We start from the raw sequence: 141218 nt of genomic DNA, 5'->3' as shown, positions 1-141218 counted from the left end.
GAAGTAATTCTCCATGGCCTCTCTCTTGGGGCATTTTATACAGAGAAGCTAGCAATCATCATGCCAAAACTAACAACTTGCTAAACTGTCTACTACTTTGGTGATTAGCATGTTTAAGCTAATTGGATTTGCTTGTCATCTTTTGGATTTAGCAGCAGATTATGTGGCATGCTGTTGCCATACAATCTGCCTGTTGACTTAATTGCTACTGCAGTCTGTGGCTACCTTAAATTTGAAATTATTTACTACAAGGCATATGATTTATTACTGGTCAAAAAAACTGCTGGTATCTCTTGGGCCAGTGTGTGGTCAAAAAAGAAATTAATAAATGAAGAAGTAGATAAAAAAAAGGGCCTACACTTTGATCTAAGTAGTTATTTAAGAAGACTAATTAGTAGTGATATGTGGATCAACAGTGAAAAATCAATTCCTTTTACCAACATTTATATAACTAAACTTCCAGGATAGGTAGGAACTACTTCTTCCTGCTGCCGTAGGCGTATGTAAAACAAGGAGCAGTGTCGCATTGTTTACTCACTGCTTGGGGATCAATTTGTCACGCAGCGATGAGTGGAGATATTTCAGCTTCACAAAAGCAACGATGCACAGTTTGATGCGTGTGTGTGAAGACCACAGACCTACTTAAACGTCTGAAAATCAGTCATAACATATAAGCAGAAGTGATGAGGCTATGATGAAGCAAGCTATAGAGGAGAGGTGCTGCTACGATGGAGACAGACCAGGAATAAAACAGCCACTGTGAGCTTTTAAAGAATAAATGACTGAAAAATGTTTAAAAGATAAGATGGAGAATAACATCAATAAGTCTAATTTATTTTGACTAATGGTTAACTGAAAATTAAATTTTGTTTTATTTAATTTATTTATTCATTTTAAACTTGTCCTGTCCAGCATGGTGGCAGCAGAATGATGGTCTGGCTGCTGTGTTGTGCCAGACATATTTTCTTTGCCAAGAGGAGCTTTATGAGTATAATGCTCTAACTAACTAACTGAATTCTTGTTACTTCACATAGCTGAGGTTTATATCCCTGTGTTGTTTAAAACAAACTTAACTGATTGATCTCATTCCACCCGGTGTAGCTATTGACCACAGAGAGACGTTCAGTTATTGCAGAGGCATCTGTAGAAGCATTTTAATGCAAAAGAAAACAGCAGAATTACAGTCTCCATATAGTATATTTGTGTATTTCTGAATAAATCCCATTTTCTTTTTATTTGTGTACTTGAGGAAACCATTCCAGTGGATCAAATCTTAAAAGAACTCAGACATAACGAGAAACTAAGGAAGGTATAAATAACTTTACAATAAATATCTTTGATGCCCTTTGGCAGAAGAGATGGGTGTGGAGAGGGGAAGCACAGAAGAAAATAGCAAAAAGAAGTGGACAGAAGAAAGAAGAGTACATGGGTGAGAGGGAATGGTTTGTGTTTCTCCCATTTTAAGATAAATTTTGGTCTTTATTTTTGGCTCTTGAGATGTGTGAGTGATCGCTCTCTATTGTTCTGTTTGTTTAGCTGTTGCACCCGCTGCATGTCACCACCCTTTTATAAAAGAAGGTATGAAAGCATGGACACTAATTTCTTTAGTCAATGTTTTGTAATCTGGTGCATTTATACAGGAATTTAGGCTTTTAATCTCTTTATTTTGTCAATAAAAACTACAGGATTGTTAAGTAGTGAACAAATATTTGATTTCTCCACTTTACTCCACATCAGAAAGAGTTGAGCTGGTCTTAAATATAAAACTCCCGCTCCGTTCCGGCCCTGGGCCTGGCAATTCCTCTGCAGTAGCTCTGAATAAGATGTATGTTAAAAGTCTGTCAATGTAATGGCATCCATCATCCTTAACAATTAAAAGTCCGAGTGGAAGGTAAAAACCTATCTGTATATGACGCATCTGTATCAAAGATGATACACAATTCTATGTGTCACCAGACCACTGCAGCCCAATAGACTTACTGTGTAAGTGTCTCGAGCAAATAAACACCTGGATGAGGTGAATTTTCTTCAATTAAATGAAGACAAAACTGAGATTATTACTCAGAAAAATCAACAAATTTAAAAGTTTAGTCTCCCAAAAATACCAAAAGAAACTCATCCATGCATTCATCTCTAGTAGGCTGACTCATGGTTTAGGTGTTTGTCATGTTTAGTTTAGTTTCCTGTTGATAGCTTTCCCTCATGTGCTCTGTGTTCTGTTACTGCCTCATTAGTTCACCTGGTCTGATCACACATTGATTATTCCCACTCTGTATAAATACCCCATGGTTTTCAGTTGTGGCTGTCAGATCCTTTTGACTCCCTGTCATGTGTGGTTCCCTGTGCTGCTTTTTGGAAACTAAACCCTTTTACCTGCATTTTCTGCCTGCATTTGGGTCCTCACCTCTGCCGCCTTTTGTGGCATTTACTACTTCTGAATGCTTTCTTTGCTCCTTCTGTAATGCAATTAATGTTTTATGTAAAGTGCTTTGAGTTGTCCTGTACATGAAATGTGCTATACAAATAAACTTGCCTTGCCTAGATGTTTTGACATGTCGTGAAAGGACCCAGTATATCTCACCAATATGTTGAGGGACCAGCCCTTCCATCACATACTGACTCCAGTTGTGCAATTGTAGTAAGTGAAATCCAGAAGTGGTCTTGACACATATATAGTATCCACACACCTTGTGATTTTGGGAAATTGATGGCCTGGCCAATCTATCTTCTCCTGGCAGACATTCAACAAGGTTTCAAATGTATTCTGACTAAAATGTGTCTTGTACACCATTAAAGTAAACTATGTTACTGGAACTGTGTGGTTTTAAGCATTTGAACTCATGCTTGGATTTTTTTTTGCCTGTAGAAGAACTAAAAGCTGTAAATGGACCATTGTTCTCAAGCTCTCCTGAGTGTTGTCAAAGTTGACATTTCTCTTATAAAGCAACACATGAAACTCTGATTAATGTTGACATGTGTAACAACACTGCATATACACTGCTTTAAGGAAGCTGCTGCTAAGATCACTCAAACTTGTTAAAAAAATGAAAAACATCTTATCTATTTGGATATAATTAACTGGAATCATATAATCATTCCATTTAAAAAGCCACATAAGATAAAAGAGAGAACCAAACGTACCTAAAGCATTTACAGTTTAACATGGCACATTTCTTCCCTCCAATGCTGGAAAGAGCATCATTTAAAACAATTGTTCCACAGTTGATGCCACTGCAACAGGATGCATGCTATAGGCCATTTCTTTCCTTGCTTGCTTGTTCTGTCTACAGCCTTTTAATGTTAAGTGCTGTGAAAATTTCTAACAAGGTATAGTCCTGCTGTCCCAGCATGCAATATTGTTTATTGTTTCTTCACATGCTCTTCTCCAGTAAGCCTCCTTAGGATGTTATGTTTAAATTAAAAGGGTCTAATCGTGGAACTTATTTATTACTAAGTCACCAATAGTCCGTAATAGCATTTTTTAAAAACTGAAACATAGACTCACCTCAGAGTGGTCACGATTACTTCTTCTGTCCTTGTGCACTTTGAATACATTTGAATAAAATGTGCTTTCATCAGATGGATTTAAACTGAGACATCTTCTGCTCTGAAAAGCTTTATTCACAGTATTCAGGCTTGGTGAATAGGACAAAGCTGCTTCCTGCCTTTGTGAATTTCAACTCCTACAAATGAGAAATTTCTAATTATTTTAAGGGCACTGTAGAAAGTTTTCACTGATCCAAAGCACAATAACCTTTTTACAGAGCAGCTACTCAGGCTGAGATCAAGATGATGAGAAAATAAAACCTGGCAGCTCAACAGAATACAATGTGCTGTAATGGAGGGCCTGTTAAAGCAACAGTCAGGGAAATTAAGGATAGTTAATGAAGCAACAGTTGCACATGAATGCTAAATAATATGCAAAGTGTTTAAAAGGTTCAATAAACAGGAATATGGAGGAAAACATGATGAACAGTTGCAGCGAGAAAGCCCAACCAAAGTTTTTTTTTTTTTTTTTTGTCCTCCTAATATTTACTGATATTTGTCTGTTTCATGTAGTTATTCATTATTTGAGAGCTGTGGTGTTACACATTCAAATAAAAGATTATAGTTAATGTTCCCCCAAAGAAAATTACAATAAACAAGTGCATCTCTGCAAGTAAAATTTTCCTCCATAATGGTTATCTATAATAAGAAATTAAATATTCAGAAGAGCCAGTTATGTGCCTATAGCTAGTAAATGCTATTTAGAAGGCATTACCATTAATCGTAAGAGTTTATTTTCTATAATATGTGTTTGATCCCTCCTGTTCCTTGCAGGTGCCTCCAGTCGAGTGTGTCAGAGCAGAAGCATTGGTATCCTTTGATTAAATACGACTTTGGAAACTAAACATCAAACTGTTACTGAAGTTGCCACTTTTCTCTCTTTTTATAATTTTTATTTTTATTTTATTTTTTTTTTATTTATTTTTTTTTGCTATTTTAAGAAATTCGGTTTATAACTTGAAACATCAGCACCGGTATTGTCTACTAAAAGGAGTTGAACTATGTAGATATCAGAAGAATCTTTCTCTCCACTAAACATTTTGCTTTAGGTGATTTGTAAGGTTTTGTGAGTCACAGTTAAGCCACATTTTGGGAAATGCAGTACATTGCACATATTCTACAAAAAAAGTTATTTTTAGCTGCTGCGGTTGGTTAAGGAACCTAATCCTTTTTATGACTGCATGGCAGTGAAACCCATATCAAGTTCAGCTTGACATCAAAGAGAAATGTAAATGTTGACCACAGTTTCATTACCACCATGGACTGAAGCAGAGAGGTGGCCTAAGGGGTGACGGGCAAACTCTCAAATACTTTCCTTTCCTTTGAGGTGCCACTCCCTGCATAGTAAATCAAATTCTAACAAATATATTTACTATCAACTGACCTTTCATTGGGTAACTATCAGGTGCCTAACTGCAAGTGAATCACAAACTTAAAGTACTGTTACATTAAGTTCTTGATAACAATGTAGTGTTCATACAGCACCATCTTCCCAAATGACTATATGGGTGATAACTGTCTGTCTAAACTGTTTACGTTTAATGGAAAGGATGTAAAAGTAACAACCACCAGAACAGCCAATAATGCTAAAGAAATTAAATGCAGGGTTATCTTCAATAAACAATTGTTAATGAAAAAATATCATTGACTGCTTGATCATTTACATGTTCCACCCTTTTCCTGGTCTGTGCGCCTGGCCTGGTCCCCCACAGTTTTCTAGACCCACCCCTGGCTAACATTACATTACATGGTGGGGGCACACAATTGGTCAAATTACACCAATTCTTTTAACTCAAGAAATTGTGGTTAAATTATCCCTGATGGATGTTATGAATCCAAATTTAAGTCAGAATTTGAAGTTCTGGTAATAAAATGTCTTGTTTTATGGAGGAAAAAATGATAGTTATGCTTCAGTCTTTGTACTCTTTGGCCAAGTTTAGACTGAGTCTGCTGCTAATGCTCTAATTGGCAGCAGGTCCCGCTCACCAGCATCTCCCCTGCACACTCCAGTAGAATATCAAACATGTCGGATAATTGATGCTGTTGACTCATAGCGACTGATGATCGCCCAGTTCAGATATACTTCAGTAGAAGTACTTTCTCAGCGATTTGCTGAGATGAGTAAATTTACACCAACTGTAAACTCTGGTTAATATTTAACATTTTTCACATTTACTGTATGCCTTTTTTTTTTATCTAACCACTTCCAAGTTACAGCCTTTTGAATTCTTGATATCAAAATTTAACATTTTCTTTGAAAAAAAAAAAAAAATTGGATATGCAACTGTTTTCACAGCATGAAAAGCAAAACTTGTAGCTCAGCTGATGGCATACATGCCATATTCATTCCAAGCTGGAATATGAATGGCTTATAAGCCAACTTTAGTTATAAAACACTTTAAAAACAGTTGGTGTTGAACAAGGAGCTTAACAGTAAGAATACATAAAACATTTAAACGACATAAATGTAATTTAAGAACACAATAAAACAATATAAAATAGGAAAACTAAAATAATACAACAAGATAAAAAATATGTATTCATGGGCTGATAATCCTCACACTAGCAGAACAGGTCCGAGTCTCTAGACGGTTTCCATGCACTCTATGCTGACTACTTCAGTTTAAAACATTAGGCCACAAGTGTCCAAATTTTCTTTAAATAAAAAAAGTAAAAATATGTTTTTCTTTACCTTTTGAACAAACATCTTACATCCAAAAACACAGCAGATCCCTTGTATAGAAATACATTATCCCAGAAGGGAAAAACCAAACATGGGCTCTTCTGCAGGCCTACTAAATCTTTTAAAACCACCATACTGTATTCTGGGAATAGGTGTTTTCAGTTTGCAGCTTGTGGAATATGGGCCAGTAGATTTCGCATCTTGCACATTTGACTTTTAATATTTGGCCTAATCTATATGAATTTCTTAATTTGTAGTTTATATTTTCTTTTACACCTGAACTAGTTTAAAATGAGAAAAACAACTGCTAAAGAAATTAAATACCACAAAACAACAGAACTCATTTGTACAGTATTAGCAAATATTTTTAGTTACTGCAATTACGAGTTTTCAGTCAAATACTCTTACTTAAATCATATGTTGACTAAAATAGCTAAATTAAACCAAACAAATCTGTTTTGGTAAATCAGCCAAAAAAGGAAAGGAGCATTTTATTTCCGACTGTAGAGATGGAGCCTAAAGATGGGTTTCTTCCCAAACAGATGGTTGCTTTTTGTACCCTGCCAAAGAAGAGAAAAAAAAAAACAGAAAAAAAAATAGTCACACAAGGACAAAGTGGAAGGGCAGCCTGGCCAGGGGGTCCAGCCAAATAAATGCTTAGAATCTGAAAGTATGTGGTTCTGGTTTGCGGTTATTATGAAGAAGAAATATCATCTACTCAATCACTACAATGGGATATATGTAACCTCAATTACAGCCACTAACACTGCTAAACTGGGAGCAAACAGTGAATCCTGTGCACTTGACTGAGCATTATTGGGCCTTACAAGGAACTCAAGGTAGCACTCACAGCAGTGGCTCCCAGTGGGCAGTCCAAAGGTCCAATGGACTGTGAATACACATGATGCAAATTTAAGAACATTAATAAATTACCATCCTGACCCTTTTCTTGTCATCATCTTATTTTGCAGGTGTCATCGCTACATTTTCCCTTGCACAGTTTACTATTTATAGCCGTATCAATTTTTACTACGGATCTTTTTGTAGATATCTGTTCAGCTATTTCACAACATAAAACAATCCTCTACAACATTAAAAACGTCTATCTTACATGCTTCTGAAGCTCTGACCCATCAGTAGACTAGCATAGTAATTCTGGGGTTCACTGGGGGCGCCATGAAGCATGAAGCAGCAGATATTTTAAGCCCAAAGGTAGAATTTTTTTATTATCTGTTTTAAAGCTGCAAATCATCCATCACCCTTACTGTGTTGCTGTGCTGTTTATGCTTTTATATTCCTACTCACTGACACTTTTCTGATGCAGACCTGCTGCTTTTTAGCAAGACTAAACGGCCCACTTTTCTCCTTGCATCTTTTTTAGCTCTAAAAGTCTAACATTATCAAAGCCAAATAGTGTTTCTGCTTGTAATGTGTTTGAGTGAGAGATGGAGAAATAATTGGTCACTGTGATGCAGTGAATCAGTGAGACAGATGGAAAATAAAAAAAGCAGGACAGGGACAGAAAGGGTAAACACAGCAAGATGCAGAACATAAGGAGAAGCAGGTGGAAAAAGAAATCTGGCTAAGCTGTGCTCCCACTCCTCATGCCTGTACTGCTCTTTATGCATCAACAGTCGTCATATCATTAATTAAAATGCAACAGATTTCCAGTGCTCATGAAGTAAAAGGACACAGATATCAAACACAATCAGCCATCTGCTCTCAAAATACCTGAATAAAGAGAGAAAATGATGTGGTAGTCAAATCCATTCTCTAGTTGTGGTCCTGCAACTACAATGGCTTTTTTTGAGGAAACATGATTATAACTGGATTCAGTTTTATACCAAAGTGTCAGGTTTTGCTGCATGATATCCGCTTGTAGAGACCGCAGCTTCTTAAAAATGTCAAAGGGTTACATTACCGCTCTGAAAAACCTGCACCTTGTCCTTTGTTGTCAGTAGTGACGAATAATACAATAATAGGATAATTATTGTACCCAAACTTTGCAGTTAATGGAGCACAAAAACTGTTGTACTTCACAGTCTTCCCATCAATCTGAGACACTAGTCAGACAAAATTACTGTAGTAATGGGGAAAAAATTCAGAAATAGAAATTAGTTTTTTTTTTTGCCAGTAGTTGCAGCAATATCCCTGCCTGAATTTGCCACCCTTTAATAATTTAATTCATGCTGTTTTTCTATACATTCGCTTTTCCTGTAATTGAATTTGAAAAAGAGAGCCTGTTGTCAGTGATTTTCTCTCCATAATTAGGGAATGCACTGTTTCAATTTAAAAGCTACATTTTATTTTTACTGAAGATTTAAACATTGGTTTAAAAAAAAGATGAATAAGAAGGCTGAATTATCTGTATTAAAATTACTAAAATTTATATAGTATCTGTAAATTTATATAATAAAAGGTAAGTGTAATGGTTTTTGTGGTAATCTGAATAAGCTTCATAAGCCTTTCAATAATATCTCTCAAAATATAAATAAATGGGAAAGAGATTATTGTAACATGGAGCAAAATTTTTATAAAGGAGCCAAATGGTTGGCTGATTACAAAGCCAGATTAGTGGACTTAGTAGGGTAGTTTAAACCTTTTTTATCATCCAATGATATTTGAGACTTGAGATTCCTTTGCTCAGTAACTCAACAAACAATAACTTGATTTGGCGAACAAACTTGGTCTCATTATTGAAGCTATACAAGCTGGCAGAATGAATGAGTCATGCTGGTTAATGTCACTGTTGAAGGTTCATTATTGACAGTAAAAAATAGTGACATGATAAATGGCACACACCTGTGATGAATGATTCAAAAGTTAAATTGAAAATGTGTCTCTTAATTTAAATTATACGTATATTTTGATTTTGATTCAAGTTTCCATCCCTCATACAACCGTAAAAATCATAGGTCGGCCCCTTGCAGCAGATGCTTTACTACCTTTTATCACTAATCTACATGTGGAAGAGCTTTGAAGATCTGAAGGATGATGAAAGTTCTACAATATACACTGGGGAAAATCCAGTTATTAATTCAGCAGCAAGGAATCAAACGTCAAAGTCAATCGTAGTAAGGTTTCCTAAGCCCTTTTTTTTTAAGCACGTGCACACGCTGCTTTCTGAGCTACTCCCATCCTACATTTTACCTTGATATTTAAACTGCTGATGTCAGAAAGAAACTGTAAACATCCTAAATACAACACTGTGGTTGAAGCTTCATTTTGAAACTTGGAGGTGCTGAATGTGAGACTTGTGTGTGAATTATTCTTGACCTTCAGTAGATCACATCCCTCCTGTCAGTCAACTTAATGAGCTGACTGACGAAACAGCATCAGGCTTAAAGATGACATGACAAACGCCTCTAAATGCACTAAAGGAGCTGGAGAAAGCGACACACTATAATGTGTGATGGTCACTCTACATTTATACATCTCCTTCCACTAATGAGCATGTGTACATATGGACTTTACGGTGACACACTCATATGAAGTTTAGATGTGACTCAATTTCCACTAAGAGTTTATTTTATTTTTTCTGTCCCACATGGAAACAAACTCAACATGAGATCAGTGCAGATTATTGACAGAGCACCTGCAAAAAATCTTTACAATCCAAGACTGAGATTTGTTTCATGGTCAAAACATACTCCATACAGAGAAATAGCCTACAGGTACAAACATGACATAAAATATACATGCTGTGTGTTGCTACAGTATACATTTATTCGAAAGCTGTTTTGTACACTTTGCACAGTTCCACTTGACCACTTTGTTGGTCAATCACTGAACAAACTTAATTTCTTTTCAGCAAAAGGAAGAAGACGAATCAGGAGGCTGCAGATATGCTTTTCTGCAGACTTGCAAAAAAACAATAATTTTAATTTCAAAATTGCAAAGCTTATGAGATTGGCTTTGATTTTACAGAGCTGTAAAATGACACAGTATCCATTTTCACAAATAGTCACAAACAGAATACCAAAAGGCACGTAGGCGCTGATGCACGCTGAATGTTTAAACACTTGGAGAAGTGCTTGGATGCTTTAACATGTTGTGCTTATATACATTCTGTTGACATCTTTTTCTACAATTGTGCACTTGAACATAGCAGCAATTATTGAAGTCTCTACAAATGAAAAGCTGTTTGGAATAAAAATAAGATCAGAAAAAATACATTTATAACATTCAGATAAAAAAAAAGAGTTATAATTATGCAGTTAAAATGCATGTCAAAGCTTTATACATGTAACCTTTTCTGGATGCAAACATGGCATCATCTAGCTATAGCCGTTAGAAAACTGATTTTTGAGAGAAAATTTCTATCAGGGCAGTTTTCTGGTAGAAATAAGGAGAAATAGTGTTTAATATGGTGACAAACCTCTTTCAGAGACCAGACTATGTAGTAATGTAGTAGTAGTAAATTCTGCTTGCAGTACTTTTCTGCTAACCTTCTTTATAGGTCTTAATTTCTTCTTTTTTAGCCTGAATCTGCTCATGTTCAATAAGCTATAAAGAATGTTATTGAAAGTATATCAATGCAATACTTACCTTGCGTATAGTTAAACCCATAATCTGTTGCCTTCATTTTAATCAAGTAGATATGATACATCTTATGTTGTACTTAAAAGGATTCTTGTCCAGGTTAATTTACAGACTGAACACAGGAAAACAGAAGAAGGTAGATTGAATCATTTATTTATTGAATGCTGACTCAAAACTATAACCTGTGGTGAGTGACAAAACACAGGAGGTAGATGAAGATAATCTTTCCAGGTGGGAAACACAAGTCTCTGAGAGAACAGATAAATGGTTAAAATGCTAGTGGTAGGTTTTCCAGTAGAGATTATGTAATCAAAGAGTACCAACCTGTAAGCAGCCTTGCTAGTAAATTTTATGCTGGGGTACTCTTTGAGCACCTTAAAGCTTTATTTTCTTGAAAATAATCTAGTGATACCATATAACTAGATTAGCACTGCTTTATAGCTTCAGGCTAGCATCAGGTTTATAGCCTCAGATAATCTTTGTAGTTGCACAGGGACAAATCTCTTCCAAAAAATGTGCAGCCAAATGCCAATATTTTTAAAAGACTAATCAGGGAATTACTTTAAAATTATTTTCAGACTGGTGCATTAACACTGGTAAGCCATGCATGTCTGCAAAGACATTTCTGTCCTCCATCTACAATGACCTGACAATCACCTGAGGTGTCCATCCAAATTGCAGAAGTGCCCAAAGTCTCCCTGGCCACCCCTCTAGCTCCACCCCTGTGAATCTACCCATAACCTCATCAATACCTTTCATGAAACCAGTAACCACATATTGTTGTGGCTATGTCCTTGCTAGTTGAACATTCCATACAACTTAGGGTTTGCAAGATATTTACCGCTGGAGAAAAGAGCAATTACTGGCCTAATAACGGCACGACTGATGTGGATTATGAGAAAACGTTGAAGACATCCTGCTGCTTCTAACCTTCTGGGCTATCATCATAAATTTAAGAGTAGCTGAAATCGCTGCACAGACATTTTTTTTTTTTCCTTTTCCTATATGTGACCCAAATCTGAATAGTTATGACAATCTGAACCATGCAAACCTTTTTTTGTATTAGACCCCTATGTGGTCCTTAACTTGAAACATATTTAATGTTTTGGAACACATAAACACAACATGCTGCATTTGATGATACGTCTCTATCTACACCATGCGGTTCGCTTAATGGCCACAAAGTGTTCATACTGGAGTCTGATGGTGGTCATATTTACATTACAATGCAAACAACCATCAGTGCCAGCCAAAAATTATGAAATGAGCATTAAGACCACTGTGAATGCAATTGTGGAGCCAAATGAAAGTTTAAGCCATGTGTGAGAAGATTGCAGTTAGAAAAAATAATGCTGTGAGACCAGGTGACCTAAATCTCCCTGACGAATTAACTCATCATTAATGTGCTTTCTGTACACGAGGATCAGTGTATTAACAGTAATCAGTTGATGGCAGTTAAACCAGTGCTGTTACAGTAAATTAAACTATAATACAGTAAATGTTGGTGTAGTTTGGTGTTATATGTTTGTTAGAACTTTTAAATTCTGTTTTAGCTTTCTTCTTTGCTAAGCACTGTAGTACATCACTTGCAATTTTTTCAAGTGGTAAGTAATACCCCATTAGCCCTTGTGAACCTGAAGCCACTGGTGCACAAAGAGCTTCATTACCATTCTATACAGTTGTAAGGCTCTCCATTAATTCATCCTCTCTATACTCTGTTGGTTTACCACAATAGCCTGCCAGCAGTGAGCCTTTCACACAATCTAATGATTAAATGTGGAAATCTTCACTGATAGAGATGGATCTTATTGCAAAAGACAGATTTAGAGCCATTTAAAAAAACTGCGCAGAGAATCTAAATGCTGAAATCAATGTGGTATTTGCAAATAAATTAATCTCAAAACTGAATTTAATGTCTCGAAGTACCACAGAGCAGCACGCGTTTGAAAGTTAGGAGGTTATGGCTGTAACCAGAGCTTCATGCTAGTAACAGATTAACTTCAGCAGACATAACTGCAGACTAACAGGTTTCACACAGACCCGAGTTCTGCTCTTTAGAACTTTTGCAAAAATTATGCAAAATGTGGTTGGACTTGATTAATTATCCATTAACCAGTTCTTTAATGTCCACTCCTGCATAAGTGTGAGTGTGTGTGTGTGTGTGTGTGTGTGTGTGTGTGTGTGTGTGTGTGTGTGTGTGTGTGTGTGTGTGTGTGTGTGTTAACAGTTGCTACTTCATCCTTTGTTCTGTTTACCTTTGTGCCATTTTTAATTTGCTTCTTGATGTTGTTGATCTAAGTACTTATACCAAAGAAAAAGTGCCCCGAAGCAGCATAGTTTTCACCTCCTGTGTGTTATATTCAGACATCATGAATGATTTACTGAGACAGCATGACATGCTTTTAGTGGAGGGATTGTGTGAATGGGCAGCTGTTGCATTTAATGAACATCTGCATAAGTAAGGTTTTTATGAAATTTACAAAAAGCTAAAATGGTTAGCTGGATAGTGGAAATTAACACATAAAACTAACAGCAATCCAATTTTCACAAAAAAATAAAAAGCAATCAAACAGAAGCAGCTGTCACACAAATAAAATAAAATTGGGACTTTATCACATTAATTTATTGTAAAAATGCGAAACATAAGTTAAGATAGAAGTTCTGAGTTATGCTAGATGAGGAACCATAATGGAGCTTGGAGAGTCGTCTAAGAGAGCTGAATCTTTGAATAGAGTCAGACGTCCTATCATAAGGAATGAGGCTAATCACAACATTTTCCATGAACATTATTCCATGACAAATTATCTATGCAATGGCTGTGTGCTTACTTTAGAGTATCTGGTGTTGTTCATGAGCTCCTGCCTGAGCAAAATGCAGCTAAATGAGGAAAGACTTAAATGGAGATGTGTAGAACAAATATTTGGCACATGAAGTAACACTGGTTAGAAAAGCAATCTTCAGCATTTTCATGATTTTTTTTTAATTAAAGAAACATGTATATTTATATGGGTTCAGTTGCAAATACAATCTGGATTATTTTCCATAAAAAAAACTAAAAAAAAAAAAAAAAACTATTGGAAAATCTGCCAGCCACATTGGCTGGTGATCAAGAAAGGTAATTTAAAGCCTTGTCCACAACTACTGGCATCTTTATAATTTTTCCTCACCATTGCAGTGACAAACACTCGTGTTTGTTGGCAACAGATCTGAAGCATTTTGAAGGTTGATGTGGAGATTTGCCAAAAAATAGAATGTGACCAGCAGACTGGCCTTTTCACTATTTCAGGGTCCAAGTGTGAAGTACTGCCCCTAGCACTGACCTCCAGTATGGAGCATTGTGGCTGTGTCATGCTGCTGATGTGTTGCAGAACTGCCTCAATTCTTGGTGTCATAGATTCATCAAGGTGTTTGGAAACATTCCTCAGAGGTTTTGCTCCATATTGACATGACAGCATCACACAGTTGCTGCAAATTTGTTGGCTGCATCCATGATGAGAATCCCCTGTTCCACCACATCCCATAGCTGCTCTGTTGGATTGAAATCTGGTGACTGTGGAGGCCATTGGAGTCCAGTGAACTCAGTGTTATGCATCCTGCTGGAAGTAGCCATCAGAAGATGGTACACTCTGGTCATAACAGAATGGACATGGTCAGCAATATTTCTCAAGCAGGCTGTGTTGTTTAAACCGTGCTAAGTAGGTAGTAAGGGGCCAAAAGTGTGCCAAGAAAACACTCACCACATTCACACAAGACAGGATGGATCCATGCTTTCAAGTTATTTCTACCAAATTCTGACTCTACCTTTTAAATGTTGCAGCTGAAAAGGAGACTCAACTAGGATGTGTTTTTCCAATCTTCTGTTCTCCAGCTTTAATGTGCCTGTTTGAATTGTAGCCTCTGTTTCTTATATCAGAATTCAGATACACTGCGGAGGTCAGAGGTCACCACATTGACTGACTTACTGACCCAGTGCCATGCTGCTAACACATCTTTTGTGGACTTTAATCAAGACATTGCTGTACATATTTTGCCTTGCTGCATACTTTACTTCAGACACAGTAAAGATGAAACTGACAGTACAGTTATATGCTGTCAAATTAATCTTTCGTGTCTTTGGTTGAAGAAGATGCTAAAAGAAAGAAATTATTAACAAATCTTCTAAAATCTCAGCAAATAATGGAAAAGGAGCCTAAATCCAAGCATATTTTTTAATTTGTAACAGATATTTAAGCTATAAAGAGGTTGACACAAAAAAGTCATAAAAGCCAGAGATGCAATTTAATTCATGCAGAGTATCATGGTTTTTCAAAAAAAAAAAAACAAAAAAAAAAAAACAAATCCCATCTTGTTGAGTGATTGTTTTCTACTAAAAATTTCTTCTCTTTCCTGTTGTTTAACTAGTAAAAGTTTTATTCCCAAAGAATTTTTTTTGTTTTGTTTTGTTTTTCACATTTCCAGCTCGGTACCTCCCGTCATTCACTGCAGATGTGTAAGCAATGCTGCGGATCGTTAAGGCTCTGAAGCATCCTAGCATGAAGACCTGCAGCTAATATCACGCTTCACAACCCAGTCAATACCCAACAACATTGCACGGGGGACAAAAAAACAGCCCAGCTCAGCGTGAGTGCTGCCAGAACACCTGAGGACATAGTTTAGTTCATGCCGCTGCTCACTGAGGTCAAAGCAACAAAAGCAAATCAACTGTCGCCTTTCTGGGAAGTGTAGGAGCAGCTACTCAGTCAGCTAGATGGTCAAGCATTCGGTAAGTTTGAGACACCAGTAAAAGTGTTACAATGATGGAACTGAGTTGAGAATTTTTAGGTGTGATGTTTTATATGTCTTTAATCCACAATGGTTCACCAGTTTAAGTTCTGTCCTATAGTTTTTTTTTTTATTTTATTTTATTTGCTGAAAGTTATTTGACATTCTTATGGATTCTGTAGGAATACAATATAATATATTTAAACTTGCTTTTATTTAGTTTTATTTGTTTTTATTCTCTCTGTATTACTGTTATTTAGTGTTTTGTCTTATTGTTAAGCACTTTGTGATTTTTATCTCGAAAGGTGCTATATAAATAAACATTTACTTACTTACTTTCTTACAATATGGTTTCAAAAGCTTCAGCTTCATTACAATGCAACTAGGCTGCAGGCCACAGTTATTAATATCTTAAGATGAGATACATAGCAACTTAAATAAAACATAAAATCACATAAAATATTGTCTTCCAATGGCTCAAGTGGCATTTGGACAAATACAGCATTCATGCATTCAGTTTGATCACCTGCTTTGGAGTATATGATGAAATGTGAGGTATTTGTATTGAATGTGTGACAATGTCAAACCAGATGCTTTACTGATACAAAGATGCTATGAGTGAAATTCACCATGACTCCATCTGTTTTTCTATGTTTGTTTAGCCCAGGGGTAGGCAAGTTTGGTCTTCGAGAGCCACGATCTTGCAGGTTTTCCAAATTCCTCTGCTCCAGCACCTGACTCAAATTAAATGGATCCAACAGCCTATAACGATTTGAACAATGACTCATTCAGTCAGGTGTGCTGGAGCAGGGAAATTTGGAAAACCTGCAGGATTGTGGCTCTCTAGGACCGAACTTGCCTACCCCTGGTTTAGCCAATGTGACAATAATCTCATCACAGGTCATGAAAAACACACATTGGTCCACAGAAAATATAACCAGTTCAAAATTGAAGAATGAAGAAATATAATTTCTTTATCCAATTCTCTTACTGACAGTTGCATCTGATTAATGATGATGTTTCCACGCCAGTCATGACACGACACCACTGATGCTTGTAATCACCAGTTGCCACTCTTGACTTGAAGATAAAAGTGCTGTATAAGCCTGGACTGTGAAACTACATGTTATAAGTGAAGAAAAATGTTCACTTTTACATCTGGTGACAGCAGACTATCACAGCCTGTCTTCTCCAATCATCTCAGCCTGTCCACTTATACATCTAATTCATAAAACTATTTCAATAAGAAGTGATCAAAAGAAAAAGGCAAACTCTTTGCTGTACAAAGATTTACAGAAGAGTCTGGTGAACAGATTATATGAATGAAGTTTAGCAGTGTGAAACAACAAAAACCTGCAGGATAGTTTCCTCAATCACCGGAGTTTGACACCCTGATCTAAAAGGAGAGTGATTTGAGCAAAGTAGTAAGAAGGTCTGAGAGTCCAGCAAAGAGGAGAGCAGCAGAGTACCAGAAGTAAAGGCCAAAAAAATGAGTGAATGAGATGGTTCAGGTCTTTCTTACTGAGCTTTTGCCAACACGTCCTTTAGTACGTATGTAAAGCAGAAGGTGTTTCTTACAGGAAACTAAAAAGCTACACTTTCCATCTTCTACTAGAATGAAGTTGTACCTTTTCTTCTCTTCAATACATTTATACATGTTCAATATGGGCATGTTTTCATTAATGTTTTTTTTGTGTGGCATTGATGGAGAGCAGGAACATGAATCAGCTCATTTCATTTATGTTACTTTGGGTTATTTGTTGAGTACATGTTTGGAGGTCAGCTGAACAACAAAGAAAACATTTGTGGGTAATTATTAAAACGGAGGCACTTCTGTGCAATGAGCTGAAACAAACAGTAGCAGCATACGGACTCTATGAAGAAGAACTCTGCTGTTTATCATACTGTTTAGGAGAGGACTGTGCAATGAATTAACCAAAATAATACTACTCCAAAATTGCAAGTGGATGCTCTTTTCTGAAAGGGAAATGATTCAGGGTAGCCCAATAAACAATGCATGCCAGTGCTGTGCAGGGATGCCTCATAAATAAGTTTGTGTGCAGGCTGCAGGACAACATTTGAATTATATTTAATGTGGTAAAAGCATGAACATCAGCATCTCATGCTGTTAGTAGTTTTTAAGTGTTGCATAGAAATGTTATAAAATCTGAAAGTTAATAAAGAAAAAAGATGGAGGAAGCCACAACTCTGAGAACTAAAGCTCACCTGCCTCAGAATTTCCTTCTTTCTCTGAACTACCTGCCAGCTTTGATGCTTAGGAAACAAGTTTTTGGCTAAGTGACTGTTATCTCCATTATTAATGACCCAATGGCAGATGGAAAATAATTTTTTGGGTCTGAAACCTTTACGCTGACTCAGCCTAAAATAATTTCTTTTTGTTTCCCCCTGAAGTTCTGACCGAAGATACAACCACTGTTTGCACGGCTCTCTGGAACTTGCTAACGCTAGCTCTTTTTGAACAGAGTGAGTGACAACGGGGACAATCAATTACATAGCAAGAAATGTGAGACCAAAGTCGACCAGGGAACTTTAAATTGTTTGAAAGGTAAGACTTAAAGCAGCGACTTTGCCAACAGAAAGCAGGATCTCTCATCTGTGCAACAGAAAATGATTGGCACAACTAAGGAGTTGCTGGATATTGGTAGTGACACGTCCGAACAGTCCCTACCTAATTTTACGCCTATGCAGTGAAATGATTAACAGAAGAGGAAGGGAGGGTAATGGCAGATTGAGCTAATAATGGTGAAAAGCAGGGGAGGGCTTGACATTTTGGTCCAGACCAGCCCATAAACAGTTATGCACAACTGATATCTTTTGTTGTACTATTGTTGGTGCTATTGCAGTTGCTATTGTACCTAACCAGAGAAGAAGAAGATGATCAGAAAGGGAAGAAACAAGCAGAAGAAGAATGAAGATGACAACAACTGTAGACATTGCACAAGCTTTTGAAGAAAGGATATGCAAGTGTTTAGGGCATGTTGGGCTGTTGGAAACAACTTTATACCGGTGCATTACCGCCGCCAAATGGTGTCTGAAACTGACGTCGGCTCGCAGGAGTGAACTCTAAACTTAGCACTGAAATTGACTGAGGAATTGACTTAACAACCATGGCAATGCAAAAGACAGCAATGTATGACAACGTTTAAAATGGACAACGCTATTTACGTATGTAAGGGAGCATAATTGTTTCTCAAGATTATTCAAAATGGCTTCATATATCCTTAAAAAAATCTGTTACATCTATAGGAACCACCCTTCAAAGTATCTACACATGGTACATGCCATGCTACCTGCTCTATAAAAGCATTCTGACACTCACTATTCTGGTTTAAATACCTGGTGGGAAAACATTTAGAAAAAGGAAGACAAACTAAACTGTAAATGTAAATGCTTTGCATGTTACTGGATGTAGTACCACATGACTTAGCTGTAGCTCACTTTGGTTTCACATATTAACGACACACTTGTGCTAACAGTAGCATCTGAAATGGTGTACAGTACCAGAAACACAACACAACCTAAGTTACACAATTCCATAAGCCGGCCAGATGGAAAAATAAAATAAATGGTAAATGGTCTGTACTTATATAGAAATGTAGATTCTTTAGCTGTTCATGCAAACTGTGTGCAGCATAGTCATTACAAAGGCATGAGCTACACCATGACAATTACGCTTCATTTAGGAGCCCTTCTACAAGTCAGAGTAAAACATGACCATTTTTTTTCTGTGAAGTTTAAATGCGAGAAAAGCGTTTCCATTATACTTTTATGATATACTTCTATATGGACACGTCTGAAAAGCCACCTCATGAGCGTGTAAAAACTTTTTTAGCAATATTCAAGAGTTTTTCCAAAATGTAGGTGTTTCCATTACTATTTTTTTATTGCGATATTTAGCTTTTGCGCAATTCTATGGGTAATGGAAACACACCTTATGAGAGTCTTCCAACTTTTTCTAGAACCCACTACCTGCAGCTCAAATCTAAGATGAGAAGAAGAAGAGCAGCATGGAAACTTTTAAAGAGTGATTTTCAAGAGGAATCCCCTCCTATCCACATCTCTTACTCTTCACCGAAAGAGTACAAGGACTGTAGACCAATTAGATGCATGTGCATAGAAAGCTTTGCCACAATTATTCCAAGTTATAGTGTAAACAAAGCAGAACATAATGATGATTAAAAAAAACTCCAGCCATTTACTTTGTCACTATAATAATAGTACATCCCTTCTTGTTGTCAAACTAAAAGCATCTTTAAAAAGCAAGAACACACTCAACCTGCAGAATGAAACTGCTGAGTATGCTGCCACTGCTCAGAGAAAATTCCTGACACACTTTTGAAAGCAGTGCTTGACATAAAGAAATATTTTATAGTTTCAGTACAGTTTTTGGTACGCTGTGCTCACTCTCTCCCATTGTCCCTGTATTTGGATTACCATGGTACATATTCAAAAATGTCAACAACCATTAGAAAAACCAATGATTGTTATTCCCGTTGTTCTATCCAACCCATCTTTACTCTAAGTGGAAGATGTCATTTTAGTCCAGGTGCATTTTAGCACTTTAGCTCAATCACAATCTGTCAGAAATGTTAAAGAATTAATATTAAAAGCAAAACATCAGTCAGTGTAAAGAAAAAATGTGTCTGTAGTCTAGACTGAGATGTATAACATACTGTATAATCATTTTTTTTATGATAATGTATCACAATTTTTCAAGTTTTCAGGTTGTCTTTATAATAGTTGCTTTGAACTTTAATTAGAACAAAATCTTTCCACGTTAGACCTTAAAACATCCATCTCCATCTTTTCTGTGTTGACCAAGAGAATAAGCCCAACACGGGCTCTAGCTAGTGATGTGAATTTAAAGTAGAATTGGAATGCATCAGTCAGTGGCCGGCTTCATTTGGTATGCAAAACAAAAATGAGTTATGCGCAAGGCCTAGTGTGAGGCTGATGTGGGGCTCAAATACAGCTGCAAAGCAAAGTGACAAAATAAAGCAACCCTAGCTGTAATTTCACTATATATATATATATATATATATATATATATATATATATATATATATGTATGTATGTAATGTCTTTATGGGGACATATATTGCTCTTAAAGCTGTATACATTTTTTATGCATTCATGGTGCTTTCTTAGGTCCAGAAGATCAAGAGCATCTATACTGATCTTTGACCATGCCATTTGTACACAGATGTCTCAATTTTCTCTCAATATTTTTATAATATTCTAGTAAAGGATAAGAATAAGAATAAGAATAAGAAAACCTTTATTAGTCCCTGAGTGGGGAAATTGCTTTGTTGCAACAGTACAGGTGCAGTAATCCAGGCTGTATAAAATCACTGACCACCACATCAGACAGGACACTGCCCAGACGAACAAACTAAGGCCTGCCTGTCAGGTAGTAAGTAATCCAGGAGACCATGGAGTCATCGACATCCATCCCCCGCTGCTTCTCACCCAGCAGCAGTGGCTAAATGGTGTTAAAAGCACTGGAGAAATCAAAGAAAGTGACTCCCACAGTGCTGCCACCACCACCCAGACGCAAATGGAGTCTCTGCAGCAGGTAGATGACTGCATCATCAACACTCAGATGGGGCTGGTAGGCAAATTGCAGAGAGTCTAGCAGATCCTTCACCTGTGGTTTCCAGCACTTTCTTTACATCATGTGAGGGCCACTGGACAGTAGTCATTGAGGTTGATGGTCTCGACTTTTTAGGGACAGGAACCAAGCAGGACAGTTTCCAGAGAACTGGAACTCCGTCCTGACTCAGGCCCAGATTGAATAGGTGCTACAGGACATGACACAATTGTCAAAGCGCTGCACTCTTGATTCAAAAGTGCACTTTATTGTCAAAGTGCAAACTTTGTTTCTAAAATTAGCACACACAAAGCAAAATTAGCACACTGCACTGCAAAATACAAAACACTTTTCTCTCACTGTGTTTTCACATAAAGTAAAAAAAAAAATACACAGTTCTTCAAAAAACAACAGCTTAAACAGAAGTACTTCCTATGAACTGACCAAAGTAGACAGTCCGTAACTGGACATTACAAAATAAAAATAATCTTACACAAAAATGACACTACTAGATTGTTCAATCCTGAGATAGAAGTGAAACGATCAGTGGTGGAGAGGCTTGCATTGTTGATTCCTCTGAAATTGTTGTTATCTTGGATTTTCTGTTGCTGCGTTTCAGAAAGTTTTATTGGATTGTTTTGCTCCACCATTTGGACAATTAGAGCCTCTTGCTGTTGGTTAAATAAAGGCAGTCTTCTTGCCACAACACACGATTTTACAACTCCACAAAACAAAAGAACATTACAGTAAAACAAAGAAAATAACAACAAATATAAACCTTCTATAATATAGGTGCATATTTGAGTTATAGCATATACCTGGTGTCCTCTTTAAATCTTCAAATAAAGAACCCTACGGTGTATCTGCTCAGGTTGGGTGTTACTCTTTGTGCTACTTCTTTCATTATCATTTCATGTCCCACGACATTATGGATTAAAGTGGCACAAATTTCATCTGAAATTCTACAGTATTTCTTTACTGGGTTGTTGTCTCCATTTTGGTCTTGGTCATTGTCTGGGTTATAGTCCTGGACTACATACATTGGCCGGGGTGGGTTCTGGACCAAGAGCTGGTCCAGGATCTGGTTCTGGACCTGGGACAAGGGCTTGTTCTCACTGTGGTCCTTGTCATCCACGTCCTCTCCTTCAAACATGACCTCTTGCTCCTCTGACATCCATGTTGTACCACTAATGCTGTTTCCCAGCTGCTTTTACAGTGTGCTGTTCATTAGCAAAAAGTGTTTTAAGCTTTTAGCTTTTCTATGGTGACAGCTGTGTTGGAGCAGTGTCCGAATTCTGCCTACTAGTGTTCACTTTTTGATTAGTATGTGCTATGAGTGATAAATGCGTAGAGTACAAGACTTTTGGGAACTGTTTGCAAATCCTGACTTGTGTTTAAGGTTTTGACAGCAGAATGCTGTTTTTAAGAAATGTGTGCAGTGACAATCAGTGGAATTTAGTGTCTTATCAATCCAGAACAACTGTAATGGTCAAGAGTTCCATTAAAGTCAAATGAAAAGCTAGAGATACAATACCGTCTCACAATTTCTAACCATGCTGTGACACTACAAAGTTTGGAGACATAGGCAGATGGCTCTTACACATTTTCTAGTGGAAAAAAAGGGCTCTCAGTGGACTACTGTTGTTGATTTATAGTCAGATATACAGTTATAGTCTCTATAGAGGGGACCCCGTGTACTTACTGGACCCATTGGCTGTATTACATGATGGCAGGCTGTGGGCAGCAGCCTAACGGGCATGAGATGACTCTTTCACAAACATTAGAACACAAAGGTGTAGCGTGCATTGGATTATTTTTCCTTCTTCGTTTAAAGTTGTTTATTGACTGGAGCACTGCACTCTGGTGCTGTGACGGTACTGAAAGCTTTTCCCTTGTGCTCTCTCTCTCTCCAATCTCTCCCTCCCTCTGTCTCTCACCCTCTCGTTTCCCCTCACTCTGCAGAGTGCAGCTGTACGGTGAGCAGCTTTCTGGCTTCATCTCTGTGGAGCCAAGCGGATGTCGGCGAGTGCCGGGGACGCCAAAGAGCACAACTCATCAGATCTCTGGTCAGTGTGAGAGTGTGGCAGAGTGGAGCGAAGAAGAGAGGAGTAGCAGACCATCACTCCCCTTCATCTGAAGCATCAATCCACTTCTTCATGGATCTCAAGCATAAAAACGTATGGAGAGTTATTGCACAGGTTTCTCTGATGCTTTTCAACTTGTGTGGGGACACAAAAGAAGGTGAGAAATAACATACTGGACATGAAGCTACTCTGAAGTTTTCACTTATTTCACACGTCATAGAATGATTTTTCAGTGAGCTTGTACAGGTAATTTGGGTGTGTGTGTGTTATTTACAAAAACTTCTGTGTTGTGCATGTTGTAAACTAACTGATGGATTTTTCTGAAAAAAAAAAAGATTTTGTGAACATGCATGGCAAAGTGTTTGCATTGATTTTGTATCATGTATAATTCCTAAATCAGAGAAGGTGTGGAGAAAGTGAGTGAAAAAACATTAGTAGAAAGAAAATTTCTGCTGCTCAGCTGAATTAACATACTGTTGAAATATAGCTGTATAAAGCTTATGAAATAAGCACATTATTTGCTAGCTTTTGAAGTTTTAGTACTAATGTAAGTTACAAAATGCTTTCAGAGAGTAAGAAGCATAAAATATTTGACTGGTTGATTTGTTTTCACTTTTAAATGTAAAACAGTGTTACAGCTTTGTAAAATGAGTTCCCCAAAAGCTGGAGCCATATCATTACATGAATTAACTGTTATCTAGATCAAACACTGTTTTAATGGAAGTGTCAGCAGAATTTGTTTGCATGAAGTGAGTGTCCCTGCATAATGGTTGACTAAACCATCTTTTGAGTCAAGAAGCCTGAGCAAATAAGATTTTTTAGGAAACCAATTAACTGAGGGCAGAATAGGACAGACAGACAAAGGGCAGATAATACTAAGACAGGTTTATATTACTTTTTACAAACTGATAGGCACTTTCACAATAAGGGCTTTGAGAGAGTAAAATAAAGCAAATAAAGATATTTATTTGTCCTAGAGGAAATTGTTTAGGCTCAACAGAATGACAATCATACAAAAAAGAAATGCAGCCCAGTGAAATCAATAAGCTTCGCTTGCAAGCTAGTTTTTCTCCCTTAAGAGAGGAAAAATACAGTACATATTTCAATTAATAACTCCAGTGTCCAGACCTCTGTCCCCGTTTTATTTGACTTTGTGTTAACGCTGAGCAGCGCCATAGGCAAGGTCTGACTCAAGCTACTGGAAGGAACAAAGGAGGCAAAATTTCAGTAAAAATGCAAATGTTTCTGTTATTTCAATGTGTGCTTAGCAGCAAGGCAATTTTTTATGTTGTTTATTCTTAAATTTTGGTCATTACATTTATTTATTCATTTTTAAGCAGTCATGTCGGATTAGTCTCATTTACTCATGAAATCATAACATTTTATGTTCTTTTTTTTGTTTGTTTTTTAAATTATCTGGCTAAATAAAAGCACAGAAAAAGAAACAAATATCTTTACAAAACTGGTGCTGACAACTTTGTTGACTAAGAGTGCATTCACACTGGCACTGTTTGGTCTAATTCCACTAATAGCTGGTTTGTTTGGAGCAGTGTGAACACTCATTCACACTCCGGTGTGCAGAGGCGGTCCTGGCTAGTTTTGTGCCCTGGGAGAACCACCTATTAACTTGTGTTGCAAACACAAACTAGCCTATTGGTGAAATTAACTGCATGACTTCATGCCTCAAATTTTAATAGTTGCTTAAGTAAAGCTAAAAACCAAATACAGTCGTCTTCTGTATCTAAGTAGCAACATATTAGCAAGAGGACAAATAGTGTATAGGCTGCTGTTTCATTACATGCACAATTAACGTCACTCATAGAGACCTGTATACCTTTATCGTTTGAGCGTTTCTCCTCTTCTTCTTTTCCTTCTCTTTCTGGGCACCTGATGGTTTCTTTGGTCTTTTGTCTGTGATACACCCTTGACTCGACGTCACATCATCACATTTTCCGTCCATCATACACCCAGAGAATCAGGCTCCTCCTTTCTTTTCTCTGAGAGTGAGACTCAACCTGCTCACAACCTCTGCAGCTGCGAGTTGATCCCCCGCCCGTCTCCCCCCTGGCTTTTCTTCTAACACACACACAACCTGTATACATGACTCTCAGCAGCAAGTTGACACGATAGTAGGGATGCCCCAGCACCCATTAACTTGACGTGGAAATGAGGGTTATTAGTCTAGAAAACTGGTGACTCTTTTTTGTTGAGGGCGCTCGTGCTCCCCCAAATAGATTGCTCCCTGGGCGGTCGTCCACCTTGCCCATAGCAAAAACCGTTCATGCCCGTGTGGGCTAAAGATTGAAACTCTGGTCCGCTTAAAAAACTCGCCTCGGTTAACTTGCAAGTGAACTCTTGTACAGTTTTCTGACCAATCAGTGAACCAAAGAGAGGAAGCGATATAGCTCATGTTGTTGTGCAACATGTTGGATAGCTCAATGTCTCACCTTCTTATACTGGACAATTTCTTGTGAAAACTGTATTAAGTTTGAAAACCCAAGTACAAACAAAACCCCAGGACTGAAAAATTTGCTGTGGCTCCATTGTTTACTTGTGGTGAAGTGAACTGGCTAAAGAGGAAGTTGAATTTTCAATTCTGGCCAAGTGATGAGCTGGGTTTTCATCTTCTTTCTGCCCCCAAACCAACAGTTGTTTTTCCTGTGTGGCATTGTCTGGGTAGTCTGGTCAGTATGAAAACAAACAAAACAAAATGAAGGTCAAAATATAAATATTAATACTTTAACTGTAAAAGGGGTCTGAGAACTAAAAACATCATGATATTCCAAAAAGTGTGCAATAAATGCTTAAAGGAGTCAGATTACACCTTTATGTTTTTTTAACAAGCTGACACTGACTCAGTAAGTCTTGGTCATGCACAAACAGAATGAATTGAATGCTGTTCCACGAAAGCGGGCACTAAGTCAGTTCTTGCCATTGCTTGAGTGTGTAATCTGTGAAGTGCTGGAGCACAGTTGTAGTTTGAAAGTGGGACCACTAAGGTCAAAAAAGAAATTAAGGTTGTGGAACAGCAAAGAAGAGAGTGCAGAACTAAGCAGGACACCCAGCAGAAGCTTCAGTTGGAGAAGATGGAAGCAGAAAATGGAGTTAATGCCTTAAGAAAAGAAGTTACAATGCCTTGACAGCATTTTAAGCTGAAACATAGTGGAGTGGAATGAGTGCTGTTTAATTCCCTTTTAAATCAGTGTCAATGTATGTTCCACAACATTAGCCATGCATTTAATAATTTAACCACAATGACAACAAGCTTCCAATCTCCACAGAGAACTTTATCTGAAATGCATTTCCTTTTCCCCAGAGTGACCTTAGATGATAAAGGAGGAAAGATTCCCCTACAATGTACACATAAAAACATTTTTGAATGCACACAGGATGGATTTTTTATGATTTATGCGCATGTTCTGTATTTAATTTGCCTGTTTAACTCATTCTGTCTGCACAGATATTTATGTATACAGATCCAAAAAGCAAGATGGATGCTGATTTAGGGGTACCAAAGTTCATTAGTCCTTCTTTAATAAAGAAAATCTTTATTTTCTTATGAGCCAGTTATCATATAAGCACCACAGCAGACTGAAAAAAGTAGCCCTGACACGGCATTTTACAAGATTCATTCTTTTTGAATCATTAAATATTTTATTCGCTTATTTAGAAAGACTTATTTCCCTCATTTCTGATAATACTTTTTTGTGGAAACCAGCTTTTTTGGTGACGTATTAATGTATGAAGTAACAGGAAATTAATAATAAGTCAGCGATAATCTGTTCATGGTGAAATAATCACATAAATCCATATTAATTTGGGAAGGTACACGGGAATCTATGACTTACCTGTGTGAGTTTGTGCATTAAATCATTGCATCATGCATTAACTAAGAATTACTTTAATATGAAGTGTTACCTGTAGTTTTAGTGCCTAAACCTAATCAGAAAGCCACCTTGTCTAAACAAGATTGAATTAAACAACAACCAAACTTGAAATAAAAAGCAGTAAATTCACATTGATTACTGATTTGCAACAGTTATTCTTTTCATTTTTGACTTCTTTGTCTTCATACCTTAAGTACTGTTATTATGCTCTGCATCTTCTTCACCTACCTTACAAGGTCTTTATAAGCAAACACTTCATGAAGACATTTGCAGAATTTATCATGAAAGCATCTGTGCTCTAAAGTTTAAACACACCTTGTGTTTATCTGACAGACACCAGGTTCTTTGACAGAAAAGCAGTCTTTGATTCACTGGAAAACGTGGAGAAAACTATATCATTATTATGGAGTGTTTTTCTTTTGAACAAGCAACTAGTCTCGGTTCAGCCCAACTAAAGCAACTAAACATGGAGATAACATAAAGAACTACCTGATGATGAAGCATAGTGCGCTTTCATGCTGCTGTTTCCCCACACAAGACTCCAGACATATAAAAGTGGTGCAGGCAATGTTTCTCTCTTTGTCTCTCCAGTCCTCCATGGGATCGTTATCTCCTATCTCAGCTGATGTGGAGTCAGTGAAGTGTGTGTTCTAATCACAGCCTAATGACAGATAATATCACAGCTCTCCTAACTTGTGTGTGTGCATACGTGCCTGAGTGTGCACATAAGCAAATGTATCAGTCAGCTTATGAGTAGAGCTCTTGAATTTTGAGATAAGAAGCAAATGGCTTTGTGTGAGCATGATGACAAGAGAGCAAAGGAATGCTAAGTAGTGGAACGGTTGTGCACATGGCACATGGTGTGTGTTCAGATAACAACTGACTCACCACTCATAGACGCTAATCTTCAACAAGAGAGGAAAAAGTGTGTCAGATGGTGCTGCATCTGAAGAGCAAAGTACAGGCAGAGGAAGTGCTTTGTTCCTTCAGTTCTATGGTCCATTTTTCTGAAGTTTCTTTGGAGATAAGATGTGTTGGTTAAGTAAGGATGCTGATCTTTTAAATGTTAGTATGTGTTTGGTGCAGCTGTGCAGATGGAAGTCAAAAGGCAAGCATGACCTCATGGCAAAGTAAAATGACATGCCACTCTGAGGCACTTTTTGCATGTTATTTCATCTCATGCTTTGCTTTTGGTGTCTCATTTAATCAAATTTAAATAACTGGGTGCCTTTGCTTCAAAGTATATAGCCTGAAATGCTAATGCTAATCACAGCTACATATTGCATGCATGGCCATAAATTTACTTTTTTGACCAACAGTCATTGCGGCTGATAGAATTCGATTTTGGTTTTAAATAAAAATGCCAAAAAACCAACTAGATTTACACAAAACTGCAAAGAACAAATCTTGCTTTAGATGTTTCTTTGAGCAGGGAAACATCTAAAAGCTGTAAGGTTAGGCCCCTGGCAACTAGACTATGCCATCACTGTCTTAAATGGACAAATAGAGAAAATATGAATCACGTAACATTGTAAAACATTAAGCTTTAAATGTTACAAACAACACTGATGCCATTTACTGTGCTTTGTCACCTTAAATAAATAAACAAAAAAAGTAAAAAAGAAGCTCACTGCGAATCATTACAGATGGTGTTCTTTTATTTGGAAAGTTGATAGAATTAACTTTTCTAGAAATCATGGGGACCGTCTCTTTCTAATACAGCAGGTAGTCAAACAGGTTACAACATCCTTGATGTTTTAAAAATGGCACAAGAAAAGAGAAGTAGTCACTGCCCTCCACCCTCACTTCATATTTTCCTCTTCATGAAAATGTGTTCAAAAGATGAGAATAATAAGGGTGACTTCATGAAGTCAAACCCCAAGAAAAGAATAGTTAAATGCTAACTGACATTGGTGATGGCTTAATCTCATTGTGTATAATGACAATAAAGGCATTCTATTCTATTCTAAAAATGACAGCCGCATGTTATCTATTTTTTTATGTTTGTGGCAGATTTAAGTTTCTCTAGGCCAATGTCCCTGAATCTATCAGCTGAAACACATACTCATTCATCACGTATTCATCTCCTGGTTGAAAATGTGGTGATATTTAAGTCAATTTGTGAATAATCAAATATCATGGGGGAGAACGTCCTGCTGATAAAGCTGTGTGTGAGTGGGGAAAAAAATCAATATCTCATTTTTAGAAGGGAAAATATATATGTTGACAGAGAAAATGAAGAAAATAATATAAAAGAAATTATGACGACAAGCAAAATTAAAAAAAAATTGCAATGACAAGTAATTCAACCCCAATTCCAAACAGTTGTGTTAAAGGTAGATAAAAACAGAAAGCAATGAAGTGCAAATCTCCTTAACACAAAAACATATATGTTTTACCATTTCATGGAAAATAATAATTAATTCAACATTTAATGGCAGCAACAGATCTCCAAAAAGTTAGAAAAGGGGCAACAAAAGGCTGGAAAAGTAATTAGCACAAATCCGAAACAACTGGAGATTAACCGGCAACAGTTCGGTAACTTGACTGGATATAAAAGAAGCATTTCAGAGAGAAAGCCTCTCAGTGTCATGGTCTGTGGGTTTTGTTCTATTGCAGTCTTGGTTTCTAATCATTGCATTTTGAGTTTTCTGTTGTATTTCTTGGGTTTATTCCCTTGTTTTCTGTTCAATTACTTCCTGCTCCTGGATTCTGGTTCCTTGTTGTTTTACCTGGTTTGCTAATTTGCCTCACCTGCTCATCATTCAGTTCTTCTCAGTGTATATTTATCCTTTGGTTTCTTTTATTCACTGCCAGATCGTCATTGTTTTCCCTTGTACTAGTAGTCTGTGTCTTTGTTTTAGTTTCCCAGCTCTGTTACCTGAAGTTGTCATTAAACCTTAGTTCCTGCCTTTTTTCTTCTCACCCTTTTTTTTGGGTCCTCATCATCCACGCACAGTGAAATTCAGATGTAAAGATGGGTAGAGGTTCACCAATCTGTGACAAACTGCATCAAAAAATTGTGTAACAATTTCAGTAAAATGTTTCTCAACATGAAATTGCAAAGACATTAAAGATCCAATCATCTACTACTTTCATACAATGAGAGGCGGAGTACAAATTAAGGTGGATTTATACTCTCGCAGCATCTACATCACTATGCAGGTGCTGCATAGCTCGACAGAGGTCAATGTAACATAATTTGATCAGCCTCTCAGCAACTTGATCATTGGGTGCTGTTTTTAAAAATGGCATTACTACACAAATTCAGTAAGAAATCTGGAAACTCGTAATCCCAAATTGACCAATCATAAGGGAGTACATCGTTGTAACCTTCTGCTTAGCAGGGGTGCACGTCAGGTCTGGAAGAGGTGCACGTCGGGACTGCGGGCTGAGCAGAGGCTACGGCAGTGACACCGATACATAAGACACGTGAGTATAAATCCGCCTTTATCATTGGTCATTTTGGGATTATGAGTTTCCAGATTTCTGGAACTTCTCACTGAATTTGTGTGGTAAAAAGAATACTGTTACAGTCTGTCCTGCCGCTCCTCCATTCACGCCTCACTTCCCTGATCCTCCACACCTGTTCCTGATCCGCTCATCATAATCAAGTCAACCTGCCACACCTGTTCCCCATTGACTCTCCAGCCCTTATATACTCCACCATCTCAGTGACTCCTGGTCGGACCTTAAACCACACTCCTATTGGACTCACGCCCTTGCCATTCCTGGCCTCTTCAACCCCGTTACCTCTTCTCTGATCGGTCTCAGTATAATTCTTGTTTTGAGTTCTGTTCAGTAATAAAGTGTCGGTAACGTTCCCTTGTCTCCCTGGAGTCCTTGAGTAACAAACACAGATTGGATCAAGTTGATAAGAGGCTGATCGGATTATTTGTTTTCTTCCACAAACTAATAAAGACACTGAAACATACTGGCCATTGTTGTGTTAAAACAGAAAATACGTACTGGAATTGAAACCATCAAAAGAACTCCGACCTGGTGAGTTTACCAACCAATACCATCCCTGTTACCACCTTCAGATTAGGAGGAGAAACTGCAAAACAACACCAAAATGGCGCGTGCCCCCTAGGTTGAGGTTGCTGGTGGACCACAGGACTAACACGGGTACAAACAAGTACTGCAACTCATAGCTTCTGTGGATTTATAATATAATAATACAAATAAAGACAAGGAAAAAAAGCAATTAGCAAAATTAAGAAATGATGAAGTTTTAGGTTTGATTCTTAAATCTCTTCATTTTGTGTTAATTTCTTTTTCCTTTTTTAAAATATTTATTACTTTTACTGTGTGATAATATATTTAGATCACAACAATGGAATAGGTGAATAGAGTAAATGGAAAAATGGATGGATAGATGGATGGATGGATGGATGTTGTATATTGCGCTGACCTATCTGCTCACTTCTTTGAGTATAATGTATTAACCTCATATTACAGGTTTTAAGGCTGCTGACAGCTGAAAGCTGTCCATAACATACATATTTTAAAAGAACAAGGCCCATATGGTGCACTCAGAGTTCTGGATGCAGTTTAGCTTCAAAATGTGGACGCATTGTCATCTCCGCATGCTATGATACAGTAAATCACCATCTGTTCCCTTTTTATTCTTCAGTCTGCCACGAGGATAATTAGATCAGCTGCAGCATCTTGGTCAATGTGAAAGTAGTTCTCATGTCGTAATTCTTCAAGGATGTGGCAGACAAAGTACTACAGGGTCAGCAAAAAAAAGAAACAAAACTTAGAGATATAGAATCTGACAGGCAACTTAATGACTCTCACGCTGAGTCTGAAGTAAAAAGTAAAAGCACCAGAGCATCACTACAACTTTCTCCAACACTGGAGTAATTTTTAGTTCAAGTTCAATGTGGTGTAAATATAACAGAATTTCTTCAAGTTGTATTATGTTTATATATATATACATTTCTATGATTTCAAGTAATTATCAAAAATAATGTTCTTGTACCAAATATACAAATGTTAAGAAAAGACTGGATATTACTGGATCAGTTCATTCAAATTTTAGACTTAAAAAAACTAATAAAAAACCCAAACAAATAAAAAAAATCAAGGTATTAACTTTTTAACATATTTGTCAATTTAGCTTTTTTTTTAAGACATATCAGGGCCTAAATTAACTGTGAATGTAAAGGCTTTTGGTTTACCATAGAGGATAAGAAGAATTAGTAATGTCAGTGTAGGCTGAGAGATCAGGTGCTAGCTGTCAGCACCAGGATAAATACATTTGGTTAATTCCTCGTTGTTCAGTTGTGGGCATTTCAGGAAAAAAAAACATATGTTTATAGAATGTGTTTGTATACAAACATATTGTATAAAGCATAAACAGTACAACAAAGTTAATGAAACTTTGTGCAGACCATACTGCTTCAAATGTGTCAGTACTGACACATTATATGGATCCTCTGACACCTCCAGGGGCCAGATGCATACCTGTAAGTAGTTTAATGGCTTAAACTGTTTGTACTCACAAAAACATTATTTTTGCCAGGTTTGTAAAACCATGCTCATATTTCTCCTGTATAAATTATGATTTAGTCATAGTGATAATATATATATATATATATATTATCACTATGACTAAATATGTGCGGAAACCTTTCCAAGCCAGTTTTTCTTTACCATAAACAGAGGCAGTCACCCCCTAATATGTCATTGCATAAATCCCTCTTTAGGACTGACTTTGTAACATGACACCATGATAAATCCTTTGTCACACACAATAAAACAACACAGACAACCCAGCATAAATGATAGCAATGAGTAAAGAAGTTGTCGTATACTTTCACTTTAGTTTGAGCCGCTGTGGCTTCTCCTGCTTGGGAAATGCATTGTTTGTGGATTTATTTATTTATTTTTTTTGTCTCAGTACCTTGAGGTTATTTTCTCAGATGTGAAATGAGAATGCCCAAATGATGAAAAATACTATTGTGTCCTGTTGTGATTAAAAAAAGGGGGAAAAAAAGAAGAGGTAAAGTTCAAGCATCATTAACTCGTAGCTACAAGCTATTTTGGTGACAATCTGTCAGAAAAAACTTGGCTTAATGTTTCGATGGGTTTAATATTTAGCATTTTAAAACATGCTAAATAGGAGCATCAGTGAGATCTTCCATCAACACACTAATGAATTTTACTTTTTTTAAATTATTATTATTCCTCTTTTCCCTCTTCACTTCACTGGAGCGGTTAAGATACTTTGCTCAAGGGCACAATGACAGCAGGATTATTCCCACTGGCTCAGCAATTACAGTTTTTTACTTTCTCCTCATGAGCCAAATTCTGTACCCTTTCCAGCAGCGCAGCAGTGGGAGTTTCAGTTTTCTGTCTACGTAGGTGGGATGAAAGATAAATCAGCAAAGAGAATTTGGAGCTGAGTTCTGCTCTAGTTATCAATTAGGCATGACAATCTGCAAAGTGTGTGTACATAAAGCGGTTAGGAGTGTAATCTGATGTTAAAGCTGGCTTTTCTCTTGCAAAATGTTTAATGAAGATGACAGCACTGTTCATGCATTTCGGATGCTTATTGAAAAAAAATGGTCAGATACTCAGCACTAAGTGTACTTACAAAGTTTGTTTTATGCAATTATGCCCTTGTCCTAAATATCACATCGGGGAAGCAGTGGTTACAAGAATAAGAGAACACAATATTTGCACCAGCAGGAAGGGTTTGGGGGGTTCAAAATCCCCCCAAAATTTCTTGCAATGACCACAGGCACTTCTGTATTTTTAAAATCTTCCACCACACACAGGGTCAGGCCCTCACATCAGGGGAGGTGGCCACAGTTTGTTGGAGCTGAAGCTGTGGGTTTTAATTACCACATTTCTAGAGGAAACTAAAGCTTACATGTTCATTTCTAGTTTTGTTCCTTGGTGCTGTTGAACTATTCTATTGCTATAATTCCAATTATTTGTTTATGTGAATATCAAAGCATAGATCCTTATTTTTGATTATTTATTTTATCACACACCTCAGCAATGTTGCACTATTTTTCTTCCATCATATAGCAAACAAGGCTCTTGTCATGCGAAGGTAATTGGCAGTATTTATAGAAGGGTATAAGCACTTTTATGGTTTATCATCGCTGTTTTTTAAACTTTTTCTCATATAAATGGCAAAATTATGCAAAGATCATTTTCCTGAAAATGGCAAAAACTTCCCTTAATCATTATCATCACCTTTGGGCTAAAACCAAACAGAAATGAGCGTCTTGGTGTTTTCTGTGTCAAGCTGAATAAAACGCTGAATGGTTCCATTTTTTTAAATGATAAAAGTTCTTAGTTATTATTCAAAAAATAAATTAATGAAAAAATGACCAAATGCACTGTAAATAGCGACAGGATATTGTTTCCATCACGTTTTTTATTGCCATGGCAATGTATCCTGCAGCTGTTTTACTTAACAGCTCAGAAGACCCTGTACATCCAAAAGTGACACTTTGGGGGCATCTTCTATTTTCAAACTAACACAGCAGCTTCCTGGCCAAGCGCCAGTATGTGACGTGGGGATTGAGAGCAGGTTAGTGTACTGGCTTCTTCTGGGTCCAACACTGTTCTGGTCCATGCTGAATGCTTTGTGTAGTTTGAATCCTATTGCATGTGTACATGTGGGAAGAAATCAACCCATAACCGCATTATGTGGGCAACAAATCTGACTTTAAAAAGCTTGATTTAGTAAATTTTCTCAGCTAAATTAACATGTTTACAATTACTGTAAAAGTGTTTCTTTAGACTGATTTAGATTTTTTCTTACATCATATAGTAGTCCTGAATCTTTCGCAAAAAGGTTAAATTAATTAACATTTTGTAACCAGATAATACATATAGACTTAATATATTTTATGAGCGATTTGAACAAATGTCAAAGGAAGGACTGGAAACCCTGGATGTCCTTTCTCGAGCTAAAAGAGCTATAAAAACAGACCAATATGATTAAACACATTTCTGCTCTGTTATACCTTCATTCTAAAATAATGTGGGGAAAATGATATTTAAGCTAACTAAAAAATTCATAGCAGAAAATGTTCATAATCACCTTTCATTACTACTTGCACTTTTGATCTGTTCTCTTTAGCACTGCTTACACAGATCCAAGATCCATGGTATTATCATTCCTATTACTTCTGAACAATCTCATTATACTCCAGCATCAACAGCAAAGCGGTGGAGGATGGCATTTATTAAAACCAAGAACTTTGGAATTTAGTCAGTCAGAATTAAAATGGCATCTTCACCACAGAAATGTCAAATATAATATGAATGTTCAGTTCTTTATATCACATGCACTATTTATACTGCTCACTCGCTCCATTTCCCAGGATTTGTCTATATTGGACCTATATTTAAACTTTCATAAATGCATGAGTGGTTGGCTGAAGGGCATGTGCTTGACTTCAGACCTGGCCGTAAACTTCTATTGGACTCTGTTCTTTCTTTTGCATTTGGCTTTTTTGTTGTAGGCCTACTTAATAAAACTGTTGGAAGAGCAAATGCAACAGCAATTGACTATCTAAGATGTGTTTACAGCCAGGATTGTAATTTAGGATCATACATTTGCATCCCATCTGTTAACTACAGCCAACTATTAAGCTACAGTCTGGCATAATCTCCTTTCACACATGCACTGCTTTTTGATAATCTGGTGGCACCTGAACACATGTGTGAATTATTCTTCCAGTGACAGAAATCTTACTCTGTTGGGCCTGCTAGCATGAGCATAGTTTTAACACATCACATTGTACAGCACAGCAGCTGGAAGTTTATATGGCTGTCAAAACTTTTCTTTTACAGGGTTTTACCTTAAGTGATTGTCTGGATTATCGAATATTTTTTCCCACTGACCAAAACCAAAAACAATAAAATAATTAAGAGAAGAGATAACTGCATTTGAAGCTTCTTTGTTACGGGTCTGATTTCAAATTATAACTACACAAAGTTTTGGGTGAGGCATCCTCTCTCTTGACAAATGAAAAAGTACCAAAACAGTGTCCTGAGAGGATACAAATGTTGTGTTTTTCTCCAGTTAACATAGTTAAATGAAACTTTTGCCTTCAGAACTGCCTTAATTATCAATAGTATTTATATAACCATGTGTTAGAAAAATTTTTCAGAGATTATTATTATTATTATTATTATTATTAATAATAATAATAATAATAATAATAATAATAATGTTACAACACCTTTAAATCAATTTAGTTTAAGCAAGATAATCTTTTTTGTATTGTATTAAGACTATAAAAAAGAGTGCAAAACAATGAGACTACATCTGTAGTGGCATTTCCATCACCATATTCATGGTCATTGTTTCGCTGTGGGGGGGTTCAACCTCTCCTCAGCATGGACCTCTACTTCCTGCTGTTTTATTACTGGATTTTGTGCTCCATTGGCTCCAGCAAGTGGAATATTAGACCCATGTTATCAAAGTTTTTTATTTTTATTTTTTTTTATATAAATACTCTATCCATTTGAGTCAGCCACCAGACCGTAAAGTGAATTCAACCTTGTTTCTGGGCCATAAGCAATTTCTGGTTAGAATATTAATAAAGAAATGTTCTATTCTTCTGATAACACATTTGCTGTTCTCATAATTCTTTTATGAGTTAGTGAAGCCATCTTAACTGCTGAAAGTAAAAACAAGGTCAAGCATCCTTATGCTTGTGTAACAGTTACAGTATACAAGTTTAAAATCTTAAGAAATTGTCTCATGGGGAATCATATCACTGCCATCAAAAGCTTAAACTTCCTACGCACAGAAACTTAGGATTTTAAAAGCTGGAAGCTATATTATTTCTCTCTTCCTCACTCTCTCTCTCTCTATTTTCCTATCTGTCTCTCTCATTTTCTGTCTTTCTCTCCCTCTCTCTCTCTCTTTCTCTTTTTTTCTTTCTCTTTCTCTCTCTAAGTACATACAAAAGTGCGTTTAATATTAAAAATGTGGTTGTAAACAGATCCAGTCTTCTTATAACAGTCAAAGTTTCCTTCGACCTTTTTAAAAAAAGTCTTGGGTTGTTCTTTGTAGTAATATTTAAGGTATATCACATTTTTTCTAATGTCAAACTAAAGGCTGTAGAACTTCAAGAGATGATTAAATGCTGATAACTAAAAATTGGTTAATTGCAAAATAATAATTTTTTTTTTATGGAGGAGGGCTACACCTACTTTAATTTCCTGTCGACAGCTGGGGAAGCCATTCATGAAATAGACATTAATGGATTAAAAGTACTAGTAACACAGTAATTATGTGAACACCTCTTTTTGATGCCAGCCCTTTCTTAATGACTTGCTAATGGTTTCTTTTCTGATGTGTGGCCAACACGTCCTGAATGACTTTGAATGTTGCTTGTGGACTTGTTATGATTTTTTTTATGGACAGAATGCAAGCAGTAAAAATAAAGTTATTTTAATTTAATTGAACTGAGCAATTAAGTAAACAAGTAAATTTATATTGTACTTTTCAAGAGCAGATACAAACTTTATGTTTTGTATACTTAAATATTTGGTTTCTAGCTCATTTTTAATCGCCACATATCATTGCTATTGCAAATGAAAAGATGTAACTAACTTTCATTGTAAGCTCCCTTTACAGACAGAAACTTTAGAAGCCTGACGGATATCTGTGGAGTTTTCTGAGATAAAGGAAACCTCCAATAACACCAGGGGAATTTAGTTAAAGCCATCTCCCCTACAACTCTTCATAGTTTATGATGAAACTGAATTACATGTGTACCGCTCCTGCCTGGAGTTTATGAAGTTTATGTTTATACACATGCAGCTGTGTCTGCAAGTCATGTGACAAGTTAAAATAGCAGAAAATTTGTCTCATTAAAGTGCATTACAGTTTTGTTACCTCTCATTTCAGCTTGGATTGATTCATTTCCATATGATGGTTTTCACTTTTTGTCTGTTGTGTGCTTCTCAGAGATGTGTCACAGTCCGCTGATATCAGGTCTACAGCCATCATCCTTTAGAAGCTCCTCGCTGTTGTCCAGCAGTCATGGGCCGGGCTTTGCAAAGCTGAATAGAAGAGAAGGTAAGTCCTGTTACTGTAATTTTCATATTGACATGCTGTTTGGTCAATTAATCATAAATAAGCTTTGACCAAGAACCGTCCACAAAAGTGTTCTGCTTCTTTCTAGTGCAAAATAAAATAAACTCTGCTTTTTAGATTCAAGATTCTTTTTAGTAATATGCATCATTATTTTATAGAAACAAAAACTGAAAAATGTCATATACTAATAAATATGCAATTTTTATTTATATATTTTTTTTATAGTTTTTGACCATAACAACTTAAACTTAACTCCTAATAAATAAAAAAGCAGCCACCCATTTTAGTAAATACAAATTATGATTAAACCCTGACTGAATTTCATTAAATCAGCTATTTGCATGCAACTGCAGCTGTGACCTGGACAGAAAGTCAGTAGTTAGTAGGTCTAATGATCCACTCACAGGCAGTTAAGGACAGCAGGCAGCATGGTGCAGATGATGAATGATTTATTCAAAACTAAAAACAAGACTTGACATGACACGATTTAACCAAGACTAGAAACTGTGAAAGTGAAAAACTCTGACAAAGCGTGACGAAGAAACCATTAGGCACTCAGGATAAAACCATGTTGAAACCAGGAGGAGATTACAAGGAAGGACAGGAATGATAGAAATGACAAGAACTATGTAGTAAATATACACAACAGAAACACTTGACAACAGGTGACATGAATGAGTAATCAGCCCAGGTGTCCTGATGAAGTAGGAACCTGAACTGAACCTAACAAAACCAAAACCCATAATCTTACATACTAACCTAAAACATTGTAACCTGAATAAAAACACAAAATCTTAACTTCACTAAACATAGACCAAGAACCTAAAAAATGATCCTAACAAAAACTGAACATGACAAAAACCCTGAGCTGTAAAGCCAGAGCCTAACAAAACAAAACCCTAGACCCTAAAGCAAGATCCTAATATAATTACACAATTATACACATAACTATGACAAGAACCAGAAACTTAAACAATAACTTAAACAGAGACCAAAACCATAATCCTGACATAAGAACAGAAACGTAAACATAACAAAACTATAACGTAAGCTCCTAACATGACTAGACATAACAGAACAAGAACCCTTTGGTCATGATTGAAATAAAAGCATAATAAACCCGATGATCCTAAAACATAATAATACCCATGGTCATGATGGACTTGAACATGACAATAACCCACACACATCCCCCATGACAGTAGGACTTTTGTTAATGCCCTTAAATACAACTTCTAAGGCTGTTCTGCAATTTACCACCTTCTGCAGGTGGGAAATAGAACTAATATGGAAATTTCTACAGTACAGTAGACATCTTTCTCAAATATCGCTTTCAAAGCTACTATGCTAATTTTATCATTTTGGTGTCCCCAACCCACGGCTTCTCTTATCTCTTGCTCTGTTACTTTCTGTCTTGCTTTTTCTGGCTTCCTTTGATATTGTCCTCTTGGGTTTCTTTATTAAATCAGCTAAAATGTGTCCAGAATGCCCAATGTGTTGATATCCAGATTTCTGCATTGTGAAATCCAGTTTCTCAGCCATGAGATGCTGCATGGCAACAATGGTTCCAGCAATGTGTATAATAAATGTCAGCATGCCATTAAAATGAGGCAGATACGCAGTTTTAAGGTTGGAAACATAGTTTTGCTTTAAAAAGTCACAAAAGCCTCATGAGGAGGGAGGAGGCCAGATTAGATGGTGTGATAGCTTAAATCTCCAATCAGTCATTTTTTCATTCACTTTCCACTTACTCCAGTTCAGCGTCGCTGGGAAAATGGAGCCTATCTCAGCAATTAGCAGGTGAGGCACATCCTGGACAGGTCGCTAGGCCATTGCAGAGCTTATAGCATCATTATTATGCTCAGTTACCATGACATTTCACAGAAACACCTTCACTTCTAAAATGAAATCTTTTTTATGATGTTGCTATAGTTAAATGTAAACACAAGACCAAACTTCATTTGGTTAGGAATAAAAACTACTGGGTTAGAGCTGGAAAACAGTCATAGTTTAGGCTTAAATATATTGTATTATGTGGCAATGTGTTTGCTTAATCTTTATCCAGAAGATGGCTTATTTCTGATAATAAATTTCAAAAGATGGGCCAGCTGGCCCTACTTTGCATAGGTCACCTAAAGATGCACCTAAAAGGTAAAGACTTGTGGGCCGTTTGCAACGGTGAGGCAGATGAGGAAAATTAAACAAACATAATATTAAAGACTGAATAAAAGAAATTGAAAAAGCTGTGCACTGAAACCGGAATGTCCTTGTTTCTTAAGTGATGCACATGGTTAGAAATAATCATACAGTAAAATTCAAATAATATAAAATCATTGTTTTATGTAACACCAAGTAATGAATTACTCCTAAAGTTGGACAGCAGCTTGCAGTCTGGACCCACAAGCACCTCAAGATACACATCCTTATGGTGCCACTGCCAAAACGGGAAGAGGTACACCGTAGAATAAATTTTTATTACACAGCCTACATCACCTTCTATGGTTTGTAAAGCAAATTGCCACGTTGTGTGGCGTCCTTTTAAGCTGTGGTGCATTGATGGAGTAAGTGGTATATTTGATTTCACACCATTTTAGATTTCATTCACACATCCATCTGGCCCTTGTAAGTTCCCAAGATTTGCATAGTTGTCCATTTTTCCAGCCCAGGCAAAAGATACATGCAGGATGTTAAGTATTTTGTTTTTGTTTTTTTAAGACCATATGCTAAAGTTTCTGTACAAATATTACCAACAAATCCTATCTTTCCCTAATCCTATCCTATTCTAAACCTAAGATTGTGCTTGTCCTGTCATTAAATACTTTCTTCAGTGTTACAATACATCAAAGCCACTGTGTGAAACAGTGATATCCAAGCTTCAGGGGAAAAAAACAAAAGGTGTTAGAGCTGTTTCTCACACCACCAACTCTAATACCTGCTTTTTTTTATAACTGTAGAGATTTACACATTGGGCCAAAGTTGCTCATGCATATCATATAAAAATATAAAAAAAAACAAACATAAAATACGTAGGTATGAAAGACATGTAGACACTGTGTGTATGAACAGAAAAAGTAGTATATCAAAAAAGTGGAGCATAGTTTTTAATAACCTAAAATTATATTTTCCTGGTGAGTGGCTCCTTTATTTTTTTCTGTTTAAACATATCAGCTTCAAAACCTCGCAGTTCACTCGCTGCCAAGTTTGTCCCACCTCTAGAAAGGTGTGAGATGATCAATCATTAATCAATGCAGAGCACTGCAAGTGTCAGTTTAAATGCTGTGACTGGTCAGACCTCAGAAACCTCCCACTGTAGGTGCTTTACTTCTGCAGTTTGAAGCTTTGCAAGTGAAATGCTTACACACCTCAATAATCATCCTCAAACCAAATTTGTACTCCTGTACAACCCCAGGGTGCTGACATCTCAAGCTGTGCTAAAAGATTAACAGTGAGATTAAAGCCAGCTAAGGTTTAGGTGAACATTATTACCTGATAGAACAAGGAAATCCTCCAACTTGTGCTATGAAATGAAGGACACAGTGTTTTAAGTTTTAAGTTGTCCGTTGTTCACTCAACCATACTTTCTGGTACCTGCATGTAAAATTTATCACTTCCACATCAATAAATGATTCCTGCATCCCTGTCTTCGCCTCTTCTTGCTTTCTTTTATAATCTCCAGTGTTTTCAGTGGATGTACAGATCAAATAGGCTGTAAAAGAAGCCCTGCTGTTTCTGCTCTGATGTGTTGCAGCTGCGCTACTCATGACACAGCACACAACATCAAAGACAAGAATCACTTGGACTCAAATCAGCCAGCACCTCATAATGTGACAGTTAGGCTAAAAGACTGAGAGGATGGTAGATGATGCTTTCTTTTTGCTTTTTTGATGAATACTTTTCAATTGATTCTAGATCAAAAGATAGAAGCTGAAAGATTTTTTCTTTTGCTGATAAAGGTGCTGTTTTTGGTGCATTTAGACTTCATTTATCCTCATACCTTACAAAAAATGGAATAGAAGTACTGTGATGTCTGTCTTTGAGGCAACACAGAATCTGGATGATTTCACCACCTGGAAGACTGCAGGAAGCGGAGGCCTGCTGGTTGCTGATTTCTTAGTGTATTTGATGGCAAAAACTGAACAAACACACCTGCCCTGTTTTTATTTCTGCAGTCTGCTCGGTCTTTTTACCACCTTCAGTTTGATCCCCAAAGACACGCTTCAGGACGGGGGATCAAATGCATCTGAATGGCACAACATCAGTTAGATGTTTTTTGTTTGTTGTTTAGCACATCTGAAAAAGCTTCTCTTTCATTCAAAGTTTTTTCTTGTGTGTGTGTGTGTTGGTGTGATTCCTGCAATATATCACTGGTTTCTTACTGATTTTTCCCCCCAATCAATACCACCTTTCATCATCCAGGTTTCACAACCTTAGCATTCTTTGCAATATATTTGACACAAACTAGAACTGAAAAGTTCAGAACTGGAATGTATTGATCAGTATTCTCTTTGCAAAGCAGTAATACAAACTCTAGACGAAGTCCACAATATAGCAAAGTGTTTCATTAATTCAACATTTATATTCTAAATCCAAGTTGTTCTCTCTGGGAATACATTAACAGCTCTTGCTCCTTTAGCAGCAGCTGTAGGGGACATAAAGCTTCTCATTCCCTATAGTGATTCTCTGAGGAGATGCCACATCCAGAGTTAATTTTCCAGCAAAATGTGAAGCAACTCACACACTACAATACACATCTGTTCAAAGAAAATACTTAGATGTTTTGTGTTTCATCCAAAAATCTCTGCAGTCATCCTGTTTTCACTGTAAACCTTTCAGTAAACATTAAGCCTGCCAATTATACTCAGATGCTTACTCAGATGGTTCTCTGGGTGACACTAATTGTTTTTATATAAATTTTTATGGGACTGAACCAACAATATACATAGCTACTCTCTGAAGACAGAGAATAAATAAAAACATGAACACGAAATCTTCAAGAAAAAGGAATGACACTAAATAAAAGTTAATGAATAAAGAAATACAGACTGTTGTATGTGATTCTTTCTATATGAAACGTGAATTGCTAACCTATAAACTAATTGTTAACTCAATCAAATTCAGTTCAGCTTCATTTTTATAGTCAACAAAGTCATCTCAAGGCTCTTTTTAAATACACAGTCCAATTTATTGCAGTACATTGGAGTCCAATTATAATCCAATTAAAACAAATCCATAATACGACCCGCATTATAGTAACCGTGTTTATATAACCCAATTAATTTAAAAAGCATTGCCTAGCTAAGGAAAACAACAGATTGCATGTAATCTTCTATTTAATTCAGTCTCCCATCCTGAGCATGCACAGTGACAGTGGTGAGAAAAAAATCTGGTTTGTAAAGCAAGAAAACTTCCAGCAGAATAAGACTCAGAAAGGCCGGTATGGAGTGAAGAAGATAGGAAAGAGGGGTCAGTAAGCAGCACTTCAAGCCAGGGATACCTACTGAAAAAGAGAAAGCACAAATTAATGATGTCAAAAATATATTTATGCGGCAAATAAAGTGCAGAGATGTGCACTTAAAGAAATGTTAGTGTAGAATTTTAATAAACTAAAGCTCCAACTTTAAGGTGTTAAAAATGCACGCTTCCTGTTCCATTTGGTGAAATATATTTTCTGACATGGATTCAATGATGGAACACACAATATGTTACTGATAGCACACAGATTGATCCAAGATTGCCTCAATTTCCCACCAAAACTGTTTGCCCTTGGAGTAAAACTTCTTCTAACACACTGTTATCGCATCATTTCACAGATTAAAGGTTATCGACTGATAGTGCTTTGTCTGTTCCTGCACTAATAGCCATCATATAATCTATTAAATTCCAGTAATTACATGAAATCCACAGGCGTTTATGGGAGATATAAAATAGATTAAACTAGATTAAAATGAAAAAGCTTAATGCTGTCATATTGTGCATATGGTCAAATCTCTACTCAAAACAGCATTTTAAATACTTGATAAAGATGTATAATTAAGTTCCAGATGTGGGACAAGCATCTCTTTTATTTTTTCTGATAACAGAAGTTAAAACCAAAGAAACTCTAAGTCCTCTGACATTTGTGGTGAAGCTGTTTGACCTGATAGCTCTGCCTCTTCTGCCTCACCTGATATTCCTTTGACAACATCACACCGGCAGCTTCGCCTCAGCTTGACATGTTTAAAAGTCATTTTGTTTCGGTCAGAAAGTCCAGCCTTGATGTTAAGTTTAAAACATTAACCATGCAACTGAATCAAATATTGAAAAAGCAGCTGCTGACTCAAAAAGAAGGGAAAAATGACTGAATTAATCACTTCACTTAATCTGCACTGAAGTCGTTCCACATGCAAATATGAAATTCTTCTCATCCACAAACCTGATAATAGTTCAGAAACTTGAAACTCCTTTGTCTCTCTGATTTAAAAAAGGGGCACCAAGTGGCAGTAAGTGCTTCTCAGATATATAAATCTCATACCAAGTGACTAACTTGACAGGCCAGAATCAAAAGTTATTTTGGGGAATAAAATCAGACGCTGTTCATCAGTAAACTCTTACAGTGTATGGCTGTCACTCGGAATTGTGGTGATTAAAAAAATGTCGACACTAATGATGGTCTGTAACTGTCATGATTAATTAGAAGTTTCATTTCAAAGCCATCCATGTCATCTTTTTTAACTCTGAAAGAAAAAAATGTTAACACTGAATATTCACTACTCTACTATTACTGAGAATTAGAGCTTGTGACTTATAATATGAATGATAACATATTTCTCTTTGAGCAGAGTTTCCAAACTTTTTCACAAGTATTAGACATCAAACTTTAACAGCTGCCTCTGCTTTCTGTTTGGTTCCCTCTACTTTACTTTATATTGCAAACAAAGTCAAGAAAAGAGAGAGATGAAAGGTCTAAGAAGAAAAACAGTGGTCAAGGACTAAAGCTTTAAACAAGAGGTTCAGCATGTTTTGTTAAGTATCGATGTGCTTTTTTAGGTGATGAATGAAGCCTTTAATTCAACGATGTGAGAATAATTTAATAAAAATCAGAAAGCTTATATAAATCTGCTCCAGCTCCATCCCTCTGTGATTAATAATCACCATCGTTCTTCTTGTTAATATCTTAACATCATGTCTTTTCTTGATATTGCATTAAGAAAATGTATTAAACACAAATGTGCATTTTTTTAAGTAAAACCTGAGTAAGGGCCACAGTATAGTTAAAACTATAAATCAAAGTTCTTCTTACTAATTAAATCAAGTAAAATCAGTGATGAAAAGAAAAGGGTTTTATGCATTATATAAAAAGGAAGCAGATTAAATGCAAATGTGCAGTTTTCTGGGATTTTAACCAATTAATTTAAGACGCATGAAATCTAAAAGCAGCTTCTCCATGTTTAGCTGTAATTCCAAGGACATACAACAAACTGTTCCTGATGAGCTTAGATTCATACCATGCCAGAAGGTCTGAAATGTATTAAGACCTTAAACAATTTACAGCTTCTTTGATGGACAGGAAATCAATGTAGAGACCTCAGGACTGGAGTGATGTGATCCACTTTACTGGTAATTGGTGTGTTAGGAGTGTACACGCCATCCTTAGACATATAAAACCCTCATACTGTATATTTATGTTATATATAACTTCTGTAAAAATCATGCACATTTTAGTACTTTCATTATTTAACAAGGCCTCAGCTGTGGCCTGTCCATTTTCATATTTTATAATAAAACATTCGTTTAAACATACTTTGTGACGCAAATTTTTAAATGTACCTTCAATTACTGATTAAATTCTACTGAAGCACCAAAGCAGATACAACACTTACATCTGCAGTTTTTTTTTTTTTTTTTTGTAATGACATAAGCTCAGTTAAGAAATTATTTTAAGCTCTAAGAATTTAGTTTTATTGTTAGAGCAGATGAGGCAAAGTTAAAATGTTCCTCCTTTGTCTCTCTCTGTGTAGGAGCAGGAGGTTGGTCTCCTCTGAATTCAGATAAATATCAGTGGCTGGACGCTGACTTGGGTAGACGGACACATATTACTGCTGTTGCTACACAAGGACGCTATGGCAGCTCTGACTGGCAGACGTCCTACCTCCTGATGTTCAGCGACACAGGACACAACTGGAAACAATACAGACAAGAAGGCACTATAGGGGTGAGTTTGTATACTGACACATGCAAAGTATTGTTTAATAAATTGGTGAACTGGGTCATGCAATAGGGCTCCCTGCTTCACATATCTTGAGTATCAGAGCAAATAAAATTGCACATGAACACACCGTAAAGATGTCTTCCAGTTGTTAGACAGGACCTACATTCATGCCTTTGTTGTTGTTTTAGAGAGATGAAAACAAAGGGTAAATATTTCATGTTAAGTGTTAAATTAGTCGTTAGCTTTTGCTATGCTCTAAACAACCAATCACAATGAGTTCATTGGCTGAGTGTTGGCTTGCCATACAAGGCCCCTTAGAAAAGAAGAGAGCTTTTAACTGTGAAGACAATCAGCGAAGAATATAGATCATTTCCCAAAATACTTTGTAATTAGTCATAATGGGCAATGCATCGGCATGATATAAAACTTCAAACTAACATCATAAAAGCCATAAACTCAGCATCTAAAACATCATAAAATGCCAAATCTAATCAAATGAATGATCCCACCCTTTGAGGTTTTAATGGCAATTAAAAATCTCTTTGCAGGATTTCATGTTTCATGACTGCAGCATATTTTTGTATTGAGAATTCATAGTTTCCTTTCATGATTTCAATCACTTCAATTTGCTGGGGTCAGCACCACAATTTCACTGTCATAGATCACATCAACCAGAACAATTACTTCCAACAAGATAGCAATGATTCCTGGATATTTCTTATTGTGGGGTAAATCAGCTGGCCAGTAAAGAGAAGAGGTGTGGTTTGTGCTTTCTGTCAAGAGCTTGCATGCTGGACAAGAACTTCCGATACTGTATTTAGAATAATGTGTAGAGACTCAGAGCTGTCTTCTGCACACAGCTGGGCACAACTATGAACTACTCTTTTTAATTGTCAGCTGGAATAGTATGGGTACGTAGTTATTCTCATCCTGTTTATGTTTGTACACAAACACTCCTAACATCCTGACAGCACACAAAAAACAACAGGAAAGGTCTGCAGTTCATTACCTGTCATCATTACCCTTTTCCTCGTTATAAATGAGGAATTAGTTAATCAGGTGGGCAAACTAAACCCCATAAATTATTAAAACATTGTGGACATAGCTCTGTTTGAGCTCTTCATCATCAATTGAAAAAGAAAAAAAGGTCACATTTACTTAACATAGCAGCAGGGACAGATTGGCCATTGGACATACCCTGGCATTTTCCCAGTGGGGCTACATTTATTTTGGGTTTTATTTATTTATTTATTGGTCTGACTGGTCCATAAAACCCACTATATTGGCAGCCCAACTAAAAGTAGTCCAGCCCACTCAATTTTTAAACACCACCCCCTTTTGCTGTTGTCCCTGTGTCTGAATGATTCATTCATCCTAATAGTCAGCACAAAACTTTATTCCCTGACTACCGGCCAATGAAACACTACAATTTGCGGCCCATTGGTTCTTTTCTTAAGGTACATTCACACCAGGATAGTCCCCAAGACAGGCCCGGGTTTGCTTTCACACGGCAGTACTCAAACAAAGTGGACCTTTTTAGATATGTTCCCCTCCTCGCCTGAGGCCCTGCTGCATCAACAATTACTTGAAGAGAATCAAAAAGAGACAAACAATGAAGAAGAAAAGTGACTCATCTGTTGGTTATGCACACCATAACCACATCGGAGCAAAACATGGAGACGCATCCAAAACGCTCTTCACAAAGTTATGATGAGGTGATGATAACGCTTAATTAAACAGCTGTTTTATTACTGCGTTAGTTTGTGTCCTTACATTTTTTAAATTAGTTGATTATGTCAGTAGAAGAACAGCTGGTTTACGTGATGTGTTAACTGGTTAACTTGTGTTCACTGGTTAAAAAAGCAGTTTTTAAATTTAGGTCTTTCATGTCTTCCTGAACCAAATCATCTTGTTGAAAGTGAGAACATGATTTTTAACCATCATTCATCAACAATAACAATGAGTCATAAGATTTCTGATTTTATTTATTAATCTATTTGTTACTTTTGGGTCTATATGTGTTTATGGACAATATACAGAAATAAAACACTTTTTATTTACATTTTTGTCTATGTGTTATACTGATGCAGCTGTTTGTCTCTTTATCAGAGAATCCAATTATGGTGGTCCTGAATGCATCAATATGTTGTGAAAAAAATAAAAATCTCTTTTCAGTTTTTTCCATCTCCAGAAGAGAAGAGTAGGCAGCAAACACAGAGACACAATTTCAACTCTTTGTTCAGGACCAGTTTTCATCTGATCCATCGTTTCTCATGTCTGTTCTTTCTCCATCAAACACACAGCAGGATGAATGCTGCTCTAACATCCATCCATGACTGTGGTGGAGTATAAATTTCTATTTTCATTTTTTTTATATACAAATTACACTTTTTTGGAAGTATTTAATGTGTCTAGTCTCATTGGTTCCTGCTAACTCGCTGCATGGTTTTAGTTGTTTTAAATAGTTTCACTGGTGATTTTTATATTTAAGAGATCACAAAGATTTGTGGTACACTATCATATATGAGTCTTTCTGAGCCAAAATGTGAGGATCAGTATTTCTTTTCCCAGTCCATCCCTGAGTGGCAGTGATGCTGGATGAACGACATAATTTTACACACTATGAAGTGAAATGTAAGCCTTTTAGATTAGATTTTATGTCAGCTGAAGACTTCCTCCGGGAGGGAACAAAAACGGCTTCAGGGAGCTTCAAAGCTGGTTTATTTCACACTCAATATAAATGAGACAAATCCAGAGAATATCTCAAAAATCCTTGAGGCTTGACAAATTATACATCCCAGCTTATCACAGCTTTCATGGAGCTAAGTCGACAGCTGAGCTGCTTGATCTGTCAAAAGACTTCTGTTTCCTTTAGGCTTCAAGAATAGATTTGAAGTTGAACAAAGCTCATTTTACCTAATTCTATGTTCTTCCTCCCTTTTTGCATCAGAAAGTAGAAAGTTTAGGGGTATATGCAGTATTCTGTCCTAATGGATGTAAATGGATGTAAAGCTACTGAATTCACAAAGCATATTTTTTATTTAATTCCTCAAAAGTCAACTAAAAATGCTGTGAATGACAGAAGAAAAAAAGAGTTCAAATATCCTTTATTATTTACAGTAAAAATGTTTTCTGTTCTGGATGCTTCAGCTTTGCTGCACAGAGAGATTTGTGTTCAGAGTTTGACATTTAGGGATTGTTTTAATTGCACCCTCTGAGCGTGATCTAACTGCAAAGTGTCTATGACCACGATTTGTAACATAACAACTACAACTGGAAGAAGCAGACTCGGTCCACCTACAAACGCAGGTCTCAGTCCTTTTCAATCGGACTACAAAACAAAGCGCATTGTGGGTTCAGCACATGGTATTGCAAATAAACACAACCGAAACATACATGCATATGAGGCGATAGGCAGCTATGAATGGGAGAAATGGCTCACAGTCAGACATGGAAGAATCTGGAATGAGTCCTGACAGAATTCTGATCATCCCACGACCATTAGAATCTAATGCAGCTCCATATTTAGCTGCTGTGAACTAGAAACCAAAGTTGTTCTGCATTAACCAATAGATAATTTAGTTTTCTTCTTTGTTATTGTCTCGTCTTCCCCTTCTGTAATTCTTTATGCAGTGCCACCTCTGGTGGAAGGTGGAACACGTTTTTTCAAAGGTCACATTCACTTGAGTGGTGCAACTTGAACACAGTCTCTGTCCGGAAGAATATCGCAGCCACTGAACCGAGCACCCAATCGGGCAGAGTCGAGCAGACTTTCCTGGTGTGAATGCACCCAGTAACTATGGATTGGAGTTCATGTTTGTACAGAATGGGGTAGGGATGGGTAGGTGGATGTGTGTGTGTGTTTGTGTGTGTGCGCGCGCGTGTTAACAATGGTCTGTGAAAGCAACTATAATGGGGTGTGTTGCTATGTTATATTCTTTGGTGTGTAAAGCATTTTGTAATCTGCATAAAGTGGTTTTACTATGTAAACCACTTTGTGTTGCTTTATGCATGAAAACAAAATTTTATTTGATCTATTATTTATTACCATCAAAATATTTAAAGTGTAATTACACCTCATGCTTTATTAGTTACTCCATCCAATGCAAATTTTGTAAAATGCAAAAGACTGAGGAAGGTGGGACATGCTAGGGGTGAGCAGGGGTGGGTTTTAGGCTGGTAGTGAATACGTGAGATAATATTTATACAGTGACATGGTCAGTACAGGAAGCATTTGACATAAGGAGAGTGATACAGATTTTCAAAGGGACCTCACATTTACTTGAACAACAGCATGTTGCTTGATAAGTCTAACGCTCAGCGTTCTTCTTTTATGGATAATTTAAGGGGTCCGTTTGACAGCAAGCCTCTAAAGAAATAGAAATGGGTGCATAGCATAGTATAGTAAATACATATTCAACAATAATACACCTAAAGAAAAAGATAAGAAATGAGGGCTGCAGACATGTAACAAAATTAGGAGTGAGAGCACCACAGTGGATAAAAATCATACTTAAAGCAGCACACAAGTGTGAACAGGGGGAGTGGACAAAAGTACTTTGTGTCAATAGATAATTTTACATCTGAGCAGACAAGAATTACATGTGGAGTTCCCCAAGGTTCCCTCCTGGGGCCTCTTCTGTTTAACATCTACATGCTCCCACTGGCACAGGTTATAAAGAAAAACAAAATTAGTTACCATAGCTACGTAGATGATACACAGATATATATTACAATGTCACCAGGAGATCGAAGCCCCATACAGGTTCTTGGTAAATGCATTGGGGAGATTAATGACTGGATGTGTCTAAACTTTCTTCAATTAAACAAAAACAATACTGAGGTGATTGTATTTGGAGCCAAAGAGAAACGATTAAAAGTCACCACAGAACTTCGGTCTATACACCTAAAAACCACCAACCAGGCCAGAAATCTGGGTGCATTGATGGACTCAGACCTTAACTTTGAGAAACACATTAAGGGAATCACAAAGTCAGCCTACTATCACCTTAAGAATATATCAAGGATAAAAGATCTGATGTCTCAGCAGGACCTGGAAAAACTAGTCCATGCTTTCATCTTTAGTCGGCTTGACTATTGTAACAGTGTTTTTACAGGTTCTACCTAAAAAAACAATTAAACACCTGCAGCTTATTCAGCAATCTGCATAGAGAATAGACTTTAAAGTTCTGCTGCTGGTCTATAAAGCTCTGAATGGTTTAGGACCAAAATACATCAGTGACCTCTTGACCCAGTATGAACCTACCAGAACCCTCAGGTCATCTGGTTCCAGTCTCTTATCAGTTCCCAGAGTCAGAGCCAGACATGGAGAAGCTGCATTCAGCTTCTATGCTCCACATGTCTGGAACAAACTCCCAGAAAGCCTCAGATGAGCTGAAACCCTCAGTTTACTTAAATCCAGGTTAAAAACCCACCTGTTCTCTGCTGCATTTCAGTAGTTTTTATTTAGAAGTCAAAATCTACATCTGGTTCTTTTAAGCTGGAATCATGTTTTAATATTGTCTTTCCCCACACTGGAATTTCATTTTTTGCATTTTATCTATTTTATTTTAGCATCTTCGTTCTGTTTTTATTTCATTAATTGCATTTCTTTTAATCCTTGTTTTTTTAATGCAGTTGTATTGCTTTCTGCACCCTGCTGAAATGTTTTATGTAAAGCACTTTGAATTGTCTTGTACATGAAATGTGCTATACAAATAAATTTGCCTTGCCTTGCCTTGCCTAAAAATGGGCATAGAAATTTCAAAAACAGTCGGGTATGGACTCTAGAGAAAGATTTTTTTAACCTGTGAGTGGATCCAGTTGCCTCAGATGCAGCAATGACTGCACTACAAGTAACTGCTTTAAGATTGTATGCATGTTTACTTTTTTTCTCCTATGTGCCTTTTAAAGCATTACTTATACCAAACGGTGCTGTAGCACGTATCAAACAAAGCCAGTTCCTCAGTTTTAGAGTTTAGAGGGTTCTCACTCCACACACTGAGTTGTTTGTCCATTCAGAGACACCATAGTAAAAATGGTGGCATAAACATGGCAGCTTCCATGTGTATGGACCCACGGCAAGTATAAACAAATGGATCATTCTAAGAATAAAATAAAACATTTATTTTAGAAAAGTGATTAAACACCAAGAGAAACAGTTTTGATGACATACTAAATTTTTCTGTCTTTGACCTTTGAATTTGTTACATGCTGAGACCGTTGAGATCATTAAATGTTTATTCTTCACTGGCCAACTGCTTAAATGTAGAACATGTCTAAATTTACATTTCTTTCATTAATAAAATTCTCTACTTGAGAGAAAAACTTTTCACCAGGAAAGTGGCCCTATCTCAACTATACAACCTTCATTAAGAGGAAAATCAAACATATTACATTTCACAGGTACGTTGGAAACTACAGTTTAAATCCAGGGAGAGAATAATGGAATATTTTTCATTTATTTTTTTCCTAATAACTCGGGCAGTAAAATTCTTTGAAAGATGAACGAACTGAGGACACGTTACAAAGTAAGTTAACTTTGGATTGTGCTTGGATTTTTCAGGCCTTTCCAGGAAACAGTAATGCAGATAGCGTTGTCCAGCACAAGCTCCATCACCCGGTGATCGCTCAATATGTCCGTCTGATTCCCCTGGACTGGAATCCAAATGGTCGAATTGGACTCAGGCTGGAGGTTTATGGATGTCCATACAGTCAGTTTGGACACTTTTCCCCTCCATAATTCTCCTTCAACCATCAACATACAACTTATACATTAACTTCATCCATTAGTACCCTTCACCAAGAATGATAGCTTCTTGTTTCATGTTTAATGGAATAAAAGCTTTTGTGTGTTTCTTCACATTTTAGTCAGTTAAAAAAATAATTTATCCAATTTTTCTGCAGCATTCATCATATTTTTTGTTAATCAGACTTATATATATATATTTACTCTCTATTTCTCAAATTTTTCTTCAATAATCTTAACTATCTTTTTATTTCTAAATTGTACAATTAGAAAATAATATGTGGCACTTTTGTTTTTTTAGATTCTGACATAGTGAGTTTCAATGGTCACGGCAGCCTCCTCTACCGGTTGAGTCCCAGAACGATGCAGATGTCCTCTGAAAGCATCTATCTCAGATTTAAATCCATGAGGAACTCTGGGGTTCTGCTTCATGCAGAAGGATTGAATGAGCAGAGCCTCACTCTGGAGTTGGAGAGAGGAAAACTTTTCCTTCACCTTAGAAAAGGTAAGACTCTAACATCTTTGTCTGTGCAATTTAACTAAAATCTTACTGTGTTCCAGACTGGAAACAAGCTTATTTCTAGTAACATGTTTTTTAATCAAACAAGGCAAGTGATTTTTCTTGCACATGCCTGGCTTGCAAGAAGTATTGAGTTGTCCAGTAATCTAGTGACATATTTGTGGGCTGAAAGAAACTGAGCTTTGAGATGCATGTAGCAACTGTAGATGCATGGCTGTTGTTTGGGTGAATTAATGGATAATAAAGAACATTCCAAAGTGTATTTTTGACCTGAGCTGTAGGGTTAAACTATGTTGACAATTTATCATTTTATTTACAGGGTAATGTTTTAGTTTATATTTCTCATGATAATGCACGTAATATTACTTTAATTGTTTTGGTTTGTTTGTGGTTGCCAAAACCACATTGTCCTTTCAGGGATTATGTGATGGGATGGACTTGTTAAGCTTGTGTTGTTGTTTATGCTTCTTCCATGCTCAGCTGGAACCTGTAGAACCTGTCACAAAGCACTCGATCATTCAAAAAATTCTCCACAATAAAACATTTAGAAAAAAAAAAACTTAGCAGATGATTTTGAGGAGGCATCTGTCTCTGTAGTGAGTGAATCCACCAAGGTCTGTACAGCAAATAATGACTGTTGTCAAATTCTCCTATAACTGCTACTTTAATAGTGTGACAGGTCAAAACTTTTGTGTTCTGGCTAAAAACTGATAGCTTTACGTTTGGCTTGTGAGATTCCACTGTGTACATAGTGTTGCAAATCTTATAAGGTCAGGCCACCTAACCAAAAAGTAACAGTGTTTAAGAATTACTGACATCTAGTGGTAAGGATGTAACTATAAAATTTCTTCAAAAGTCAAGCATAGTTGTGAAGGGACAGTGGCCATCAGTGGCCAAAATTCTTCCAGACAGTTTTCATTTCATGTGGGTTCAGGTAACTGCTACAGGTAAATGCTTCAAGATTGTATACATGTTTACTGTCGTCTTCTGTGGTGCCTTTTAAGGTGTTACTTATCCCAAATGGTGCTCTAGCACTATCAAACAAAGCTGGTACTGCAGTTATAAAGCTCAGAGGGGTCTGAATTTTTTATTGAATACATTGATTTTTTTTTTTTTTTTGTCACTGACCCTGATATTCTTACATGCCACATCTCTAATACTGTTGTGGTTTAATTACTGCTTTTAGGTTGCTGCTGCTTTGTCTTTTTGCAGCTATTTTTACAGATAAGAAAAGAGAGACAAGTGATGTGCACAATCAGTCCCCTTTTTCCTTTTCAGGATCACTTTTATAGCTCAAACTTTTTTTCATTGTGCTCTCATTTTTTAAAATTCTTTCCTGCCTTAATTTGTATTTGTAATTAATTGGAGGTTTTTGAACATGCCATATGTTTTTACATTAAAATTTGGTTATTGGTTTCCATTAGCTGTACTTTTATGTCTCTCAGTTTGCTTTTCCTCCCATTTTTACCTGCTTCTATCCCTCTCTTAATACAACAGCAACATGAAATGATATAAATGTCTTTCTGCATCTATTCTTTGTGGTTGGGTTTATATAAAAAATTGTAAAAGAAACATTTCTCAGCTTGAACTTTGAACTGTCAACTGAGGGTAATGAAACTGAAGCTTGGACTTAGAAAGAAACTAAACTGCATTGAGGGCTTGGGGGGTTGTTGTCAGGAGCATCCCCTTGTTGTTTTGCTCTGATTTGTGGCTTGAACCATATTTTGTTGCTGAATCTGTTTTCTCCCAGTTCTTTATAAGTTCTCTGCTGGATTTCAGGGATATGTGAGTACAGTTTGCTTGCTCAGCTTTGTCTACATATGGAGCACATGAATAAACATCAGAGTCCATCTTGCATTTGTGGGTTTGCCCAACAATGCCACTGTCAGGACCAAGAAATAAGAGATGTTTTATTCATTTTTTATTTATTTTTATCTTTTGATTTTCCCCAATTAGAATCTACCCGACACTGACAAGACATTTTAAAATCTGACCACTTGACAGGTAAAGTGAAAAGAGGACACTCTAACTTATTCATGAATGCCCTTTCTTGCAAATGCAGACACAGCAGAGCTACATTTACAGTCAACCAGCATCCATGAGGGGTTTTGTTGCCTTGCTCTATAGTAATTTCACTCTATCAAATTCTGATTCATTGATTTCGGACACAAAGCAAATGTGCCCAATTTTGCAGTTTTTCTGTATTAGATTTGCATTTGTGAGCATGCATGGGTTTGGTCCCAACCAATCATTTTATGTCCACTTGTTTACACTAAGCAGCCTTCAGCCACTCTTAGTTCAGTCACTTAGTTCCAGTCAGTTCGCCTGGAGCTGTCCATCCTGTTTGAATAAATATGCTGGCTTTTTCAAATATGTGCCCCCTTAAAAAGCAACTCATTTCATTGCCTCTATGTATTCATCAAAATGTCACAGCATAGGTCAGAGTTTTTGTGGCACATAATTAAAGTGCTGTTCTTTTTTTGAAAGCAAAGTACTTTGTGAAAGTAAATGTATGACAGATCAATTTCCACCAATCTCATGCCCTCTGGTTTAGAGTTTGTTTGGAAAGGACATAAAATGGTGTCAGTCAATATAGAAAAGGAAGCCTGTTGGATATAAATGGTGTTGTACAGCAGTAACATGTGAAGTCTTTGCAGTTTGTTAAATTAAGTGTCTGCGTTGCTTACATTTATCCAGGTTATAGCAGTTAAGCACAGTATAAATTAAATGCTCTTGCAGTTCAGTTACAAATCATATACTTCACACCTCAAAGATACAGAAAAAGGAGTGATCAAATGGAACAGCTAAACTAGATGGAGAACATTCATTAGAAATGGCTGTTTCATTTATTTATGTACCTCTCTTGTTTTATAAAAATTCCTCCTCATGAAACTTTTGTGAGCAGATTTGAACGCTGTGTGTGTGCATTTGTGTTGACCGATTGTGTCTATGGTCACTGTCATTTTAGTTAAATAATGTAAAACTGCAGTCTAGAAAAAAGTGCAACACTATCATATGATGAAACCAGTGATTTAAAAAATTAGATTTAGACATGCAGCCGAGAACCGTTATGCAGAAACAGTCAATGATCTTTCCCTTTGGCGGCTGCCTGAAGTTATACAAGAGCCTGAACAGAGACAAAGTTTTTTTTCTTCTTTTTTTAAGCCTAATGTGTACAGCAGGAGTGTTCCCTTTAAATGCAGGAAGAAGACTGGTTAAGGCTTAAGCATTATGAGGAAAGTTAACACAGTTCCAGTCTTACATTTTACATTTGTCTTTAACAGGACTGTCACAGCTGAGCAAAGCAAAGCATGTTGTGTGAACACATACCAACAGCTGTGTGTTGGTAGAGCACACAACATGTGGTTGCATATCACTGACAGTGCATGCCATGCCATAGGGAAGCTACAGTGTTAGGTACACGTCACATACAAGGTTCTCAATGTGTCTGATGTAGAAGCAGTAGCTTTGAGAGTTGAGATAAAGAAGGGGATGCGTTACCCGACAGGAATTCAGAAAGGATGAGCAAAAGTAAACAGAACTAGAAGCACTCAGAGCAAAGACCTCTGCCAAGCCTTTGTAACTTTTTTTGCCAATGATTATTTTTGAGTTAGGGATAATTTTGCTATTAAGGCTTCTATCTCCCCACAGTAAAGAATCCTTTAAAAAACTGCTAGATCCAGGTGGTGATCTGGATCACCCCAAAATTGATTCACTTGTGCCTTATTCCATTTCTGACACTTCCTAAATTTATCCTCAAAATCTGTCTATGACGTTTTAAGTTATGTTGCCATCAGACAGACGCATCAACACAGCCTAATACATGACCTCCACCTTGGTGGAAGTAGTAATAATATTTAAAGAACTGGGATTGTGATCTTATTGGTTCTGAGAAAATGGTGAGGAAGTTGATGCATGGAAAGCAGCTGAGCTTTGAAATTAATGACAACATGGGGAAACAAAAGTGACGAAAAAGCTCATATTCACCAGAAAGGAATAGAAATTAAATAGAATGAACAAATAACAATCATCATCAATTCAATGGAAAGAAATTAAATCAAACAAGATCAGGAAAGGTAAAGTTCTTTTTTAAGGGTGGCTCATTAGACAGTTCATTTCTCATCTTTGCCATCCTCACTAATAAAGCTCTGTCACCTCTGGTTGTTAGTTTTTCAGGCACAGGTGAGAGTCCTTCATTAGAGAATATCAGACTCCATTCGGCAGGCTGGTATAAAAACAAAAGGTCGGGTAGGGAGGCCAATAGAAAATCTTATAATCAGTCTTAGAACAAACTTATACAGATGTAATATCTTCACTTTTCTTCATTAAAAACATGTGTTGCATAACATTTGTTGATGCACAATTGACAGAAATGGTATCGAGTAGTAGTCTGCTGATCAATGATGATGAGTATACCACAGCTGCCCGCTCTCGGTCTCAGTCTGTCTTCTACCCTTTTTCTAGCCTTCCTCTGTTATGGCTGAAGTACCTGACAGATCAATGAAGATTGATGACTGAACACTTAGTCCGTCTCTCTCTCTCTGCTTCTCAGTCTCTCCTTTCCCACACAAAGTTCTCTCCTTTCAAACAATATCTAATTCATATTTAATGATAGAGTACATTTAGCAAGGTCTTCACCTCTGTTTCATCTGCAGAAAATCTTCACTAATGCTCACCCTTAATGGAGTGGAGAGTCACCATCATTTCCTTATTCACTTATTTATGTCTGCTTGCCTATTTCCCAAGTCCTATAGTTTTAATTACTTTACGTCTGGCTGTATGATCTGCAGCAGAAACCTGTAATGTGTTTGGAGACCTTGAAAACAGTAGTTACAAATAAGTCTTCTATACTGTCTGTCTAGATAAGTAAATTACCACTTACATGCATAATGTCCACTACAGTGGACACTTATTAAAAAACTGTTTTCTATTCATGGTATATTTGTAATTAGCCACTGCAGTGGGCGTCAGTAAGTCATCCACACACTGTATAATATGTTATATTTAAATATAATTACAGCTATATTTCCTTAGAATATTTATGTTAAAGAAATATAACATAATTTTATAAATATTTTATAGTAGCTAAAAATTAATTAATCAAAAATAAAATATGACTAAACCATTGTTGTACATGTCTGTAGTAACAAATAAATAATTTCAAAATGTCCACACAGTAAACACCCTTACTTTAATTAAAATAATGATACTTAAATTTGAATATTATATCCTCATCCCTTTATCAACCATTACCACATCTCTCATTGCATCATCTTACTCTTTTTGCTCTTTCCACCTTCCAGGCAGAAGTTTGTCCCCAGACAGCCGGCATGTTGTGTCTTTGGGCAGCCTGTTAGACGACCAGCACTGGCACCATGTTGTAGTGGAGCGTCACAGCAATCACCTCAACCTCAGTGTGGACAAAAGCACGGTGTGGGTGCAGATCCCAACAAGATTCTCCCACTGGGATCATGACCAGGTGTGTGTATGTGTTTGTGTATGAACTTACAGGCAAACAGACAAAAACAAAAACAAACAAAGAAAAAAAAAAAAAAACATTCACCATGTTCATAATTGTGCACTTTTTAGTTTTCATTCATTTGTGTCCTTCCACAGATGAGTGTGGGAACAGACCAGGGCCTTGGCTCTTGGAGGTCAGACAGAAATTTCCAAGGCTGTCTAGAAAACTTGGTGTACAATGGCCAAAACCTGGTAAACCTCGCTAAACAGAAAGACAAGCAGGTTACTGTGAAGGTAAACTTGTTCAAAAGCTGACTTTAAAAAAAAAAAAATGTCTGTTTGTGTAGCTGCATTACAAAGAAATAGTTTAGTAAAAGTAAAAAAAAAATTCTACTGCAGAGGTAGAGACATTACAAATACTTTTATAAATTTAAGATAACTTTTCAGTCACCTACTGATTACTACTCATTAGTGGGACTACTGTACAGCATGAACCCACCAACAAGGCAAACTTTAGCATAATAGTCGTCTACAACCATTTTTCATAGAAACACATTTGAAGCATCAAAAGGGCCTGCTTAATGGTGTAAAAGATTGTTACGTCTATGTCAGAAATATGTTGATGATTTATCACAAAAATACACAGAATCCTGTTATCTTTAACTTGTCACAACTTTTCTTTTGTTTTTCTTCATTATAGATGATTAATGGATTTAAAAAATTGACATTTTTTTCCCACCATGCAATTCTTCAGATCAACATATTAAGCTAAGTGTTTCCAAAAGGCAGGAATACCAGCAACTGCCTCTTTCAACTCCAGTAAGAAAAGGAGAGCAGGAATTTCAGTTTTTTAACTTGCCTGAATGTTTACATTGAATTGATGAATGTGAGAATGTTGCAGTGGCACAAGTAGAATTTTACAATTTTGACTGAATTTTCATCTTGAGGGAGGATGCTACTTCACCATGGCAACTTCAACTGCCTTTCAGAAAGAAATTTCACAATAGCTGTGTCCCAATTCGGGGTCTGCACCCTTCGAAGTGCAGATTTGTTGGCTACATATTTCATTGTGGTGCATCAAGCACTGTTCTATTTCGAAGGAGCCTCCGGATCCAGCTTACAAATCTGCTCTTTGTTTGGTCTCAAATGAAGTCTGCTGGTGATGCATCCTTCGCGGCCTATTTTCTCCCTGAATTCATTGCGCTCAAGAAGGTGGCGATTCAGAATTCACAGGTCATGAACATTTGGAGACTTCTTCAGACTTCAGAAAACTTTATTAATCCCTGTGGGAGGTTCCCTCAGAGAAACTGAAGTTCTATTACAACCCACACTGTTAAACTATCAGGAAAGAGTTTGATGGCATTGGGGTCAAAGGAGTTCCTCAGTCTGTTGGTCCTGTTCTTAGGAAGGAGCAGCCTGTTGCTGAACAGGCTGCTCTGGTTGCTGATGACAGTGTGCAGAGTGTGGCTGGCATTGTCCAGTATGCCCAACAGTGTGCTGAGAGTTCTCCTCTTAGCTAAGCCACCAGAGGGTCCAGCTTCAGGCCAACCACCAAACTGGCCCACCTGATCAGCTTTTCCAACCTGAAGTGGTCTGCATTTGAAGTGCTTCTGCCCCAGCACACCACAGCGTAGGAAAGTATGCTGGTGATCACGGACTGATAAAATATTCTTAGAAGTTTCCTTTGATGTGAAAGGATCGTAGCCTCCTCAGGAAGTACATCCTGCTCTGAGCCTTCTTGTACAGCTGTTTCATGTTGCTTGTCCACTCCAGCTTGTTGTCCAGCCACAGCCTAAGATATTTATAGGTCTGCACAACTTCCTCCTCATTTCCTAGCAGAGCTGATCTAGGACTGGGTCTGCCCCTTCCAAAGTCAATGACCAATTCTTAGTGTTGGAGGTGTAGAGCTGCAGGTTGTTAGTTTGACACCGGGCAACAAAGCTCCTCACCAGGTTCCTGTATTCCTTGTCTTCGTCGTCTCTGGTATACCCCGTGATGGCTGTGTCATCTGTGAACTTCTGGATGTGACATGTTTCAGTGTTGTAGCAGAAGTCTGCAGTGTTTGGAGTGTTAAGACTGGGAGACAGTACAGTCCCCAGAAGAGCTTCAATGACCACAGTGTCAGACGTGTTGCCTTCAGCCTGACATATGGTCTGTCGGTGAGGTAGCTGGATATCCATGCAACCAGGCAGGGGTCCACTCGCATGATTTACATTTGTTCCCTGCAAAATGGACTGAACAGGGTATTGAAATATACTAAACTGGTATTCAACTATGCTACACAGAATTCTAAATTGTATGGCGCAGAAACACCAACTTTGGTAAATAATGCTGATTATTATCCATTATTTTCTATTACTTTGTTTTTTAAATCAATAACAAAAAAGAAATGTTGACTGTCTGAAGAGTATAGTCATTCATATGAACTCAGTATTTGGTTCGAGTCCCTTTTGCATGAATTACTGCCTCAATGCGGCGTGGCATGGATGTTTTCAGCCTTTGGCACTGCTGGGGTGTAATGGAAGACCAGGATGCTTCAATAACAGAATTCAACTCTTCTGCATCGCTTGGTCTCATGTGTCTCGTTTTTCTCTTAGCAATGCCCCATGGATTTTCTAAGGGGTCAGGAGAGTTTGCTGGACAATCAAGCACAGTAACCCTTGGTCATTAAACCAGGTTTTGGGTTCTTTTGGCAGTGTGGGCAGGTTCCAAGTCCTGCTGGAAAATAAACTCAGCATCTCCAAAAAAGCTTTTCTGCTAAAGGAAACATGAAGTGCTCTAAAATCTCCTGGTAGACGCTGCGTTGACTCTGAACTTAATAAAGCCCAGTGGACCAACACCAGCAGATGACATGGTTTCCAAATCAACACTGTGGGAGACTGTGGAAACTTCACGCTGCACTTAAAGTGTCTTGGATTGTTTTCTCTTCATTCTTTCTCCAGACTCTGCGACCTTGATTTCCAAATGAGATTTTGCTCTCATCAGAAAAGAGCACTTCGGACCACTGTTCAACAGACCAGTTCAATTTTTTTTCTTTAGTCCAGAGAAGATGTTTCTAACGTGTTTTGTTCAGGAGCAGTTTGACAAGAGGACATTTGAAGCCCATGTCCAAGATCTTTTTGTGTGTTGTTGCTCTTGAAGCACTAACTCCAGCCTCAGTCCAGTCCTTGTGAAGCATTTTTGAATGGCCTTTTCCTGACGATCCTCTCCAGGCTGTGGTCATCCCTGCTGGTTGTTCCACCTTTTTCTTCCACACTTTTCCATTCCACTCAACATTTTGTTGATGTGCTTTGATACAGCACTTTGAGAGCATCCGACTTCTTTTGCAATTACATTTTGAGGCTTCCCCTCCGTCAATGATGGTTTTCTGCACAACTGTCAGGTCAGCAACTTTCCCCATAATTGTGAATTCTACTGAAATAGCCTGTGAGACCATAATAATGCTCAGGAATCCTTTGCAGGTGTTTTGGATTAATTAGCTGGTTAGAGTTTGGCTACAACATTGAACCTTTCTACAGTATTCTAATTTTCTGAGATTTAGATTTTTGGGTTTTCATAGGCTGTTAATCATCAAAATTATAACAAATAAATGCTTGGAATATCTCACTTTGCATATAATGAGTCTATATAATATATTATATATTATATATATATTATTTTTAACTTTAATTATCAAAATAAATTGAATTTTGTGCAATATTTAGTTTCATCTGTACGTTTATATAGTGATAGTAATAGTTGGTCTTACTTTGTATTTTTAATTTGTCATTTTCATATGTATTGTCCATCATATTACTATTGCTGTTATGCTTTCCCCATCTTTGACTCTGCATACTTTCTTCAAAGAGCTGTTTTCTTCCCCACCAACAGCTTAGAATAATTAAAAGAAAATTTAACTGATAAGAAAGTAGGAACATGTAAAATCAGTGTATGCACAGTTTAATCCCCACCATTAAAAATCTTTTGCTTTCAAATTATATCTGTTCACTTTTACTGTAAATGCTCAAAATGAAAAGCATCCACGTGTATGTGTGTATGTGTGTAATGCAAACACCACTGCCTCTGAAGCTCTCTGCTCTTTGATCTGCATTAATCCATCCTGCTTTAACTATCCCACAAAGAGCTTTTAGATTTGATCAAGTGTCTACATGTTGCATGATCAACTGAAAATAGAAACCTGGTATTCCCATTGGGGAGCCTTGGATGTAATCTATCACCGTTGCTGCCCCAGCAGTACATATACTGCAATAATGACTTCTCAGAACTATAAGCCTGCAGATATGACCCACTCTTTCCATCTTTTGCTCTATTTATCAACACCTCTGCTCCCCAAGGCTTCCTCTGTGACCTTTGAAAGCTTCTGGCTGACATTGGTGCTTATACAAAGCCTGACTATTATCATTATGTTAATAGACTTGTGCTTTTTATGGAGACTTACTGATGAGATTTTTGCACAGCAGGGTGTTTCCTTGCAGCCTTGGAAATTAATTCCTTTTCCTATACTAGTGTGTCGTCCCCATTTTTGCTGTAATAATTTCTCACCCTTCACCTCTTTTCCTCTCTCCTTTTCTACGCCTTTCTCAGGGCAACGTGACCTTTTCATGTGCTGAACCTGTATTTGTTGCCATGACGTTCACTAGTCCGCAGAGTTTCTTGAGCTTGCCAGGAGTTGCAGATCCATCATCAATGAGCATGTCAGTGGGACTTCAGTTTCGGACATGGAACAGGGAGGGGCTACTTCTGACCTTTGATTTCCCAGAGAAAAAAGGGGGGGTCCGGCTATACCTCAGCAAAACCAGATTACATCTGCAAATCAACAAGCCTGGCAGGGCGCCACTAGAGCTTCAAGCAGGTCAGTCTGACACCTAGCCATTAAGTTTTTTACATTGTCTAGGGTTAAATTCCATCGAATCTCCAATACATATTATTTAATAGAAAATATTGCATTTGATTTATATTGTGCTTTATTGCTGACGGCACTCAAAGCGCTTACATTGGAGCCATAATTCATCCACTCCTCATTCATACTAGGTGATGATAAGCTACAAGTGTAGCCACAGCTGCCCTGGGACAGGCTGAAGGACACGTGCCAATGTGCACCAGCGACCTCTTCAACCATTGAAACATTCATATTCATTCATACACCAACGATCCAGAGACTGGAGGCAAGGAGGAGGAAATGTCTTCCCTGAGGACACAATGACAGATGACTGGGGAAGCCTTCTGGCCACTTGAGCCACTGCTGACCCCATTTTTAATTCATATTTTATTCATACGTGTGAAGTTAGAATCTATTTGGAAGTCTACAAGAAACTGGTTATGTTGCATAACATTGCTTCAGCAACACATTCTGTCTGAAACTGTTCTTGCCTTTATATATTGAAGGTTCCCCCTTCCCAAAAAGCCAAGTCTGCTGTGCTTTCTCTGCTCCCCCAGTTCAAGGAGTGGTCATGACTAAAATTAAGGGAACACTGTAATAGGATCAGGTTGTTGAAGAAATCTTTATTTTTCAGTACATGTCACATACCAAAATGAGTTATTTGTATTTACCTGTCACTAGTTAGATTTACTAGGAGTAGTGAGCTGCCATATTCCAACACCTGGAACAATTGGGGGATTAAGGGACTTGCTCAGGGGCCCAGAGTGGTTTACCTCTGTTGGCACATCAGGAACTTGAACCAAGGTTCTCCAGACCCAATCCCACCTCTGTAACCACAAGTTTGCCACTCCCCTTTATGTGCTAAAATGTACGCTATACGTCAGTTCTTCAATTATTTTTTAACATAGAAATGACACCAAAGTTCACACTGCATGATTGTCAGTGAAACCAATCAGCTGTTTTTTTTTTTTTTTGTTTTTTTTTAAGCAGCCCATTTTTCTTGTGTTTGTGAGTTTTAAAGCCTTACTATGTTTGTAATTTCACATAACACAGTAAAGAGAGACTTCTTCATGGCTGTTTATAGAGATCAGTCAGATGAGTCTAGAAAATTCTTGTGTTCAACTGCCAACATTTATTTAGTCAGTACAAATCTTAGCTTAAAATCTTCCTTAATAAGTTTGGCTAACAAAACTCAGCAATTCTTTATTATTATTTTTTTTTATTATTGTTACAGTTACAAACTAGCCACCATACTGGAGTTATGTAACATGTGACATAGGGACAAAGATTAGCCACAGGACAAAGCAGCATTTTCTGTAAGAATAACAACTGCCTTAGACCTTTTACATGCACAAAAGACCAAAATATTAAAGCCAAATAGAATTTTGCTAAGAGTATGATGTGGTGGCTTTACTCAGAAATGTTAAAAAAAAAAAAAAGAAAAAAAAGAAAACTCAAATTTAGTCATTTTAGCTGAAAAATTTAGACCCTTTAGAAGAGTGAATATGATTGTAAATCCTTCTGTTAACATTCATCCATCCTGGAGTTTTTCTTTTTGTAGCTGACAGCTAGACATTTCTTAAGTAAAAGGTGACACTAATGTGGTATCCAGTTGTGGATCAGTGAATTTTTTTTCACTTTGACATATTATCACACTTTTATATGTTTGTGTGCAGGTTCAGCTCTGAATGATGGCCAGTGGCACTCTGTGGACCTGATCTCAGGACAAGGACGCTTGACCATCACAGTGGATAGAGATGAAGGAGCTACTGCTCAAGCCAGTCCTCCATTCCTTATCACGCTGGGAGGTCAACTTTTCTTTGGTGGTAAGTGCGGATTAATTATTTTCACATATTATCATGATGGCTTCCAAAACTTGATGGGGTTTTAGTTATTGGGCAGGATCATACAGACACATTTCAGTCTAAGTTGTTATTTACTTTTAGTGGAGTGACATTGAGCTTTGCAGACCTGATTATTTCTCTGAGGATTGATAAATCTTTGCAGTGGTTAGTGCTGTTGCCTCTTAGCAGAGGATTCTCGAATCAGGCGATTCAGTGTGAAGTTTGTATGCATTTTTCTGTATATACAGTACCAGTCAAAAATTTGAACACACATTTCCATTTAATCCAGTAGGAAAGTGTGTCCAAACTTTTGACTGGTACAGTATACGGCTTTTTTACGAGTTTCTTGTTAGCTTAGTTGGTGATTGTAGACTATCCAGCTTAGGCACATGGTTGTCAGTCTCTGTGTTAGCCCTGACCCTTATCTCATGGCAGGTGGGAAAAGCTGCAACTAACAGTGACTGAACAAAATAAAGTGCGGTTTAGGGAATGTCTGCTAGTGTTGTTTATGAAGAAAAACTGCAGAAAATTGAACTGACTGACACCTTTTCCAAACATCACACACTCCTGCTGTCCAAGAGTAATCCAGCACTTTTTTTGTGATATTTGCCTTAAAGAAAATTGCAGAGGAATTACAGAGTTGAAGCTCTCTAAAAATTAATCATGATAAAATGAGGTACTTAAGCCAGTCATCAGCAACATTATGGGTTCCTCTGATTTGTTGATTAATGTTTTCCCGTGCAGGATGCCCTTCTGAAGGAAGCAGCCAGGAGTGTACTAATCCCTTCAGAGCTTTCCAAGGCTGCATGCGTCTGCTAACTATTAACAACCAGCCTGTCAACTTAATCAAGTTGCAACAAAGGCTGACAGGAAATTACAGTCACCTGCAGATCGATATGTGTGGCATCATTGACAGGTCAGACAAACAGCACCATCTGTTTGAACAGTTTTAGACAGCAATATTAAACTCGGTAAATTTGCCAAATGAGCTGTTGTGTTTTTACCTGTATTTATTCATGAATGGTTTGTTTAAACATTTTATTTAATATTAGAAATTTTTTTAAATTTAATGTGTTTTTTTTTCAGAAAAAGATTTGCTTCATTTCTGAAAAACTGGGCTACAATTGGATAATAAGCAGCAGATAATGAAGTAAAGTGGAAAATTTTCTGCAGGAGATCTACAGAGTATACATGCCTTTTTTTTAGCTAACTGAATTACCATGGAAGCAAAGCTATTGTTTAATTTTTAGTCATTGCAAAACAGTAATTATTTGCTCAACCTGTCTTTTAATACTTGGATTTAAACATGTTATAAGGATTTTAGAGCCATGCTGTATTTGTGTGTTTGCTGGAGCTGCTGATATTGTTCACCAAATCATCAATTTTACCATTCATCAGGTATAACATTTCCTTATCAGATATTGGAGAAACTGTGACACCGATGCATTTCTTTTCTCTTCCCTCATTGTGGAAAATGTCAAGTCAAGCTCCCTGTGTGAATTTAATGCCGTGTTTTTATGAGCTATAACACATCACTCTGAGAACATGACATTAGACCTTTTTCTAAATCATTAGAGCCCACAGGTTTATGGTACAGATATTATCTGCAGAACAGTCTTTGTTTCAGTAAAATGTCAACTTAACAAAAATGGATTTATACTTCCACAACCCCCCCTCTCCAGCATACAGGTGCCCTTTTCTGATATAAGCAGTGTTTGATTAATCGTACGTTTGCTGAATTATCTGCAGCCTGACTCTGGTTTGTGAGAAAGCTGTCCAGAAATGGAGATAAGTAAAGCAACCATCAAAATTTAAAATCCCAAAGTTGTGGAAGAAACAAGAAGACTGCACCTGTTTAAGCAAACAAAGGAAAGAAATTGGTGCTAAACAACTAAACCCATAGCATCTGCCAAGCCTGCTGTGTAAGGCTTCTGCTAACAGTGAATTTCCTACTGTCTGAAAGATTAAAAATACATGTTGCTCCACCTCTTCCTCTTTCACTCTCAGCAGTCACAATCTGCTGACCTCATTTCTCCTTCTAAATATGCTTACCCACTTGCTGCTGAGCTCCATTCATCTTAACATTCATCCTTTTAAATGTTCCATCACTTCGTCCTCCACCTTCCTCAGGTCTTCCATCAGCTTTAATTCCTCTCCCTGGATTTCTCCTTTTCTACGCTATCTTGACAGTTTTGACTCACGCCTCTTATATATCTGAAGTCTTAATTCTTTTTTCCCCCCTCCCATACTTTCTGCTCCACTATTGCCTGTCACTGCCAGCTTCATACTGACTCAGAAAAACTTAGAGTTGCAAAAGAAAAAGGGAGTTGAAAGGGAACATTCCTAGAAGCGTATTCTTAAGTTGTATTATTCAAATTTTTAATGTCAATTTCCAAAAGATGTGAGTGCTAGCTCAGAGCTGGTGAACGGCCTAGATGGCAGGCAGGTCAGTCCAGTACCCGGACTCCACAGTGAAGCCATGCTGTTATAGCTGCAGTTTACTATACTGCCACATAGACAGGCTTCTGAACTGGGTGTCTCCCTTGCAAAAACAATATATTTTTTCTAATATAGTTGTCAAACATCCAAACTTTAATTTCTGACCAAGTTTACACCAAACACTTGGCACAAAAATCTCAAATTTTCTTCTTCCACATGAAAATCTTACTGTATTTTATCAGCAATGAAACACTATAAAACACCAAAGGATTTATTAAGACCATATCCAAATTTTAAATATGTTTGCCATTTTTGGTTATTAAAATACAATGAACGGCCCATGCAGTAGATATATGATATCTTCAACAATGTTCAGCAAAACAGTGATTAGAAGAGTAAAGTGATGAGGTTTACTTGTGCTGTTGTGTTTATCTCTCTCAGGTGTTCCCCCAGTCACTGTGAACATGGAGGCAGCTGCAGTCAGTCGTGGAGCACCTTCCACTGTAACTGCTCCAGCACTGGCTACACTGGAGCCACCTGCCACAGCTGTAAGCAACCAAAGCTTTGTTATTTATGTTCAAAAGTCATTAACATAGAGTGTAAAGATGTACTAGTTGGATCTGAGCATGCATGTTAATAAATGCATGTGGAACCATTTTTTTCAAAATAGATTTATGACCTAAGTTAATGTGGAGAGATGAGATGTGAAGATGTAACTAAATTTCATGATTTAAGAGTTGAATTTGAAACTAAATTTGCTTGGCGATTCCACCCTGATTCATCATCTATGTGGAGTGGCGACAGGAACAAAGTAAAGGGTTATGATTGGACCCCCTCTGGAGATACTTCAGATGAGGCTCTTCTGGGATTGTGGAGAGGTGGAGCTGGGGAGGAGGTTGGAAGCAATAGTAGGAAAAATGATCAGATATTAGACTCACTGGCTTAAAAAGAAGCAGAAAAGAAGTCAGTTGGTCGAGTTGTGATGTCAGAATAAGGAAGAGTTTGAGTCAAACAGTGTGATAAAATGGAAGTTAAATACTGCAGCAAGATGTAAAATCCAAACACTGAGTGAAGAAAAATGACTGTGTTATGTTGCCATGCAACATTAAAACACATTAAACATTTAACATCCTTGATAATAACGATGAAAATGATTTGATAATGTCTCTCTCCTCAGCAATATATGAACAGTCCTGCGAGGCATACAAACACAAAGGCAACACGTCGGGGTATTATTATATTGATGTGGATGGTAGTGGACCCATCAAGCCACAGCTGATATTCTGCAACATGACAGGTAGCTGATACAGACATCAACACACACCTAAACACAGTCTGCAACTCATTTGGTGTCCAGTCTCCCTGTCCTGGTTTCTACCTGTCTGACATTCTGAAATACGAATATAAAGTAAACACTTAGTCTTTTTCTTCTTTCACTCAAACAGAGGACAAGACGTGGGTGGTGATCCAACACAACAACACAGAGCTGACTAAAGTAGGTCCAACGCCAGGAAAAAGTCAGCATGCAGCTCACTTTGAATATGCATTTGATGAGGAGCAGCTAGAAGCAATTATCAGCCAGTCGGAGCACTGCGAACAGGAACTGGTTTACCACTGCAGGAAATCACGCCTCTTCAACACAGCAGGTAAGGCTTGTCGATATTTTCTGGATTCTACTGAATTAACACAAAAGTTACAAAAGCTGATCTTGACGAATAATAATAAAAAAGCATAAACAATAGAAACCTAAATATTTCACTTCATTTTTTACTTATATGGCCAATGTGACTAGTTTTTTCTTTGTCAAGGTTCTGTTTCTGTTGGCAGTTGCTTTGTTTGTTATAGCAATTGACTTATTAAATATACCATTGACTATACATTGCAGATTATTGCATACAGACTTTATAGAGCTTTGTTTCTTAGGGACAAGTCTGATGCATGTGTTGATGCATCCTTTAAAATCTGTTTAGTTAGAAAGTTAAAACACAAATGATGCTGTTTTTGCTAAACTAGTACCAATTAGCTAACTTTAAATACACTCCTCGGCCACTTTATTAGTTGCATTGGTTTAGTCAATCACAAGGCAGAAACTCATTTAACGCATTTAGGCATGTAGACATGGTCAAAACAACTGTCTGAATTTCAAACTGAGAATGAATAAGAAAGAGGATTGAAGTGACTTTGAACGTAGCATAGTTGTCTGTGCCAGATAGGTTGGTCTGACTATTTCAGAAAGTGCTGACCTAGCAGCAAAATGCTTAGTTGATGTTAGAGGATGGGCAGGCTGGTTGGAGATGATAGAAAAGTATGGAGAAAACCATCTCTGAACATACAACACCTTGAACCTCAAAGCAGATCAGCTACAGCTACAGAAGGCCACACTGGATGCCACTCTTGTCAGCTAAGAACGGGAAAATTAGGCTACAATTCACACAGACTCGCAAACAAATGTAAACATAGAAGACTGGGAAAACATTGCCTGCCTATCTGAGTCTTGTTGCTGACCATGTCCAATACTTGCAGAGATAATTTAGAGCATAATTTCAGTAGTGTCATCCTCACAAACAAATATGTGAAATTGAGAAAGAAATGATTGAATCTGATGTGAGTCTGTTGCCTGAAATGAATAGACATCTGTGTGTTCCAGAGGGTGCTCAACTCAGCTGGTGGGTGGGAGGTCCTGGTTCAGGACAAGTGCAGACTTATTGGGGTGGGGCTCCACCAGGCAGCCAACAGTGTGCCTGCAGTCAGCAACAGAACTGTGTGGACCCCAAACACCACTGCAACTGTGATGCCGACCTCATAGGATGGTAATGTATTCACTCCACTTCCACTAATTATTATGGTATTCACATTTCCTCTGATGTGCTTATTTATTTTTTTATTAATTTATTTTGTTTTACCTTTTTCCAGGGTGAAACAAAGTGGTATCCTCTAGAAGTTCTGATCATTCCATTTTGATTCTCCTTCCTTCACATCCTCTCCCTGCTTTCCAGGACTAATGACTCTGGCCTGTTGACCCATAAGGAGTCGCTTCCTGTCAGATCTCTTGTGCTGGGCGATGTCCAGAAGCCTGGGTCAGAAAGCGCCTACAAGGTGGGACCTCTCCGTTGCCATGGAGACAGTAAGTTGTACAAACGATGCAGAGTTTTGCCTGAACTGTCCTCATCCATGAGTTATACATCCGTAATACGTCGTCATGCATTTTTTTTTTCAGAAAATATCTGGAATGCTGCATTTTTCAATAAGGACACATTATACCTCCACTTTCCTACATTCAACGGCGAGCTGAATGCAGACATCTCCTTTCTGTTTAAAACCACCTCATCTTCTGGTGTCTTCGTTGAAAACTTGGGCATCAGAGACTTCATTCGGATTGAACTGAACAGTAAGTAACAACTGTTGGTTGAACTGTCTAATCTATGATGAAAGGACAGCGGGATAAACCAAGTTTCAGCAGGATGGAAATCATCGAAGATCTGTGGTCCTACATTGAACTCTGCCTCTGTCCATCTCAAATATAAAAACTAAACTTTACCACCTGCTCTGCCATTTATTTTGCCTCCTCAGGGAAATCACTGCAGTGTTGGTGTCTCAGCTTACTGCAGTACATTTTCGTTTAAACCACCAGAGTGTAGAGCTCTCAGTTTTATTTTGGCATGTTGAAAAAAATTTATGGCAGGTCACATATTGTATTATGTCCTGAAGACAGCTCTTGATGAAGTGTTGTGTTGTCTAAAACTAATATACAGTATTATTGGGGCATAAGAAACTTTGTTTATCAAAGGTTCTGACTTTTCATTCTGATTTCTTTACAAGAATAAATTACTGATTTCATCCTATCACACTTTACTACTGTTTTAAACACATATATTAAGGAAAACAAGAGAGAAATTTGTCTTAACGTTCTATCTAATTTTGTTTGAGTTCATTTTCACATATTTTGTGTGGTGAATTTTTTACCACACAAAAAAACTCCAGAAATGCAAGCTAATTTGAAATAATTAGTCTTTTTACAAGTTATAACATCCAAACAGGATGAGGCTAAATTCTTTTCCATTTATAAAATCTGCATGAAAGTTCTGCAATCAGGCAATTTTGCACCATTACTTATTTATGGATTGCAGAGTCAAAGCATCTTAAAATAAATGTTTCTAGTCCTCGTGTCACATTAAATGAAAAACAAAACCTTACATCTAAATTGACACGCTGACATTTATTTTCACTCTACTCGTGTCCAAACATGTTAAATGTTATTAGATCAGTAAACTAAACTGAGCTGGAAATGTTTATTTGTTCAACTTGTAAACAACACAAATAGCTAAAAAATATCCATCATTTACATTTCTTAACCTTGTTTTTATTTTGGGATAATCAGTTATGCATTTGAAATAGTTTTGAGGCTTACTTCTAAACCATTAGCATTTCTGTGAGACTTAAGGAATCAAGCATTACCATAAGTCAAATTTATCCCTCACTACCAATGAATGGATAAAATGCATGTGCAGCTGGTTGCTGTAAAAATAGCATTTAAGATTTTTTCATTTGCCTTCCTTGTGAGAAATGTGGCTCGGTTTAAAAATACTGCTGTAGAATAGGAACAAAAAAACAAGCACAATAATAAAAAGCAATACAACATCTAAAACAATAAAGCCACCTAAGAAAATAAAATCATATAAAATTTTCCATACATTCCTCACTGATATGTTTAAAGAACAGAACAAATAATTTAAAGAACAAATGAATGTTTTTACCTGTTGTGTGTGCACATGTAGACCCTACACCAACTCTGTGATTTTAACTGTGTATTTCATATGCAGAACATGGGACTTGTCTGTTGGGATGTTCTTTGTATGTAAAGTGACTGCCTGGTCAAAAGGCTTGTGGAGGTTAGGAGTATTTATGCAAATGATCTCACCATTTTTTCTTAATAGGTTGTAAATCTGAATCTTGGATTTGACTGTTGGATTCCCAAACCAACTGGTGATACTGTACAGCAAAATGGACTCTTTTGTAGCTCTGTAAAAGAGTCAGTTCAATTCAAATAACTTTAGGGGGCAATTTTAAAAACATTAAAATAACAGTAGCTTAATAAAGAAGGTAAAAATACATACCAGCAACACACACAGACAGCAGACAACATACACAGTGTGGCATTAAAAAGACTTGAGGGTGATCAAAGTGTTTTAATTATTTAGGAGGCATTCAGCATTCAGAAGTTGGACAGCCCTAGGGACGAACATCCTCCTCTGTGTCCAACAGCCTGGACAGCAGAGGCCGATTAACATTGTGTTTTTGCAAACACCAAATAAATCGGGTCTACGCAGAAATTGCAGGTGCTGGTGGATTCTGGCACACATGGTGGCAACCTGTCAGCTCCAGTCGCTGCCAGTGTCAATGCCAAGATATTTGTATGAGGTCTGTTTAATGGTGTTACTATGTATGGTCAGAGGGCTGCAGCCACTGGCTGATCAAGGATCCAACAGCAATTCAACAGTTTTGTTGGTGTTAATGTGAAATTGAACTCATTACGACCTCTTGCATCATGTGTATATATTTCTTTTAGACTTGCAGTAATGTTTGCATGTTTCACCTTTGGCAACCTGTCAAGTATAAAAGTTTTTTTTTTTCATAGAAAGAACACCTTTAGTCTTCTTTGTAGTTTGTTGTAACAAACATTTACTGATGTCAGTTCAAATAGTTTCTGTGATAACTGCATCTTTGTGTGAGCTAGTTGGTAACTTACTTTGGTCTTGCTCTTTGGCGCCCCCTACAGTTGTGTCAAACAAATGACACCCTATGGACAGACTTGTTTTTTCATTAACATAATATCTGCAACAAACAAAAAATGAAAGAATTAATATAATTTTTCACAATTTGTTTGATCTTATTTACATTTTAAACATTGGAATGTGGCAAATGTGTGCAATTAGTAAGCGTGCAACACAATTCTCACTGTACACATTAGTGTCATGTAATGCAAACATGCAGAGAACTTTGGAAAAGCTGCAATAATTCCAAGGTTGCATTAATGTTTGTGTCTATGTGTGTGTGCATGTGTGTGCGTGAACCTTGTATGTAGGTACAGCGAATGAATAAGTAATGATGTCAAATGTGTACCTCAGTTTAAGTTAAGCTTTGGATTTAATGTCCCCATGGCAGCCTCCACAGAGGTCCTCTTCTCCTTTGATGTGGGTAACGGCCCGTTGGTGGTCAGTGTGAAATCTGACTTCCCGCTGAATGACAACAGGTGGCATCGCATTCAAGCTGAGCGTAACGTGAAAGAGGCATCGCTTCGCCTTGACCAGCTGCCTGCTGCCACACAGCAGGCTCCTGCTGACGGGCACATCCACCTACAGCTCAACAGCCAGTTATTTATAGGTGAGTGTTTTGGTGTGTATTCCTGTCACAAAACTTTGGAAAAGTTGCTTTATTATCACGTCAACAATGGAAAAAAAGAAAAAAAGAAGAAAAAAAAAGAATATAGCAGCATTTCTCTGTTTTGTTCACACTTTCCTCTCACTGTCTCTCTTTTGCTCATGCTGTATCCTTCTTTTTCTTCCCAGTAGCATCAAAATGCCTCTGATCCCATGCGGTGCTTTGCTTTTAGCTTCAGGGAGATTTATGGTTTTAAATTTCTGTCTCTTGTGGTCAGAAACTAAACCCCTCCACAAACCCGCACACTATAAAGCTCTGCTTTCCCTCCATGTCCAGACTCTACAGAGAACACATTGCAGTCTCTGGTTATTGATATGGGGTGCAATTGTAAGATTTTTAAAAAGTTTAAAATATAAACGTCCTGTTTTTTAAGCTGTACAATGACAGAAACTTTACAGACTAAAAGTAATTCCTTCATATTGGTAGAAATGTGCAGTAAAAAGACTTGCTTGTAATGGTCAGTTTCCTTGAAGTAACCTTGGCAAAGCATTTGTAGTCATTCCATTTTTTAAGGTAGTCTTCTCCTGACAGCTCCTGATGAAACTCTAAGCTCTGATGTGAACCTCATCAACTCCTCTGTCTTGGAAAGCTCTTTATCTCATCATAACAGTTTTGAATTAGCCCGTTTTTGCAGTCTGAGACAATTATTATGCTGCAGAGCCTGAACTCTGAGGACAGTTGGAGGTTGCAATGCCAGAACTTAGAGAACAATAACTTTTGGGGCTTTAATCTTGTTCAAAAAGAGGGAAAAATGCACACAGTCTCTGTTAGTCATACAAAAAAAAGAAAAAACAGAGAGAGACTTACAGTTAAGGTGTCCCCTTCCTTGAAAATTATCTGCATATTTGTGTTTTTCTGTCTTACCACTCCTTTTAAAGGATCCAATATGAGACAGGTTACAAACATTTTCACCTGAAGGTGCAGAATATAAGGCCAATAATAATAAAGTCAGATCTCAAACAGGATTCCCTCAAAGTCATAACAAAGATGATTATTTTTATTCTGGCCATTCCGAAAATACATGATTACATGCATGGGTTGCAGAAGTATTTAAGAAGACGATGTGTGCATACATTTTGAGGATAAAGATAACTCGGGTGTGATGTTAAATATTGCAAACATTTCAAATCCCTCTGAGCTGACACTGAAGTTTAATTGTTGCTTTTATACGCATTTACAAATTGAAAAAGTGGAGTCTCCAGATCCTGCAAGAATGTGCTTAAAATATCAATTGTATTGGAGCAAAAGCCTTCAAAAAACGTTCTGCTTACATCTTCTTTAATATGGAAATTAACAATAATAATTAGACAAAGATTATCTAAAAGAGAATAAATGAATTTGCTCTCATAAGTTGTGTGCCTGCAAATAGCCAAAAAAAGGGAAATAAAAGTTAAATGCTTAGGTGTTTCATTTGTGTTTCTCTTCAGGAGGCACTGCTTCCAGACAGAAGGGATTTCGGGGCTGTATCCGCTCCCTTCAGTTGAATGGCATCACCCTAGACCTGGAGGAGAGAGCAAAGATCACCCCTGGCGTTCAGGCAGGATGTCCAGGTTACTGCAGCACCTATAGCTCGCTGTGCCAGAACCATGGTCGCTGCGTGGAGAGAACCAAAAGCTTCTCCTGCGACTGCAGCTCATCTCCTTACACCGGAGCCTTCTGTGACAAAGGTACAGAGGCTTTGTTAGCAACATCACATGTAAACAACAAGGTGGTGTTATAGTTTTACTGTACGCCAGGTCATATTGAAGGATTATTGTGATATTTTTTCTTACTGGGTGACACTTTGTCTTGTTATGCACATGCAGTGCTTTAGAATCTTCTAAATCTCATGATATACTGCTGTACAACCTCTTTACTTAATAAAATATTAAACTGGAAAGCAGCTGCATTCAGATAGTTGAAACCCTCTCTTGGCGTCCTGACAGATGTTCTGTCACTCCATGTTTTTAAGATTATACTTTTCCTGTTGACTTTATGTAATTCTAATTATGAGAGGAACATTGAGTGGTCGCATCAGCAGAGTAAGGCAGCCTCGTGTGTATTCAATAATTAACAATCCCAGCTGTGCAGCTTGTTGAAGCTACACAGGTAAATCTGCACCGGAAACCACATCTCCCACTCCTGAGTGTGTTATAATTAGAGATTTGGTATGCATTTATCAGCTGTCAGCTGGTTTTTCTGAGGCAACTTTTGCAGAAGCTCACTAATTAGGTGATGTCTCTGCAACAGAAGAACTGCTCTTTTAGGTATATGAATAACTCATAAGGGTCCTGTTGTGAGATAGGTTTTTGCTTAGAGTTGGTGTAAAGACATGCTTTATGTGCTATGCAAATTAGATGTAAATCATGCCATGTCTGGGAAAACTTGATTTGTCGATGGGCTCCTGCTTAAAATACAGATGAATTGAAATAAGTAATGCGAGGAAGACCTGGAGCTACATTTGCATTCTTTTACCTTTCAGTGAGTGTTGCATCATTATACATATTGATGAATATAAAGCAAGGGTGAAAGATGGCATTTTCTAATAAAAAAAAGGGAAATTTTAACCCCTTAAATGTTTTTCATTTTATATTTAAAGTTCTAGGCTGAGAAGTAAAACTTTTATTGGAAAGTTCTGTGATGGTTGCCACGTTTTTAACACAAGAAAGTCTGAGCAGGTTCTGCCAAACATTACTTATTACTGGTGCTTAAAATCTGCTTTTATTAAAATATTTGATCTTTTTTCCTGCAGAGGTCTCAATCAGCTTAAAACCGGGAACATCCATCAGTTACACCTTCACGGAGCAGATGGTGAATGAGCTGAACAGGAGCGGTAGCACCTTTCCCTCCTCCATCTTCTCCGACATGACACTAAGAGCAGAAAATATCTCCCTCAGCTTCAGGACCAGCCAGAGTCCTGCTCTGCTCCTGTACGTCAGCTCCTACCACAGCGAGTATCTGGCTCTGCTGCTCAATAAACAAGGTAAACACTCCAATCTTCTTAGTTGCACTGTTTGTTAGCAAAGCTATCTATCAAATATTCGGCCTGGTACTTGTAGAACCATCATTAGCTTTTCTTGATTCCTGATTTTGTGCCACAAAGTGGTTCAGGTTTTGCATATTTCTAACTTACCTCAGTGGGCTTGTCAGGATGGGCCTGAAAAGGAAATTGCCCCACAAATGTGTTAAAACTGTATAAACCCTTGACATACAAACATGTTTTGCACATGTATGAAACATCACTCCACCTATATTATTAGAAATGAGTGGTGACACAAGATGTGCGCAATACTGCTCTATAATAACATGTAAAATCTTTTAGTAACACAGTTTTAAACACCTAAAAAACACAAAGCCTAATGTTAAATTAGCTTCTACACAAAACAGAACACAGTTTAAAAAATAAGGTTGCTAAAGAGACCAGAAAGGGCAAAACATTCAAGATTAAATTTAACTTCAAATTCTCATGATTAAGTTCAAAATTACATCCTCCAAATTTTTAGAAAGGTAAACTAATAAAACATTTTCACCAAAACCTGAATGATAAATACTAACTGCTAGATATTTATTCAGGTAGCAGCAAGTTTGTGCTAGATTTTTGTTTTGTTTTCAGGTTTTTCCAACAATAGTAAAAATGCTGCATGTCCAAAATGTCTGGCGTGATCAATAATTTCCTCTTCTTCTCTTCAACCAATAACCCCCCTCATTTTATTTTGCTCAAGCTCTTGTTTGCTATCTGTCTGCCTTTTAATTCCTCTTATCCCGTCCTCCACACTTCATTGTACTTAACTTTGTCCAGACTTCAGCCAGTAAAGAGCCAAGTGAGGGTCACCTGTGTTGGGAAGGACAAAAAGGATGATAAATCCAATATAAATGGGAATCCACTTAGATAGCAGTAAATAGACTGTGACCTGGCTGCATTATTAACCCTGACTGGAGGAAGCTGATGGCCAGTATGTTATTAAAGTTGTCATGGTGATCTGATAGTGGACATTTTGCTTTTAACTCCAGCAACATACTGAAACTTACCAGCTGAATCTTTCCTGTCCTGGTGATGTCGCTGCTGTGGGACATACCAACATGGCAAACCAGCAAATGGAGGGAAAAGGGAGAATCTTAAATTCTCTAACAAGGAGTTTTATTTATAAAAGGGCTTAAAAGCCCAAATCAGGACAAAACAGTGAGCAGAGAAAGTCTGAAAATCATCTTGGCTGTATACTCATTCTGAACCGCTTGGTCCATTAACGGTCGCGGGTAAGCTGGAGCCTATCCCAGCATTAACAGGTGAGGGGCAGGGTACACCCTGGACAGGTCACCAGTCCATCGCAGGGCCAACACATAGGGGACAAACAACCATTCACACTCGCACACACTCCTAGGGAGAATTTAGAGTTATCAGTTAACCTAACATGCATGTCTTTGGCTGGTGGGAGGAAGCCAGAGTACCCGGAGAGAACCCACACTTACACGAGGAGAACATGCAAACTCCTGGCTGTAAACTTATTTGCAAATATTTGTTTTGGAACTAAACACCATTTAACATTCTAATTTAATTGTAGAAGACCTTAAAAATAAATTCTTCTTAAAAACAATAATATTTTTTATAGAAAGAAAATTAAAGATAATCATGTTTTAATTGATGGTGCAGCACATGTGGGCTAATGACTTCATGTGAGCAGATAGATCTACAAAGACAGAACTGAAAAATGAGAAAAAACTTGAAACTAAACAGACTGCAAAATAAAAATACCAAGATCAAAAACCTGCAGATCATGACAGTATATCAACTGGTGTGAAAAAGAAATAAAAGATGTACAAACGTGGCCTGGTACAATATACCTTAGCTTTCTAAAATATGTTTTTATATTTAGTCTTCAGTTGTGTTTTTCCCAAGTGGGACTGAACCTAAATGAAATATTTTATTCTCTCCATCAATGTTTCAACCCCACAGTTTTTAATAAGGTTAAATATTAAGTCAGTGGATCAGTGGATTCATTCAAATAGCAGTTTTCTTCCATACTGTTTCTCTCTTCCCTGCAGCAGCAGTGTTCCCTTTTTCACAAAATACCTCTTTTTGTTTCAAAGGGGTGAAATAACTGTCAGCTTTTAGTCAGTCATGGTGAATCCAGGTGGCTTTTTATTGTGGTTCTTGTGGATCGTACCAACTTAAACAGCTGTTCTGGAACCAAAAACCCAGAGTTGTTCATCTCAGAGTAAGTGAAGCTTCTTTTTAGGCTCAGTTGGTTGAACCTCCTTTCTGGAACAGACCCCTGGCGTGGAAAAAAAGAAATGTTCTGCCATCATCAACATTTCACCACCTGCAAGCTGTCAACATTCACTGGAGCTTGTCGACCTCCTCTCATTTTTTTAAATGTGTCACTTCGGTGTGAACACTTACTTTTTTACGAGACAAGTGTAAAGTAAAGTGTTAAAGAATAATAAGCAGGATGGTAAATTGTGAATAATCCATGATTCAGGAAGTTTTTTTTATCCTCCACATTCTGCCTGCTGTGCTCATGAAACACTGCAGTCTTTATTACCACAGCTTCATGGGATTATAGTACGTAGAAGATCATCATTTCCAAAATAGGATTTTTTTTTAAATTATTTGTTGGTTTTGAATGTATTGAGGTTAAAATGACAACATTAGGTAATTTTTTTTATAAATATATAGTTTATTTTTCAGTTTTTCTGAGGCTGTCAAGCCCGGCTCGTGAGGGCTTGACAAGAAGGAAGCGGGACAACAAAGGATGCCAATTAAAGTATAATTTATTTAAAGAAAGTGACCAAATTAAATAAACGGAGACTAACAGTGTATCCTATGTGTATAATCTGTAGCATCAGTAGTTTATGAGAGTGTGGGTTGTAGGAAGGTGTTGTGTGTGAAAGCTAAAGTGGATAAACTAATGAGTGCACAAACAAGGGAAAAGAAGTGCTGCAGGTGAGCAGGCTGGCGCGAGCAGAGCGCACGCAGGTGTGAAAGGCCTGGTATTTAATCCGAAGCGGGCCACGCCCCCGCCAGGTAGCGCGGGAGGACTGGAGCAGCAGACAGGCCACCTGAGAAGAGGAGGACAGAGGCGGAGAGAGGAGGAGGCAGAGTGGGAGACAGAGCTGGAAGCAAAAGTTAAAGCCCCCAGAGACGGACAAAATACAGCCCGCTCTGGGGTTGTCACAAGACACATTGCTTATTAGAGTGAAAAGGCCTTCTTTTTCAGTTCAACAGTTTATCTGCCAAAGTTAAAAAGTATTTTAGAAACAGGCAATAAGCTTTTGTTTCACATTTTTAAAAATTGAACAGTTGCCCCACATATTTTAAATCCTGTAAATAAATCTAATTTGTCAATATAAACAAAGCATTAACATTTATAAATACACTTTTTTTTGTACATTTCTCATCACCTCTCTCCTCTCAGATCTAATTTTCAAGGTGATATTTTACTCTTTTTTGCTGGATTGTACAATAAGTGTGAATTAGACAGTAATTCACATTTAAATGTGAAACTATGTAAATTACTGTCTATCATCTTCGATATTTATCGATCTGTGGGGTAATTAAAATTCAGTACCTGATTATCAAAAGTCCTGCAAACGTTTGTCTGTGTTCAGTTGGACACATGATTGGGTGAGATTATTCAGAGATTATTGGGTGTTACGTTTGTGCCCAGTTCATGGCTTCTGCTTCAGTGTGTGCAAACCAGCCCTCCACAGACCTGCCTGTGGTTCTTTTTATACTTCAGTTTGGGTGTTTCCCATGCATTAAAATGTGATCAGTCTGCAGCATATTGCAGAGGTGTAGTAACAGCAATTCTCTGCAAAAGCACTTTTTAAAACATGTGTTCTTTAGCGTGTCTGTTTTTTTTTTCTAAATGGAACATTGATCCAAGCACTTGCATAGGTGGTGCACTCAATTCATGTGATTATGCTTTTTTTTTTTTGTTTTTGCTCCAGTAAATTCCCTTGGACTGAAACTATAATCTGGTTTTTCTATTAATTAATTATTTAATTTATACATACATACATACATACATACATACGTACATACATACATACATACATACATACATACATACATACATACATACATACATACATACATACATACATACATACATACGTACATACGTACATACAGTAGAATGATCATGATGCTTTGCTGAGAGGAGCTTTATGGATATCAGACTTCTCTTTATCCTATATTATTCTATGTTTGTTAATTTAATAAAAAAACAATAAAAAAAAAACAGTTTTTAGAATATGTTGGGTCTTGTGAAGAGTGGAAGTAGCTGCAGTAGTTAGGTGGTTAGCAATGTCGCCTCTCAACAACAAGGTTCCTGGTTTCAGCTTCAGCTGGGACTTTGCTTGTTCTCCCCGTGCATGTGGGTTCTTTCTGGCTTCCTCCCACACATGATGTCAAGTTAATTGTTATTACTGGATTCTCCCTCGAAGTGAGTTTGAATTGCTCTGTGTTGGTTCTGTGATGGACTGGCAACCTGTCCAGGGCATACCCTACCTATTGCCTAATAGCAGCTGGGTTAGACTTCAGTGATCCTGCATTCGAATAAGCAAGTTTACACCACGGATGAATGGATGGATGAATGGATGAATGGATGGATGGATGGATGGATGGATGGATGGATGGATGGATGGATGGATGGATGGATGGATGGATGGATGAATAGATGGATAATGGATGGATGGATGGATGGATGAATGGATGGATGGATGGATGAATAGATGGATAATGGATGGATGGATGGACGGACAGACGGATGGAAGGACGGACGGACAGATAATAGTGTGACTGTGATCAGTTGTGAACCGCTTTGAAAAGCATGACCTTTTTCTAGTTTCTAGTCACTCATCTTTTAAAAAAGCAATCTGATATTTACCCTTTACCACAAGTAATTACTGTAACAGAATTTTTAATTATTTAGAAGGTGGAGGTGTTCGATTTGTGATTTTATCTTTCCACAGAATGGAGCCCTTTTTTCACCATGGGTAGATCGTGAGTACATCTCTGCCCTTTTCTCTCCGTACACTAAAAACAGATCTCAGAGATCTAGTGAACAGCTGCTTTTAGCTGTTCCATTATCCGGTTGGTGTCCAAAGGGGATGGTGCCTTTGTGGTGGCAGGCCCAGTTTTCCATTGTCAATCAGATTTGCTACTTCTAGTAACACTGTTACAAAAATGCTAAATACTTATTTGTTCACACTGGCTTTTAACTTCAGTTAACTCCCCTTCATTTAATTAATTTTAATTGGGTAGTTTGTCTTTTTTATTGTGTGTCATGCAATGCACAGCACTTTGGTCAACAGTGGTTGTTTTAAATGTGTTTAATAAATACACTTGACTAATGTTTAGGCTAAAGTAACAGGAAAATATGAGTGTGCTGCTTTGTTGATTTGTGTGCAGAGAAGTTGGAGGTGAGGTACAAACTGGAGAGTAACAAAGATGCAGAGATCCTGACGAGTAAAGTGAAGAACCTCGCCAACAAACAGCTGCATTCTGTGGTCGTCAGCAGACTGGCAGAGTCTGTTTCTGTGCAGGTAACACATTACAACACACAATAAATCTTTATTAAACATTGCTAATGTGCAGGAAATGCATAATAAATCCTCAAACTCCAAACCTCCCAAACTGCTTTTTAAAAGTCCATTAAATCACAGAATCAAATCACAATATGAAATAAAATCTTGAGGAAAAGCTTATATCCTGGTAGCAAAGTAGTCAGTCTCAGAATTGTGTGTTATTGTGAAATTTGTAGTTAGTGTGTCAATGCTTTGTGACTTGTTGCTGTTTCAGGTTATAGATAATTTTTTACAAAGATGAGCACTAACAAATTAAACCACAGAATCTCTATTTAAAAAAGAGACTGAGCAGTGAAATCAGTCACGTTAAAGTATGTACTGTCAGCACTGGTGGAGTGGCATTTCAATAAAGACTTACTTTGACTGGAAACCTGTCATTTTTTCCAGATTGACAGGAATGAAAAAGAGGACTTCAACCTGACATCTGATGTTGAATTCAATGGAATAAAGTCGCTAATTCTTGGCAGATTGCACAGTAAGTAAAATCTTTCACAAACCCAGACAAGGATTTTCAGACTGCAGGGCTCTCAGACAGACTCATTTCAGAGATGTTATACTTTATCAGACAGTAAGGCACTTAAGAGATTCATGATCATGGTTACATCACTGGAAATGCTTCTATCTTGTATATGACAGGTAAAAGATTGATAGAAACAGAGTAGGTCGCCTCAGTCAGATGTTTCAGGTTGACCTTACTGTGTCTGCATGGGTTTTTCCTACTTCATTTCCAAAGATACCCATTAGGTTGCCTGGCATTTCTAAATTGTTACTGTGTGAGTATGCAAGGTTGTCTAATCTTTGTGTTTTGCCCTGTGGTAGATTGATAACTTGTTCAGGATGTACTCTGCCTCTTGCTCCCATTATATCTAGGATATTTTCCAACTAGGATGAAGCAAGAAAAGTAAATGGATGAATAGATGCAACATAATTAATGTAGTACCATAGTTTTTCTTTTTAAAGTTAAACATACATTATTCTAAACTTTCATGCTATTTAATCCCAGTCTTACCAGAGCATGCAGCTATTCATCCTCTGTGTGATTCATATTTACTTTCAATAAGCTAGTTGTGTAAAAAGATAAGATGGCAGTGCATGCAGGTTTTTGCATATGAGTCTAAAGGAGTAAGCAAAAATCCCAGGTTCACCTTTACTGGATAACTCATGTTTGTCAGTTAAAATGACTTCCACACAGAGATTGGTGAGATTAAAGTACATTTTGATTGGACAGAAAAATTAATTTACAGCAATGAAATGACTTATATTTCCTGATTTGGCATTTTTAGGAGATATTATAGAATGCTGCACTTCAGAAAACAGGACAGTTTAAAGCAACTGAATCAAATGGCTGAATTCCTTCATCTGCACATCATTCAGCAGCAGAGGCCTGGTAACGAGCCATTCATTTTATTAAGGTGTGTTGGAGATGGGTTGTTTCGAAAAGTTGCAGGATAGTAGATCTCGAGGACCGCACTTCTGGTCTAAAGCCATGCCAATCTGCCTGGGAGGCTAAAGTATATTTTAGAAGAACAATGCTCCAGACTGAATATCAGCATCAGCACAAGTACTGATGAGTATGACCCTGAAGTTAGAAATCCATTCACCATATGCATAAAGAGCGATTACACAGATTTTTTGGGGGAACCTTAGACCTTAAACACAGCCTTTATTAGGCCTAAAAACTTGAGTAAAATGTTGTTTTTTTTATATATTTGTTTGTAACAGCTTCTGTTAATCTAGTCACAGTTTACCTTCCAGTTACGCACAAATGTAGACTAGAGTATAAAAACAAACTTTTGTTTCTACTTAACTTCAATCAGCATGATCTACCTAATGCTTGAGTCCACCCTTTATTTTAAATTTAGGTATCAGTATTTCCTGAAATCAATATTTCACAAAACAAAAGAGAGAAGCTGCTCAGAAGTTAATGTATGATTTCATTCCTAGAGTATGTGAATAAAATGATTATTAAGAAAGTTAAACACTGCTTTACAAATACGATTATTGTTGACAGCTCATTTTACTCAACCACTAATGTAGTTTTTTATCTGGAAATATGAAGGTAAATTATGTATTTTACCTGCTAAGAACTGCTGAAACACTGGAGTTTGCCATATTTATTCCCATATCCCCTTTCTGGTAACTCAGACAGTCTTTTAAACGTTCCATTATCTGTGAGGGTGTCACATTTAAACTGTATTGCATCATCTTTAAGAATATTTTAACCTCTCTTGGGTGTGATGTGCTCTGAAAAGCTGATGCAGAGTAGAGTGTGTAATGCACACTCCTACATGGGTTTACTGCTGCATTAAACAAGGCTGGACATGCAGAATTACAGCTTGAATTTGCCAGATAATATATTTTGAAGAATAATTGGACATAATCTGATCCTGTTGATTGGTCTGTTCATGTGAATCCACCTATGTTTAAAATCTAAATTATATATAATAAATAGTCTTTCACTATAAAAATAGAACCTTTGTTTATTGTCTTTTAACATCCTTCTCCTATAACACAAACTTAAATTTGCTTATTTATCCTTTTTTTCCATCCATTATCTACCACTTTTCTGGAGCTGGATCACGTGACTTCCTAAGCAGGGAGCCCAGATTTCCCTCTCCCTGGTCACATTCAGCAGCTCGTCTGGGGGAATCCCTAAGCATTTCCAGGCCAGCCAAGAGATGTAGTGCGTCCAGGATGTCCTGGGTCTTCCCCCAGGTTTCCTCCCGGTGGGATAATTTCGGCCGCTTGTATCCGCAAACTCGTTCTTTCGGTCACTACCCGCAGCTTGTGACCATAGGTGAGGGTAGGAACGAAGATCTACCAGTGAATCGAGAGTTGATTTACGGCTGGCAATACGGACCAGGGTCTGGCATCGGCCGTAAGGACCAGACAGCTTGTACAAAGGGGTACAGCACTCCATACTCCCTGAGCACTCCCCACAGAAATCCCCAGGAGACACGGTTGAACTCCTTTTCCAAGTCCACAAAGCACATGTAGACTGGTTGAGCAAACTCCCATGCCCCCTCAAAGACCCTAAAGAGGATGTAGAGCTGGTCCACTGTTTCCCGAACGGGACAAAAACCACACTGCTCCTCCTCAATCAGAAGTTAGACTGATTGAGTTAGGAGGCTAACTCTGTAGTTAGAGCACACCCTCAGGTCCCCCTTGTTGAAGAGGAGGCCCACCACCCCAGCCTGCCAGTCCAGGGGAATTGTCCCCAATGTCCACGCGAGGCTGCAGAGGCATGTCAACCAAGACAGCCCTACAGCATCCAGAGCCTTAAGGAGCTCCGGGCAGACCTCACCTGCCACTGAGGAGCTTTTTAACCACCAGAGATGGGAGAGCCAACACCAGGGTCCCCTGACTCTGTTTCTTCATTGAAAGATGTGTCTGTGGGATTGAGGAGGTCATCGAAGTATTCCCTCCACCCACCCATAACACCCCATGTTGAGGTCAGCAGCCCTCCATCTCCCCTGTACATAGTGTTGATGGAGCATTGCTGCCCCTGCTTGAGCCACCGGATGGTGGATCAGAATCTCCTCAAAGCCGTCTGGAAGTCATTTTCTGCAGCCTCTCCAAACTCCTCCCATGCCTGAGTTTTTGCCTCTGCAACCACTGCCTCGGAAGTCCCACAGGCCAAAAAGGCCCAATAGGACTACTGCTGGTGCCCACCGAGTTCAGAGAATTCCGCTGCAACAGGCACCAACGACCTTACGGCCACCCTTCCAGTTGACTGCCTCAACAACAGAGGCACGGATCACAGCCTACTCACACACATTTTTTTGTTGTTTTTGGGGATTTTCTGCACCTACAGAGACAGGTAAAGAAATATGCTTGAAGGAAAAGAAGTTGCGAGAATAAACTGACCCAAACTTACTATAAGATGTAATGGCAGTCCTCATCAGTGTATGTGTTTCATCTATTAATATTAAAATTAAGGTTTATAGTCAGATCAGATAGGTAGGACTCGGGTGATGCAACACAAAAATATATATGGTTGTGTCTGAACGGAAAAACGCTGTCTGTATTTTTTAGAAAACCTCACATATCTCTGTCTTCTTTCTAGACTCCGGTGAGTTGGATCCAGAACTGGCTCGGCTTGGTTCTCTGGGTTTCACAGGCTGTCTGTCCACCGTCCTTTTTAACTCCATCAGCCCTCTGAAAGAAGCTCTGCTTTACCCCAACACCAGCCCTGCCATCGTCACAGGCCCACTGATCCAGTCTGCTTGTGGCACCACTTCACCCAATTCCTATGCAGCAGAAACCACACACCAACAATCAGGTCAATGTATTGTAGTGCATGTCCCTGTCAAATAACTTAATTCATTCAGCTAAAGCTTTTACTAACCTTATTTAACAAGGAAGTAAAATTTATTTTCCAAGAATGTCTTTGGCAAAATAGTAAGCAGTAATAAACACAAAAGTATGCATGCTGAATACAAAATAATAAGTAGACAGATAAATTAACTATTAAAAATCATAAGATAATATCACATCATAAGAAGGTCAAATATAACATTGCATGAATCCAACTACTTAACATTCTGGTAATTTAGCTGGTTTTGTTTTAAAAGCAGAGGAAGCAGCACACAACTAGTCATAGTTTTTAGTTGTTTATAGAGGGTCTTGCTTTAAGTTTGACCTCAGAGGAAGTTTTTCCCAGCTATATGGGATTTTTATCTTTGAAGTAACTGTACAGAAAAAATATGTTTCTGGTAAATGTTTAAAAAAATTGAAAGACACATCAGGATGAATAGGGTTTACTGAGTATAAATAGTAGTATTATTTTAGAATAATATAAAATATTAACTCCGCTATCAGTCACGTGTTTGTGTTTCTGCATGTAACATGAATGCAACCAGAGAAACACATTAGGAAAGTCCTCCATCCCCATGAGAGCCCATTGAACTGCATGCTCTGAATGCTTCTTTAGAATACAAGACATATACTATTACAGATCTAATGTTTATATAAAAATAACTGTGGTGTCTCATTAGACTGACCATTTATTATACAGCTTACACCTTGTCAAAAACCAAACTCTGAGGCATAAAAAATGTTTCTTTAGACATCTGTGTGACCCCAGGACACATATTGAAGCTTAAAAAAGTGCATTTGGTTTCTCATGAGGCTCCAAGCAATACTTTAGATATTCCTGAGGTTGCTGGGGGTGGTTCTGTACAGTCCTCTGTGGGTGATACCTCCCAAACTTCATGATAAGACTTTTGGATTTTTAATCCTGCTGTGACACCAGGTTAATGGCCAGAAGATGATGCCATTAATTTAAAACAGGTTATTGAATGGTCTGGGTGAATACTCGAGTCTGATTGGCTGAAAGGTGTCCATTAAAAAGTGATAATGGACACCTATAAAAGAAGTTCCAGTCAAATAGCCTTATTGCTGTAAATTATTGCGCTGACTAAATGATAGTTGGTAACCGTGGCAACAGAAACTCAGACACCGGGCAGCAGACGCGCCAGATCAGAGCAGCCTGCAGGCTTATTGAACAATGTAGAAAACTATCTGTAGACTTTGACTGTTTGAAACAAAATGTCGCATCATCCTCTCGACACACACAAGCTGTAAGAGCTGCACTGCCCTCTGCAATGTTTGTGTCAGGTAACATAACTGCAGCCGACTGAGCTGCAGGTTCTGTGTCAGAGCCAGTTACCTTGGCAACGCGTCACAACGAAATAGTCCACTCAGCCGCTTCTTGTGAGAAAACTATGATTTTACCGGTTAAAAACAACATTAACACATTAATAATTTATTTAATATTTTTTTCTTTCTTAATGGACCATGGTATAAGCGGGATAATGCTCAACGAGGTGCCCATTAAATTAATGGACGATGCGTGATGCGTGAACCGGAGGGTTGATTAATTTATGATAATGGCCGCCCCTGCAGATTAATTTATAATAATGGCCACCTCATCGGGCATTAGCCCTTACTTATAAATCCCTCCCCTACTGTGATATAACACACCTTACTGTACAGAATTAGTTTCACTTTTTTCTCTATTGTGCATCTGTCTGTAGCACCTCAGTTGCCTGCCTGCTCTTGTGCTTTTACCCTTTTGTTCTCGTGTTCAACTTAATTTCACATAATTTCACATCATTCTTTCTATCCTTCCTCTAATCTGATCACTTGTTTTTTTCTGTTCTTTTTCTTCCTGTCTTCTGTTTATTGTTGCTTTGTTACTGCAGGCCAGTCAGGGTCAGTGGGAGCAGGCCAACCTCTAGTGAATGCCATCAGGAGTGACTCAGCTCTCATTGGAGGTATTGTTTCCTACCAGGGTTTGTTTAATTTGGATTCAATATGTATTTATTATTCTGTGGAAAAAGTGATTGGAAAGATGTTCATAACTCAGAAGTCTCTGAGCAGTTGAACTTGAACACAGTTGAACACAACTTATTAGAAAAAAACAAATTGCTTTTGACTGCCCAACTTGTTACAGAGCAAAACAATCAGTTTTTTTCAGTACCTACTGCGCTGCTGGTTTGCTTATTGCCAGCAAGATTCTGCAAAACCTACAAGCTTGAATTTATCAAAGTGGGCAGAGTTAGTTTATGAGCAGGGGAAAATCTCATTAAGTTCTGGTACAATTTTTAAGTGGAGATGGTGTCCTGTTTGTTTTTTTAGCCATTATTTTTCCCATTTTAACATCAGACATCACTAATCTCTAATCCGCTATCTGCATGGAAAAATATGTACTTTCAGACAATTTTACTCCCACTGACAACATAAAGTATGCAATCATACTGTCCCTGTGTAAAAGCATGGATGACATTTCAAACTGACCCAGCTTTTAGCTATTTAGCTTGTAACTAAAAAGATTTGTATATTTTTAGTAGAGAATCTGAATTTGTGTGGATGCTTTGCATCCTCAGACCAAATTACATGTTTTGCTGACCTTTCACGAGAAAAGAAATAAATTTAGCCCATGCATTAATGAAAGCTGCTTTAAATGTTACTGTGCCCTTTTTATGTCATCGTACAAATTTGTTTCCCTTTTCTTACTGATCAAATTCAGTTCTGAAGTAATTTTAGCCACTCTGAGTGCATTAAACATCTACCCACATTTCCATGGATGATGAATAATATAACATCACAACGCTCATACCGAACAACTTCAGCTTGATGGTGAACTTGTTGTTGCCATGTGTCCAGAGCTCATCATTCTAAAAAAAGAAGTACTCTAGATTCCATTTTTTATACAATCAGCTTACGAGTTCCCTTTTAATGAATATTCCATGGAAATCATCAATGCTGCACTTACATAACAATAGTTCCCTATTTTCATTTCACAGATAGATATTCTCACTTTTACTGAAATAAGAGCTTGGAGGAGTAGTGATGGCCCCTATGTAGAGTTATGCATCTGTATTCTTTTCACCAAAGCCTTCATTGCACATAAATATCTATAATGAAACTTTACCCATGTACACAAGTAAGATTTATCTTCCCATTTTTACCCACAAATAAATGTGGACATTAAACATTTCTGTATGAAATAATCATTTCGCACAACCGCTAATTAAACAAGATACTCAAAGCATCAGTAAAGAAGAAGTGCCATTTGACTAAATGTGAAACTGAGTCACTCATCAGTGGGGTACAGAAGTGGAAATTTCTTTTATGTGGTGGTCTCAGTTTTGGAATTGGGACCAGAACACACACTGCTGAAAATAAAGCAGCAAAAACAAATAACTTACCAAGTTAAGAGGAAAGCGCCCTGCAGAGGTACAAAAAAGAAAAAAAATGTTGCATTGCAAATGTGAGAAAACACATTCTGCTCACGCAGTGACAGCTTTAGAGTTACAGACTTCGTGCAGTAAAAGGCAATCGTGTTCCCTCATGATATTTAGACCTGATTTTATTCTCAGTGATGGTAAAACTCATCTTCATTTAGAAACCTTATTTTTTGTATTCAAGGAGAGTTTACTAGTGAGCTCTCTTTAGTCCCTACGTAATTTTACCATTTCCTCTGCTTTGTAGGTGTGATAGCTGTGGTGATCTTTGTGAGTGTGTCTGCGTTAGCCATACTGGCTCGATTCCTCTACAGAAGGAAGGGGACATGTCGGAGCCAGGACGTAAAAACAGTAAAACCAGAAGACGCTCCCGGCCTGCCATTCAGCAACCAATCCAGCTCACAGAACGGTCCTACTGAGAACCAGAAGGAATATTTCAATTAAATACTGAAGATTCCTGTCGCTGTGTTGTTGGAGCTGAGGGGGAAAGGGACAGAGATGCCTTGCCAATCCTCAGTGCTTTACGCAACTTATGGAGCCAGAACAGTGGCTCAACACAGCAAGACAAATAAAAAACCACAAACTTCCGTCTTTTGTTTGGTTTTAGCTTCTGTGGCTGTATTTTTATACGGACTGATCGACAACGTTCAAAAACAAAGTGTTCAATTTATATTGTGTCAGTACAGTTAGTCAAACGTTTGTTGGTACACAATGATGTGATTCTTTAAAAGAAGACTTTATACTGAGCCATCCTTTCTGTGTTTATTGAAATGATTAAAGATTTTTTTTTCTTTTTTTTCATGGAGTTGCTTGTATGAAACATTTGGTTGGATCTGGAACAACCTGAAGATTATATTGAATGTTTGCTGTTTTGAGCCAGAAAGCCTTGTTACACTCATTTCCAGTTGATCTTCATGGTTTCTGATAGGTTCATGTATTTATTAATTTATTTATTACTCTGTTTACAATTAATCTTAATAAATTTTCCTGGATTTGGAAAAAGCTACCAAGACGTCCATTTTTGCTTCCTGACTGGGTTTGACCTAACATATCCCATCATTGGTCTTTCATATTAATTTCCATCACTGCTGTTCTTATCTGAAAAAAATTTCTACATTTAAACCAACAATCCTCATTTCCTGTTTACACTAATAAGCACATGTCCTTTATATGTTTAATGGTCAGTTACTATCAGGTGTGATAACGGATGAAATGGTGCTAAACAGCTTAATTAAAAAATAAAATAAAAACTTGTAAAAAAAAGTGCTGTTAAAAGTTAAAATGCTATTGTCTGGACTTATTAAGCCACTGCGGAGATAATTGGACCCTAAAAAAGGAGGACACTGATTATAGATACATGGACATTTGGATCAAGCTATATGGACTTCAACTCTGCCACTTAATTGGACCACTATCCTTTTCTTGGGAAACGTAAACCCAAAATATGTCTGACACTGCAACTATGTGGACTGTGAGATATCATTAATGACAACAAACAAGTCTTTAATTTACTTCAATGGCATTTCTGTCAGATGACACTGCTTTTATAAATTAATAGTGTTTGTAGAGCAAAATGACAATTTGAGAATGTTTTATGCGACCACCAGCTGACAGAGTCTTAATGAGCTTTTTTAAGTTGATGTTTTTGGCTGTTGAAGTAAATCAAACTCCAAACACAATTATCTAGGTGTGTTATCTCAGTTTTTACAGGTTCAGCTTGTAATATAAACATGCATCTTGCCCTTTCTATGTATTTTTGCATAAGAGTTTCTTTTACCGAGTGTAAGAATCAGGAAGCAAAACAAATCGAGCAAACGGATGAGATTTACCTGCAACTGCAATTGATAATGAACCTTGTTCATTACCAGTTGCAACATTACTTAACCATACCTTAGCGGTGTTGCAGAACATGAGCAGGAGGAGACTTACAGCAGAAAGAGATTCTCCATTTGTGAATATTTATCAAAAATGCCTCAAGAAGAGCCACATTACACTTAGTTTAGTGGAGAAAATATCAGACAATCTGGAACCTTCTTCTGAAAGGAAACTAGCAATACCCAATGAACAAAAAGTGTTGCAACTCAAAAAATAATGTTATCTGTTAGCCCTGAGTTGTATGCTTTCCTTTTTCTGGAATATTAGATATTCAAAAATATCCTTCCGTTTGATTAAACACTGACATAATGCACATTTTTGGAGCAGTTGTTGCCCTGCAGATTCCCGAGTCTGAAAACCCCACTTCATAACTTCTTTTTTCTAGCCGGGGCATCATATAACAGCTGGGTTTTGCTTTTCAGCACTGTGTCACATGCCAGCAACACACCAGCCGTTGTTAATGTGCACCATGGCCAATTCAGAAAAGAAATGGAAGACAGCATTGCTGGAGGAAGAGGGTAAAATAAAGAAACTGACAGAGCAGGAGATAAGACAAGTCAACATCAAACTGACTTTCACTCGCTGGAGAAAGCTCACAGTAGAGCTACGATTTCAAGTGTTGCTTTTGTTTATTATTTTGTTCCATTGCACACTTTCGACATTTCCTCTATTAGTTCAGTATGAGTGCAATCTTTGTGAGATTTTTAACACTTAACACTTACAGGCGTTGACATCATCAGAGATTCAGACGGCTACTGTCTGAGTCAATTTTGTCTTTGTTAAATTAAGCTTCAACACAGAAGATGGAATCACCATAAATTTACATTCACGAATGTTGGACTTATTAAGTTGCTGCTGGGTGGGTCCTTTCTTCACCGCGTGACATTTCTTTTAACAGCGAGGCGATAATTTCACCACTGAAGCATTCAGGTGCAGATGATGTCTGGCTGATTGTTGTCAGAGCTTGACCTGGCCTCTCTCAGAGCTAAAAAATATTACACATGAACACAAAGCTCTGATATGTGGTTGTGCCTCCCACCGACTTTCCATGCATACACACTGGTGCTCTGGTTTCAGGTGAAAGCAGCTGGATGGTTGTCATCAGATAGGTGGCCTCCAATACCAGCTTATTAGGAAAACAAGACCACAACGTGAGTAGGGAAAACCGTGTTTGATAATAATTAAGGTGAAGGCTTTTTGGTTTCTTTGCAGGTCAAATCAGAGGTTTTACACACACGTTTCCAGACATCAAACTGTAGGTAACTTTGCCTGTGTAGAACATTCCCCCAAAATACCAGCATTTATCTTGTCTGTCCACAGTCCCTCGCTCTCCATGCTCTCTGCTTCCACTCTGAATTTGGCTTTTTTTAAACAGCCAGATCATCCTCACTAAGATGTACTGGTACAAATCATAAATTGCAGTTCAAATCACATTTCGGACTTCTTCCAAATGCTGTTTGAATTCTATCTGCATATTTTACATAGATCTATTCTAATAGACTTCAGGAGTTTTGCATGGATACACAGTTTAATTACGGCATATTTTAAAACTGAAAGCCTCCTCCACTCAGCTGCAGCAAACTGTGCCACTGTTGTGATCCTGCTGTAATTGGTGTCAGCTGGCCTGTATTGTTGAGGACTTCTTCTGGCAACATGCAGCATGTGTTTGCACACACTGACAGTGAAGTCATCTGGGGTCAGCAGCTCGTAGGCCACAAACTGGAGTGTTCCTGTTCTTGCAAACCCCTTCTGAGACAAATTTAGATCATGTCGACTTTTTTGTGTGTGCGGCAGCTGTAGCCAAATGGGACTCAACACAAGAGAGACTTGTCATGGGAATCACATGAACAGTTGCTTTTTATCTCAGTTGTAGCTGTTATCTCTAGAGGCTTTGTTTTTTCATGCAACTAGTTCAAAGCAAGAGAGCAAGATTTATCAACTTACTGTAAACCACAGCAGGGGCAGCAGCACAGCTGTCAACACTGCCTATTTTTATTTATTTATTTATTTTTTTTTTGCAACAGCTGCTGCTGTCAGTAAAGTTAATAGCGCCATCTTGTGGCTATTTAAAACTTCACATCATTGTAGAGCACAAAATGTTGTACTGGTACACTAAGAGTTGTTTAGTTGTAGCACTTTGTAGAGCAAAAACAACAATATCATAATAGAATATGAACATTTTTGAACATGCATTGCTGCAGTTAATCTGTTCTGACAATAGGTTTTCAAACTACTTAAAGCAGTTATACCACTCAGTGGTCACTTTATTAGGTACACTTTGTTAGTACTGAGTTCTGATCCCTTTTTACCTTCAGAACTGCCTTAAATCTTGGTGGCGTAAACATTCCTCGGAGATTTTTGCTCCCTTTATTGATATGATAGCATCACACAGTTGCAGCAGATTGGTTGGCTGCTTATTCACGATGAGAATCTTCTGTTCCACCACATCCCAAAGCCGCTCCTCTGGATTGAGATCTGGTAACTTGAGTACAGTGAACTCATTGCCATGTCCAATAAACCAGTTGGAGATGATTTGAGCTTTGTGACATGGTGCATTATCATGTTGGAAGTAACCATTAGACGATGCTACACTGTGGTTATATAGTATATATATATATATATATATATATATATATATATATATATATATATATATGATGGACATGATCAGCCACAATACTCAGGTAGGCCATGGTGTTTAAATGATGTTCAGTTGGTGCTAAGAGACCCAAAGTGTGCCAAGAAAATATCCCCTACACCATTCCACCAGCACCCAGAACTGTTGATTCAAGGCAGGATGTCCTGGCCACTAAATTCTGACCCTACGATCTGAATAGAGAGCTGAAGGCTAAATTCCTCAGACTAGACAATGGTTTTCCATCTTCTGTTGTCCAGTTTTGGTGAGTGTGTGTGAATTCTAGCCTCAGTTTCCTGTTCTTAGTTGACAGGCGTTACACACCTGGTCTGGTCTTGTGATGCTGTGTAGCCCATCTGCTTTAAAGTTGGATATGTTGTGCATTCAGAGATTCTGCATAACTGGGTTGTAATCAGTTGCTATTTTAGATCTTATTGCCTTTCTATCATCTCCAACCAGTCTGCCCATTCTCCTCTAACCTCTGTCATCAACAAGGTATTCGCATCCAGACAGCTGCTGCTCACTGGATATTTTCTCCTTTTCAGACCATTCTCTGCAAACCCTGGAGATGCTTCTGTGTGAAATTCCCAGAAGATCAGCAGTTTCTGAAATATTAAGACCAGCCCATTAGCAACAATGCCATGATCAATCACTTAAATCCCCTTTATTCCCCATTCTGATGCTCAATTTGAATTTCAGCATGTCTTCTATGCCATGTCAACATGTCTAAATATATTGAGGTGATGATTGTGTAGTTATTTATGTTGACAATTAATTGTACCTAATAAAGTGGCCATCAAGTGTATAGTCCTATACCACAAAGCAAAAACTGCTTTAGAAAAAAGACAAAGGTTTAAAAGACATTTCTGGGTATCTGGAGAATCATGCACATCGATAATTCCCTTACAAATGGATCTTTTCTGATTCTTTCTCTTAAAAGCCCCAAACTTATTTGAAAAGAGGTGATGGCAGCCATGCTGATCTCCCCACCTGGAAAACTTTACCCCATGAGGACTGATTGCAGATTACTGTCCCAGGAGAAAACTGCAATTTTAAAATGTTTTAATTCTCAGCTGAGAATAAAAGGAGAAATTAAGCAAAAAGTTCTTGCATCAATATTAATCAGTGTAGACTCATTTTAAAAGTACAATGAATGAAATGAACTTACAAAACCTGCAACAATACAACACTGAATTAAAATTATATCACTAATTATATTTTCTTCCATCATGTTTTCATAGATCTTCTGGTTTGGTTGTTTTATCTTGGTTTTCATTTTACTTTTATCTGTGTTTGATAAGTATAAACCTTATATCTACTTTTCCTTATATATGTACTCTTGTTATTTCACCTTTTTCTTTATCTCAGTTTTGCTTTCTGCCCCAGTCAATTAATTTACTAATTACCACATCTGAATCGTCTTAATCATTATCCTCCTGCAGCATATAGAATCTACACCAGGTTTTTTGTGGCATCTTAGCAAAACTTTAAGTTAATTATTGTTGCCTGTGACGGCTTTTTACACCTTTGTATTGCAAATTTACTTTTGTTCCTGTTACATGCAACTTTCTATGTTTATATTAGTGCTGTACCATTAATAACAACTGACAACATTCATGAGGCTTTTCAGGAGATCAACCTGAATCATTTTTAAACTGAAGCTATTTAAGCCAGCTGTTCCACTTTTACAGCTCATATATATCACAGAGATCATCCAGCCAGCTGACCTTAGTGCAGCAGCGATTGCACTTAAACCGCAAAGTTGATCAGACTTAGGCAGTGGCAGCTCTTTCACTCTGGAGTAACCTGCTACTCAATAATCACACTTCACTGGTTAGTCATTTAAATTCCATCTTTTTTTTTCTTTTTTTTTTTTATTTATCAGCATCATCATCCAGTAGGAGGCTGAAACCTATTTTCTTAATTAAATCCAGGTGGTGACTTTTTGGGGCCAGTCAGTGTATTTATATACAAAACATTTGCTGAGAGTAAACAATCGTGTATTTATCGGTCTCATCAGCAGCCTAATTGGTGGCAATGTAGCAGATTTACCTTTTACACCTGAGGTAGGATGGGTGGGGGATGGAGAGGTGACAGATTAACATGTCTGTTTTCAGACCTCAGATCTAGTCTAGGTTATAAGAAATGGTGACTACAGCATATGTACATGAACAACAATATTCCTGCTACTGACCCTATTCTAAATAACACAACTTTCCAGTTGTGATGTATTGTGTATGTGAGTAGCAGATGGATATTCCTATTCATGTCTTAGTCTGAGCAATGACTCATATCTATATAATGTGCCCTATATGCTATTGCAATGCTTGCAACCTTCCAAAGCTTGTTATAAAGAACTGGCTCTGATTTTGAACTTTGCAAAGGAATGTACAAACTTTTCCAGGTGAGGCTTTGCTGCTGGTGTAGGAATAAACAGTCAAACATGGAACGCTGTTTGATTACTTGTCTGTGGTAGGGTCACAGGGAAGGTATCGCACAGCAGCACTGAGACACTAAGGAATCTATGGTGAGCCTGTACAACAAGTTCAAGAGTCTCTGAGCTCAGGTAGACGTCTCAGTGAGAGCGTTGAACTACAGTTTCTCCAGCTGGCATTAAACTTTGAGGACTGTCGTAAGAGATGGTTGCTGGCAGGTGAATTGCTGGTTTCCTTTAAAGAGATGCTAGCTAAAACAGGGACAGAGAGGGGTGCCCTGAAAGTCAAACTGAAACACGCTAGGAAACAGGTGGATGTGGAGGCAGAGGCTGTCTATGAGAAGCTAGAGCAGCAGCTACAACTAATCTAGAAGCTGCTGATTTCATAGAACAATGGTAGCAGTGTCCATTTAAGTGAGGAACAATGATCAGCGCTGGCCTTCCTTAGCGCTCACGCCCAGGCACCACAAGTTGCCAAAGCCAACTTGAACTCCAACTGAAGATTAAGTAGAATTGATGGATTTGCTTCTTCTGTGCTGTCAGACATCAGCTATGACCAAACAGATGATTCTTTGGGCTGGGATTCTTTTGCAGTGAGGAATGTGAGACTGTTGTGATTTGAGGTGTACTAATCATGATGTTGTATAATTTTTTCTGATCACATTAACAATACTTCTCTGTATAAACGCTGATACAGGTTGAGAAGGAAGATGGCTTTTTGAACTCCAAAAAAAAAAAGAAATCTGCACCACTAGAGGTTGCTGCCGTACCAATTTTTGATATGCAACCTTTGACCAAAAAGATTTATGGTATGGGTACATAAGTAATCTGATTCTCTTGTTCTTGCTGGTCTATAAAGCTCTGAATGGTTTAGGACCAAAATACATCAGAGACCTCTTGACCCAGTATGAACCTACCAGAACCTTCAGGTCATCTGGTTCCAGTTTCTTATCAGTTCCCAGAGTCAGAACCAGACATGGAGAAGCTGCATTCAGCTTCTATGCTCCACATGTCTGCAACAAACTCCCAGAAAGCCCCAAATCAGCTGAAACACTCAGTTTATTTAAATCAGGGTTGAAGACCCACCTGTTCTGTGGTGCATTTCATTAGTTTTTATTTAGAAATTCAGATCTGCATTTGGTTCTTTTACGCTGAAATCTTAACTTTATTTCGTTAACTTTATTTATGTCATCAATTTTATCTTTTTTATTCATTGTTTTTCTTTTTTTTTTCTTTCCCTGCACCTTGCTGTAATGTTTTTATGTTTTATGTAAAGCACTTTGAATTATCTTGTACATGAAATGTGCTACACAAATAAATTTGCCTTGCCTTTCAGAAACAAGAAACTCCTACATGAAGTAAGCCTGGAACTACTTTAATGCTAAAAAGAGTTGCATTATGTTATCCATCCATCCATCCATCCATCCTTCCTTCCTTCCTTCCATCCATCCATCCATCCTTTCTTATACTGTTACACTCTCCATGAAAAGGAAGTCCTCTCCATGTTGCTCATACTCTCACCTTTGGCTAATCTTGATGTGATAACAGATTCAAGTATTTTAGATATTGGGGGTGTTAATGTTGACAAAAAATAAAAAAAGATGAAAAGTGTTGACTCAGTAAAACTAAATCAAGGCAAGGCAAGGCAGTTAATTTGTACAGCCCATTTCATGTACAGGACAATTCAAAGTGCTTTACATAAAACAAAGGCATTACAGATATTTAGAAATAGTAAAAGGCATCAACACATATTCACAATAAAATAATAAATTACATTAAAATGATTAAAAGCAAGATAAGTTAAATAGTTTCCGTGCAGATTTCATGCATAGGCGCATGAGAAAAGAAATGTTTTTAACCTGGATTTAAAAATGTCTACATTTGGTGAAAGTTTAATCTCTACTTGCAGTTTGTTCACTTGTTTGCAACATAACAGCTAAATGCTGCTTCTCCATGTTTAGTCTGGACTCTGGTCTGGACTAGTTGACCAGAGTCTTTGGATCTAAGAGCTCTGCTAGGTTTATATTCTCTGAACATGTGACTGACTGAAAGCCAGTGTAAAGATTTCAAAACTGGTGTGATGTGTTCAGATCTCTTAGTCCTGGTTAAAACTCTAGCAGCAGCATTTTGGATGAGCTGCAGATGTTTAATGCTGTTTTAGGAAGTCCTATTAAAAGACCAAATCTAGCTATGTTTGTGGTTGTAAGACGCCTGTTTTTTGTTTTTATAAACGCATCATATATTTTTTTACACTTATTCTTTGGTGAAATATTGTGTAACTGAGTGTCTAACTTTTAGGAAATATCTTGTGAACTGATTAACCTTCATTTGTTTTATTTTAAATAAGACTGCTAAGCTAAAAATAAAACTGGAAAAAAAAATGTAAATGGGAGCAACTCCATTGTACAAATGTACACTTGTATGTTATTTTTATAATATAAATATGTATGGAAATTCATGTCTTTGTTTTTTATTATAATTATTTGGTTAAAGTGATGTAAGTTTGCCTTTAAAATGGGGAAGAAATCTATTTTCATTCGGTGAAAGCTTCTTCTGTGTGAACAGCATGTGTGGTCTAAGCACACGGGGGAACAATTTGTCCATTACCTGAGAGGTTACTCATACAGTAACAGAACAGGGTTTGTGTCTTTAAAAATACATGAGATGTTTGGATGCAGCAAAAGTAGTATTAGTCAGTGGTTTTATTTGTCTAGCTTCATCTAAAAATTAGTCTTCTGGCAAAGAGGAAAAAAATCCAGTCAGTAATCAAGTTTATTAACAGATGCCACTTAAAGCAGATACTTTAGTCTAAAGTGCTTCACATCTGAGGTGACACTTGAACATCTTCGGCAGTTTTCCAGATTTCTTTTTAAATGTGTTATTGAATTTGCCCTAGGTATCTCCAAATTAAAGAAACATTTGCCTTGAAAAGGTTGATGTAATGTTCATTTAAGGTAAAACATGCGTCGACACAAATGTTGCACTAGACTTTAAAAGATTAAAACCAAATTTCCTTCTAAAAGTCATGTGTATTTTGGGTAACGTTGTGGTTAAACTTCTCAACAAAGGCTTTATATTAATCCTCTTTTTCCTGTCTTTTCTTTAACTCCAAAATATAATGTACAGCCTGTTTGGCACTTATGAGCAATAGACCCCTCTTTCACATCTGTCTGAACCCTAGATGGAAATGCAGCAGGAGTGCAGCACCAAGGCAGCTACTACTTGCATGATTTCCACTAGCAGAGCAGAGGTAGGAGTACAACGAGTTAAAAGTCATTGATTGAAGTTGAGCTTCAGGATGTTGCAGCTCATGACTTTCTAAATGACTGTGCACTGAATTGTGTTTCAAATCAGAATATCATCCATAATAGTTGCAGCTCCTGTTATGACTTCTAACATAGCATCCATTATGCAACAGAAGATTTCATGTACACAGTTTACCTCAAATGGCTGTCTGAGTCACCTGCACCTGCCAACAGGAGTTTTAACGGTTGTGAGGTATGATGACTCTTCATCCAGCTTTCTCTGTCCTCCAGGTCCTGTTTTTGCATTCAGGAATGAAAATCTTTTGTTCACTTGGCATGACAGATACAGCTTCACCAGAGTCTCAGAGTAGGACACTCTTTTGATAACTTTATTTAGATCAGCACAACTCATACAAATTCAAATTTTTTGTCCCCATGACTGACTGGCACCTTGGAGCTGAGCCACCCTGTGCACAGTTTAACTTCGGCAATGTGGCCATTTCTTTTCATCTCAGAGTTTCTGCTCTATTTTCTCCTTTAGTGCCTCAGAGCAGAATTTCTTTAAACAGGGAAGACAACTCCCTGTACATCAAGGCCTTTTGTTATTGTATATTTGCCTGGCAGAGTTCCTGTAGTGTGTACTAGCTGAAAAGTCCCTTAAGCCTAAAAAGAGATGCTAACTGTTGTTACTCTGAGTCCCATTTGCATTTTGTTTGTCATGCCTGACTATCAGGTTCATAAGATAAGATAACATTTTTGTCATTGTGCAGGCAATTGAACAATGGAATTAAAATGGCACAACTCACTGATTATGCAGTTTCTCATGCAAAGTTTGATATATTTCAAACCCTGCTAGAATGCTTGTTGCACTTGAATGTTAACTCTACTGCTTGTGGTTAGAGAAAGAGTGTAACAAGTGAGTTCGAAAATTTCAACTTTGTTGTGCATGAATATTGATAACTGTATAATTCTAGTGGTTTTTTTTTGTTTGTTTTGTTTTGTTTTTTTTGTGTGTGTTGTTGTTGTTTGTTTTTTCTTGCACCTGTTTCAATCTTGAACTTGATCTTCTGTGACAGTATGTTGACAGATCATGTCCACTTATCAACTTCTTTGAGTCACTACCTGGTTCAGGCTCATGTTCAAAAACTCTTTGTGTTTCCCCACAGCAGTCTCTGCACCCAGCATGCAAAAAGCCAGACACTGGACACCTGCCTTTCTTCCACTGTGTTGAGGGTGTTTTGCCACAGCTCAGACAGTTAATCATTATTTAGTTAACCTAACCCTAATTTCCTATACTCAATATACTTAGAAATTGAGCTGTATGATGGCATAAATCCTTGTATGTTACAAGCTTCTGCACGGCCAAGTGGTTAAAGGCAAGGAAAAGTTTGGAGTTCACATTTTATGTGTGGACTTGTGAAAAATGTTGGGATTAAGACCCTACATGGAAAATTCTTCTTGGTTTCTACTCGGGCAAGTATGCATCTAGCATCATTTGTACATGTGTTCACTCATGGCCTAGATTCTCCACAGAATCCCAGTGTATGTCATCTTCATCATAAGAACTGGAAGGACATCCTGGTGAATTTAGCAAAAGCTTTGATTCAAGTTCAGTTTGACTCAACTCACGTTTTTGCTTTTTATTCAGATACTGCAATGTCAGTGAGTACTACAGGAAGGCAGCTACAGGTTTTATCACCCCACAAGCTTTATTATACCCACAAAACACCAGAAGCTAGTCTAAGCTTCTGTAGCATATCTAATGAGGGGGTGAATAAGCACTAGCGCTATGCCAGCTGTAAATGACTCAGCGGAAATTATACATATTAGAATGTTAGTGGTCTAAAACTCAACTTTTTCCATGACTTTGTGACATGCAGCTGGATGGCTCAGTTGGCAGGGCATCTATCTCTTATGTGGAAGACACAAGTTCTTGGGACGAATATTAAAACCTTCCAGTTGGGTCCTGTCTGCTAAATGACTGTAGAATAGAAAGAATAGAAGCATCCCAGTGTATTTCTTTCAATAGGAGGGGGCTAGAGTGTGTTCCAACACTGACAAGAGATGGAGTACAACTTTGAAAGATAAATCAGAAATACTTTATCAGAAATACTTTATGAATTTCCCTGCAAGGGATTAATAAAGTATTTCTGATAATCAACCTGTTGCAGGGATAATACTGGTGGAGTAAGTACAAGGACATAGAAAACTCAGACATACACAAGGACAGCATGCATACTCCACAGAAAAGCCCCATGTATACCCCCAGGTTTCAACCTGGAAGCTTTTTTTGAAGCAGCAACACTATGCCTCACTACCAAATCTTTCCAGCAGTTAAAAAGGTTAAATAAAAAGGTTAAATGCATGACAGAATGAAAGTCAGAGCTTATTCAAAGTATTTCAAGTTTTTTTTTTTTTTTTTTTACCTCTTCTGCTGCTTTTCTTAAACCAATAACTCATCTTATCCTGAAGCTACACTAAGAGCTATATGAACAGAAAAACAAGGAAGTTATTGATGCAAGAAAACCAAACACCAACAATCCTCATTCGTTAATGCTGAGTTATTTTTAGAAAATGTAATAGGGTCACTCTTAGTCAGTTTCCAAGGCATTTTTTGAGATGAGAGATTGGGGGATCATGTTTTTAGTTAGCAGCTTTTGGGGGTTTTCAAATAGAAACTATCACATAAGTTAACTTGTTCTACCAGCATAATGCAAGCACCCAGGGACTCATGTGAAAACAACTAAACCGTTTTGGATGCAATAAAGATAGCAAAAGGTTATTAACTGGTCTGTTAAGAAAGCTGCAAAATGTTTCTCTGACCATAAAGCACAAAAAACTATTTTAGAAAAATGTCCTGAGATTTTCTGGGTTACTGATGGAAAGCACTTTGTAGTAAAAGTTGTACTATTCCATTTTATCATCAAACAATTACTACTTTTTTCTGCCTGATGTGTAATTATGAGCTACTGACTGACGTGCATGGTGGAAAAATATTTGTCAGAGGAGTTTTCAGTCCAACATGACAAAGCAGCATAATTTTATTAATACTTTCATGCTGAACTGTGGCTGGGAAACTCTAAATTCTGGTTTCCTTTGTGTACTTTTTCCTTTACATTCTTTACTTTTTGTTTCAGGTTTTCACTGAATTTCGGTAACATAATCTAAACTGCTGCTCTGAGCCTGTAATAAAAAAAGTAGGGAAGTAAAATTGCACCTCATTCATGATGACTCGTTGGTTTTGCAGCTCATCCACTCACATAGCAGGTACTTGTTAATCAAGGCAGATGGGAAATGTGAATACAGATTAAGAAGAATCTAATCTCAAACTGTGACCTGAAGCACACAAAGCACAGCTGCTGTGCATCACCAACAACAGTAACATATTTCTGCATGCTGGATTTATTAAACAAAAAGAAAATAAAGAAGTGATATCACATATGAATCTAGGCTGAAGTAGAAGGTAACACATGGCACACTAATGCTGTGCGTGTTTAAGGTAATCTCTAGAGAGCTTTTAAATGTCAACATGGAGAACAAGCACTATTTAGGGACATTTCCACATGTATTATTTATTGAGAGATGCAAGAAAAGAATCAAATTATATTCCTGAATCATGTTTTCAAAATAAAGCAGAAGGTTTCCGCTCTTGGTGGAACAGTCATCGTCATCATCATTACTGTATGACCAAGTTACAAAATAAAAAGAAAAGTCTGAATGAATGTGAAGCTGTCACGTGATTAGAAAAAAAAAAAAAAAATATTCTTATCTTGAGATAATCATTTGCAGTAGGTGGTTATCTCAAGCAACAATAAAAGGGATAATGAGAAACATTAACCTGTTATGTGAAAACAAGCTTTCTGATTTTAAGACAATGGCATCAAAACTAAATAACTGCAGGAATGGCCACTGTCAGGTTTCCTTTTAAAACTTAAAATCAAAGAAGAAAACAAACAAAAGGCATTGTGGTTAATCTTGTCATGGCGTTTGAGAGGCTTTCCACTCACTTTCACTTTCTACTACACAACTGTGGCCCGTAAGCATAAACAGTATAAAGGTTGTTTTTATATTCTTACTAACCCAAAGTTTTGCCTCATAGTTTGTTTATTGATATTTTTAAATTATGGAGCTTGCTACTTTCTTAATTTCAGATAGTTTTGTTTGCTTTCTGGGTTGTACACCAATGTGTCTGTTCTTGAATGACTCATTATTTTCATCAGATCATTTCCTCTGTGTCTTCTTTTGTTCAGGGTCAGATCTTCACCTAAGTTTGCCATTGTTGGTTTCCTTCCCTGCTTCAACCTTGCTTTTTACCCCTGCCTACTTAAAGTTAAAGTTTAGTTTCTAGATTAGCCTAATCATCATCACTCTGCAGTTTTTGTTATCTGGTGTCTTTTGCTTGCTAAGGTCTGTGTTAAGAAAATTCCTCACATGAACGACAGACACTCATTGAAAAGATGAAAAGATACAGCTGTTTACTGCAATCACAGGAGCAGGAACAACCAGAAGACAAGTAAAAACACAGGTCAGCCGACATTGTTAGAACTGAAGTTCAGTCTCAGGACACATCTTTATATAGCCCATCCCCCTTGGAACTAATTCTCTCACAGTACATTATTACACAATAATCAGTGTAAAATAGGCATCTATGTAGAATAGCTTATTGCTCAATGTGTACACACTGTCTAACTGTGGATTGGGGAAGTTAATGTGTGTGCTGCACGTGCTCAAGAGATTATAGAAAAAACTGTCCAGTATACAATCACTCTACTTTCCTTTGTTTGTTTTTTTCCCCCCAGATGGTTGACTTTTGCTTCTAGTCTTCAATCAGTGTTAGTCAGACTGCCCTGTGTCTTTGCCTGAGTTTTTTTTCTTAGTATAATCTGAGTATCTTGCCTTAGCTTGCATCTTTTCATTTCACAGTAAAATGTATTAATGGTTTACCACAGTAAGCTGCAAAGCCACACTGTGGTATTTGTGCCGTAATTCTGTTAACATACATGTGTCTTAGCAGCAGTTACAAAGACAAAGGAGAGACATTTACTGTAAGTGACAGTTCCAGGAAATGATTTAATATCTGCTGTTAATGAAGTAGAAAAAGGCTGTCTGTGACAAGACCCAGTAGTATCACTGAGATGATAGATTACACTCGTTAAAGTCTTACATTTGATATGTTTGGAAATGTAAGAGTAGGCTAGATTATACTGATCATTCATGTGTTTGGACATTAAAGAGTCATGTATTCTTCTGTGCCACTGAACAGATTTTATAAAATTAACAATCTACAAAGAGATGTTTATCAAAAGACACTTAATGCAGAAATGCTTTAATTCTTTTTTATTTGTTTGGAACACATAAACCTTTCACAATTCAACGTGGAAGTAAGAAGCCAATGTTATGTCTACATATACACGTGCCTTAGCAGCAGTTTGCAGGAAAAAAAAAGAGACAGATACACAGATTGGGCAATTTACTGTGAGTCAATGGTTAGGGCTTCAAGAATTTATGTAGGCACATTAAAGCGTGGTTTTCTTATCTTGCCTATCTGGTTGCTGCTATGTTAACACTGTTTACCTCTTCATTCATGATAGTTCAGTTTGACTAAGATCAGATTATAGTCTGTAAACAGGCCTCAGGTGAAAACATTACATATCTTTCATTCCTCATTTGTTATTTTTGCATAACAAAGTGAGCAAATTGTATGTTTGCCTTGAGGCTGTTTGGGGTTTTGTTGGGGTATTCTCCCCCTCTTCTTTAGATTAAAGGGGGATTCAGAATAGTTCATTGAGATTTGGTGTTCTTTATTTTAAGTCTAACACATACATAACACATACCAAGCTTCTGCTTCTGTTGGTTTGACTGGAAGGACATTCTTCCCTGGGCCAGGCAGTTCTCCTGTACCATACATGAGACCACAGAACACTAAAGCAAAGAAAGCACAGTTACCAGACGTCTAAACTCTTCCTTTAAATCACCAGACCAGATTTAGAATAGACCCCACCTCACTACACCCTGCTTCAACTCTTCATTGGCTGATATTCATCAGGAGATACTTACTGGGAAGAGTTCTCACCTATCTCTTCAATCAACCACACACACCCACCCTCTCTCTCTCTCTCTCTCTCTCTCTCTCTCTCTCACACACACACACACAAACACACACACGCACACACACACACACACACACACGTAATATGCAGCCTTAAATAAAATGCATGCATGATCAAAGTCCCTTAAACAATTAGGTTATCTAGTAAAACTTCTGTGAGATGTTCTGCAGGAAAATCATGAGATCTGATGTGCATGTTACTGTGACACATCTTGTAAAAATTATGTTGGTCCAGAATACATAGGCCTCTTTTTGTCAGTAGAATTACTTGATGACAGTGGTCATTTGTTTACTTATATGTTTCTAAAAGCTGCCAGCCTCAAATAAGTATTGTCTTCACCATTTATGCAGTTTGTGATTCATTTAATTTTCTACAGAGCAGAACTTACTGCTGAGTCACTTCCTGTCACAATACACCCTGCCCGCCCCCCACCCCCTGCTTCTGTTACCAGAATGTTCTCATAAATCACCTGCCCCTTTTCTTCTTCAAGAGGATATATTTTTATAAGTTAGTGCAGACAATTTAATATTAACAAGTTTCCCAACAAAGATTTGGAATTTTGAATAAACATAAATCAATTATAACTTTTTAGTGTGGGTTAGAGGTATGGTATGGTATGGTATGGTATGGCATACCATACGGCATGTTTGGCTACAGAGGAAATGCATATTTATCTGATATAGGCTATTTAATCTGAAACAATACACTCTGTAAACAAACAACTGGCTGTCATACATGTAATGGAATGAACCATTGCAAAACTAAAAAGATATTACTATACGGTGGTAAAATACAAAAGGTACACAATTCTTTACTAATTATCACATGCCTTCTGCAATAAAAACATATTAATGCAAGACATTGCACCATCCTATATTGAAAAGAAATACCATTGACACTTTGGCTATGTGTTCTGTGTGGCCACCCTCATCCCCTGACATCGACCCTACTTTGGAGCATCATCAAAAGTCAAGCAAAGGCAGATTTATTTGCATAGTACATTTCATGTACAGTAGTAGCGGTTTAAAAGTTCCCATCCAAGCTGAAAGCCAGCCGAATACCTGCCGGCTTCCAGCCCAGTTCCATTCCAGTTCCAGCCAGCTGCCTTCCAACTTCCAGCCGCCAGAGAGGCCCCCTCCTTCTCCTGGGAGTGTCGATGTTTTAATCAAACTCCACCCATTCCTTGTAATATAGGGTAGACCCAGAAGATGGCGCTTCTCTCACAGACTTCTCATCGCCCGTAGTCTGTCAGATTTTATCTGAATTTACACTGACCGGCAGAGGCGCCACTCAAAGCACCTCTGATGGCCAGTCACAATTCATAAAAATGCATAAAACTTAATACATAATCATCGTTTGACGTGGAATGTGAAATTGTAACATGCTTGTGCGCTGCCAATTGTTTTATTCAGAAATGAATGCTAGTAGGTTAATAAAACCTTTCAAATACTGGATCACAGCCCCTAGCTCTATTCTCAATAGGATGTATTTATCATACTGATTAATCTTTTAATATTAGCATTATTAACATAGACAAATCAGATTTGGATCAAGCAACACAGAATCTGTTTGAGGTAGCTAGGAAGGGTTATTTTATTCTCATATTATTTATTTCACCTCCATAAGAAGACAGGGCGACAGATAAAAGCCCCACGCAGGATCTGAGATAATTTCTTCCACTTCAATGTGTCTAATCGCGGGGGGACATCCAACACTCGCTGTGCTGCGACTTCCTGCTCGCCGGGAATCCCGATTACGTCACCCCTCCAGGTGGGCTATTCCCCGACACGCTCTGATTACCATTCCAAAAGGTACTGTATGCAGCCCCCAACTTGAACATGCGCCTTCTTCAACATTCGCACTTGCTCCAGAAAATTACCATCTCTTAGGCTCCTCCACCACCACTTTGACTGTGGATTGATATGTAAATGAGCCGCAATGAGGCAGCTGAACAAGTGACCCAGTTTTGTGATTGTTGCACATTGGGTAAGAGTGGTCAAACGAGTCCAGTTTGTGTTGTCATGCTACCAGAAATTCAGTAGGCTAGTCGGTCCTAATGCAGTGAATTTCCATGTTAATGTTGCCAAATTCAATAGCATAGCAAGAGATGAAAAAAGAAACAACGATATTTCTTCAACATGTTAACCAAAATATTTACCTCTTAAAGCATAAACCAAGTATTTACAACAAGCAGTGTGCTTTTTAACGTTAACGTGTGCCATAGCCTACTGCACCGCTGTTCCTCCTTCCAAGTCTTCTTTTTTATTATATTGTTGTTTTATCATCTGAATATACTACAACAACACAGAGAAAATATATGAAAGTTTATTTTACGCTGGTATTTGCGCAGCAGAGTTTTCTGCCGCCGGATTTGTAGTCCAGGAACGGAGAACACAGCTGCTGCCAGGAAAGGTGGATTACATTTTGTTAAAGCACAGCAATCTCCGAGTAGCCTATTATAAATCTCAGTGGCAAAATAAAACACACTGGTCTGGTTTAGTCTTCACTCTGAAATGGTTCAGTCAGAGGAATATAAAGCTGTTTTAAAAATGTTGAGCAAGCTTAAAATAAACATTCATAGGCTATCTATGTGTTTTAGATTAACACAATGATAAAACAACAATAGGCTATAATAATGGAAAAGAAGCGGTGCAGCATGGCAATGATGCGTTAATGGCTCGGGTCGCGGGTTAAACATCAGTCTGGTTCGGATTTAAATGGAATAAATACATTGGTGACGAGTCGGGTTCGGGAGTCATTCTAACGGGTTAGAGCAGGTATGCGTAGCAAAACGGAACCGTGCAGGACTCTGCTCTAAGCAGTTCGGACTTGGTTGACCTGGAACCATTTGACAATAAAATCTGGAGCCATCCTGCAACGCGCTCGCTTAGGCGTCCAGTTAAACCGTGTTTATTCAACCAGTCCCTACTTCATTGCATTCATTCTTTCCTCATAGCCTACGTGCACATTTTTTTCAAGATTGTTTATGTCAGTTTTGTTTTGGAAAATGAAAAAGGAGTCTTTGCGCAGAACTTATAACATTATTCTAATCTTACCACTTGCCTATTTTATTATTGTGTATTTTTGTAATAACATGTAAATTCACTGCATAGGAACCAACTAGTCTACTGAATTTTGTGTGACAACACTAACAGAACTGTTTTGACAATGCAACAATTACAAAACTGCGGCTCATTTACTTATCAATCCATAGTCAAAGTGGTGGTGGAGGAGCCTTGGAGATGGTAATTTTATGGAGCAAGTGCGAATGTTGAGGAATTTAGCCTTTGTTCAAGTTGTGGGCTGCATATATGCAGCCCACAACTTGGTATACCTTTCAGAATGATAATAAACAGAACAAGACACACCAAACCAGGAGCTAAGACCACGAAGTTCAGCATCATGCTTATCTATCTTTGGCGTTTTTACACCAACATTTTTATACACTGGATAATGATAATAATTATCGATTAAAGTCACGGATAAAACTGCTGTTGTTAAAACACACCCATCTCTTACAAAATCTAAAATGTAAAACAAAAAAAACAACAAACAAAAAATCTGGATCACTGTAGAAAAATCTTTATTCATTGCTGATCATCTGGCCATTGAAGCGTTTTTATTTGGAATTGGGAACAAATATTTTCCACCCTGTTATATTCTGTTCCACTCTGTTATGTTCCATTCCACCCTGTTAGTAAGGTGTTTTTTAATTTTTTTTTTTTTTACTAAAAACATTGAGGACTGTGAACCTTGTTGCACCATATTAGGAAGTGAGGAACATTAAATTGATTTTGCTTTTCTGTTCCCAGGTCAAAAGGAATGTAATTATCTCTCATTTGAAATACTTGATTATGCTTTCCTTCTTGCCTTTGTGGAAACAGAAACGTGATAATCTCTCACTTGAAAGCAAGCTGGGCGTACAATAGTGTGATGACGATGAAAACTCACATGACCAATGCTCAATAAAGGGTACATGAAAATGTGAGAAATGGTCAAAAGCACAAATACCATTTGTGGTGAGTGAAACTATACAGCACAGTCCACAAGGCTCTTTTCAAGCACACTCCTCCCCCCAAGGAGTATGCTTGAACAGCTAACGGCAGGTAATGGCTGTGTTTACAAATGTAAAGGTGCTAATTGTTGGCCATTGAATTGTTAATTTCAAACCGGGCAGCCTTTTGGTTGTACTCTGGGCATGGTAGAGGGATAAGAAATCTCTGGGTTTTCTAGTGTTAAACACTGGAAGCGTCGCCAGCGGTCTTTTGATGACCGCCAGTCATGCTACCATGCTTATAGTGTATTAAAAACTAAACGGCTGAACCTGGTATTTTAGGACTTTTATTATATAGTTGTTGTCTATAGTTTTACCTGCTTACTTGTTTGGAAAAGTAAACACATCAATATTTACGAGCAGTTTAGCACGTCTAAACTTCCACAGAGCTGCTCAGGGAGACTCTTTCTCAGCCAAACTGTCGTATATCACGGCTATGGAGTTGTAATAAATGGCCGCCCTACTCTGCTTCTGATTGGCTGTAAGATCACAAACCCTGTGTGATGATAGGCTGCTGGTTCCTGTCATTCCTACCAGCCTTTGCGCATGTGCCTGCTTCAGACAGCGGGCAGGCAGCTGTCCCACCGCTGAGACACAGTTGTATGACGTTTTATCACGTTTTATCACTAGATCGCTATGAATAAAATCCAGGGACACTTCATTTCACAGTATAAACCATTTATTTACTTATCTACTTAGGATAATAGCACTTTGAGGCCTAATTCAGAATATAGGTTGGGCTGGGTCCGGACTTTTGTGATCCCTGCTTTACACATTATCAGTATTATGTTATTTTTACCTGCCGATATTACGTTATGATTTTGTCAATATTCAGTTATGCAGCAGCTGTATCAACCCCCACTGTGAATAACTTACGTTGCAGTCAAATGACCGCTGGCAGCGCTCCTCGGGATGTTTAGAAAGCTCGCTGCTAGTGACATTCACCACTTAGCCGACTTGAGGAGGTTGTGCTTTGCCTCATAACACCATTAGCTACACATGTCGGCTTTTTTGATACATTTATTTGACGCCATTTTCAAATCAAATCATTTTTTAAATGTTGGCAAAAATGCAACAAATGAGCGACACAGCTCATTATAAACTGTTTAGAGAGCAGCAAGATCAAATCACTGCTCCTCCCCGTGGACAAAAGAGGGATTGCAGCTGTTTTTTTACTTGGGCTGCTTAGGGGCAGAGCCTCGCTGACGACGTCATTGCGGGGGATTACATTACCCCCACAGACCTGTGAAGGATCGGCCAAGGATCAGTCAAGGACCAGTCAAGGACCAGTCAAGAACCAGTCAAGGACCCATCATGGAAACAGGAGAACTTTTAAACCGCTACTACTGTACAAGACAACTCAAAGTGCTTGACATAAAGCAAACACAACAGAAACATGAAAAAGTTAATTAAACACAAGAATTAAAACAAATTTAAAAGTGTTATATTGATTTATTAGAAACAGTACAAGCTCAAATATAGGGAAACATGAAACCAGAAATACAAGCAAAATTCAACATGAACTTAACAATGGATAAAAGTCATTTGATATCGCTCGAACTTCACTGCTAATAACAATCAAAGGCTATTCCTCTAAAAACATGCATTACCCTTGAGACTTGTGGCTGTTAGATCAGAGCACTACAATATGATAGTACAGTCATTTTCAATAGCATTTCATTTTAGTTCATTTTTAATTAATATTCAGTCATGTAACATAACAAGTTGAACAGAAAATCCACACCGTGCCATTACACATCAAGCAGATGAATACATGTAACTTTTTCCCACAGTGACAAAAACCACTGACTGTTGCCCCAGTAGCTATTTATAATATCCTGATAATTAAGAAACAATGGAAATAAACAATCTATGCATCCATCCATCCTTTTTCTGCCACTTATCAGGAATCGGGTCGCAGGGGCAGCTGCCTAAACAAGGAAACCCAGACTTCCCTCTCCCTGGCCACATTCACCAGCTTATCCGGAGGGATCCCGAGGCTCTCCCAGTGCAGCTAAGAGATGTAGTACGTTCAGCGTGTCCTAGGTCTTCCCCGGGGCCTCTCTCCGGTGGGACGTGCCCGGAACACCTCACCAGGGAGGTGTCCAGGAGGCATCCTAACCAGATACCCTAGCCACCTCATCTGGCTCCTCTTGATGTGGAGGAGCAGTGACTCTACTCTGAGCCCCTCCCGGATCACCAAGCTTCTCACCCTATCTCTAAGGGAGGGCCCGGCCACCCTGCGGAGAAAACAACGATCAAGCCAACAAAACCACATCATCCACAAAGAGCAGAGACCCAATCATGAGGTCACCAAACCGGATCCCCTCAACACCTCGGCTGCGCCTAGAAATTCTGTCCATAAATGTTGTGAACAGAATCGGTGACAAAGGGCAGCCTTGGCGGAGTCCAACCCACACTGGGAACGATTCTGATTTACTGTCAGCAATGCAGACCAAGCTCTGACACCGGTCGTACAGGGACCAGACAGCTCGTACAAGCAGGTCCAGCTCTACATACTCCCGGAGTACCCCCCACAGGATTCCCCCGGGGACACAATCGAATGCCTTCTCCAAGTCCACAAAGCACATGTAGATTGGTTGAGCAAACTCCCATGGCCCCTCAATGACCCAGAAGAGGGTGTAGAGCTGGTCCACTGTTCCACGACCGGGACGAAAACCACACTTCTCCTCTATCCGAGGTTCAACTATCCGACGGACCCTCCTCTCCAGCACCCCTGAATAGACCTTACAGGGGAGGCTGAGGAGTGTGATCCCCCTGTAGTTGGAGCAAACCCCCTGGTCCCTCTTTTTGAACAGGGGGACCACCACCCCAGTCTGCCAGTCCAGGGGAACTGTTCCCAATGTCCACGCGATGCTGCAGAGGCGTGTCAGCCAAGACAGCCCTACACCATCCAGGGCCTTAAGGAACTCCAGGCAGACCTCATCCACCCCCAGGGCCTTGCCACTGAGGAGCTTTTTAACCACCTCAGCGACCTCAGCCCCAGAGATGGGAGAGCCAGCACCAGCTACCCCAGACTCCACTTCCTCATTGGAACACATGTTGGTGGGATTGAGTCTTCGAAATATTCCCTCCACCTCCTCACAACATCCTTAGTCGAGGTCAGCAGCCCCCCATCCCCACTGTACACAGTGTTGACGGGACACTGCTTTCCCCTCCTGAGCTGCCAGATGGTGGACCAGAATCTCCTAGAAGCTGTCCAGAAGTCATTATCCATGGCCTCTCCAAACTCCTCCCACACATGAGTTTTTGCCTTTGCAACCGCCGAAGCTGTGCTCCGCTTAGCCCGCCAATACCCATCAGCTGTCTTTGGAGTCCCACAGGCCATAAAGGCCCGATAGGACTCCTTCTTCAGCTTGATGGCATCCCTTACTGCTGGTGTCCAACAATGAATTCGGGGGTTACTACCACGACAGGCACCGACGACCTTACGGCCACAGCTGCAGCTCGCCGCCTCGACAATAGAGGCAAGGTACAGCCCACTCGGACTCAATGTCCCTCGCCTGGAGCTCTGCCGGAGATGGGAGTTGAAACTCTTTTTGACACGGGACTCTGCCAGATGTTCCCAGCAGACCCTCACAACACGCTTGGGTCTGCCAGGCCTGACTGGCATCCTCCCCCACCATCTGAGCCAACTCACCACCAGGTGGTGATCAGTTGACAGTTCCGTCCCCTCTCTTCACCTGAGTGTCCAGAACATGCGGCCGCAAGTTCGATGACATGACTACAAAGTCGATCATCAAACTGCGGCCTAGAGTGTCCTGGTGCCAAGTGCACATGTGGGCACTCTTATGCCTGAACAAGGTGTTTGTTATGGACAGTCCATGATGAGCACAGAAGTCCAGCAACAAAACACCACTCGGATTCATATCAGGGGGGCCATTCCTCCCAATCACGCCCCTTCAAGTCTTGCTGTCATTGCCCACATGAGCATTGAAGTCCCCCAGCAAAACAAGGGAGTCCCCGAAGGAGTGCTCTCCAACACCTCCTCCAAGGACTCCAAAAAAGGTGGGTACTCTGAACTGCTGCTTGGTGCATAAGCACAAACAACGGCCAGGACTCATCCCCCTACCTGAAGGCGGAGGGAGGCTACTCTTTCATTCACCAGGATAAACCCTAACATACAGGTGCCAAGTCGAGGGGGCAATGAGCATGCCCACACCTGCTCGGCACCTCTCACCAGGAACAACTCCAGAATAGAAGAGGCTCCTGCCCCTCTCAAGTCAGTGGTTCCAGAGTCCAAGCCATGCGTTGAGGTGAGTCCAACTATATCTAGCCAGAACCGCTCAACCTCGCTCACCAGCTCAGGCTCCTTCCCCGCCAAAGAGGTGACATTCCACATCCCTAGAGCTAGCTTTTACAGCAGAGGATCAAACCACCAGGATCCCAGCCTCTGGCAGCCGCCCAGCTCACACTGAACCCGACCCCTATGGCCCCTCCTGCATGTGGTAAGCCTATGGGAGTGGAGGCCCATATCACCCTTTCGGGCTGAGCCCGACTGGGCCCACCTGTTTGCCACGGGTGACCCTACCAGGGGCATGAAGCCCCCGACAACATAGCCACTAGGATCGTCAGGACGTACAAACTCTTCCACCACGATAAGGTGGCGGCTCAGGGGAGGAGGGAATTAAACCATTGTATTTAAAATATGGACAATCACCTGCTGTGGGCTGAACACAGTCTCACACCTCCAGGTCTGCATGGACTTGAATTGTGGGGCCGCTTGTGCATGATCAAATGCCTCACGTGGGATTGTTGCAGAGGTTATTGTCATGAGGTTTTGGACTTTTGCCTCGGACAGACAACTTCTCATGGCTGAATCCATGCTGTGATGCTGCCACACTGAAGACTGGAATTTATAAGCATCACTCCAGCCAGAGACATTTACTAAAATTTGCACTGATGATACTCTTTTTTTGCCCATATTTTTATCTTGTATAGTAGCTTTTATATTGGTACACATTTTATTTACCAATTGTTTTTATATATTGTGAGATTTTTCATTAGTAAAATGTCCCCATGTTGAAAATTTTGAGGTAAAGTTATTTTGCATATAAGTTAACTGGTTTTTGGTCAGGGGAAATCCAAAATAGTGATCTCACTGTTCAAAGCATGGGGAAATTGAAGCACCTGATGGAATGATTACAATGAAAACACAAGCCAAAAGTCACCTGTGATTATTTTCTTGATAGAAATGAATTACCCTTTATTGAATTCAAAATTTTAAAAAATTAATAAAGAAGAGTGAGCCAGTATTTTAAATGTTTCTTTAAAAGGAACAGCTCCTGAAAATGCAGCTTCCTTCAAAGAGCCATAAATCCCTTCTCTAGCTCCTTCTGCACCAGTGGTTCAGCTGCACCGTGCTGTGATGCTGCCACACTTAAGACTGGAATATACAAGCGCCAACTCAGCCAGAGTTTTAAAATCAGAAAACATGTCTCCATGTGAAGTGATAAGAAGTCAACAAGACGGGTTTCCTGATCCCACAATTACTCGCTTTAACGGGATGAAATCCCTCAGCATGAACTGGTAATTTTGTATCTAATTTAAAATAACAAAGTTATGGAGCAGACTTCAGGGTTTCTGGTAGTTTGTTCCAGATATTAAAATAAATAAAACTAAATGTTGGTTCATGTTCAATATTAGTCCCGGGATGGAAAACAAATTTGATCCAATAAATGATGATCTATCAGGCCAGAGGCAGTATTTTTTGTTTTCTAACATCATTAAATAAGATTCAGGAAGAAACTATCCATAAACTTCAAACTTCAGTGGAGGAAAGTTATTGAGGAGATATCATAAAAGGGCTCCCATATTAAAATGGAACTGGGTCTATAAACTTATATTTTCTAGTTTATTTTTAGAAAAATTATCTATGTAAAGAACAAAAATACAACAGCTGTACATTTTCAGTTCTTTACATCCTATTTAATGTTTTGAAACTGTTGTGCAGAATAATTACAAACAGTGTCTTTTGAGTGATGGACAAAAGAAAAATGCCATTTTCAACATTGTTAGTTTTGTTCAATAAAATCCAGTGCCATGGTTCCTGGGTTTTGCTGTGTTCTTTGGTTTGTGTTAGATTTTGATCATGTTTTTTTGGTTTTGGTTTGTCATGTTCTGTTTTGATCTTGGTTTCTAGTTGTAGTTTTTGTGTCTAGTTTTTTGTTAGGATCATTGTTTGTGTCATGTTTTATTTTTTGTCTTGAGTTTTGATTTATAGTTCTGCATTTTTTCACGTTTAGTTTAGTTTTCTTGTTTTCCCACTTGTGTTCCTGTGGTTTCTGTTTCTGGCTCGTTAGTTTACCTGGCCTAATTATTCATTCACTTCACCTGTTTCTTGTTACTCTCTCTGTGCATATATACCCCATGGTATGCAGTTTGCACTTGTTGTGTATGGTTCCCTGTTCTGAGTTTTGGAAAAATAAACCCTTTAAACCGCATTCATCTGCCTGCATTTTGGGTCCTCAGCTCTGCTACTCACATATGACATCCAGATTATTTTGTAACCAATAGAATTTTTTAAGGTTATAAAATAATTTTCACAATGATTCGCGTTGCTAACTTTCTGAAAAAAGAGCAAAAACAGCAGATGGATAATAATTTGGATCACAGTGTACGTTTACCTGCTACAGGTGTTATCGAGTGCTGGGCATAACATGAGAAGGAGGTACTTCTGCGCGTGTGTGAATGAATTGCTTACGTAAGTCAGCACGAGTGGAATGCGCCCATGTGATTCCCTGCTCCAGCCTTGAATGAAACACACCCATGTTAGTCAGTAAAAACTGCAAGTAATTTGTTTATCTCCATAAAACCTGTCAACTCTACATGAATACAGTCTTACAGTAAAATCCCACAACATACAGTTTCAGGAAAAACAAAGCAAGGAACTAATGGGACTACATGAACATGTTATCATTTATTAAATGCTCAAATCTAATCATTTAAATCTCTAAGTGTGTGCAAAATGTATTAAATGAATTGGGTGATATAATAGAGGCAGTTATGCAAATGCAGCCCACTCCAAGTATAACAGAGTAGTAGGCAGAGAGGGCCTTAGACCCAGTTAACCAGTAGCCACCACAGGGCTGCTGGGTATGAGTATGCTGTATGAGTATATAATAATTATGTAGGATATGGTGTTTCCCAGGGACCAACATTTACCAATCAAATATACAACCACACATAGTGCAGATGTACCGTTTTAATTAGATACCAGCTTTACAAAAGCTTTTATGAAAAGCAATGCTTGCTTTTTATATAATTTGTTGCTGAGCAAAGACTTTTTCTTACATGACTTCATCTGTTAATCTTCTATAGTATTAGGAGTGAGTAACATGTCAAAGTTAAACCACTGTGTGAATAATGTGTCTGACCCTGTTTATTGTACTCTGTACAAGCGGAGTTAAAAGTGAATGAATGACCTCATTTGTCGTGTTGACTGAACCACGCCCCAACCACTGTCTAACATTCACAACCCATTAGAAGAGTTAATGGTTAGTAGTGAGTCACACCAAACTGGATAAATATCAACCATCAACCTTTTTTTATGTGGTTTATACATGCAGTTGCTCAGTCTGATATAATTTCATAAACCCACTTTCCTCTAAATGATCCTCTGACTTTTCCTTTCTGTCCCATCAGGTGGAATATTTGTCCTTGTTTGCAGCTTTCAGAGTTTCTCTGCATCTGAACACTGACATAGATGAGCATAAACGTTGTGCCTCAATGTAAAGTTACTTAATTTCCCCTGTTTAAACTGCAGTTTGAATGACACACTAGCAAACACACGAATAATCAAAATAATCCATCAGTAAAATACTTCACGCTACTGTATTGGTATGAATCTGTGCAGTTTTTATTTATCTGATACACGTGGTTTTGCTTTCTGTTACTTAAAGCGAATTAATGGGTTATATTGTTGTTTCAATGCCATTTGCAGTATAAACAGGAGCTAATTCTTTTTAATTAGCTGATTGTAATTATTGCTGTGGTAGTAAACCTTATTTAAAATTATAGGAAGCTGGGTAAAATCTGTTTTGTTTGTGAATACAAACAATGTAGTCATGACTGTTCTTGTTTAATTTGTCATAAATTGGCTTCTGTGTAATGTAGAAGAGCAGGATTAAAATAACACTTTCTACAGGTATGTGACCAAACAGGTTTGTGAATCATGTACATGCGTGTAATTGTATCACATTTAACTCCTCATAAAAACATGATTCAGAAGACATACACTTCATCATGTTAACACAATGTTAACAATGTGAGAAAAACAGCTGACTTCTGAATTTGTATCTTCCTGCCATGACTCTAATTACATTTCTGGCATAAGGCATTTTTTAAGGCTTTTAAATAAAAGTAATGATTGGGGAGGACTGAAGTGATTAAATCATGCCAGAGAGCAGTTTGTTGAAAATATAGATGTTTATGTTTTTAGTAACATCATCACCTTTCATACAGTCTTAAGTTCTTGAACTTGAATTTAACAGACTTGATAAAAACTGAAAATGTCAGCCAGGATTACAAGTATCAGGTTACACTTAACAGATTAGCAGAGACTGTAGCTTATAGGATTTAAAAATAAATAAATAAGATTCTAATCTTTTACCCTGCAATGGACTGAGACCTATCCAGGGTGTACCCTGCCTCTCGCCTGCTAATTACTGGGATAGGATCCAGCTTTCCTGCAACCCTTAATGAACTAAACGGTAAAGACAATGGATGGAAGGATCTTTTACCATTTGGTCTCTGCAAACAAAGACTTCTTTGAGTCACTTGCTGACCCAGGATCCCTCTCTTCATCAAACTGCACCTTATGGGACCCATTTTATCTAACTAAAAGAAAGATGGAGACACCAGAAAACACAAACATCATTAAAACTTCTTTCAGTTTTATTATTATTTTAAGTAAAATCATCATGAGATAGCACAGCAATGTGGAGCTAAAGAGCCCAAAACAGTCATGTTGAAGCTGGGAGAGAATCCTTTTACAACATCATGTCGTCTGATAAAATGTATTTGTATAAAACAAATAAACAAATAAGAAGAAGATGGAATATGGAAATTTAGGGGAAGCAGTATGATGTCCTGTGTAATGCTCAGGAAAATCATTTAAGACAACATACACTTCACAATTCCCTGAGAAAAGAGGGCTCATTTAGAAGAATAAAACTGAAACTGTAACAACCTGAGAGAAAAACAGCTGACATCTAAATTCCTTCAGATCTGATTCAGAACAAGCCTCTGCATGATGAGCTGAAAAACTAGTGCATATGCAAAGCAGTAATAATGTCCTGCTAATGTTATCAAGCCTAAAACCACAAGACATGATGGGGGCTGACCCCTTGCGCTTTACACTATTGTGAGAGACAGGATGTAAAAAATTGTTTTGATTGGAAAATGTCAGCAATTTCAGAAACCGTTTCATTTTCCATTTCATTTTCATTTCCCCTAAACAGCTTGGCCTTTGTCTTTTCCAGCACTGCCCTTGTAAGCTGTACCACAGTCTGAAATGGTACGTCAGTGTGTGTCTGCTGGAACACTATTTAATCAGTCACATGAGAAACATGAACCTGTATGTTTCTAAAAGCTGCCACCCTCATATCCATTTTATCATCACCACTTGTGCAGTTAAAAGTGCATTTTGTTTAAGCTTGGTGATGCATATTGGTGTAAAGTTACAAACCTGTGAGTCACTTTCTTTCACAAGACTCATCACCCCAGAGTATCTCTCCTTCAACTCAAAGCAGGTTAACAACAGCACACAGCTAGAAGACGTACAGTACAAACATGGTCACAGCTGGAAAAAAACGTCCTGACTATACAATGCTATCTATTAATATTAATTTAGTAGAGAGATATAAAAGTCTTCAAATATCTTCAAAAAGAGCTGGCAGATGTGTGTTAAGGCTTCAGATCCTCACAAAACGGACACACAAAATGTTGGCTGATCTTGTTTTTTTCTTTTATAATAAAATTAACGGGACTGTTGGAAGGACCTGAGTCTGGCATTGATAAAAGGCCACCGTGCCACCACTGACAATTCTCACTTCCTCTCCAAGACAGAGTGGACTTAGTTTAAAAGTTTAAACTTATTAATACAGTTTCCCTATATTTCATTTTTCTATTATTTTTCTTTGTTGTTGTTTTGTTCTTTTGCTTTGTTTGTTGGTTTTTTCTTACTTGTCCTGTCCCACATCACGGCACACAGAAAAATGTTCTGAGTGCTGTTTAAGGATATAAAGTGAAGGAGGTATTTCGGATATAAGGCTCTCCCTTTATACTAAAGTGTTATTCTCTTTTCTTGTTTATTGCTGAATTATATATTAATACTGGACCTGAATGGGGGGTCAGAAGGAAGAGAGCAAAAAGAAGAAGATGAGAGAAAGAAGAGAAAAAAAAGGACAAGGAAAAGATAGAAAACAACTCTCAACCATAGTTCACATTACTTTGCTGTTTTTAAAACCAAATCCTTCATAAAAGTAAAAATTATTCATGCTCAGCTTAGTAAAAAAAATACATTTTTCTTTCATGAGATCTATGAAAAATACTTCCTGCTTTATTCTGACTATAATGTAACTAAACTCTCAAATGAATGCAGAACTAATGAGATGTGACACTGTAAAACAAAAGGAGTAAAATAAAACGGAGGGGAAGCCCTTCAGAAAGCTTACATGCTGATGTAGGCCTGTATATACTGTCAAGATTTGTAGCAATGATTTGTTTGTTTCTGTTGTGTCTGTAGCATCAGTCACACTATATGTTGATGAAATAAACCACAGTCTTGAAAAGGTCTTTAGCATAGAAAATCTCTTTACATTACTGTCATTTAGCAGACGTTTTTCTCCAAAGCCGTTAGGCAGTAACGTTAAGGGTCTTGTCTAAGGACCCAACTGGAAGGTGTTCATATTTCACCCTGTGGGATTCAAGCTCTGGTCCTGCAAGGGACACAGATGTCCTTCCAACTGAGCTATCCGTCCGCCACACTCTTCCAAGACGGTGCCTTCATTGGACTGGCGGTCCTGTCGGTTGGCAGGGTTGTAAACTGGTCTTCTGCAACAGCATACAAACAACACAAGCAGAGCTTCTTTTAAAATATGACAGATAAAAACAGTGTGTTATTCTATTCCATAAACAAGTGTTGATGACAATACCTGCATTTTTTACGTCTGTATACCATGTAGAAAATGCCAATCCCTACCAGGATAACGCCGACAATTACTGGAATGATCCAATAACTGTAAGAAGTCCCTGCTAAGAGGAACAATTTTAAAGTTAATCCACATCTCTACATATATACTTGAAATAATAAAATGATCTGTTTGTATACTTTTTCTTCAAAAGCTGACCTCCTTTGAGGTGCGGCTCATTCTGTATTTGTGCAATTTTGTTGCAAGATCATTGTATTGTCTGCAATGTTGTACCCCAAACAATAGCCATTAACACCTCTACAGATGTTAAATATGAGCTAGCTTCACACAAACATCTACACTTAAATAAGAAGCAGAGACCAGACCAAACAACGAGAAAAGAATAAATGCCTCACAAACAGCATGACTACCATCTAGTCCAGTGGTTCCCAACCTGGGAACCCCAAAAAGCACAGGGGGTCTCTGAGGCTTTGAACATTAGAGCCATTGTGATTAATGTTCACAAATTGTCCCTGTTTTAATGAATAAAAGTAAGGCTGTATGTTGTTCATTTAAGTTTGGCTTTATCAAATGACAGGACTCAACCAGAATACATCATTTATGATGAGAATCTCACTTTTGTAAGCCTACAACCAGCAAAGGTTTCAGCAAAGGGTGAAGCAGGGGTCCATGGCATTTTAGTATACTGTATGCATGAAAGGGGTCCCCAAGGAAAAAAGGCTGGGAGCCACTGGTCTGTATTGTACATAATGTAAATATGGTGAGTTTAAATCCTGTCTCCATACCTGTTTATACAGTATTAAGCAGGAACTAAATTCAGAGGAAAATCATTTCGGGAAAGGTTGAGCTGTATAATTTAACAAAAAGTTACAAAAATGAAATGGTCACATTATCTCAGGTTTCTATAACTTAGATTTCATGCCTTCCTTTTAAGTTAATTTTTTTATATCCAACTCATGTTTGTAAATAGGCCCTGCGACAGACTGGTGACCTGTCCAGGGTCTACCCTGCCTCTCACCTGTTAAAATGCTGGGATAGGCTCCAGCTCACCCGCGACCCGAAATGGAATAAGCGGTCAAGATAATGGATGGATGGATGTTTGTAAATAGCTCTTTTTTCACAGTGTAACCCTCCTCTGAATGAATGACATGCCTTGTTTGCTGCTTGTTTCTTACCTGTATCTTTCTGCAATCCAGCATTTTCAGAGCAGGTAGCTGTAAAATAAAATAATTTGAGATCAGAAGTTCCAATTCCACAATCTTTTATTAATTAGTTGCAATTGTGTTTCCCATTTTAGAAAATACATAAGATAGAACGTTAGTTGTTATATTTCTAAATAATATATATCAAATGTTCTTTCATAGAAAACAAATACTCACTGAAACATCTTTCAGAGTGTTCTGGACCCTGAACAGAAAAAAGGACCAAATGTAAGATTAGAAAGGTTGTTTTTTTATGTTTCGTTTCAGTGCTGCTACTGATATGCCCATGATTTTATTCTAAGTGAAATGGGACTAGATGAACAATATGATTAACATTTTGTGTGCGTGTGTGTGTATGTGTGTGGGTGTGCATGCATGTGGTATATTTTACATACTGAGCATTCGTAGGTGAAGTTAATCTCCTTGTGGCACTTGTACGTTTGCAGACTTCTGTTGCTTGAACTCATCACCAGCTCGCCGTTGTCTTTTTTGTTTGCAATAACAATGCCCTAAAGCCAACATGTGGAAGAAGATGAGTTGTTACCACATGGTTAATTTACTTAGCTCTAAGAAACATATCTTGAACAATGTCTAGATGACATCAAGCTAATAAATACCAATAAAGTAAAGCAGAATTGTAAACCACATATGAAAATATGTGATAATGTAAATTATTTTTGCAGTTAAAAGGTCCTTTTCTATGTTAAACACAAGCGTAACTATCAGAATCAGTTAACATCACATTCAGATAATATTAAAAGTGCTTTTTGACACGGGACCTTTTCAAAAGGTAAGAACAGTCAGTGTCTTATCAGCAACAGACTGAAATCAGAGCACTCATAGTGTGGAGAGTCAAAACTAAAGCTAAAAAGCTACTCAGATGGTGGCTATGAGAAACACCATATAAAATAACTTAGCAGCTGGGTTTGTTAACTTGTTGCAGCAGTGTTGTAACCCAAACTGTGATGGAACTGTGCAACATGTTCATATGTTCCCCACTTCATGTGTCTCTCTTTCATCCTATATTATTATTATTATTATTATTATTAATATTATTATTATTATGCGATTGTGAAAAAGAAGTAAGAGGTCAAAACAACTATGTGATATGGATGCAACACTTTAAAGTCCAAATTACATCTCTCATTTGAAGCACTAGCAGTTTTTGAAGTTATAGTTGTCTTAGATGGAGACAAATGACTTCTTCTCTTGGCCCCGTCTGAGCAGCTTTTAGCTTAGTTCTCCTGTAAGGAAACGTTTTGAATCTACAAACTGAGTGTTCACACTGCTGTCTATGGCAGGTATCCCCAGCTGCACTTTTCTTACTGCAGGAGAAATATTTGTATCAGATAACATTGTGCCCTAAGATTTATTTTATTTTATTTTTTAAAAGATGTCTAAATAAGTTAACTAATTTTGTCATGGGTTACTTACATCTATAATCCAAGAGAAATCACAGAGTGATCCAGTATATTCTGGTACAATGTAAAAAGTACCATTAGAGGTCTGGGTGACAGTACAGTTGGAGACTTCTGATCTGCAGAATTGTAGATGGTCAACTAAAAAGAAAAGCAAAGATAAAAAAAAAAGATCATCTGAATTACCGAAAATACATCCAGGTCCTAACCTTGATTCTCTGAACATTGTTAAAATGTCAGAAAAGTTGGTAAAACACAGACAGTGATTTAAGGTCACCGTGGTTCTGGGTTTTCTTTAGCTCTGTAGATAATTGTCTAATAATGAAATTCATGCCCTGTTAATGTTGTGTTTTCTACTCATGCTTTTCTTTTCTTTTCTTTTCTTTCTTTTTTCTTTCTTTGTTTTTTTACTATTTTTTTATTGGCTTTGACTCTGTACTATCCATCTTCGGATGCTTTTGTATTTTAATTAATTGTGGTCATAGTGCTGACAGAGTTTTATACCACCTTTCACACTACTGACATTATTATGGTAGGGGTGTGGTCCAACATGTGACTAATAAGTAAAGAAGTTTGGGTAGAAAAAAAAAAACAAGTGCCTATGACCTGCTCCCACTTTATTTCCCCAGTATTGTTTCCTTTTTTATTTTAATATGTGTAAGCTTTTCTCTATAAGAGGCATCTTAAACCACTGACTGTGTGTGTGGCAGGTATTTTCATAGTTAAATACTGCAACCTGATGGTTGACACAATAAGCTATGCAAAACACACAAATGTAAATAGCCTGGTGACAATATAAGGAGAGGGATGCTATCTGACTTTTTAATTGGCTTTCATGGACATTTGATGTCATGAAAGCCGCTTAAAATAACTGTTACATTATATGTTGCTGCCAAGTAATTGTGATAGATTTCTTCTTTAGCACAAGTGTTGTGCTAATAGATTATAAAGGCAGAGCTAAAGCACTCAGTCATTTCACCTAATTAAAACTGTCCAGTGCAGATTTGACACCGTGATTGCTTCGCAACTTTTTGTTTTTTTTTTTCCATTGCATGCTTATATTACAGTGCAACACGGCATTTTTCCCCTTCACGCACTGTGTAGGAGACATGCATTCTGCTCTGTATGATGCAGTACAATCAGCCGTGGGTTTCTTCCCTAAACGCGTGCATTCCAAGTTCAAACCGCAGGCAATTACTTCACGCGCCGTCATTTCATGTGCACAATGACACATCATAATGGAGAAAAAAGCTAATGAAAAATGCTGCTCAGTATCATAAACATGCTTTTCTGGTAGTCTGTTAAGACTTTGATGTTCTAAATACACACAGTCATGCATATCCCTTTCTAAGGATCGAGCAAACTGTAACACCTCGCTAGAAAAAGTTGTTGTTTATCACACACACCTGTGATACAATAATCCTAATACGCATCTGCAATGCAAAAATAAAATAAAACAATCATGTATACATAACTATTGTGCATTTGCACAGTCTACTGTTTGGTTTCAGAAATTCAATCAAAAGTTACGGTAAATCTGCTTACCGAAAACCAAGAGCCATAAGACGCATTTCATCGTTTTCCACATTTGGATGGAGAGCCTGTCCTCACTTCTGATGCCGGCTTGTAACACTGTAAACTTTAGAGGGTATAATGAATGAATTAGTGCAAGTTTTAGTCCAAGTGCTTTTTCTATTTCCTGTTTAAAAGTGTCCTCCAGTCTTTTAAAGAAAGCCTTGGAATGACTTCACCTGCTGGCTCGTCCTGTCTCCAAGTGATGGCTGTGCAGTCTCGCCCTATCTTAAAGTGGAGACTGCCGTTCATGCCATCGCCTTCCTGATGACGCAAGAAACGTTGGGAAGTCCCTGTTTGGCTGCCACCCAGTGGTAAATTTATATTCTCACTCTTGCTGGCGAGGCATCCATTCTTATTGACAAGGTGGAGATGGTAGCTTACTTTTTATAGTTATAGTAAGTTAAGTTTTTATATATTTTTTTGTTATTATTTAATCTATTGATTGTGTGTTCTTAAGGGCTGCACTGGCCCTGAAAATAGTTTCTAACTATAAAGAATTGCAGAAAAATGTTTTCAGCGTAACACACTTGCACTGACAGCTGGTTTAAAAAAGCATGTTTTCCACGTCTTTCAAGCAAGCTTTAATCTTCAACTAACATTAGTAAACGCATTGTAGTTTGTAGAGCCTAAAAATCACTTTTGTAGTTTTATAAGAAATTAAATGTTTAATTTTTCAGAAGAAACATTTTTGTTTATACCTGTAAATATGCCACAAACAAGGCCTTTTAAATTACTTAGAAGGTTGGACTTCAAATTTATTCATATTTTTCAGGTCGGAGAAAACCTTATTCTGTATTTGAGAGCTTCCTGGGGGGCTAGATAGTGTTGAATCTAATATGAATCCAAGTCTTTGGATGGTGGGAGGAAGCCGGAGTACACAGAGGGAACCCACGCATACAAGGGGAGAACATGCAAACTCCACACTCCATCGCCACAAGGTTGGAATCTCCTCCAGCTGAGGGAGAGCCAGCGACCTTCTTGCTGTGAGGCAACCACACCACCGTGCATAACTTGAAATAAACTATCCAGTAGCCTATGAATAAGCTTGACTCGCCCTTTACCGTGTGGTTCTGGGCTGCATCCACCGTAACGATCCGTCTGGACTTCACCCCTTGCGCTGGGGTGTAAGAGTGCATTGTCAGTAACCACACGCACAGTAGCGTAGGGCACGCTTCTTCCCTTGTCAGAACATCCCTTCCCTATGGGGAGGGATAGATAAGAAAGCAGGAATACTGTAACAGGTCTTGATGAGCTGCCCTGGCACTAAACTCAACCGCCAAGCCTTACACCGTTGAGGTGGTACTGCGTGTCTTTCAACACGGCCCGGAAAGCCAGTGGACCGCAACGGATTGCAGGGAGGTGACGTTGGCACCACCACAGTCACATCAACTATCAGCGTGGAGACGAAGCTGAAGTTGGCTTCCCATTCCCAGCATCCGAGTAGCAAAATGTGTAAAGGGCGATTCCACTGAATTTGGAGCAATCTCGACCATATTAGCCAGCTCTTGATCAAAAACTACAACACTTTGACACTTCAAACCTGGACTGAAATACCCTAAACAACATCTAGATTATTTAAAATACAGTTTCTGATTTGTGAAACCTTTTATTTTATTCGTGAAAACGCAAATAACGCTAACTAAAAAGAAAACACTACAACACTTCAAATCTTTACATTCTATGCAGTGTACAGATCTCTTAAAATGCAATATTTTTTGTTTCTGTTTGTCTGACCTTTTGTTTTGTGAATGAACCTGAAATTGTAAAAACTGGGAAAAGGGTCAATAATGTTGTAACAAGTGATGGTATTGTTACAATCTGTCCTGCCACTCCTCCATTCACTCCACACCTGTTCCTCATCCTCATCAGTAATCTAGTTAACCTGCCACTCCTCCATTCACTCCACACCTGTTCCTCATCCTCATCAGTAATCTAGTTAACCTGCCACACCTGTCTTCCCTTGTTCCCCAGTCCTTTATATACCCCACCAGTTAAGTCACTCATTGTCGAACCTTAATCCACACACCTCAAGGACTCACTCCCGTTCCGTTTCCAGATTCCTCACGTCCCTGTTGGTAATTGTATGTGTATCTGCACTATTCCATACTGTTAATAAATCTGTTAAACATCCTCCTGTCTTCCTGGAGTCCAAGTGTAACAGGTATAATCCGTATAATGGGCTACAACAATGGTGGTGTATAACAAATAAATACATACGTATGCCTTTTCCTTTTCAAACAAGAAAATTAAATGTAAACATGTAAAGTGTATAAATGTTGAAACATGTTTGAAATAAACCACCAATAGCCAACATAATTAACTCTCATCCCCCCACTTATTGTGTTGTGTGAAGCAGTAGGTGTATGACACAATAAAAATTTTCCATCTGTAGCAGTACAAAGATGAATACATGACCCAGGCTTTATTTCATGAAAATAGATTTTAAAATAATAAGGAAATCATGTGACAGATAATGATATTATCCTTCTGAAGAATCTTGCCTAATAGATAACAGGAAGCAGAAAAACACACTATAATAATTTTGACATATCACATAGTTATAAATGGTAAATATCTCCCAAAGAAATTTGTTCATTTTTTGTTACATTTCGTTAAAGGACCAAATAAAGGCCTCATATTACTATTCTATATTACTATACTAAATTACTATTCTTAGCACTTTTTTACAGGTCGGGCCTTAAAGGTTTAACACATCTGTTTATATTTTGTTTCTGTTGCTGTTGCTAAGCTTCACTGTAGCCAGATGGCCATTATGAAATCTAGGCTAAAAATCATACAGGCCTATGTTGAGTCTGCAGATTTTAAAAAAGAAAATGTCATCCAGAGGCTACAGGTTCCGGGTCATACAGGTCCAACAACTATAGTGCCGTGCAAATTAGCTCACAGTCATTTAAAGCAGTACTTTTTCCATTTTCTCCCAACTGGCTTGAAAATGCAGAGGCAGTATTCAATGCTGCTTCTGTGTTAGTAAAGAAACAGGTCATGAGATCGACCTGCTTCTGGAATCAGACATCCATCAAGAGTTTTTCTTAATTAAGCGGGCTGCAGTAGCGTACCTGTGCCAGCTCTATCCATCTGCAGCTATTGGACATCAAGCAATAAAGATGATAAATACTTGTACAAATGACAATCTCCTGTACACGATGCATGTGGCGATCAAAAGAAGATCAGGCATTGAAAATGACCTACAGAAACATCCTGATGCTGACACGTGGACATCAGCCTTACTTTTGGAGCATGAACACTTTGAGAAGAAGGAAAATTACTGTGGTTGAACCAAATTTTAGATACAGTTATGGAATTAATGTCTTTATAATGGGGAGGACATGGTTGCTTGTAGACTGGGATTCCTATTCAACGCAGAGCTTTTTGGAAAGTATCAAACTCCAGGCTGTCCTGTTGCAAAAAAGATGTCCAACTCCATTGAGATCTGGTGAGTAAATCGTAAATTACCAATATTTGTTTAATTCATAGTATCCAGCTTATTTTTTGCTTATTTTTTATGTGTACCTTTCATTTAAAAAAACATATTGGTAGCATAATATTGGCATAATTTACTCATTATCAAATCTGTTGTTTCTTTTGTCCCAGGATGTGAGGATTTCAGTGATTTTCAGGCTGATATTGACAAGTGGGTCAGAGAAAATATCAAAGCTCTACCATGTAAAAGGTATTTATGAGTTATACCTTTATCTTATGTAACATCACTACCTTGTTAAGGCAGCATTTACATGTTTAGGTGGTTGTAAGGAACAGGATCCCTTGCATAATGTTATGAAATTCAAGATAAAGTTCAGTGACACAAAAGTAATATATAGTTATTAATATTAATATATAATATATAATATTAATATTTAGTTATTATTCACTTACTCAGTTATATGCTGTTATTTAGTTGTTGAGTTTTTCAGCATAAAGTAGAAATTTTATTATGTTTAGGTTAAATTTTTACTCCCTCTGTCTCTTTAGTGGCCCACATCCATGTTCTCATCATCAGACAACGCAGCAGCGAACCTTTCTGCATGGACCGCCACGTCTTCTACTGGTTATCAGCTGTGCATGGAGGCTGTAGTGACTATGGCATTTAGTCACTCAGCTGGGTGAGGGGAGAGATCCTTTAGTAACGTGCTTCAATAAACAATCCAAAGCCGCTGTTCAAGTTGGGCGAAGTTCCCATTTATTATTATTGTCCAACCTATGTTATTGTATGCGTTGATAATGGGTCACATTTATGATCGAAATAAAAAAGTGCCAATAACAAAAAATGTGAGCGGCAAAAACTGTGTTTTTCTCCCGCACCCAAGCTAATTAGAAACCAACATCTCCTGTGGCTTTCATTTAATACACCTGATACGCCTCTTTACTGCCACCCACTGTGATAATACGAACCAAAAAATGCAAGTGACACAAAAACAACAAATGGCTCCTACAGAGGCTTTGCCACAAAGAAACAGCTTCCCACAACCCTGCCTCAGCTAGCTTCAGTCCTTGGTGGAAAGTAAGAGTTATGAACAAAGCAAGTCACTGGTCGTGTTGTGCTTTGTTTTTATGTTGCCACTTGGATCATGTGATTTATTGTTCCTCCACTTTAATGGATGGCATAGATTCTTTCCGCCCTGTAGACTTGGAGACGATGTGTTTTGAGGTTTCAACGTTTATAGCAAAGCTGGTACGTTTGATGTTACTCTTTGCTGGCACTTTGAACCTAATAACAGTCTTGGCTCCTGCACTTGATTTTACGTTTGAAATATCCCCAAACAGTGGATGAGACAGAATCCTGACTGGTTGGTTTTCCAGAAAGTTCACCAAATCTATGAATGTAACTCTTGAGCCTAGCCGTTCTTGGATTTCACAAGCTGTAGACCACCATTTTTCTCTTAACTTGTATGGCCACTTAATTATAATTTGCTTCACATTTGATGGGACATTCATTTCCTCCATATACTGTATGTCTGCCATAGCATTGCAACATCCTTTCAAGAATAAGGAAAATTCCTGTAGCCCCTGAACATATTCAGCTTTAATGACAGGCCAGCCCAATGCTTTGTCCACATAAGTTGTTGCCAGTTTCATTTCCAAAGTGTTCCCTCAAAAGACCTTTTGCACTTTCACATCCTTGTCTAGGTGTTATATGCAGACAGCTTCTTACTAGCGCTCTCGGCTGCCCCCTGGTATATTTTTCAAGGAAATACAAACAGTCCTGATAACTGCTTGTTTTCCCCTCCACACAGCTCTAAAAAAGGAAGTAAGCTGCAATGAATCACCATCAAATGGTGATATTTCTCTTTGTGGTAAAGCATTTGACATGAAGTGTTGTACAAGTGTTGTATTGATTTCATTTTGCTTTTGCATGAGTTCACACATCACATCCTGAGTTGCTGTATTTTGTGCTGATGAAATGTTTTGTTGAATATAATTTAGTCCATGATCCCCCTTTGCAGTGACCGAGTCGGAGAGTTTGGCTTTAGAAGCTGTAAATGAATCTGAAGAATTAGGCCTTTGAGCCATTTCTTGGTTCTGAATACCATCCAGTACCTGTGTGACTCCATAGGACTGATGTTTCTCCTTTGAAAATATCTCAGTATTAAATTTTGGTCTTATGTGCAGTGTATATGAGAAAGATGGCACCTTTGAAACTTGTTCCATAGCTGAAGGTTTTTCCTTTGGCACAAATTCATTCACGTTAGGATTTAATTCGTTTATGATCGAAATAAAAAAGTGCCAATAACAAAAAATGTGAGCGGTAAAAACTGTGTCCTTCTCCAGCACCCAAGCTAATTAGAAAGCGACATCACCTGTGGCTGTCATTTAATACACCTGATGCGCCTCTTTACTGCCACCCACTGTGATAATATGAACCAAAAATGCAAGTGACACAAAAACAACAAATGGCTCCTACAGAGGCTTTGCCACAAAGAAACAGCTTCCCACAACCCTGCCTCAGCTAGCTTCAGTCCTTGGTGGAAAGTAAGAGTTATGAACAAAGCAAGTCACTGGTCGTGTTGTGCTTTGTTTTTATGTTGCCACTTGGATCATGTGATTTATTGTTCCTCCACTTTAATGGAGGTTTATGTTATTTGATTATGTTCAACTTGCTGACACGTTGACTTGGAACTTTTTTCACACAAGTGTGAACCAGCCGCCGTCACCTGGATGATGCAAATCACTCTGTGTATTCCACAGACTGGGGGTACAAATCCTTTAGAACTTGCTCATTATACTGGCTAACTGTCCAGGATGTACTATGCCACTCACCAGATAGTAGCTGGGATTTATGAAAATTTCTTTCTTTTCATTTCTATTGTTCAGGCCATCGTCTCAGGTGAGGAGAGGTCTCAATATACATTTGATAAAAGGTGGTACCCATCATCTTTGATGATGATGCTCAGATGGACAAGATATTTGCAGACTTGTCAGAGTTTCTTTCCAGCTGCAAACACCTGTCTCTTGAAGTCTGCTCCATGACCTCCAGGGACTGGGTCAAATTTATCCTAAATGTGCTGCTTTCAGAGGTAGGTCAGCAGGTAAATGGAGGAAGGATATACATTTGACCCGAATGATAACCTTAACTTAATAAAATTCAAATGCATAGAAATAAACTTTAAGGAAAAGGAAGTTTTTCAGGTGATGGATGAAGGCTCCCAGAAAAAAACTTTGACTAAACATGGTCATTTTATTGTCTATATGAAAACTAGGGGTAATCTCTTATAAAAAATTAAAGAGCTACAACACTTAGTGTAGGTAAAACAACAGAGTGCATCTAATTTATTGATGCACTCAACAAAAGAAACTTTTATTGAAGTGGGGTGAAGAAGGTCTGGTATGAACACAGATGGGAGGTCAGGAATGAGCAGGAGAGGAAGAGTGGGGTCTGAAATAATGGCTGACATTCATGGAAAGATTAGTCAGATGACAAAATAAACTTTCAAATAGGCTAATGAAGATGAAACATGGACAAAAACATCTGGTCTAATACAAGAACACTACAGGCTCTGGAAGAGAGAAGCAGCGTGACACATTCTGACTGTGGAGGAAGCTGGCATTAACACAAGAAAGAAACATTCATGAGTTGATAATGCTTTAATCTATCTTTTTTTATAGTGAGAAACAAGTGCTTGCCAAGCTAGAAATGGAGAAACAGTGTAAGTTCAAGTTCAAACTTTTCTTTAAAGTAGTTTTTTTTGGGGGGTTTTTTGTTTTTTTTTTTTTTAACATTGCAGATCTAAGTGCTGTAATTTTTTTGCAGGACCTGGTCTAATGGAGTCCACATGGCAAAACCATAATGTGTCTAAGTGCTGTAGTTTTTGATCAAGGGCTTTCTAATGTGGTCTAGATTGCTCCAAATTCAATCGAATCGCCTTTCACAAATTTTGCGAATCGGATGCCGGGAATCTGCCCAGATATAAAGGTGCCCTATTCCACCCAGCCATTATGGTTCTTCATGAGCCACACCTTGGGGTTGCAATGTGGGAGTGAGGAATTTGGAGTCAGAAAAGCCCACTCCACCACAGAATGAAAGCCTGCAAACACTGTTTTTAGCAATAAAAGGTTGGTTTATTATCCACATTTTTCTTCTTGCCAAAACAATACTCTTCTCTTCTCACCAAAACAGAAAGTAATGTACAAAATCAGTGTACAACATTGTCAAAGTTTTTCAGGTCAACACCTATCACATAAGACTTCATTTACTCATTTTATTCTACAGTTCTATTCTACAGTCATTTAGCAGACGCTTTTACCTGAAACACTAACTGGTTCCTTGCATGACCTTCATAAATGCCACTTTTCTGATTACTTTGGTTGCATGTAAATACATCACACAATGACAACCCTTCACAATTTCCTGGTTGGGCTAGGGTTAGACATGAAAACTATTTGGGGAGAACTAAAAAATACCATTTGATGGGGCCACTCTTTACCAATGTGGATAGGTTTTTATGTTCTTGTTTTTTGCATTTTCATCCGAAGACCAATACAACTCACAAATACTCAAACATTAACATGAAAAGTTTCGGCCTTCATGAGCAAACACAACAATAATTTGTATGTGTTTTTATTAAGAATGATGGCATCATTTTCACTCAGCAGATGAAAATACACCATTTTCTGGTCATTTGGTTGGACCTCCCTATCCCAGTATTCATGCATGAGGCACCGTAACACTGGACTTTGTTGAAAAAGCGTTTGAGACATTCTGCCTCTTCTAACTTCCCCTGTGGGAGATCATCATAGAACCAAATTCACTGCACAGAGTATGTAGTTACATTAAACGTGAATTTCTCAGATGATGCTATAGCTTTTCTTTGTGGTTGGACTTGACTGTGTCTTCTCTTATTGACCACTTACCTTAATTTTACATGTACTTGCAAAGATTTGTATCCAGGCCTCTAGCTGTAAAGTGCCTGTATGCTCGCTGACAGCCTGCACTCCCTGCAGGCCAAAGTAATGCTTATACTAACACAGAGCAGCTGCAGGCTGTGGTTTAGCAAAGCAAGATACAGAGATGAGGTGTTTTTTGCTGTTTGCTAAAAGTTAAAAATGTGTACGCCTTCTTGGTACAGGATGTGCACTGTATTCAAATTATTTCTGAACCTACATAATGAAGAAAGGACTTAATTAGAAGGAGATGCTCTGAGGACAAAAAAAAAGTTTTGAAGGCTTTTGATTTTGACTGAAAGGGTGCCAGATTTTAGTCTTAGGTCTTACTGAAAGTGAATTAGTCTAGGTTAGGATTGTTTCATTTGAATTTTCTTTATTCTTCAATAAAAGACTTCTGAGAAAAACCTGATTTACATGGAAGGTCCCTGACTCATCCTTTCATAAGAAGGGGGTTAAGGGACTAGCACCTCCCATCACACGGACTGGACTAGATACTTCGTGTTTTTGGAAAAGGTGAGTGCTGTACCACACATTTCATATAGAGAATAGATCCTGTTGACTGATATATTTATAAATATAAAATATGCAAATGGTTTAAAGTAAGACTTTGTGTTAGACCTTTAGTTCTTAATAGAAAATTAATTTATTAAGAAATAGCTGTTTTTAAAGTGAAGGCTCCCCTGAAAATATGGGGGTTAGAGTCTATGCTCTGAGAGTTGTCATACAGTATGACAGTTTGATTTAAATCAAATCAAATCAAACTTTATTTATAAACCACTTTTCATGCTGAGGGCAACATAAAGTGCTTTAGATGATAAAAAAAAGGCAGTTCATGCATATTAAAGTTAAAAAAAAAAGCCTTTACACACATCTTTCACACACATTTGCACGCACACACATTCTGCACAAACATGACTCCCTAATATTGCTCTCTAAACTGAATTTAGGTATAACATACTAGAAGTGATAAACTACTGACTACTAGCTTAGATTCATCATATGAGTCATATCTGTCACCTTCCTTATAAAGATTGCTGATTCCCTTCCTGGTGATTGAACCAAAACTGTTAGCTGGTGTGGTTGCTTTCTTGTTTGCAACTGCAATCTTAATGAGTACAATAAAACTGTTTTATTGTGGTTATACTGCAATACAGTTATATCTGAGTGCAAAAAACAACCAGTTATTACTGCATACACAAAGGGAGATAAAACATACATAATAAGATTAGTATAGTGTTGATAAAGCTTTAGGTGAAAGGTTAAAGTGACTGGCTTCACAGTCCCAAGAACTTAGTGAATAAACATTTTTTAAGTCTATTTGTCTGATTTCTTAACTTCTGTAGCACCTCCCTGACAGTCGGAGAGCAAACAGTTTATATTCTGGGTGTCATTTGTTGTTCATGATGCTTCCAGCCTTGTTGAGGCCGCATGTGCAGGTGTCCTCAAGAAAGGGCAGACACTGTTAATGATTGTATCTGCTCTCCAACAAGAGAGCCATTTAATCTCCAGCTGAGTAGCTAGCGTCCCGCACAATGGTGCCATAGACCAACATTTCAGTGGTAGAGCATTAAAAAGTCTTCAGCGGAGTTTTAAAAAGTGTTACCTCTCCTAGGCCTTCTTAACTACTGTTGTAGTGTTTGCACCTCAGGAGATATCTTGTGAAGTGGTGGTCTCTGAGAACTTGAAGGTGGAGACCCCCTCCACTTCCTCCCTAGTTATGAGGAGTGGGACAGGATCTGTTCTCCAGAGTTTGTGGGTCCTGTAGTCTATTATCATATCTTTTTTTTTTTTTTTACCATTTGGAATGTGCACTAATCCTTATCGCTGTATGCAAACTCATGTCGTTCATTGATGAGACTGACTACTGTTGTATTATTGTCTGCAAATATTGACTGGTGTCTATGAGGAGTGGATAGGTTGTAGTCATGGGTGTGCAGAGCACTGAGGAGGAGGTTTGGTATACAGCTCCATGGGTAGCCAGTGCTGAGCATGATGGTGGACGAGCTGTAGAGGCTAATCTTTGTGGGCTGTCTGTGTGTTATCAGGGCATTGGGGAAGGGCCCTAAACAACTAAAGTAAAGTGAATTTCAAACATTTAAAAAAAAGATTATAGCAGGGTATAGCATGCTTTGACTCCACTCCTTTTGTTGAGATAAAAAGAAAGTTATGTTTTGTTTTGTTTTGTTTTTTTTTTTGTTTTTTTTTTACGTATTTCAGGAAATATCCTTGTCTTCCTTTTTTATTATTTAGTTGTCTAGATTAGTTTTAAAATTCAAACGATTGGAATAGCCAAAAACAACAAAAATGCAAGGTATTTTCCAGCAGTCAAGAACAAGTACACACTCTGGTCTACAACGAACTGGGACCAAAACTTCTAATAAAGCTGAATACAAACAATAAAGCTGTGCTGATGCTAGTTCTCAGTGAGTCAATGCAAATCAGTCCTATCAGACAAAAGATCTTCAGCCCTCATCTTGTTACTTTAAGCAGCAACATTTTAGCAGACCTAGTAATAAAACATCTGACCTCAAGTCAAGTAGTGTGATACCTTATCATTCAATCTGCAGATTTATTTTTGTGTACCATATCTTACCTGATCTAAAACAATTCACTTTTACAACCTTCCATCCCAAAGCAAAACCCACTTCATCCAGTGAGAGGGGGTTGGAGCCTGTTCCAACTTGGACAGGTTGCCAGCCTCATGCAGAGATTTAACTGTTGGAGGAATCAGGATGACACAGAAAACCCTGAAGACCCAGTTAGGTGATTCATACTCCAGAGAAAAGCTTGTGGACATCCCCAGGTTTTAACCTGAGGCAACAATGCAAACTGCAACATTGTGCCCCACCTTCAAGACTACTGTCAAAATGTTAACTGCATCACAGAATAAAAGCCAAAGCTAAGTATTCTAAAAATGTATGACCTCATGTGCTGTTCAAAGCATTCACTGACTGTCTGCTCCCAAGGGTGCACTGCCTTTGGCTTAAGAGCTGTTTTGGATTTTTTCCAGTAGAAACAATCCCACTAGATAATCTTGTTCCATCATAATGCACGCACACAGGGATTCATGCGGAAACAATAAAACCATTCTTGATAACATATAATCCAGATTTTAATGGGTTATTAATTAGTCTGGTTTCTGTTTAGAGAGCTGCAAAATGTTTCTATGAACATCAGGCACAAAAAAAAAAATCCTAAAATTCTCTGGGTTACTGAAAGAAAGTGCTTTGTACTAAAAGTTGTACAGTTTCATTTTACCATTAAACAATAACTACTTTTACTGCCTGATGTGAACTTTTGAGCTACTGACTGGCGAGACCTGCCAGACTAGTTTAATATGACATAGCTGCATCAGTGTACTCCTGCTGAACTGTTTTTGAGAAACTCCAGGGATAAATTCAGGTTCCCTTTGTGTACTTTCACATTTACATTTTTTATTTTTTATGTTCAGTTTGAAGAGTGAAGTTATGTGGGTGTAACACAGAGTGGGTGGAATGGAAAAAAGGTGCACCACATTTTTTAGATTGCAGCTCTGCACCTGTAATAAGAAAATACATGAAATAAAAATCCACCAAACTCATTATGACTCATCAGTTTTCAAACTCCAGTTAATTGTTGATCAGTGCAGATAGGAGAGCTGGGAAATGTGATCAATGATTAAGAAAAATCAGTTAGAGATGATTTGAGCTTTGTGACATGGTGCATTATCCTGCTGGAAGTAGCGGTCAGAAGATGCTACACGGTGGTCATAAAGGGATGGACATGGTCAGCAACAATACTCAAGTGGTGTTTAAACCATGGTCAGTTGGTACTAAGGTACCCAACAAGTACCAAGAACATATTTCCCTCACCATTACACCATGACCACCTGAACCGTTGGATGGATTTATGATTTCATGATGTTTTCACCAAATTCTGACCCTACTATCTGAATGTGGAGCTGAAATGGACACTTATCTGACCAGACAGCAATTTTCAATCTTTATTTGTCCAACTTGGGGGAGCCTGTCTAAACTGTGTTTGTGGTATTGTGCAGTTTCGCTTTTAGCTCCATCACTGTTAGTCTCTCTTTTACTGGCTCCCCTTTCTCTCAATTTCATTACATTACAAAAAGCTGTTATCTAAACACAACAACTGTGTGCCTGGAAATTCCTTAAGATTATTTTTCTCTTTTTTGAGGAATGAATGCTGCACTGTTTGTGCCAACATCTGCATATGACAAATATTCTTAACTCTGTTTTGTCTGACACAATCTTCTTCACCACTGCGTCTTTTTGTCAGTTTAAAGTTGATTTCTCTGTTTGTTAGTATTGTTTCCGGTGTGTAGTTTACACTTTCATGTATTCTGTGTTCTCATGTTTCTCTTTCTCAGGAGTGACTTTTAGCCACTCCTGGCAAAAGTCCCTCGGTGCTTAATCTGCCTGGTTTCTGTCCCATATCTTTACCTGAGTTTTGTTTTTTGTTTTTATAAGCTGAGTTTCCTGTATCCTGCTTTAGCAACACTTTGTGTTAATTTTAACATTAAGTTTGCCTGCCGGTTTCTTTGTGTCATTGTGTTCAAGCATGAATTGTAACATTCAAACCTTCACTTAAATTAGGTGAATCAGCCTTTAAATGATATATGTCAGGTTCCTTAGTGACATTTCTGCTCTTTAAGAAGTCCCTCTGGATGTTAACAAAAAGTTAGTCTTTTACTTCTAACAGCCTAAAGTAAGATTACAAACTAAATAGCTTCACAGTGGTGAAATCACATACAGTCTGATAATAGAAAGCAAGTCTGAAAAGCCACACCTTGGTGTTTGTGTAGTGATTCTGTAAACATACATGTGTTTTTACCAACAGTTAGACAACCAACTGTTTCATGTTTCAGTTATTGTAGTTACTCACCACTCTGGTGAAGACATGTCCCACCAGAAAGAGACCCTGAGAAAGACCGAGAAACGCTGGAGGGAGAACCCCTGGCAGTTGGCCCGGAAACATTCTAACAGCATTAAAAGGGGGAAAAAATATTGTTTGATCATGGTTGATATCATGTTCTCCAGTCAAATATGTTATTTCTATACATATGTCAGCACTAAAATGTGACCCAAGTATTTCCACATTGGAGCTGTTCAGAAGTTTTTGTCTATCTTTATATAATGTGATTTTTATTTGGATAAAAGTTTTTGTAGAGATGTCCTTTGCTTGTGTTGTCGTAATTATCCTGTTGTATAAATGACGTGTGAAATACCAACTTTTCACAGACAAGTCTTTCTGTAATGTCACACTTCCTGATTTATCAACCTAGGGAAATGGCAATTTTGGTTCGAGACTCAGCTTAGTTTTGGATAGCTGCAATTACAGATATTTCCTCAGACATTTTACTTTGGGAGGCCAACAAATCTTAAGGTTTCACAATTATGTGTCTCAAACAAATCTGATAATAAAAGGAACAAACCCTCACATCTATTGATAAGGTTAAGTTTGATGTGTTTATTGGGCAGGGAAGGCTGAAATATGAACCCTTTCTTTTTATCCTGTCACACCACGGTGTTTGTGCAGTGATTCTGTAAACATACATGTGTTTTTAGCAACAGTTAGACAACCAAAAGACAGACAGTCATTTTCTCTAGGTCTTATTTATTTATTTATTTATTTACTTGCTTACTTACTTACTTACTTACTCACTCACTCACTCACTCACTCACTCACTCACTCACTCACTTACTTACTTACTTACTTGCCAGGTAGTCCTGTGGTCCTGTTGACCAGTTGTACAGTGGCACTCTAGGTAAAACATAAAATGGCATAAACAATAGACAACAATAAAATACAACAGTAGAATTAAAACCGTGTTAGACCTTTACAGAGTAGCAGCAGCAGAGAAACAAAATGCGACAAAGGGTTAAATCTCAGTAAAATTAGCAATAAAAGCAGCATAGTTATAAGCACATGCAGCAACAAAAGGTTTAGTAAAATTTAAAAGCAATATGAGTATCATGCACATCAGTAAAGGTCAAAACGTGCTAGATATCTTTAGAGCTCTGAGAGTAGACTACATTACTCCAATCATTCATGTGTT

At 37.9% G+C, this 141218-nt stretch overlaps 1 protein-coding gene across 1 annotated transcript; it reads left to right on the top strand.

Moving 5' to 3' along the window:
- Positions 1–23179: 23179 nt before the first annotated feature.
- On the top strand, positions 23180–92023 carry LOC121656109 (contactin-associated protein-like 4). Its single transcript, XM_042011155.1, has 24 exons — positions 23180–23384; positions 38072–38182; positions 46198–46391; positions 52954–53101; positions 53438–53641; positions 58960–59135; positions 59273–59410; positions 63701–63968; positions 65672–65821; positions 66584–66755; positions 68720–68826; positions 69456–69575; positions 69724–69924; positions 70926–71088; positions 71275–71402; positions 71496–71666; positions 74441–74659; positions 76144–76383; positions 77448–77678; positions 83109–83242; positions 83672–83759; positions 87351–87566; positions 89491–89562; positions 91283–92023. Exons 1-24 carry the CDS (start codon positions 23300–23302, stop codon positions 91477–91479), a joined length of 3933 nt encoding a protein of 1310 aa, XP_041867089.1. The 5' UTR covers positions 23180–23299; the 3' UTR covers positions 91480–92023.
- The last annotated feature ends 49195 nt before the right edge of the window (positions 92024–141218 follow it).

This window comes from Melanotaenia boesemani, chromosome 16 (genome assembly GCF_017639745.1).
Source record: "Melanotaenia boesemani isolate fMelBoe1 chromosome 16, fMelBoe1.pri, whole genome shotgun sequence".
NCBI lineage: Eukaryota > Metazoa > Chordata > Actinopteri > Atheriniformes > Melanotaeniidae > Melanotaenia > Melanotaenia boesemani.
The sequence above is the reverse complement of the archived record's forward strand: the minus strand, read 5'-3'. Positions and strand labels throughout refer to the sequence as shown.

What these genes read in the sequence shown, in the direction of transcription:
- LOC121656109 (XM_042011155.1), top strand. Translation starts at nt 23,300, where the DNA reads ATGGATCTCAAGCATAAAAACGTATGGAGAGTTATTGCACAGGTTTCT. An exon ending in GTGTGGGGACACAAAAGAAG is followed by an intron (nt 23,385 to 38,071) that starts GTGAGAAATAAC and finishes TGTGCTTCTCAG; the next exon opens with AGATGTGTCACAGTCCGCTG. An exon ending in TGGAGCCACCTGCCACAGCT is followed by an intron (nt 68,827 to 69,455) that starts GTAAGCAACCAA and finishes CTCTCTCCTCAG; the next exon opens with CAATATATGAACAGTCCTGC.